This window comes from Panthera onca, chromosome C1, assembly GCF_046562875.1.
Source record: "Panthera onca isolate mPanOnc1 chromosome C1, mPanOnc1 haplotype 2, whole genome shotgun sequence".
Lineage (NCBI taxonomy): Eukaryota > Metazoa > Chordata > Mammalia > Carnivora > Felidae > Panthera > Panthera onca.
This window is the reverse complement of record NC_138346.1, coordinates 207,952,027-208,091,973: the sequence shown is the minus strand read 5'-3', so window position 1 is coordinate 208,091,973 and position 139,947 is coordinate 207,952,027. Positions and strand designations below refer to the sequence as shown.

At 55.9% G+C, this 139,947-nt stretch overlaps 2 protein-coding genes across 5 annotated transcripts; both read left to right on the top strand.

Moving 5' to 3' along the window:
• Positions 1-20,318: 20,318 nt before the first annotated feature.
• On the top strand, positions 20,319-81,889 carry LOC132673856 (paired box protein Pax-7). The gene is made up of 8 exons (XM_078450579.1): positions 20,319-20,733; positions 23,376-23,611; positions 24,202-24,331; positions 25,278-25,406; positions 72,191-72,390; positions 78,231-78,396; positions 79,769-80,012; positions 81,790-81,889. The coding sequence occupies exons 1-8, from the start codon at positions 20,649-20,651 to the stop codon at positions 81,887-81,889; spliced, it is 1,290 nt and encodes a 429-aa protein (XP_078306705.1). The 5' UTR covers positions 20,319-20,648.
• Positions 81,890-101,605: 19,716 nt separating this feature from the next.
• On the top strand, positions 101,606-120,945 carry PAX7 (paired box 7). 4 transcript variants are annotated; one of them, XM_078452309.2, is made up of 4 exons: positions 101,612-101,919; positions 107,817-108,063; positions 116,983-117,491; positions 120,181-120,945. In XM_078452309.2, the coding sequence occupies exons 2-3, from the start codon at positions 107,820-107,822 to the stop codon at positions 117,096-117,098; spliced, it is 360 nt and encodes a 119-aa protein (XP_078308435.1). In that variant the 5' UTR covers positions 101,612-101,919; positions 107,817-107,819; the 3' UTR covers positions 117,099-117,491; positions 120,181-120,945. The 4 variants fall into 4 exon arrangements, with proteins under 4 accessions (XP_078308436.1, XP_078308435.1, XP_078308434.1 ...); XM_078452308.2 differs by having other exon boundaries at positions 120,178-120,945; XM_078452307.2 differs by having other exon boundaries at positions 118,934-120,945.
• The last annotated feature ends 19,002 nt before the right edge of the window (positions 120,946-139,947 follow it).

Below are 139,947 nucleotides of genomic sequence, written 5' to 3'. Positions count from 1 at the left end.
AGCCCCCTCCCCCTGCAAGATCCTACCTCCTCCAAAGGAAATTGAACCTTATGATTTGAACGGGGAAAAAAAAAATTAATTGAAGTAGGCCAGGTCATTCCCTCCCTAGGACTCTCTCGGATTTAATGAAAAAAATGGAGACGGTTTTGAAGACAGGTGTACTTGTGGGGTGCAGAGAAAGAAGGGGCTGGAAGGTACTTCTTTGGTGGGCTCCGAGAGGAGGCCCCAGTCCATCAGGAGGGCTCCGGCCAGGGGCGCCCAGTCCCACCCCACCGGCCGGGTGCTCTGACCACAAAGTTGTCACATCGGAGATGAGTCGGCGGCACGGGGGTGGGGGGGGAGCAGATTCTGACCCAAAAGAGAGGTACTGAGGGTTGGGGGGGGGGCGCAGGGAGGAAGCATGACTTCACTTCTCATCTTAATAAAATTTTACCAAAGGAGAACGAGGCTCCGGGAAGGTTTGGGTTCCTTTTCTTCATTATGATTATTTTTTAGGGTTTCGGAATTGTTTCCTGGGTTCGGAGCCTGTCAGCAGAATATTTATTGTACTTTATGGTGCATTAGTAACGAGATTGTCTTTCCTCTCCACAGCCGGCTTCAAACCCCCCCCCCCCCCCCCCCCCCCCCCCCGTCTATCTGGAAGGAAAGTATATTAAGCAGGAGGATTTCTTTTTTGCCAAAGTCAGCAGCCGTGGCAAAGACTCCTCAAGTCCCGGAACTCCGGCTTTGGTGGCATCGCCCACGGGGCCTCGGGGAGCGGGGAGGCGCCCCGGCTGGGCCTGGCCTCATTCCACTGGCCGCTGCCCACCCCCCCCCCCCGGCACCCCCACTGAGCACCTCCCAAATTCTTCAGAGAGCCACCGGGAACCCCTGCCCTTCCCCTCGGCAGCTCCCCGCACCCCTGGAAGGGCACCACACCCCACGATGGACTCACAGCCACAAATTACAGCCCAGACAAGTGTGGATTACTAGCCGGCAGGAAAGGGCACCGGAGGCAGAGGCCAGAGGCGGGGAGGGGCCTGGATGGGGTTGGGGGGGGGGTGGCCCATCCAACCCCCTCCCGCAGGAGCAAAGACACAAAGAGGCCGGAACAGAGAGGCTGGCCGCCCAGCCAGCTGCCCCGGGGCCCACAGCGGCTTCCCATACAGGTTTTACAGGTCTGCCTGGAGGCGGAGAGAAACTGGCCACAAGCCATTAATTACAAATTGGTTCAGGGAGGGAAAGGCTGGGGAGGACATTTTGGCTCCGGCCCCCCGGGGGTGGGGGGGATTCCTGCTCTGTCCGGGACGGGCCCCAGAGCCAGCACTGGGCTGCCCCCCCCCCCCCCCCCCCGGGGCCCGGGGCTGCCCAGCATTCGCGCTGGGGACACCGCTGGGACGGCTGCCTCTCTGGGCCTCACTTTGCCCATCTGTCAGCCCAGGGGTGGGATCGGGTCATCTCCAGGGAGATGATTCCGCTCATCGCCACGACAGCCACACAAGAGCAAATGCACAGTGGATGCTCATCGGTGGCCACGCCGGCTGTCACACAGGCCACCTCACCGAATCGCCCCAGCAACCCCGCGGCCGGGGTACTGGTATCCTCGTGGCTTGGTGAGGGGCCAGAGAAGGCGCGGGGAGCGCAGGCGCCTGGGAGGGCTGGGGTCATCAGGCCGTCCTGCCGGGCTCCAGCTCCCTTCTGGTGACTCCACACCACCCCCTCGGACAGTTCCGCAGGCCTCGGGTCCCACGGTCACCTTCCGATTTGTCCTCCTCAACTAAAAAGACAGCAACGCGTCCGGAACCTTAAAGGCTTCTGGAGAAGCTCCCACGCCTGTGCAGACCCCGGCTGAGACGGGGGGAAGCCAGGTCTGGGCCTTATTCCAGGAGGAGAGGGTCTACCAAGCCCACGGAGTGGAGGCACCACCCCCGGCCCTATGATGGCACTCACCGTCGTTCCTCTTCCGCCAGGACCCCTATCCCTCTGCTGCTCCTACGGAGCCCCCCAACCCCGGGCTGGGCTTCCCAGGCTCAGCACTGACAGGGTGCACTGACAGCTGTGGGGTGGGGCCCTCCCGTGCACTTCCGGGCGATTGACGGCAAACTTGGCCTCTGCCCACTAGATGCCAGTAGCTCCCCACCCCCACCCCAGTGGTGGTGACAACCACATGTGTCTCCAGGTTGGGTTCGCTGAGCTAGCAGTTAAAGGCACAGGGTGCCCTGGTCCATCGCCCCCTCTGCCACTCAGTGGTATCATTGGCACGCCGCTTGACCTTGGAAAGTTCAGCCTCGCCACCTGCAAAATGCGGGTGATAATGATATGCAGAGGCCTGATCTTAGGGTTGCATGAGATAAAGCCTGTGAGGTGCACCTGAGGGGCTTAGCCCAGCATCTGGCAAACGTGTGTAACCAAAGGAACTGGTCATGAGTGGGGGCGGGGGGGAACAGAGAGTGTCACCCAGAGAAGATTAACACCAACGATGAAGTCACTGGGGCTGGGGCTGGGGCTCATGTCTTCATGAGCTGGGCCCATCCGGCTTGTGAAATTCATCTTTGGGCTTTGAGATCTAATCCTGAAGACCCTGGTGGTCACACTGTCCAGTCCTTTCTCTGAAGACCCTGGATCAAGATTTGTGTCCTTAAAAAACGGGGGGGGGGGGGGGGGGGCATCCGGGTGGCTGGTTCGGTTAAGCATTTGAGTTTGTGAGTTTGAGCCCCGCAGCAGGCTCTGTGCTGACAGCTCAGAGCCCGGAGCCTACTTTGGATTCTGTGTCTCCCTCTCTGCCCCTTCCCAACTGGCACTCTGTCTCTCTTTCTCTCAAAAATAAATGAACATTTTTTAAAAATTAAAAAAAAAAAAGGGTTTGTGTCCTTTCATTAGATCGTCAGTGCTCAACCATGGGACAATTTTCACCCCAGGGGACATTTGGTGATGTCTGGAGACATCTTTGATTATCACAGCTGGGCAGAGGGCAGGTACCCCGGGTCAGGCTAAGTTTCCTACAGTGCACAGGATGGCCCCCCGCCACAGAGAATTACCCAGCCCAACATGTCAATGGCACCTAGATCAAGAGACCCTGCATCACACTGATCAAACCTACTTGCTTTCCCTTTTTGCCTTGGCCCCTAGGAAGCTCAGAGCAATGTTTTATTTTCAACTGCCACAGCTTCTCTCAGCCAAGGTTTCTGATTCAACTTTCACCCCTACTCCCATCCTCAACTACTCTGTATCTTCTTTCACCCGCCCTGAAATAGGCCCATAGAATCTTTGTCTCCTTTTAATCGTGTTTTACTGTTCTAGGGAGAAGTGGGCCTACAAACCAAAGCAAAGCTAATCCCTGTCGGTTTCTTTTTAAGTGATTTTCATAAAGAGGTTTATGGCTTGCGGTTTCACTTGTAAGTTAGACCGTCCTCTCAACGGCCAGAGAAGGCAAGTAGGAGGGAAAAGGGCTCAGCCACAGGTGGCTCTGTGTGTAAACGACGGTGGGGACATACGTGGGAATTAAATGAAATGTCAGAGACCGAATGAATCCTGCTGATGGGCTTCCATAGGGAAGGGTAGGAACTCTCAGTGCATTAACCACTTAATCCCCCTGGCAACTCTTTCAAAAATGACACGATTTCCTTTTTAAAGGCGAGAAACCTGACGTTCCCCGCCAGTGTGGATGACCCGCTTATCATCCTTACCCTAAAGCCAGTTTGGTTCTTTCCGTGGCCTCTGCGCAGGTTAAGTTACCCAGACGGTCGGCACGCGTGCGGCTGACCGCTCACTGTCAGCCAGCCTCCTCACCCCAGCGCCCGCCGCCTTCCGCCGCACCTGCCTGATGGAGCATCAAACTCAAAACAGCAAAAAGGGGTGCGTCCGTGGAGTGGACTGTTATTCAGCCATAAAAAGGAGCCAAGTCCTGAGTCCCAGGAGGCACCGAAGGACACAGAGCCTAGGATTCCATTTACAGGAAACACTCAGAATAGGCGGGTCTACAGAGACAGGAAGGAAATCAGTGGTTGCTTAGGGCGGGGTCAAGGGGGGAGAGTAGGGAGTGGTTGCTGCTGGGCGCTGCTCTCCTTCTGCAGGGCAAGAACGTGCTGGAAGTGGATAGTGGTGACGAGTGCACAACGTTGTGAACGCACTCGATGTCACCGTGTTGCGCACGGTAAGACGGTGAAAACGTGGTATATTTTGTGTATGTGACTTTTTCCACAATTTTTAAAAAATGTATAAAGATAAATGAAAGAATGTAAGGAAAGGAGGGAGGGAGAGGGGAAGGAAGGAAGGAAGGAAGGAAGGAAGGAAGGAAAGAAGGAAGGAAGGAGGAAGTGAAGGAAGAAAGGAGGGAAAGGGAAGGAAGGAAGAGAAGGAGTGAGGAGGAAGGGAGGGGGGAGGAAGGAGAGAAGAAAGGAAGGAGGAGGGAAGGAAGGAGTGAGGAGGAAGAAGGAGGGAAGGAAAGAAAGAAGGAAGGAAGGAAGGAAGGAAGGAAAGAAGAAAGAAAGAAGGAAGGAAGGAGAAAGGAAGGAAAGAGGGAGGAAGGGAAGGAAGGAAAGAAGGAGGAAAGGAAAGAGGGAAAGAAGGAGGAAAGGAAAGAGGGAGGAAGTGAAGGAAGAAAGGAGGGAAAGAAAGAGGGAGGAAGGGAAGGAAGGAAGGAAAGGAGGGAAGGAAAGAGGGAGGAAGTGAAGGAAGAAAGGAGGGAAAGGGAAGGAAGGAAGAGAAGGAATGAGGAGGAAGGGAGGGAGGGAGGAAGGAGAGAAGGAAGGAAGGAGGAGGGAAGGAAGGAAGGAGTGAGGAGGAAGGAGGAGGGAAGGAAGGAAGGAAAGAAGAAAGAAAGGAAGGAAGGAAACAAGGAGGGAGGAAGGGAGGAAGGAAGGAGAAAGGAAGAGGAGGGAAGGAAGGAGTGAGGAGGAAGGAGGAGGGAAAGAAGAAAGGAAGGAAAGAAGAAAGAAAGAAAGAAAGAAAGAAAGAAAGAAAGAAGGAAGGAGGGAAGGAAGGAAGGAGGGAAGGGGGGAAGGGGAGGGAAGGAAGAGGGAAGGGCAGAATGAGTCTGACTCCTCTGGGCTGGAGTGTGTGAACATCTTTTTTCCCTTTTCTTCTCATCTCTAATACTGGAATATTGTTTGCACAATAAAGCAACCAAAGAAAACAAAACAAAACCCAAAACAAAACAAGAAGAAAACAAACAAAGCCCAGGCCCCTGGAACAGCTGAGTCTCGCCGACGTTGTGGAGAATCAACAGGTCAAAACGGTGATCCGATCGGTCTGTCAGAGGGTTATTTTGTCTACACAACACGGCACAGCTGGTTCGAAGTTTGGGCTTTTTGTTTTCTTTTCCCTCGCTTTGACTGGCTGCTTTAACCCGGTGAATAAGCAATTTGAGAATGACTGGGGAAAAATAATATTTTAACTCAAGCCTGGGTTTCCAAATCGCCCAATTAATAGAAGGGGGAGGGTCCTTTCTTTGAAGGGTCTGGCCTCCGGCATTCGGAGCCCAAGTGAGTTTTGGGCCCACACCAAGCTGTGGGAAGATGGTTCCGGGAGATCTGCTCGACCTCACTCCTGCCTGGGGCTTTTCTCTTACAGGTGCGCTGGGGCTCATCCCAGCATTATTTGGCCTGGGGAAGGGGACAGCAACCCACCGAGTCTCAACTGAGAGTCTTAAAGAAACTACACTCTGGGGGCGCCTGGGTGGCTCAGTCAGGCGTCCGACTTCGGCTCAGATCGTGATGTCACAGCTTGTGAGTTCAAGCCCCACCTGGGGCTCTGTGCTGACAGCTCGGAGCCTGGAGCCTGCTTGGGATTCTGGGTCTCCCTCTCTCTCTGTCCCTCCCCTGCTCGCATCCTCGATTTCGTGATGGGCAGTCTTGACTTAGTTCTCTACACTCGGCCAAGAGCGCGTGTTGCTTTTATAATCCCCAAACTTTTTTTTTTTCCCTTCAAGGATTTGCAGGGACTATCAAGGACCAGCGTTCCCTTGGAAATGGCTTCCAGCTCGCAAATGGTCTAAACTCGTCTTTGCTCTCCGGCTGTCACTGAAGCTGCAGTGAGGGAAATTCAGATCACACGCGAAGAAGCCTCTGGGCTCCACGCTGCCTCTGGCCACCGCCCAAAGATGCAGCCTCGGCACGGAGCGATAGAGAATCCCAGGCCGAGAGAGGCGATGGGGCGTTGGGGGACACGAAACCTCTCTCCAGGAATGTTCTCCGTCCCGCTTCCTCCCGTGACGGACTTCTTTCTCAGAGGGAGTTGGGACATCCTCTTAGATCTGAGCGCAGACCGTGGGCTCCCTGAATCTTCCTTCCGCTCTCGCTCCTGCCATTTAACCTGGTTGTGCGTCCTTGGGCAATTCATTGGACTCACTCACCGGTAAAAAGAGGCGGTTGTTCCCATGAGGTTCGAATCAGCAAGTCCTCAGGGCTCTGAGCCTGCCTCCGATGTTAGCCCTGTGTTCAGGCCCCTCTGGTCTGATGAGTCGCCTGTTTGGACAACCCACCCCCCCACCCCCCAAAGCCGTGTCAACTCTACCGATGAGGAAACGGGCTGCCCAAAGTCACAAGGCTGGAGAACGGAGAGCCAGGATTCGAACCCGGATCCCTGGCCCCAGGGTCCAGGCTCTTTTGAATGGGTTTCTCATTTTTGTGTCCATGGTGTCCCTCTGCGAGCACTGGCAGCACATCGGGTTCGGTAAACGCTTGTGAAGGCTCTGACTACGTCCGCTTACTTAATTGTGCGACCACAAACGGTCAGCCGCCGCGCTAAGTGCGTTTCATGCATTACCTCATTTAATCTTTCAGCAGTACCTAAGGCGTAGGCGTTGTTCGTAGCCCCGTTTTACAGATGAGGAGATAAAGGCGCTGAGAGGTAAACACACAGCTGGCACATCCAGGGGATCTAACCCCAAGAGTGTCTCCCGGGTTGAAGATGAAGATTATTGGCTCTGTGGCTTGGGAATCACAAGCTACAGGACCAGGCATAATGGATTCCAAACGAACTGCTCGCCCTGGGTAGGCTGAGCCAGTAGGGTTGCTAGAAATCCTGATCCCTGGCTCTGGCTTACAGCTGGGTGCCCTCCTCCCCCCCCCCCCCCCCCCACACACCCCTGCACTCCCACCTCAGCTGTGGCGCACAAAGCGGGAGGCTTGGTTCAGGAGGATCCCCCACCGCCCTCTCCCATCGTCACCCTCTAGGCTTTACGTTTCGCCTGAAGGAAGAATAAAGCATTTGCTTCTACGGGGTTTTGGAAGGACCCCCATCTCCTTCCAAGGAAGCTCAGCTTCCATGCAAAACCATTGGTGTCCATGAGGAACTGAAAGCATGCTTGACTTCACAACGGGCACATTCGAATGGCCCGCACTTTACAATCCGTGGCGACCCAGTGATAGTCAACACTTGTCTGTTAACGGTGTCTTTCGGGGAATGAAGGAAATCGAAGTCTGCTCTTTCGATCTGCATGGTAAGCATCTTCCTTCCTACGGACTTCAGCCCACGTCAGTGTTTCGGGCACAGACACGTACACATGTGCACGTACCTGTCCACCCACTCTACAGCTCCATGGGTCTCTTCCCAGAAATTAATCGATGCGTGAGACATACTTCCACGAACCTTCTCCACCATGCCCAGCTCTGGAAATTCAGGACAGAAGAAAATGTCCAGGTTTCAAAACATGGATGCGAGTGCAGGAACCATCTGACCCCATAATTAAACAGAGGAGCTCACTGAGACCCAGAGGGGAAGAACGACTCACCCAAGGTCATACCGCGAATCTGTGCTGAGCCCAACTGGGTACCCAGGCCCCCTGGCTCCCGGCCCAGCACTGCCCAGAGAGGTACGAGAATAGAGGTCATTGTCTAAATTAAAAGGAAACAAATGCCACCTCTCCATCCCCGAGGAGAGCCAATGGAGGGAGTCTTTGCAGACACAATTGCCACAAAAAGTTTTCAAAGCCTTCCCTAACCTAATATATGTAAAGAAATCTTTGGAGAGTTATTCCCCATTAATCAGCTGTCAGCAGCATTTGGAGGGAGGGGAGGGGAAAGGGGAACAGAGGAGACGAACTCATTTTCCAGAGCCTGTCTCCAGGATTTCAAAAACGAGTTTAGCAGAGCCAGTCACTTTGGGGGCATCTGAGAAAATGAGAAACGGCTCTCACACCCTCAAACGCTCTAACCCTGCACGATGATCCCTCTGATTTAGTGGCTTACACTTTCGCACGGATCGGAATCGTCTGGAAGGCTGGGTAAAAGCACGGATGGCTGCCCCCCCCACCCACTCAGACGCAGCAGGTCTGGGGTGGGGTCTCAGAAGTCGCATTTCCAACCAGCCTCCCCGGACGCCCAGGCTGCTGGTCCAGGGGGTGAAAAAGCAACTTTATTCATCCGGGGGCAGAATAACGTGGCGGTCAGGCCAAGACTCGAAGTCAGGCAGAGGCACTGGCACCCCCCAGCTCTGCCGCACCAGCCCCGGGGGCAGGGCCTTGTTGGCTGTTGCCCATCGGTGCCCGGCCCCGGGGCTGGGACATCACGACGCCAGACAAACGTGTGCTTCTGTTGCTGAGGGGAGGCAGTTCTCACCGGTGCCGGCCCACTGCCCAAGCAGAAAGGAAGGGAGAGGTGACCCAGGGTCCAGGGGAACGTCAATAGCGGGACGCCTCGGTGGCTCAGCAGCTTACGCGTCCGACTTCGGCTCAGGTCACGATCTTGGCGTTCGCAAGTTCGAGCCCCGCGTTGGGGGAGCTGTTGTCAGCACAGAGCCTGCTGGGAATTCTCTGTTCCCCTCTCTCTCTGCCCCTCCCCTGCATCTGCTGTCTCTCTCTGTCTCTCAAAAATAAACATTAAAAGAAATAGCGGGGCACCTGGGTGGCTCAATCGGTTCAGCGTCTGCCTTCGGCTCAGGTCGTGATCTCGTAGCTCATGGGTATAAGCCCCGCATCGGGCTCTGTGCTGACAGGGCGGAGCCCGCTTCGGATCATCTGTCTCCCTCTCTCTGTGCCCCTCCCCTGCTCTCTCTTTCTCTCTCAAAAATAAAATAAACATTTAAAACCAAGTTTATTAAAAAAACTAACTAAATAAATGAACTTATCAAAAAAGAAAAAAAAAAGAGTGACCCGTTAGTCGCATTTCTTTGCCTTGATAGCGGGTTGGGGGTGAGTAGGTGCCAAGGCCTGAACCTGGCCCCAGAGTCCATTTGTTTTCATCATAATAACTTCCATGTGGATGCCTCCATTTTTTAAAAAATTTGTAGCTTTTATTTATTATTGAGAGACAGAGAGAGACAGAGCATGAGCAGGGGGAGGGGCAGAGAGAGAGGGAGACACAGGATCCGAAGCGGGCTCCAGGCTCCGAGCTGTCAGCACAGAGCCCGACACGGGGCTCGAACTCACAAGCTGTGAGATCATGACCTGAGCTGAAGTCGGACGCCCAATCGACTGAGCCACCCAGGCGCCCCTGGATGCCTTCATTTTTTAAAGGTACAACCCCCATTATGAAAAATTTAGAAAATGCCTGGAAGCAAAAGGAAGAACATCAGTATCGCCCGTGATCTCGCCCTGTAGTAAAGCTCATCTTTTGGGTATACATTCTTCTGGGTTCTTTTTCTACACATCGGCATCATTTTTTGCTTAAAGTAGGATCATGCTGTTTTGGAAGCGGGGTTTTTTTTCCACCCCATTTTCATGAACACTTGGCATTAAAAATTCTGAGAGGTGGTACAGTTCACCCCAATTTCTACCCAGCACGACATTCTGCAGAGACAAAAACAGGGCCATGTGAGATCCAGCTACCTCTTCCCAGAATCATCTATTCACTCTATTAATTTACTTACTTACTTTCTTATTTATTTATAGAGGTCAGGAGCACACAGGGGAGGAACAGAAGGAGGGAGAGAGAATCCCAAGCAGGCAACATGCTCAGTGCATAGCCCGATCAACCCCCGGATCATGACCTGAGCTAAAATCAAGAGTCAGATGCTCAAATGACTGAACCACCCAGGTGCCCCATCTCTTCGCTCAGGGACCAAGGTCACACCACTTGACCTCTCGGTGGCTCACTTTCTCAGCCAGTACCATAGGGGTGATGTGAGCACAGGCCTCCAAACAGTTGTTGTAAGGATTAAATGAGCTAACGGTGTCCAAGAAACATTATATCAGTGTTACCTCTTACTATGTGTCCTTGTGATCGTTCCAGAGTATTCCATTATATGGATGTTTCATAAACTATTTGTCAGTATTATATTGTTTGAAATTGCCTCCCCAGTTTTCCCTATTATAAAAAGAAAATAGTGTGATGATGTCTTTACACATGTGCGTGACAGGTTCCCAGAAGCTCCAAGCGGTAGCCCAAGGATAGTTCTAAACGTTTCTGGAACTTTAAAAGCATGCTTTCCAAGTCGCCCTTCAGAGAGCTGGTGCCAGTTTACTCCACCACAAACAGTGTAGTTGAGTCCCAGCTCCCAGAACCCTCAGCAACCTTGGATAGTATCACTTTTCCCCCTCACAACTGCCCCTTTAATGAGTAAGCGTAGCATCCCGTCTTAATATGCTTTGCTTGGGAATCTGGTGAGATGGACAGTTTTTCATACGCTCCCAGTCCTCATGTATTAACGACAGAGGTCTTTAATAAATTGCCTGTCCGTGTCTTTTCGCCTCAAGATGGTGCATCATCCTTATTGACTTCCAAGAGCTCTTTATATAGCAAAGACATTTACCCTTTGCAGCAGAGGTATCGAAAGGACTTTCTCCGGTTTGTCATTCACTTCTCAGTTTCATTCTGGGTGGGTTTCTTTCCTTGTGTATTACTTCGTTCCCCACCTCCGCCCAAGAGCCACTTGTTAACCAGCCAGAGGTACCATTGCTCTCCCCCCATCAGTATCTTCCTTGCCGGGTTCCATCAGCCTGGGGCCCTTTTAAGTTTGTAGCCTGGGGCAGTCCCTTTGATTTACTGCCCCCGTACATAATGAAAAACCCAATTGGAAAGTGGTCTATCAGGTCTTTCCAGAAGTCCTAGACGACCCCAAATCGGCTGGGCTCCTACCCCTGCTGGCAGCCCAGGTCACAGGTCATCACGCCCCAATGACCCCCGAAAAGGGATAAATCAAGCCCCCAGGTGGTGCTAACAGTTGGTGCCAGCCAACTGGTTCGGCTGCTTGCTTCCCTGAATTTCCCTGAAAATTTTTGGGAGAATGTAAGTTATAGCCCAGAACGACAAGAGGAAAAATACGCAACTGAGGACGAGCCACAAAACCGGCCCCTTCCTGAGCCCTGCGAAGTGCCAGCCGCTGTGCACACACACGACCTCTCCGGCGATCCTCCACAAGCTGGGCGTTCCTGTGCCCGTTTGCTACATGAGGAAATGGAAGTTCAGAGAGGTTAGGTCACTTGCCCCCAGAAAACCCAGCTCATGAGGATGGAAACCAAGATCAAAAGGGATCTCACCAGGTTTCAAAGGTTGCGCCCTATCTCGGAGCCCCACTCACTGGACCCACCTGGGTTTTAACCCCAGCTGTGCCCCCGGCTGGCTTTGACACCAGGAAGACCCGGTCCCATTTTCCTTCACCTGGGGATGCTCACGACCCGCCCCTGTGCCACACAATATGGAGTCGAGAATCAAATTTTTAACGTGGACAGCCTTGTGAACCGTAAAAGCATTTGGCAAAGCTTTCCCTTTGTGCCAACTTGTATCAACTTGTAGCAATCATGCAAAGCCAGACAGCTTACAGGAGATCACCAGCCCCTTTCCCACTCTGACCACCACACTCTTCCATTCGTTCAACAACACGGAATCCTGAGTTCACCGGAACCCCGGGCCCCACGCCTCCCTCCTGCTCCAATGAGCCCCGACACATGGAATGCTGTGTACGCGGAGTCCCCATACCTGGGGATGCAGAGAAGGCTAGTGGCCCTGCCCGTTTAGGACACGGCAGCCAGAGGCACCCCAGCCTCTCTATCGGGCAGAGCATTCTACGAGGCTAAAGGAGGCCAGGCGAGATCCAGCTGTAGCTTCCCCGCAAATTAATTCTTTTTTTTTCCCCCCCGCCTCTAACCCAACACTACTGATATCAACACGGATAAATCTCAGAAACATCGTGTGACGTTTCAGAACGGTGCTCACGGCATATCAATACATGAACTGTTAAGGCAATAGGTTTTAAGGTAAATATGGAATCAACTCCTAAAAGCACGTGTGTTCATTTCCTGGGGCGGCCGTAACAAACGACCTCAAACTTGGTGACTTAAAACAGCAGAAACGTAATCTCTCCCGGTTCTGGAGTCCCAAATCACTGTAACCCTTGGCCAGAATCAAGATGTCACAGGGCCCGCCCTTGCAGGAGGCTCTGTGGACGATCCGTTCCTTCTTCCAGCCTCTGGTGGATGCCAGCGTTCCGTGGTTCACGGCCACATCCCTCCCATCTCTGCCTCCTCGGCCGCAGCAACTTGTCCTCCTCTGTGTCCAATCTCCCTTTTCTTCTCTCTTATAAGGACACGTGTCATGGCATCTCGGGCCATCCAGAATAATCCAAGATAATCTCTCCATCTCAGAGTCCTTAACTGGGTCCCCTTTACATCGTGAGGTAACATTTACAGGCTCCAGGGATTAGGACTCTGGAAGAACCCATTCTATTATAATATAAGTGAAATATTTAATAAGTTTTTTGGTTTGTTTTTTTTTTTTAATTTAAGCCCTGCCAGCTCCTTGCTGTGTGGCCCTGGGCAATTTATTTCACATCTATGGACTTTTGTCTCCTCATCTATATTATGAAGTTACTGGCATCCATCTCAGGGGTGTGTACGAGAATTCAATAATCTACCGTATGCAAAGTGCCTAGCGAGCGTCTGGCTCATCACAAGTACAGACTTGCCATTATTGTGGCCATTGCTATGGTCGCCGTCTTCCCGAAACCCAGGAGCATTTTCTACAGTACACCCATGCATACACACACACACATGTATGTGCACACACACACACACACACACACACACACCCTCCTGAGGGAGAGAAATAACTTTTTCTGCTTCCAGCCCTGGTTTCTGAAACTCAGCTTTGGCAGGGGGTGGGGAGAAGAGGGGAGCTAAAAACTACCATGGTAGACGCAGGGGCGGGGTGGGGGGAGCCCCTTTGCAAAGGCACTTTTTGATCTGCTCTAACTGCCACTATAGAGAATTAGATGGAATTCATTTTTATGATGAAGGAATTAATGGTTATGGAGAGAATCGGGTTCAGGTGGAGGACTTGAATCCAAAGAAGGGAATAAAGCCTTGAAATTCAAATGAAAAATTATTATACGAGCATAAAGGAAACCTATTTTACACCTGTAAGACTAAATGTATAAATATGAACCAACTGCTCCCTCTGGGAGATGGGGATTGTGCTTTTAATTCACCTAGACAAATGTGCAGGCCCTTCCCTTCTACCTACACATTTCAATGAGGACCTGGGGCACCCCCAGACTGGCCACCTCCTCCCTCGAGCTATAGGCACTTTCTAGCCAGGGGTAAAAGCCCCCAGAGCTTGCAGGAGGGAGGTGGGCTCCTGAAGCAGAAAAGTCCTTGGACAAGGTCATCTCAAAGTCTCCCTCATAGAGCTACAATTTTCTGGTCCTCCAGTCTCCCATCCCCCCCTCCATGGACTCCCGAGGCAGGACCCTACGGTCACCAGAATGTGTCAGCTTCATTCGTTCATTCCACGGCACCTCTGAGCACCTGCCATGCTCCAGTCTTTGCGCTCAGTGCTGGGGATCATCTGGTTTGCAAAAGGGGAAACTGAGGCAGCAAGCGACTAAACGGGAGCAAGAGAGAGACCAGACTTTGGAGTCAAGGAAGCCTGAGTTAAAAATCCCTTCCTTGCCACCCGCAACTCTTTGACCTTGGACCACTCTCAGTTGGACCTTGGACATCCCCAAGTCTCAGTTTCCACCCCCCCCACACACCCCCACCCCCACCTCTGTAAAACAGAGAGGCTGAGATCCGCCACCTACGGGGGCCTTGAGATTAAACACGCTTGCTGTTCAATCCATACCCGGCACAGGCGAGGCATTCAAAAACCCTGGTTATTAATATCGGTGCCCAAGAGCAAAAAGTAATATGATCGTTCAACTTAGCTCTTTGTCAAGCACCCTCTGTGCTCCTTTCCACACTGAGCTCACCCTAGAATTGCAGAGCTGGATATGAAAAGGTCCCAGCGACGGAGTACAGAGGAAGCGGGAAGGGAGGAAGCCAGTGTGTACTGAGTGCCCACTGCAGCCTGAGAGGCTCACCCAGTTCTCATCACTGCTCCCTAAGACGGTGCAGACTGACCGTGCCCGAGTTCCATCCGAGCATCTCCTACCATGTGCTTATGGCTGGTCACCCTCCCAATGCCCCGAGGGATCCAGGAAATCCCAGCACGCAGAAGGCACACGAAGGTCCAATACCACTGTGGATCGCCATCCCCACAAGATTCAAGCCCAGGTCTCCCCACCTTTCCCCAAGTGTACATATCCTGCTTGTACTAGAACCATTCATTCATTCATTCATTCACCCAACGAGTCCTCTGAGCACCTCCTAAGGAACGTAGGCTACAACAGTGAAGGCACAGAATGAATGATCCTGCACCCAGGAAAGGACAGACCCCTCCCAGAGTGGGCCATGATGGAGGAGGGGCCTTCCCAAGGACACAAGGCAGGAGGAGCCCTGGGGACCAAAGGAGCAGCATCCCATCGGCCTCCCCTGAGCAAAGAGCCATCTGAGGTGGGAACCAGGCAGCGTTTGATCTTTTCTTCCTCAGTCTCATCCCACCCCGCCCCCAAAAGCCCGGGGGGCCTGCAGGGAAAGTTAGTCTGGGCTTGTGGGCTTCCCCTGGAACTCGTGGCCAGCCGGGAGCTCCAGGCAAGCTGGAGCCGGGCGCCAGCACCTCCCCCCTTTGATTTGTTCAATGAAAATGCCTTGCCGGTTCCATAGATGCTCGGTTGCGATAAGCTAATTGTGCAAGGGCGCAGTCTACAACCCATTAACGCTGGACTCCTGCAAATTGAACTTGGAGTAGTGATCTAAAGGGGCCAGTGCAGGCAGCCCAGAGCCATCGGGCACTTGGTCTTTTGTTCGGGCAGCTGGGAGCTTGGGAGGAGACCTCCGTCCTCGGGCTGTCAGCGGTTGCAGGGAACAGAAATCCCGGCTGCTCACACACCTCCAGCCCCGCCTGTCTGCAGGTACGCGGTGCATTCCCGCGTGCACACCTGCGGACACGCACACTCACCTGCTCTCCTCGGCTCTTGCACAGGTACACACAGGCTCTCAACCTCACCTACGGCCGCACACGCACTCACGCGCACGGTCCCCTCCGTCTCACGCCGTCCCCGGGAGGCCACCCCAAAAAGAAACCTTCTCTCCGTCCCACGGAGGCCCCTTTGCCCCACACCAGGAATGCAAAGGAGAGAGGGGTTGCTGGGCAGAGGGGAGGCTTCTACACATGTCGGGGAACACGCTGCAAAGATGGCCTTGGCTGCCTTTCTGGAAGCCAGTGGAAAGCAGTTAGCAAGAGGCAGAGGCCCAGAGGAGAAAAGAGAAGGAAGTGGAAAAGGAGGCAGAGAGAGGAGGTGGAGAGGGGAGGGGAGAGGGTGGAGGAAGGCCAGGAAAAAGGATCACTGAGATCCTATGTAGCGGTCTGCCTGGGAGAAGTCTGACTGTTACCATTACTGCTGTTATTTACCTCGGGAACTGGAATCCAACCACACTATTTTCTTTCGCTCGGAAAAGAGAAAACGCCAAGCAGGAAGATATCCTAGTTTCCTTCTCCTTCCTATCCCGGTTGGAGCAGCTATCTCAAGGTCGCTCTTCTAAGAGTGCTACTACTACTTATGAGAGAAAAATAGTAGCAGAAGGTTGGGGGAGTGGGGGGAAAAGGTGTTCTTTTTCAAGGGTGCCCCTTCACAAGCTGCACTGAGGAATTCTGGCATCCGGAACCGAGCGAGCCTCCAGAAGGTCCTTTGTTCATGGATATTCTATTTCTCTCCCCACCCCCACGCCCACCCCCCTCCTCTCTCATTATCAAACATTTGAAGACTGAATAATTCCATTTGTTGACATCTTTGGCCAGAGCTTCTGAAAATGCAAAAAGCCCCGCCGAAATCAGGACCCCTGGTTTTCAAGGTGGATTTATCACCCTTTAAAGGAAGATTCCTTGGGTAATCGCTTTCAGAAAGTGCTCATCACACAGGGATCTGAAATAAAAAGAGTGTCCTCTCCCTTGGGCTGGTGGGGAGGGATCCCTGGCCACTGCCGGCAGCGAAAAGGAAGCCTCAGTTGTGGCCCTAAGTCTCGCATGCGTCGGACCCATCAATTCACAGTCTGGGGCTGAAGCAGCCAGAGAAAGGCCAGCTTCCCCAGGCCGATGATACATTGAGGTCTTGCTCCAAAGCCTTAGGCCTCTTTCCCACTTGGAGGGTTCATCTGGGGAAATTGGGAGGAGGAATTCCATGTGCCTTGTCGTCGCTCTTAGAAGGGAGGTGCTGGGGGCAAAGGGGGGTGGGGGGCAGGTAGGAACTCAGACCAGACAGGGAGAAGATGGGGGTGGGGGACAGTTACTTACCCAAGCCATAGAGCACCAGGACCCAAGGAATTTCTAGAGGGAGGGGGTGCCGGAATCATGTTGGGCTGAGCCTGGAGATGCCCCTTTTGAGACAGCCTGAGGTAGATGCAGAGCAGAGGAGGGACCCTTCTGGAAGGTCTTTGCCCAACCCCACATGGACCAAAGGGGTCCCCCAGGGATTCAGGTCTGAGTTATAGCCTGGTGCACAGTGGAGGCCCCTACGTACTTGAGCACACCATGGAGATGGGGGAGGCAGGGACGGGATGAACAGACTGAGAGAGGAAACCCACTGGGGAGAAGTCAGAAAGGCAAGGAGGAAAGGGGGTGGTGACAAAAGAGAGATAGAGGGGGCCCATGAGACAGAAAAGTCTGTGTGTGTGTGTGTGTGTGTGTGTGTGTGTGTGTGTGTGTGTGTAAGAGACAGGGAGAGGCAGAGAGAGACAGGCAGATCAAGACCAAGAGAGAAGAAGAGGGAGGGAGAAAGGAGCAGGGAGAGAGACAGATTAGGGTGAGGGGTTGGACGGGAACTTTCCAGGCCAAGAGTCCAGCCTGACACACACAATGGAGACCTGAGCCCCCCAGCGCTGGAAGCAGCAGAATGGTTGTCGGTCTTTGCAGTTGATTAATGTCTGTGTGGGGAGTGAATTTGGGCAAGGGGGTTAGCCAGGGGAACTGAGAGGAGAGGGAAAGATCCCCCCCCCCCGCCACCTCCAGCTGCAGCCGCCAGCCCCAGTTCCCAGGTGAACCCCCCTTTCCCCTGCTGGATGTGAAATTGCCATTTCACCCCGCCACACTTCTTAATTGTTGCAAAAATCATTTGTGAAATTGGTCTCCAACAGGCGAGAACGGCCACGCTCATTCCGACAGACACCCCCCTTCCTCCCCCTCCGCCTGCCCCGCGGGAGCCCACGGAATCCCCAAGCTGCGAATACTCAGGGTTGGTGCCGCTAGCACGGGGGGTTTCGGGGAGTCTGCTCGGGGCCTCCCTCGCGACTGGGCCCACAGCTCAGTCCTCTGCATGGCACGGTGGGGACCGTGCCAAAGGTTAGGTGGCCCCCCCATGGAGCACCCCGAGTTCGATGTCCCCAGCCACAGCTGGTGGGCCCTGACCCCAGGAGATGCACGCGCGTGTGCGCGGCCCGGCGGTAAAGTCAGCAAGGAGGGACCGACTCTTCCAGCCTCCACGCCAGCGCGCCCCAGAGGCCTCTCCTCGCCCAGGGAACTGACCCAAACACACATTCACACCTTCTTGACAGCTGAGACAGCATGGAAGCGACTCTAAAACATAAACACAGACAGAGACCTTCACTTAGAAGCCCTCGCGTACTCAGACTGGCCCGCAAGCCTACAAGGAGCCTTACACACAAGCCGACCTCCACCTAGAGACACACAGCAGCTTAAATTCACACACAAACACACCCCTCGGTCCACCCACAGACGGAGAGAACCGGTGCCTTAAATCCTTCCTCGCCAGGATGGAAATTACTGATGAATGAATGAATGAACGTACATTATATTATCTCTACGAAGGAGTGTATATTGTGTGCATATCTGTATGTGTATATCCATACACACATGCATACGTGCGTACACATAAAATATACAGCCACTTCTGCAGGTCCCGGGCCAGACCCCCCAGCAAGACAAGATGTAAAGGGACCCCAAGTGTACCTGGACTTCCCCAGACACATACACGGTGGCCTCAAACTTCATCTCTCAGTCCCTCTCCTCAGGGGCAATGGATATAGCGGGGTAGCACCTCTAACGAAGAAAAGAGCCCAGAAAACCTTGTCGGGCCCCTAAAACTCAGGCCAGCCTGGTACCCGGGCCTGGGCAAGTGCAACCTGAATTCCCCCTTTCCAATTCTAAAGCTACCTGGCCTCCCCCTCCTCAATTCTGGAGCCGCTGGAAGGTGTGGGCTTAACAGGTTTTCTGTAGGCCCCCATTCCCAGAGTGCCTCCCCACCAAGAGCCTGATGAGCCCTCCCCACCCCACCCCCCCCAAGGGCTGGGACAGAGGGGAGAGGAGGGAGTCTGTCACATGCTGAGAGGGGCAAAGGTCACAGGTGAGGAAAAGGGGAGGGGAAGGGGGCACACTAGGGCCAGCCCGAGGAGAGCCCCCCAGGCCAAGACGAGGCTGACCCCGGGACCCGGAGAGGGCGGGCAGGGGGCGGGCTGCGGGGCGGGGGCCGAGTTGGAGGGCTGGGTTTATTTTATTGTATTTTGCCTCCAGCGCTGGGCCGGAGACACTCTTTCCCGAGGGAGACAAAAGGCCTGCTGTCCTGGCGTCCTGCCCCGCTGGGAGGGCGGTTCGCCCCCAGGACTCGTGTCCCGGGGCAGGGGCGTCTGGCCACTCCGGCCGGGGATGGGGGGGGGGGGAATCACCACCCCCACTGCTGACCCTTTAATTGGGGCACTTCCCCCCTGTAAATTCAGAGGGTGGGGGGAGCTCAGAATTGACGGGCTCCCCGTGGCACCGAGACTCTCCCCCCCAGATCTGGGGCACCACGCTCGCTGTCAGCCTCCGGGCACCAGACTGCCCTCGGAAAAGAGGTTCTGGGTTGTGGCCAGGGTGCCTGAAGAGGAAGGCAAGTTTAAACCCGGCTGCAGCTGGGGGAAGGGAAGGGGGAGACGAGGGGAGAAGACGCAGTCCCTAATATTTGGCACGCCCAGTTTTCTAAGCACTCTGGCCGGCTGGGAGCCGCGGAAGGCTGGGCGAGGACCCGCCACTGGGGCGCGGACGTTATTTCACAGAGAAAGTCATCAACCCTCCTCCTGAAGTCACCCTAGGCCGCTCGCCCGAGTGGCCCCGCTGGCGGAGATTTCAGAACGTGTGAGAGACATGAAGGAGATCTGCAATCAGCCCACTCTGGCCCTGGGAGGCCAGAGAAAAGGCGAGAATTCAGCGGAGCCGCCAACCCTGCAGCAGACATTCCCAAGCAGCCGGGACGCCGAGAGGGGCCGTGGGCGACCAGGGGGCTGGGCGCTCGGCCGCTGTGGCCCATTCGTCAAAAGAAGACACTTGCACAAAGTTGGCCCCCTCCCCTTCCCTTCTGCCCCCTTCCCCCAGCCCCGGGGCCTCGCTCCCTCTGTGTTAACGGGCGGTTCAAATTCTCCCCCAAAAACCAGGTCGAGCCGGGGATTAGAAAAGAGAAAAAAAAAAAAATATTCGTTGGCGATTTCTTTTCGTTATTGGTCCTCGCCTCCCTTCCGCCCTGGCCCCCTTTTCCATCTCATGAATAAAAGAAAAGTCCGAACCTATCAGATCTCGTTCGCTGCCTCCCCCCCACCCCCCCCCCGCCGCCGCCACCCCCGTCCCCCCCACTCCTCCTCGTACTCCAGCTGAGCACTTTTGCACAACTTACCCGGCGGATCGCTCGCCCCCTCGCTTCCCCTCTTGCCTTCCCAACCCCGTCGCCCCCAGTCGCCTCCCCTCCAGCCCCGAAACTCCGACAGAGCCACCTCGTCCCCTCCCCGAGCCTTGTGGGGGGCGGGGGGCGAAAGCCGGTGCGCGAGGGGGACGTGAGTGTGGTCTGCAGCGAGGCGTGGAGGGGCGCGCAGGGAGGGAGCGGGCGAGCGCGGGAGTAAATACATAACTAAATACGGGCGAGAACCCACTCGGCAGCCTCTCGGCTCAGAAACTTTGGCCCGGAGCGCGCGAGCGCGCACGGCCGCCCGTCCGAGGCCCGGCCCTGCCTCCGGCCGCGGCTCCCTCCTTCCTACCCCAGCCCCGCTCCGCCGCCGGCCTCGCCTCCCGGTTCCGCCCGGCGCATCCGCCCGCACAACTTCTGGCCGAGCCGAGCGGGCACAGGCGGACTTGGGGTTGGCGTGTTTGTTTGTTTGAACTTCCCTGTCGCCACCTTCCCCCCCCCCTCCCGACCGCCCCCCTCCACCAACCTCCGCCCCCCACCTCGCCCCCCTCCCCAGCTTCTGGACGCGAACGGCTGCAGCCGGGGGTGGGGGTGGGGGTGGGGGCAGGGAGCGCGTGCGGAGAGGGGAGGAGGGGGAAGAGGTTAAAAAAAGCGAAGTGGCAGAAGAAGGAAAGAAAGAGAGCGCAGCGGGGGTGAAGGGAGCGGACGGGCAGCGATTTGTGCCGACTCTGGACTCGTCCCCGGCGTGCGCAAGAATGGCGGCCCTTCCCGGCACGGTCCCCAGGATGATGCGGCCGGCGCCCGGGCAGAACTACCCGCGCACCGGCTTTCCTCTGGAAGGTAAGAGCGCCTCCGCGCCTCCGCCGGGAGCCCGGGGTCCGCGGAGACGCGGCCATCTCCAGGGGTGGCGGCGGCTCCAGCGGCAGCAGGGCGGGAGGAGGGGGGCGCGCTCCCCGTCTCGTCTGGGACGGAGTCCGGGCGCTGGACCCCGGAAGTTTCCGGGGCCGACACTTGTCCGTTTCTGCGCGGCTTTCGGTGGCCGGCGGCCCGGCCTCACAGGTCGCGCGGGCCCTGGCCTTGCTCCGCCGGGCGGAACCCGGGGCAGATTTCGGCCCCTGGGAAACACCAGCTCTTCGTGAATTTCAGCTCGTTCCACTATTTTCAGATACTTCCCTCCCCCCCCCCCCCCCCATAGTTTCTCGCAGCTCTCCTGCGTTCGCCCCTGCAAACGCTTCCTACTCCTCGTCCCGAATTGTTCTTTTTTGTGTGTTTGTTTTCCCCACTGCTGGGATGGTCTTCCCAAACCCCTTTTATTTCGAAATGCCGACAGCATGTGGACAGCGTGTGTCCAAACCAGGAAGGTTCTCCGCTTCTTCCAAAGCAACAGTCAGAAACTCCTGCTCTTGGGGTCTGGAAACAAACTAATGCGAAATAATCGATAGCAACGATTTCCCCCGGCCCCACCCCCACAACTTTTCACTTGGGCTTCGGAACTCGGGAACTCTCCTGGGAGAGGACCCCGGGACGGGGAAAGTGCGCGATTCTGTAATGCGTCCTCCCTAAAGAAATATGCAGCGCCGGGGCGAGCAGGGAAGGACGCACCGTGGACGGTTCCCGGCTCCAGGAAAGGGTGCGAGCGGGCTGCCGAGACCCTTTCCTGCGGGTTTTTCTTTCTTTTTTTTTTTTTTTTTTTTTTTGGCTTCGTTTTGTGTTGTGTTGCTTTCTTTCTAAACGGATGGAAGGCCTTCAACCTGTCAACCGAGGGATCACTGGGCTCCTGGGGGCAGGTAGCCACGGTGTGACACGGGACACCGCTTTCATTTTGTAATTACTCTTCTGGTAATTGTATGAGCCCCCTTGTGCGCGAGGAAGGGGAAAGGAGGCAGGGAGGGGATGGACGGGCAGGCAGCCTGCGATCTGGGGAGGGAGGGGTCCCTCCGGCAGCGGGCCAGGCGCGGGTCCCTGCATTAGACAGAGGCGAAGAGAGTGGCTCCGTGATCAAGTGCGCGCGAGCAGCCACGCAGGCGGGAGAGCGCACAAGCCCGGGGATTTGCCGTAACACTCTCCTGTAGCGAATGCAAGTGAAACAGGCGGCCGAGGACGCGCAGCGGATTAGAACAATATTTGCCCAACATGACGGAGAATACTGAGGAGAGCCGAGCGCCGGTCGCTAAAGAGGCTCTTGAATATAAAGTTGGGCGCTCGAGAGCTCTCCAGTGCTAATGGCATATCCCGCCACGGAGACCGAGTGACTCTGACTTGGCGACGCACGATTTCTGATTAAATCCGAGGGTGGCTTCAGACTCCTACTTTTGCAAAGAGAGGTGGGGGGGGGGGGGGGCCGGGAGCGCGAGGAAGGAGGCGGTAGGAACAGCCGAGCCTCTCTTCTCGCCTCCTCCCTTCCAATTATACCGGCAGCTCCCTCCACTCGGGCGGCTGTGAAATCGTTCTAATCTGCCAGATCTCCGCAGCCGCCGAGTCCCCAAATTGGGGGGATCGAGGCCGGATTAGTGCACCGGGTGTCCCCCAACCTTCTGGGAGGAAATTGTGTAGACTTTGCATTAAGGCTTCTGAGGAGCTCTCCCCTCCCCAGCATACAGCAGGGGCTGACCGCGGGGGATGTCTGTCTCCCAGGTTCCCAAAGTCACCCACACCCCGGGGGGGGGGGGGGACTCTGGCCCATCTGTGTACCAGCCTCTCAGAGCCCGCAGGGACAGTTCATGGATTTCTGAAGCCAACTAGTATTTGATTTGGAAGCTTGGAGCATCTCCCCAGATCTCCCCAAAACGAAATTAGAGCTTTGAGAGGGGTTGGAAGCAAGGAGAGTCCCTCAAGGGACAGCCAGGTGACCCCAGAGGCAGGGACCAACGGCGTCATGTCACCAGTCCCTCGACTGTTCAGTTAGAAGTTGGAAGGCTCTGCCAGCCCAGGCCAGAGCACTAAACACTGGTAATTAACCAGCACCTTCTGGCTCGCTCCAAAATGGATCAGTCTTGACCACCTAGGGCACGGAGCGGACCAGAGGGGCCACATCTCACCCGCTAGTGGCCTCTCTAAGAGGCAGGCAGACCTGTGGCCCAAACTGCATCCTGGGGGACATTGGTCCCAGAGACTCCAAGACTCCATCAGCCTCTTGGCTCCGTCCCCTCCCTCCCGTCCTCAGAAGCATCAGATCCGTCGTCCTCATTCCCCATGGTGTGACAGGAGCAGGGGCACGCGGCGTCTGGGGGACTGTAGCAGCCAGCCGTGACTCCCCCCTCCATCCTTGCAGGACCTTCTCTGAGCTTTATGACGGTTTTCGCCTGACCTCTGTACTGCCTGGGCTCCAAATGTGTGTGTGTGTGGGGGGGAGGGGGAGTTCAGGGATCCTCTGTCAGGGGTCTTGGGGCTCAAATGAGACCAGCCAGGGAGGTGTGCTCAGTGTCTCCTCCCCATCCTTACCCTGTGCCTCTCTCCTTCCCCATCTGCCCTCCCTTCTCCAGTGTCCACACCACTTGGCCAAGGCCGGGTCAATCAGCTTGGCGGGGTCTTCATCAACGGGCGACCCCTGCCTAACCACATCCGCCACAAGATAGTGGAGATGGCCCACCATGGCATCCGGCCCTGTGTCATCTCCCGCCAGCTGCGTGTCTCCCATGGCTGTGTCTCCAAGATTCTCTGCCGCTACCAGGAGACCGGGTCCATCCGGCCTGGGGCCATCGGAGGCAGCAAGCCCAGAGTGAGTGTCTTTGCTGCGAGCCGACAGTCGTCCTTCCCACGGTTGGGGGATCCTGGCCGTAGCCCCTCTCAATGCCCTCCATCATCCAGTATCATTGGGGGTTCCGTAAGCTTCCTGTGAAAGTACAGGAGGAGAGTGTCCTCACCCCCGGATAGCTCCCTCCTTACTTGAATTTCTAGTGGATGGAGATAACTGAGGTTCCAGGTTGCCCAAGACTTGGAGGCCCATGAGTCATCCCTGGGCCGTCCCTATGTCTGCCCCATCCCCTATCATCATCCCAGACCAGGGAAAAATCTCCCCTCTGTCTTGCCTGAAATAGTGAAAAGGAGATCCTAGGAGTCCTAATTAGCTTTTTATTTTATTACCTATCACTTCCCTGGGCCCTCAGTCAGCTGCCTTCCTGGGAACCAGGCTCAGGTTTTGTGAAGGGATAAAGCCAATCTCAGAAGGGGGCGGTGGTGGTGGGGGGGGCGGGGATGGGAACCAGAGACACCAGCCTGGCCTGGGGCTCTTGGGAGGTTGATATTAAAAGTATCTCCCTCCCCCCACCCCATCTTTCCACTCCTGCTCTCCCACCTCCACCTCTGAAGCAGGTGGCGACTCCGGATGTGGAGAAAAAGATCGAGGAGTACAAGAGGGAAAACCCAGGCATGTTCAGCTGGGAGATCCGAGACCGGCTGCTAAAGGATGGGCACTGTGACCGCAGCACGGTGCCCTCAGGTGAGAAGGCAGCTGAGCCGGCGGAGTCTGGTTCAGGCTTGGGGTTCGGGGCTGGGGGTGGAAGAAAGAGGACAGGAGGTACTGAATGACGCGGAGCTTGAAGGAAAGTTGGGGGGAGCAAGGGGGACAGGAGCGTGGAGAGAGTTGGGGCACAGGAGGGACTCAAAACCGAAAGGAAGATGAAGCCAGGGAAGAAGGAAGGAGAAGCAAGTTCAGAAAGAGAGAAGAGGAGGAGGAAGGAGAGAAGGAGGGATGGATGGACAGAACGGAAGGAGGGACGAAAGGGGCAAAAAGTTAATCCTATAAGGCTGGGTGATAACAGGAGCTCCCTGGGCACTTTCTCCGGGAAGTGGCCTAGAGAGATGGGTCCATCCTAGGAGGGTTGATCTCCGGTGGGCTCCCTGGACCCCTTTCCCCAAGTCACAATTTCTGTTTCGTTAGTGCCACCAGCCAGCAATGGGTCCCAAATGTGGGGGCCTTCCAGCATCCTGCCTTGTGAGACAGAAAGGGCCTGGGATGTCCGTGTGCAGGGGCACGTGTGTGTGCGGGCGGCCAGGCACGCAGGGCTGGGCCGCACACCTGAGTGTGGAGACCGCAGCACAGGGGCTGGAGGGCCTCCGGGAAGGCCCTGGGGGAGTGGGTGTGGGTGTGAGTGTATCTAGGGGATGCGCGGGTGTAAGGCACAAGTGTGTGCAAGGATGCGTATAGGAAAGCCACCGTGAGATGCCCCAGGTGGGTCAGCTTCCCTAGCGAGTGACTGTCCTTAGGTAGAGACGCTTAACCGGGGAGGGGGGCAGCGGGTGTGAATCTCATTGCGGCGTGTTGGGGGCCGGGGTGGGGGGGGGGGGTTGCTGCGCGGCTTTCTCCCAGGGGCCCAGGTCGCGCCGGGCTCCGCTGCCCCAACGACTTATACTTGGTCTTTTGCCTTTGAATTTCTGAGGTTTAGTGAGTTCGATTAGCCGCGTGCTCAGAATCAAGTTCGGGAAGAAAGAGGAGGAGGATGAAGCGGACAAGAAGGAGGAGGACGGCGAGAAGAAAGCCAAGCACAGCATCGACGGCATCCTGGGAGACAAAGGTAGGGAGCCTCCCCGGGGACGCCACGGCGGAGCCGCGCGTCCCCACCCGCCCGCGTGCGGGCCGGTGCTGCGCTTCCGCCGCCCAAGGCTGGCGACTTCAGCGGGAGCGACTTCAGCGGGAGGACTCACAGCCTCCGGGGGTGAGGGCGGCGGGGGGGGGGGGCAGCCGGGAGCCCCCTCGAGGCTTTGCCGAGAGCGCCCCCTCGGCGCGCCCGGGGCCAGGGCAGGGCGCGGAGCCGGGGCGCAGACGGACCCCGCCTCCCCGGGGAGCCGGCGGCAGGTTGGTGCACTGCGCGCCGCCGAGTGCGCGAGCCCCGCGCGCAGGGCCTCGCCGAGCCCTCCGGCGCGTGTGTCCTCCGGCGCTGGCGTTTTGGCGGCTGGTCCCGGCGTGGATCTATTATTTATAGGAAACTTGGGCAAGGGCGGGGGGAGGGGGCGAGGAAGGAGGAGCCGGCCCGCGGCTCCCTAAATGAATTTGTTAACCAGACCCGCACACGCTCTCTAAACGGTCCCTTGAAACCCTGCCTGACAGTTGACTGACCGCTGCAATCAATAAAAATTAGCGAGGGCCGCGTGGGCCGCCGCCGAACCCTCAGCCTCGCGTTGTCAGGGCGCGCGGACCGAGGCAGCGCCGAGTGGGTGCAGACGGGCGCACGATGCAGGGGCTTGCCCCCGTGGGGCCGGGAGTCGAGGCCAAGTTCCCAGAGGCCCGGGGTGGGGAGGTCTCGGGCGAGGAGAAAGATTGGGACGCTCCTCGCACTCTCCCCACTTTTCAGCGCGGCTGGGCCGCTGCCGGGAGTCTGAGCCTGGCGCCCGGCTTTTTCCCCGGATCTGCTAGGGAAGGCATTTATCTTTCAAGCGCCTGCACGCCCCGGGAAAGGGGGGACGTGCTTTTGTTTATTGACGGGGGGTGGGGGGGGAAGTTTCGGGAGAAGGGGAAGTCTTTCTCATTACCCCCTCCCCTCGGAGTTCTCTCTGAGACTGGGTCTTCCGTGGGGGCATGGAGGAGAGACAGACAGACAAGAGCCAGAGCCGGGGAGGCTGGCTGGGGAGAAGAAGCAAGCCCCCCAGCAGGCATGCGGGCCGGGGCAGGGGTGGGGGGCTGCAGGCAGGCAGACAGCAAAGACAGTGCTCCTGTGAACCAGCAAAACAGTAGCTTTGTGGAAAGTGGGGAAGCGCCCCGAACCTGGGAACTTGGAAGGAGCACATTTGGCTGGAATTTCTTTGCAGAGGTTTCTCGAGGTACCTCCCTCCTTGCTTCCTGCGAACTCCCAGCCCGGGTCTCTCCCCAGTTTTCAGCAGGCTCTCCCAACCTTGAAGATGAACTTCAGAGACAAAGCCCGCTTCCAAAGACAACACCCAGGGAGGCCCAGCCCCCACTGGCCTGGTGGAGGGGGAAGGTGGGAGGAGGGGCAGGGGCAGCCCCTTTGAGAGCAGCCTAGAGCTGGGGAAGGGGCGGGCTATTGACATTCAGGGCCCCAAGTGGAGCCCAGTCCCGCCAGGGACAAAAGGGCGAGGGAAGAAAGGGAGGGAGCCGCGCCTGGCACCCCGCTGCGCCGGGCCTGTCGCACAGCCTCAGGTCTGCAGTGGGAAGGGGTCCTGTGCCGCTAAGGAGCGCCTCTGGCTTGGCCCAGGCGGCCCTGAGCCCTGCGACCCCCTGTGGGGGGACCCAGTCCTTACTTCAGTTTGTAGCAGAAAGGGGCTTAGGGGCACTTCCTTTTTTTGTGGGGTGGGGCACATTGAACTTGAAGGGCTCTTTTCTGGTGCCTTACCACACGGCAGACGCCGTTTCTGGGAGGTAACCGGGGGAGAGGCGGAAGGAGGTTTGGTTTTATTTGGAGAGACTTTAGGTGTGCGTGTGTGTGGCTGGGGTTTGTCCAGTTCCATCTGTGAGGACGCAGCATAGAGAAATCTGTCCTGAGAAAGAAGGAAGGGAAGGGGATAGAAAGGGTGGGCTTTGGGGAGCCCTCTGCCTCCAGGGAGGTCCTGCGCTTCTGGTGTTGGTCAGGGCTTACGAAACCAGCTAACAGGCAACTTCGCTGCAGAGAGGATTTCCCTGCAGCACAACCAGGAAGCTCCAATTCTCCAGGGGTTTGCGGGGAGGAGGCAGAGAGCACAGGAGCTGAGTCTGGAGAGGAGCTGCAGAAATGAAATGGCACCCGTGGGTCTGGTATCCAGAAAGCCCAGCAGTTTTCTGAGTGACAGTGGGCATGTCGGGCGCCGGGACTGTGGGCTGGGTGGCTGTGTCAGCGCATGTGACTCTCCGTGTGGCTCTTTGCCCGTGGCCCTCTGGATCGTGGTGCCATGGGGCTGTATTCTGTGCAACCGCGGTTCTGTGTGGCTCTGCAGGGTGGTTGTACGTGGGTGTGAATGGGCAGAGCGACCGTGGGGATGAGTGAGGGTTGCCTGTCCATCTGGTGACAAGTCACATCAGCCCCCTGAGTACCTGGGCAGGCATCCCAGGCGACCCCCCCCCCCCCTCCAAGTGGGAACCTCTCCTCTCCCTCCTAGGCCCCGGCCATCAGCTTCACGGCCAAGTTAGAGGTGAAAAGACCCCTTAACCTCCACCCAAGCCGGCCAGGTGGGGAGAGGCAGAGACCCCTCAAAGCGCAGAGCAAAGGGAGGGGTGCGCGCCCACAAACTTTGTTTTGGTTTCTTGCTCTCGACAAACGCTTTCTCCGGGGGTTGCCCCTCTCGTGGCGGGGAGCCTTGGAAGAAGGGGTTTAAGAGCTCTCCTCTTTAAGCGCTAAAGAGAGATCCCTCCCTGAGTCCGTTTTCCCCTATCGTCCGCTTGGCATTTAATAATGTTAAGACTTATTAGAGCTGGTAATGAAAACTGGGACTCCTGAATAGGAAACTGTGTTGGAGAGGGGTGTAATAGCTTCCAGGCATGGTAAGAAACTATTTATCCGCAATCAGTCCTCACTCTCAGAGTTTGAAGCACAAACGTTAAGTTGAAGGGTTTTAAAGCAGATTAAATTGAGCTTTTATTTCTGTGCACTTTCATCTCTGAACAGCTCACTCCTGCTCCCCTTGGGCTGATATTCATGAGGCTGTTCATATTTTTTTTTTTTTTTTTTTTTTTTTTGCTCTTATCCTTGTTAAGACTGAGTTATTAGGATTGTTGGTGGTGAGAATTTCAGACCGCTGCGGAGAGGGGCTCCGGCCATGCTCTGCTCACCTGGAGAGGGAAATGGACAGTTCTTGCCCTCATCCACTTGGACCCTCTTCCCCTCAGCCCTGCTCCGAGGATCAGGGGAGACACAGGCCGGAGACCCAAGTGGGAAAGGATTGGAGGAGGGACGGAGAAGAAAAAGATTTGCCTAGCCTGAGCCCAGAGAGACTCTGCTGGGAAATTTGATAGGGGTTTGCAAAAAGTCAAGCCATCTCTCTGGGGGAACTAAGGGGGCCAGTGTAAAGAAATGGGGGGGCAGCAATATCAATAGTAATCAGCACCCCGAAACCTCATGCCTCTGACGTTGCACAAACATAGGCTGAAACTGGCCAGATCAGACGTGGGGCTCCATCTGGGCCTTGGGGTCCGGCGCCCAGAGAGGTCACGATTAATACGAAATAAGGAGGGAGAGGGGGGACTCACAAACTAAAACGAAGAGGGTGCATTTGCCTCTGTGGGGAAGAGTGCCATGGTCACCGCCGGGCGGAGACTTTGCTGACTTCCCCGGGTAGGAAAGACCGTCCGAGGTGGGGGCCGAGGGGGGTGCTGGGTAAGGCAGATCTGTGTTTCTTTCCCTCTTTCCTTGATGCATTTTTAAAGCCGCGAACGTACAGGTGTGGAGTGGCAAATGACGAAAGAGGATCGGAAGGGAGAGGAGAGCCCCGAAGTGTCGGCTTTAGACACTTGTAAAAGGAGGTGGGAAACAATTTAATTTGGCAGCGCGGATAGCTGCTAATGCGGTTTTCGGTCGTTCGCTACACTGGAGGAAGCTGTTTTGATTGTGTGTACAAGGACCTGCTAAATTTAATTAGGCTCCGGGGGAGCGCATGAATAGGGGAAGGGGGGGGCTCGGCTCCCCTCAGCCCACACCGTTTTTTGTTTTTTTCTTTTTTTTCTTTTTTCCCTTCCCCCGGCTTCACACCTGGAAGGGGCATTGTTTACCGGATAGGCGAGAGCGGCCGAGGCAAAGGGAGGCGGCGCGGAGGGAGCGGGGCCTTGGGAGCGGGAGCCGGGGAGGGGACGGAGATAGTCCATTTATCAAGAAACAATCTGCATTGATTTAAACCAACAAGTTCCCTCCTCTGTAAATGTGTGTTTAGAGAAAGGTAATTGACACTCTACCAAATCAAAGGATTACCCCGGGTTGGCAATCTAATCAAACAGAGTCCAGGCGGGATTTGAGGCTGTTCAGAGTGGGGATCAGCTTCGCATAATGGGGGCTCGGAGGAAGATGGGAGGGTGTCAGGCAATTCCCCGGCTTTAGGCTGAGCTCGGTGGTGGATATTCAGTGAGACCAGGGGGAGAGAGGGAGGGGGGCGAGGCCTCCGCCGCGCCCGGGTGGTGGGGGGATGGGGTGAGCGGAGAGGGGGCGTGCGGGGCGGGGGTGGGGGAACATCCCGCAGGAGGGGGGCTCCCGGCGAGGGGGCGAGCCCACACTGGGCTGACAAGACTCCCCCTTTCTTCCCTCCATCCCCCCCAACCGAAGCCGCGAGAGGGGAAGGAGGGAGCGGAGACTAACGGAGAACAACAATGAGATATAACTATTACAAAGGCAAACACTGGCGCTCGCGCGCGCGCGCTCGCAGCCCCGGAACCCGCGGTAAATAAACAAAGTCGGCAAACTGTTTGCCAGATAAACTCGTGCCTAAATCGAGTGTGACGGGCAAGGAGAGTCGAGACAGAAGGAGATAAGGTTGGAGGGGGAATGAACGAGCATAATCTAATAGAAGACATTCAGCAAACAAACTTGAAACAAGAACAGGGGAGCGGAGGGTAATTATCCGCCCCAGAGAGCGAGGGAAGCCTTCGGAGGGCTGGGGGTGCGGGGGTGGGGCGGGGGGGGGGGCCCGGAGCCGCGGGGGTGGGGCGTGTTGGGGAGACCGGGAGGCGAGAGGCCTTTGGGACTCCACGGGGAACCGGGCCAGGGTCCCCAGGGCGCGCAGGGGGAAGGCCTTTGGGACTCCACGGGGAACCGGGCCAGGGTCCCCAGGGCGCGCAGGGGGAAGGCCTTTGGGACTCCACGGGGAACCGGGCCAGGGTCCCCAGGGCGCGCAGGGGAAGGGCTCGGCTCCCAGATTGAGGTTCCCGCGCGGCTCCAGCCTCCCGGACGCATTTCTACACGGGGTGGGGGTCCCCCGCCGCGGAGGCGTGCGGGTTTTATGTTCACCTCCGGGCACGCACCGCCACACACACCGGCTGTTTCGAGGCGTTTGTACCTAAAAGACTCGTGTGCGCGGCGCAGCCGTGAAAGGAATTAGATATTTACCAGTTTGAAATAAGCCTGGCTAAGAAGAAGAGAGAAGAGAGAGAGAGAGACATTGAAAAGACGAGGCTGGCTGGGGGAAGACTTCAAACGAATTCATCACTTGGAATGGTGGAGGGGAGATTTACCAGACAGTATTGGGAAGTTATTTAGATATTAATAACACATTTTCCTGAGGCGCGACCACGGCAGCCATCTGCGCGGCTCTTGGAGCTATTTGGCTGGGTGAAATATGGGCGTCTCAAATGTTGGGAAGAGATAACGCAATCAGGCCGTAACCCTGGTCCTAAGACGGCATCGCAGCGTTAAACCCGGATTAACCTCCCCCCACCCCCGCCGCCCCCTCCCCTTTCACAGCTTTCCAAATTTTTCACTGGAATTTACATGGAAGGATTTAAAAGCACATATAACAGTAGCCTTAAAGCAGTAAGGTGATTATTTGGGCTTTTTTTTTTTTTTTTAAAGAATGCCTTTCTGAAAATGATAGTTGTCACACATTACATCTTATGTAAATAATACGACATAAAAACATATATATTTTTTATACATAGAGAGAGAGAGTTGAGCAAAGGAGATCTCCTTCCAGGTTGCCTCTTGGGACTTTCTGTTTGTCATCATCAGCAACGTTGATGAGGCCTCGTTCCTAATGGGACCCTAAAGAAACATGAAATGTACAATCAGCTAAAGCCAGACAGAGTTCACACCACAGAAGGGGCACAGAAGTGCCTGGTGAGGAGAAGCCTTCCAACTGTTAAGAGCACAGAAGAGAAACCCCAAAGGGGAGATTCTCCAGGGGCTTTGGGGCCTTGAAGGCCATGACTAAGGGGGGGGGGGCACATTCCAGGAATTCCAGGAAAAATAGCTCGTCTCCTTCTCCCATCCCAGACTAATGAGGTAATTAGGAAACCCGGTTGGGGATGGGGATAAGAGGAGATTGGAAGGTGGGGATGCCCCCCTCAGTTTTTACTGTCCTAGGCCTTCCCTCTTCCCCCCCCTCCCCCCAACTCTGCCTGAAAGAGGAAAAGGTGGAAATGGGGTCAGCGCTTTCTGACCCGCTCTGGAGCGATTGGCCCCGGCTGGGGTCGGGCAGGGGGAGGGAGGGAACTTGCCTTCCCAAATCGAATCAAGGCAGAACGGTGACCTAAGGGGGAAACGTCGCCATTAGTAGATAGATCTCTCCAAAACTTCAAACAAAGTGGGGTGGGGGTGGGGGGAAGGGAACGGTGAAGCTGGGTAGGCAGAGGCCAGGCGGGGAAGGGGTCCGCAGGCAGCTCAGGGGGGACCGGGAGCCTGCGAAGGGGAGGGGCCCGGAGGAGGAAGAGAAAGGGTCGAGGGCAGAGGGGAGGTGGGGGCCAAAGGAAGGGGTGTAGGAAAGGGGATATGATATGCCAGAGGGGGGTCGGCTGCACTTGGAACTTCAGCCCCCCGGGGAGAGGCAAGGCTTCGCGGTGCTGCAGCCTGGGGAGGGATGGGGGGGGGGGTTGTGTGCGCCCCAAGCCGTGCTTCCATGAGGCCCCTAGGGCATCCCAAGGCGCCTGGGCGCTCCAGCCTGGCCCTCAGTTGGGCACCTCCGGGAGCCGCAGAGCCCCGCAAGCTCCGCACGGTTTCTCCGAGACTGCGGGTCAGCTAAATGGTCCAAGATTTGGTCGCCCGGGCCCTGGCTGTGCGCTGGGCCTGCGCCCAGGTCGAGCCCAAGGGAGGGGTGAGCAGAGACCGGGGAGACACAGAGGCACAGAGGGGGTACGAGAGAGAGGCAGACGGAGGAGAACAGCAACAGGGGGAGGGGAAGAGAGAGAGAACGCTGCGCGCTGGAAAACTGGAGCGAGAAAGACCGAGCGCGGGGGGTAGAGAACCTGCCCGGAGCGTTGGAGGGCGCCGAGAAATGCGGAGGGGCCGCGGGAGGCGCGGAGCGGCAGGAAGGAAGACAAAGGGACGCCGAGTCCCCGAAAGGCTGGCCGGGGACGGGCGGGTCGGGAGAAGCGTAGGCCCCCGAGGCAGCCCGCGGGAGAGCGCGGGCGGAGAGGGCGAGCGCGCGGAGCCGGGCGGCGGCGGGAGGCGGGCGAGCCGCTGTCGTCCTTTTGATCCTCCGCGGCTTCCCCTTATCAGAAGCGCTTTCGGTGACACTGGCACAAAGGCAGTTCATCATATTACAGCGCGGCCCGGCGGCTCGCTGCGATCCCGCCGCTTAATTAGAGGCGAGCGAGTCGCGGCCGGCGGAGCGGGAGGGAGGCCGAGCCCGAGGCGGGGGCCTGGGCGCCGCGCTCCGACCCGGGGCGCTGAGCAGGGGCCGGCCCGAGAGCCTGGTCCAGCCGGGACCGGGAACAAGGGCGGGGGGTGGGGCCCTCATTCGGAGCGCTGCTCCTTAAACGGGCCTGTCGGGGTTTCACTGCCACGAGAGTGAGGCTCCCTGCCTTCGGGATGTTCGCAGCCGCCCCTTCTAAGTTCTCGGCTTTGGGGAAGAAATGGCGCAGGCCGGCATCCCCACTCCCTGGCTTCCCACGCCGCAGACTGGAGGGTGAGAGGGTGAGTAAGGGTGATGTTACAAGGCTGGAGAGCTGAAGGCTTCATGCTGCTCTGGGCCCAGTTCACACCCCCAGGTTACCAGTGGCCGGAGGGTCAGATTCCCCCCTCCTGCGGCTTGCCCTGTCCCCAAACGATCCCAGCTGCGCCAGGCAGGAGGAATCAGGAGGGGCAGAGGGCATCGTGGTGAGACTGGGAAGGAAGGGTGCCAGTGTCGGTCCTGTCCCCCAACTCACTAGAGTGTAATCTTGGACAACTTGCTCAGTGTCTCTGGCTCTCGGTCTCCTCCTATGAAAGCCAGAGCCCTGGACTAAGTCAAAGATTCTTGTCCTCCTTGGGGGGAACTTAGACCCCTTTGGGAATTGGATAAAACCCAACAAACTGGCCAACCACACAAGTTCGTACAGACAGAATTTCGGGGAGCGTATAAAGGGGTCTCTGGGCCTCTGGAGGCCATGCCCCATTGGGAACTTCACACAGGCAGTTTTCCTGGTGACTCCAATATTCTCGAGGGAGTGTCTCTTCAGACACTCCTGGATGAGAGAGCCCGGGATGAGGATCTGGAATTGGAGGAGGGGTGTTGAGGCTGGAAACCTGCCCTCTATCTGGCCCTTGCTGCTTCCACCCCTTTCCAAAGCATGCAGCAGTATCCACCCAGTCACCCCCATTTGGTTGTTGGAAGGGTCCTTTCTGAGGTTGAAATAAGCACAAATGTGGTGTTCCCCTTTTTTGTCAAAGAAAGAAAGACGGGGGGAGGGAAAGAGAGAGAGGAACGAAGGGGGGAAGGGAAGGGAAAGAAGGAAGGAAAAGAAGAGAAAAAAGAAAGAAAGAGAAGAGAGAAAGGGAGGAAGGAAGGAAAGAAAAGAAAGACTTGTTTCAGAGAGTGAATTTCTTCAATCTGTAAAATTTTGTTGAGCACCTACTATGCATTGTGCCAGGCATTGTGATAAGTGCCCAGGAGCACCTGAGACACCAAGAAGGTCTCTCTCTGCCTTCAGAGACTTTTGAGCCGGGTGGTTGAGACAGAAAATAAACAAGCCTACGATGAAGAGATGTGCCCCAGCGCATGTGTTTGTGCGCGTGTTTACCTGGATCTCTGAGTGTGCCTCGCCCCCTTGCCAGGCTGCCTGTGTGTTTTGGTGTTTGTGAGTGTTGTCTGTATGTCTGTGTGCGCATGACTGCACGCAACAACAGGATGTGTTTGGGGCCCGGGCTGGATTTGGCAGGCAGCCCCCAACCTGACTTGGGGGGGTCACAGGCCTGGAAGACAGGGCATGGGGAAGCGCCCAGGGCTGGAGGAAGCTCCTCCAGCTAAGAGGAGGAGGGAGGGGCGGCCTGGGGCCTGGGCTCCCAAGCGCCTTCCCTGTGCTCTTTGCCACTGAAAAAAAAGATCAAACAGCCCCTAGGACGGGACAGAAAAAGGCGTGGGGCGTCCTCCGGAGAAGCAGCTTGGAAAACTCCAGCCTGAACTTTTCTGGGGTCTTTTCACGGGACCCAGACCCAGCGGGGCCCCAGTGGAATGGGCAGCTGCCTTTCTGCAGGATCCTCCCCCGGTCCCCAGCCTCTGTGGGGTAACAGGTGGAGAGGGTCCACTCTTGGACGCGGGTTCAAATTACAGTTGTGGGTCTGTAGGTGCCTGGGGAAAGTGGAGAGAAGGTAACATTTGGGGAGGTTTCGTGGGACGTCCTGTGTTGTGTATACTTTTGCGCAGAGATTGTGTGTCTGGAATCAAACGCGCTCCAGTTCTCTGGAAACTTGTCCTACGGTCTGCATCAGATTTATCTGGGCTGCACACAAATCAGGTTCAGAGTTCATCTCCAGAGCATCAACTTTGGGGTTGGTAGGGGTCAGGGGGAGTTCTAAGGAACCTTCTGGAACTCTGTCATTCCCAGCGGAAGCCTGCAGAAGACCTCCTGTCTCCTGCAGTCTCTTGTAACCACAGAACCAACCCCAACTGCTGGTCCAGCGGCAGAAGGAGGAACCCAGGACTTTCGGGACTGATTTTGTACTAATCCCCTCCCCACCCCCACCCCCGTTCCTCCTCTTTGCAAGTTTTTCTCCACACCTGGTCTTCTGGGAACCTCCTTTCCTCCCTTGAGGGTCGGACGGTTTCTGGATTGGGACTTTCCCTTCCATAGCTGGTACAGCTGACACCACGGAGGTGTAGCTGGTGCCCTCAGGGCTGAGCGCCGCAGGGGCGATTACCCCCCTAATTGCACCCTTGCGTCTCCCTGCCAAACACACACACACACACACACACACACACACACACACACACCCTTCTCCCCTCCTGGCTGGTGGTAGGTTTGAATGCTGGTAGCTCTTCTGTTGCGGAGCCCTGCCTCAGTGACTTGCAGTGGCCAGCCTCAGTTTCCCCATCTGATTAGTGGGCTTGTCAGCCCCGTCTCCACCTCCTGGGGCAGAAGGAAATAAGGGCCGGGAAAGCGCCTCAGAAACTGGTCAGCGGGTCCGAGGAGGGGGAGGGGCAGGCTCCAGGGGTTTCTCCTTCCCCGGGCTGACCGCCCGCCCCCCGCCCCCCCCCACTCGGCGCAGTCCCCCCTCGCGCCTCAATGGCCACTTTAGAAATACAAACAACTTTAGAAATAAAGTAACCAAACCCCCGAAAGGGGCTTTGAAGGGGCGAATGCCTGGTGGCGCTTTACTATGGTGTGGGCCGAGGCCCCGGCCTAATCCCGCTTTCATTTTCACCGACGGCCGCGGGGGAAGCGCTCCGGGCCTCCCGGCCCCTCAGGAGGCTGATTAGGCCACAAAGAGCCCCCATTATCCCGAGAAGAAAACCGGGGGCGGCGCGGGGCGGGGGGAGCTGGGGGAGCGGGCTGCCCGCGCCCGGGCTATTGACTTAGTGGATGAAGTCAAGAGCGGGCACGCTGGGAGCCCTGGGGGGGAGGGGGAGGGGGAGGGGGGAGGGGAGCGAGGGGATCGGCCCCCGCGCGGGGGAAGGGGCGGGGAGACGGAACAAAACAGGACGCACAAAACCCCACAACAAAAACTAAGCTTCGGGCGAGGGAAGCTGGCGGTGGAGGGCTTGGTCCCTGGGCTTCTGCTGGGTCAGCTGCCCCGGGCGGGCGACCCACGGAGCGGGGTGCGGGGCATAGGAGTTAAGGCCCGGCTGCGAGGCAGTCGGTGGCTTTCTTGGGAGGGGATGCTGGCGGAGAGGAGAAAGTCCCCCCCCCCCCCCCCCCCCCCCCCCCCCGCGAGGCTGGTGTGTCTGTCGCTAAGGGCTGCGGTGGCTTGGGCTCCAGGCTCTGGCTCGCAGCCCTTCCGTTGCTCCACGAACCTGGGGAGCTGGGTCCAGAGGTCTCCAAAAGTCGTCCCCTGCTGTGGCCACCTGTGGTTCTGTGATCAGGGACATCTGGTGGGCAGAGGCCACTCCTGAGATGCTCTAGGAAAGGTGCCTGAGCTGGGGCCTCAGCGAGGAGGGGGATGAAGGACAAAGAAAAGCCCGGTCCCCTGACCGAAAGATCTGGGTAACTTTGAGTGAGGTGCCCCTGGAGCCTCAGATTCCCCCTCTGCAAAACTGTCCCATGGATGTCAACTGCAGAAGAGTCGGTGATATAATTACAGAGACTGCAGGGCAGATTAGGAGACCAGATGAACAGTACTCTCCAGTCCCTTCCACCTCCTCCTGTGCTCCAAGGCCACTCCCCTATGACCTGAGAAAGAATAGGGACTGTAAATCTGTAAGTGATCACCGCGTTTGACCGGGCAGGTGCTGAGCCATGTGCAAATGAGTGGCATCCTCCCTGATCTAGAAGAAATAAGTGGGGCTTGGAGGCAGCTCATACAACAGAAGGCGGGGGATGGGGGGTGAAGAAGGCAGAAACAAACAAACCGGGACCTCCCAGCTTTGGTGGGCAGGGTTGGGAGAGTCAAGGTGAGCCCTATTTGGTGACTGAAGGAGATAGTAGAAACATCCTCCCAGCAGGCAGGCGTAGAGGAAGCAGGTGAGGGTATATGACTCAGTCCCCCAATCACACCTTCTCCCCGAGAATAGCTGCCCCCCCCCAGTTCTCTTGAAATAGGGGAGGTCTGTACACTGACTTGGAAGTGGCCCGAAGGCATCTAGACTCTTCATCCATTCATCACAACGGTCTGTTAAGCCTTACTTCCTGTGGGCTGGCCTGGGGGGTTATACCCCCCCAGCCCAGCCCAGGTGGTGGGGCTTCTCCAGGCTGAGCTAAGAAGCTGGGACTTGTTCCAAGAGCAGTGGGGAGCCAAGGAAGGGACTTCAGCAGGGAGTGCTGAGCCTGTGGCTGGCTCCCAGGACAATGACAGGGACGGGGCTGGGATCCCAAAGGGTGAGCTGGAGTTGAACAGGCCTTAGGGCTCATCTGGTCATTTTCTAGATGGAAAAGCTGAGGTCCAGAGAGCGTGGCATGAGTTGAGGCCAAAGGAGGGGAAGGGAACGCTTGTTTTCTGGCAGCTTCACCCGCAGAACAGCCAAAGAAGCGGGTTGAAGTCTTGCTCCAGGAAGGCCAGGGGTGAGGGCCTGGGGAATCTGGCCCTTTTCCATCCCTGCAGTTCGTCACCCTTTGTGTTTATTTTTTATTTATTTTAATTTTTTTTTTTTTTTTTTTTATTTTTGAGACAGGGAGAGACAGAGCACGAACGGGGGAGGGTCAGAGAAAGAGGGAGACACAGAATCTGAAACAGGCTCCAGGCGCTGAGCTGTCAGCACAGAGCCTGACACGGGGCTCGAACTCACGGACCGCGAGATCGCGACCTGAGCCGAAGTCGAACGCTTAACCGACTGAGCCACCCAGGCGCCCCTACCCTTTGTGTTTAATGTGTGATACTGTTTTTTTTTTTAAGCTCCATTTCACAGAGGAAGACACTGAGGCTCCGAGAGATTAGCTCAAGGAAGGAGGGAAAGGAAGACCGTTCTCCTAGTACGGTCTATAGGACCTTGAGACCGTTACCTCCAGACGCCTGAAGGGCACAAGTCTGGCTACTCTTGTCCCATTGGGATAATTGCAAGCCCCCAGCCCCTCCCTTCCATTCTTCAGGAGCCCAGCCCAGGGGAGGCTGGCCCAGGGGAGACTATGGCTCCAGCCAGTACCCCCCACCACCCCCCACAGTCCCAGCACCCATGAGCACCTACTGGGATCTTGAGACTTGACAGATGTCACAGACTTGGCCATCTTCCTTGGGAAGAGTCCCTTGATTAGCAAGGACAAATAAATGACTTGGAGAAAGACAGAAAGTAACTGCAATATGGCGGCTAGGGTTGGAACTCAGATGCCATGTGAATGGCCCCCACGGACAGGCCCGGGCTTTGGCACTAACTGCCACGTAACCCTGAAGGAGCCACTTAATTTCTCTGGTCCTTCCCCCTTTGTCTGAACAATGGCAAGGCAGGATCAGCCTAGTGGTTTTCAAAGTGAGTTCTGTGGAGACTTGGGGTTCCTAGCAAGAGCTTCAGGGGTGATACGGCCGGCGGGGACCCTTTGAGCTCTGATACTCTGAGCACATAGGCACTGGAGGGGAGGAAGTAAAAAACCAGTGTGTTCCTCATTGAAGGAGGAAACTCTGATGAGGCAGGGCTTTGTCCCAGGGTGGGGAGCGGGGGGGCCCACCTCCAATGGAGGCTACTCTGGAGGAGGGGGAGGGCGAGAGAAGCTGTGTTTACGCCTGGAATCAGAGCCCCCGGGGCTGTGGTTATTGGTCTTCAGAGATAAGCTGATATTGCTTATCTGGTGACAAATGATTTCACTCCTCTTCTATTCCCTTGATTAGGGAACTTTCTCTCCTGGCCGGGAGGTCTCTTTGGGAGAACAGGCATGGCCGGTCTCCAGACACGGGGGTCTACCTTTTGAGTGCTTGCCCAGCTTGCTGTGTGACCAGGGGGGGCAGTTGCCCTCTCTGTGCTTCACTGGGGAGGGGTACCCATGGCGGGGCCAGACTGCAGTGCTGTCCTGGCGCGGCCCTGGAGGGAGGATTCAGTGCAGAGTGTGGGAGACGGAAAGATCCGATGAGGCAGGAAGGAGGAGGGCTGTGTGGCAGAGCCACCCGGGGGCTTTTGCAAAGTGTGCACACAGGGGCACTTCCTTGGTTTGGGACATCCGAGGGGCGTGGCTTTTTGGGTAAGGGGCTCTGGTCGGTCTGCTGGCCACCCCAGTTGAGAGTCACTGGTCTGCTGCCGCACTGTGTTTTATAGATGGAGAAACTGAGGCCCAGGGAGGGGAAGACATTGCACAGCAAATCAGGAACAGAATCAGAACAGGGACCCCGATCTCCAGGCTTTCAAACCAGGCACCATAAATGGAACATTCATCCAAAGCCGCTGGGTCCCTCACTTTTTATTACTGTCACCTGCCCCTGCTGAGGGTCTTGATCGGTAAGGGCACCAGGCTAGGAAGAAGGGGACTGTCAGGACAAGCCCCCTGCCTGTCCTGCTGTGCCGCCCTCCTGCCCACACCTCGAGCGTGAGCGTGGCCTCCCAGACACCCCCCCCTTCATCTCAGCCCCCACCCCCCACCCCGCGGGTCCCCTGGATGAGATGCTCACATCTCTGAGCCTTGGTCTTCTCACCCGTCCGGTGGGGCTAGAAACCACAACAGGAGCACAGGTCGAAACACAGAAAACGTGGCCAGCACATAGGGAGTGTGTGTTCCAATGAGGTGGAAAACCTGAAAGCGATTCATGCAGGACAGATGACCCGTGGAGATTTCTCAGATAAGAATTTCCCAAGTCAAATGCAGGTTGTTTTATGGGGAGGGGAAGGCTCTAAAATACATGTGCGTATTTTTTCATAAAGATTTATTACAAAAGTAGTATGTACTTGCCCAATTTCAAATGATGGAAAAAGCAGATACAATTAAAACGGAGAATCCTTTTCCTCTTCCGGAGATGGTCTTGTTGAGTTTGGGGGTATAGCTATCGGGATTTACGTCTCTACATCTGTATCTGTGTCTATGCCTCCGTCCGTCCATCTAGACCTAGATATATATAGTTAAAATGGCATCGTAGCAACTTAAGCTGGGGACTGTTAGAGGCTTTGGAGGTGAGCGTGAGACCCTAGAATTGAATCCCAGTTGTGGGTACGTGTACGTTTCCCCAGTGAGGGATCCTTCGTTTTCCTGGGTCTCTAGGGCTCGGGGTCCCCAAAAGGTTAAGCGTCTTGAGGTAGGAGATTTGCAGGTGTCTGTCCTCTTTAAGGAGGGGCAGCAGAAGTCCCCCCCCACACCGCTCCCCTTGGCCCGCTCAGTGCCTCTCGCCTCCTCCTTCCTCTTGTGCACCTGCCCTGGCTTCCGGCCTCCTCTGCTTCAAAGCAGAGCTCCAGGCAGGCTAGGCTTTACCTGCCTCATCTCTGAAAGGGGAAGTGGCATTTCAGGCACTTAATTAGACCCAGGACAAGAATAGAGGCTGGCTGTCTGGTCAGGCCAGAGGGGATTGCTGGGGGGGATTAACACCCAGGTAAACCCATCAAGGCTCACCGGGCCCCTTGGCAGGAGGCAGCAAGGGAATCCCGCCCGCAGTGGAAAGGCTGGGCCAGCAGCTGGGAATCACATTCCCAAGGGAGGCGACAGACAGAGTGTGTGTGTGTGTGTGTGTGTGTGTGTGTGTGTGTGCTCGCACAGGAAGGGCAGGGAGTGGGGGGAGACGGGAGGCCCCCTCCACCATCTTCCCCCCCCCCCACCCCTAGTGCCCCGGGAAGGTGGAGATACAACACTGTTTATTCCCACAGCAGCAACGTGCCCACTACGTGCCAGGCACCAGGTGCTGTTCTAGGGGCTGGAAGTACAGCCTCGAGATGCACAAGGTCCTGGAGCTTTCGCCCTGGGGGCAGGGAGGCAATGAACAGGTCCACGAATCGGGGAAGACTTTGGGAAGGTGGACAGGGACTCGGAGAATATAAAGCAGAGCAGTAGGAAGTAGCTGCCTGGGGAGGTGATGGGTGATCACGGAGCCCCGCCCCAGGGAGGTGATATTTGATGGGAGACCTGGCGGGCTGGAAAGCAACAGCCGTTTATTGAACATCTACTACTTAGGAGAATAGTCCGGGCCGGCCGCTGACTGTGTGCCACGCCCTGGGTTAGGCACCTTTGTGCATCCGTGATATCCTGCCAAGACTACCTTAAGGAAGGGCTTATTTATTAAGATGCCCATTTATAGACAGAAGGAGGTGCCTAGGCTCCGTGAGCCCAGATGGGCAGGTGCATCTCACTGGTAGCCTGTGCTCTCAACCTGCTCACCTCCTGCTACTACTATAGGTCAGGAGCCCGGCAAGGCGCTCTGTTCCCCTCCTGTCACTGCCCGCCTCAACCCCAGCCCTGCCCCACAGGGACCTAGTATCCCAATTTTGCCGATGAAAGTAAGAATTCAGAGAGGTTTGCCCAGTTCCCTAGGGTCGGCAAGTGGCAGAACCAGGCCCTGAATTAGGGTGCCACAAACGCTTCCTGCTGTCACACCCCAGCTTCTTGGCAGGCATCTGACCTTGGGCTGCCCTCCACTAATTCACAGCATCCTGTGTCCCTGGGAAGTGGCTTCCCTATCTCTGGAGCAGAGGGCTTGTCATTAACAGAAGATTCAGCAGGAGGGCTTGCTGACGCGTTTTCGCTCGCGAGGGCCCTGCCCACATACATGACTTGTGTTTGGGATTCTGAACTGAGAAATCCCAGTTGGCCTTGGGGGTGGATGTGTCAGAAGGTAAACGCTGGGACTCTGTTGAGGGAGTGTTCTTGCCTGTGTGTGTATTTTGTTGTTTACTGTATATGCATGGCTGCTGGTGGGCACTATTTTAGGAGTCGGGAAGGAAGACAGTGGGTCTTGGATAGATGGGGTCGGGGGGGGGGGCTTTGTCTTCATTTGATGGCGCGTGTGGGTAGGTCCTTGTGACTTGAAGTGTGACGGCTGGGGGTGAACGTGTTCAGGGGTGTGTGGTTTGCGTCGATACGGGTGTGCCTCTGTCGGTGCTGTGTGGTGGGATGTCCCCGGGGCTGTCACTGGAAACTAAAGAATCGGTGTTCTCGTGGAGCTGTGTCGGTTCCACCAGGAACAGGTGCAGGTCAGTGTGTTTTCAATGCATCTGCCCCCATTTTGCGGATGGGAAACTGAGGCTTGGGGAAGGCAGAAGTCGCCAGGCAGTAAGTGTCTGAGCCAGGAAGGGACACCAGGACCGCCTTCTCAGTCCAGCCTTTTTCCGCTGCTCCCCAGGAAAGGTTTAAGGGGCAGACAAAAAGGTTTAAATGCCAGGGTGAGCCGGGCGGACGCATGGGTAGTCACACGCACGTCCCCCTCCTCCTTCTGGTGTCTCTCGGCCTCTGCCTGTTCCCCGGGCCCCCAGCCCAGCCCTGTCGCATGCGGGCCTTTCTTTCCTGGGATTGCAAATACGTCAGAGATTAACACTGCAGCTGGCTGCAGCCTTGAACAATGGCGAGAGCCAGGAAGTGAAGAAATAGCCGGAGAGGCACGACAGCCCTGTCCAGAGGGGCGGCTCACAGGGTCTGCCCACTTGACTTGGAGTGACCCCTCGCCCCACCCCAGCCCCGTGCGCCCAGCTGCAAAGGGAAAACAGAGTCTGTAAAGAAATTCGTCCTGGAAAGATCACTTCTTACAGGTCCACCACCTCGGACCAGAGGTTAGGGGAAACTTAAAGAAGGAGAGGGGTGCCCGATCCCAGGGGGAAATAGCCAATAAACAGTCAAGTCACACGTGTGTGTGCGTGAGAGCGAGCCAGAGAGCTGGAGGGGGTGCAGCTGGAATCCTACTCAGACGCCGCGACCCAGCCTGAGATGCGTCGCCTCCGACTCTGTTCTCCTGAACGGATGACACGACACGACCAAATAAGTAAAACCAAGGCACGGGGACGCAGTGCCTTTTTCCTTCCCGAGTCTCCACTCACCCGCTTCCTCCTGGTGAGTGGCAAGGCGCCTGAGAACGTCACTGGCTTCTCCGGGCTAGCGGAGGGGGGGAAACACCAGCCAACATCGGGCGGGGGGGGCTTATTTGCAAGGCTGTGATCATTAGAGATGAAGAGATCGCACTCACTTTCAGCTGGGAGGCAGCTCTGGAAAGCCACCTCGGGATTGTGGAGGACTTACCGTGGGAGGAGCACGTCCCCCGTAAGCCCCACAGTCACAGATCTTGCTAATCCCATTTTACAGATGAGGGAACTGAGGCTCAGGGTTCCCAAGGTCGGGACTGGAGAAAGAGGCAGAAGGAGTTTGAACCGGGCCCCTCCTGCTTTGGGTCCAGGACTCATGGCAGCCCCCGGGGGGCTCAGGAGGGGCCAGTCAAGGTGAGAACTCCTCTAGCTTTGCAGGTGCCTACCGTGCCAAAGCGCCATCAGCTCCTAGGCTAGAAGCGCATAGGTATCCCTTTAGCTTTGGCATAACTTGTGTGATTTAATTTTCACTCCGCTATTTCGTCAGGAGCTGGTCGGGTGTGTGCAAACGCCCCCGTAGTTCATCTCTCTGCAAAAACCAAATACTGTGTTAAACAAAGACGACGTACTCCCTTCCTGCGGCCAGAAGCTGGTCTCCCTGGATTCCGGTTTCCACGGTTAGAGGCAAGGGCTGCGGCCGGTCCCAGCCCAAGCCTGGGAAGCTTAGAAATGCAGGTGGCGCATCCCCTCCGCAGATGAAGCCACTTAATTACCACGCAATCAATATGCAAACAAGTGCCAAACTGGGTTTGAATCAAATTTCTCATTGGGGACCCGGGGGGGGGGGGGAGGAGAGTCCAGCAGATGGGGGGGGGGCCCATCAGGGGTGGGCTGGCAGGGGAGGGGGCTGCAGGATGAGGAGCTGGGCTTCGGCTGGGACCTGGGCACCCAAGGGCCGCTCAGAGGCCCCCGGAGCCCCCGGTATCTGGCGTGGGGCCCGGCTCCCAGCGAGGGGAGCCAGGGTCCGTGGCCCAAGGCTGCTATCGGCGGGAGGGTTTCCAGACCTGTCAGCTGAAGTCTGGCGGTCTCCACTAATTCATTTGACTCGGAAATCTCAAATTGACCAGGTTCCCCCTCCCCTCTTTAAAACAAACTCATTAAACTTGTCAACACTCATTAAGCCTGTAAAACATTGAACTAGAGCCACTGGGGAGACTTGCAGAGGGTGTGTGTGTGTGTGTGTGTGTGTGTGTGTGTGAGAGAGTGTGTGCGCGCCTGAGAGCACGCACTGCAAAGCCGAACTGGGCCCTGGGAGACCCACCTCCGAGGCTTGGCAGGGGCAGAAGTCATTCATTTGTTCATCCACTTCCTTCCTCCCGCGGGTTCCTTTCATCCAAGGCGGAACGGTGTGGGGGTCAAGGCACGGTTCCAGACTCAGCCTGGAGTCGGTTGGGATCTGCCTTGGCCCCTCCTGCCTGTCCGACGTGGGCCAGTCCCTTATCCTCTGTGCCTCAGTCTCCCCCTTCTGGAAAATGGGCGTTTTAATTAGGCCCCACCTCACGGGGCTCATAGCAATGTCTGGCACCTGCTAGGAGCACTCCCGCTGGTGGCTGTTATTATTGGTAGTAGTCGCGGGAGTCTTTTTAGCTATTATTACTAAGAATCCCTTCAAATGTAAGGGATCGCTGAGGAAAAGGTGTGTTAGAACATGCGCTTATGGTGACAAGTGACATCCAGAGTCAGAGCTAGTGCGGTGCCTGGCATTGTAGGGATGTGAGGGACGCCCTTCCTTCCCTGGGGTAGGGACTCCCCCCGTTCACCCCACATGCCCCGCCCCCTCCCATGCAGCGAAGAATGTGGGGGGCATTCCAGAGCTCCCTCCTTTGGTGAGGACCATGGGAGCACTTTCCTATCACCCAAAGCAAAGCCGGGGTGTGTGTGGGGCCCGGGGTGGGGGGGGAGCGGGAGGAGATACAGGCTTCCAGGAGAGGCCAGGGATGTAAGCCCACCCCACCTGAGGGTAGAGGTCCCCGTGGCCTTAGAAGCAGAAGCAAAAACCACACCCACCTTGCCCTCAATAAAGAAAAACACCACCGGTTAAAACAAACAAACAAACAAAAAAACCTGATGGGAAGGCAACCCGGTGACCCCAGATCTAAAGCAGAAGCTGGAGGGCAGGCTCCTGCCTGCTGCTGGTTCTAATACACACTTTCCTTCTAAGAAATTCCTTCTGTCTCCCGCTCCCTACAGCTGGGACTGAGTCTTCCCCACCTCTGCCGAGGGGACGGGGCTCCAGAGGGCCCAGAGATTGTTGCTCGGCCGGCCGGAGGCCTGCTCCAGGGCCCCGATGAATAGCGGTTTTGTCTGGGCCCCCATTTAGGATTTGTGGCTGTACTTGTGATGTGTTCTTTTTGCCTTTAAAGTGGGGTGTCCACAGGCTTTCTCCCTTTCTCTCTCCCATTCACCTTCTTATTGAGAATGCCTCCTTAAAAAAAGAGAAAAGAAAAAGAAAAAGAAAAAAAGAAAAAAAAAAAAAAAACCCACGCCGGCCTTCTGCTATTTTCCTTCTCTCTCTGAAAATGAGAACATCAGCTATTGAAGCGGATTGATGAACTCTTCCCAAAAGTTTATTAAGGGAAGGTTAGACAAAAGCCCCAAGGCCTGCCGGCAACTGAACAGTCAGTATATATACTGGGCCCTTTTGTCCCCCCAGGGCCGACGCATGAATACCTCTCAATGGCCCTCTTTAGAGTGACAAGATCAAGCCAGACAAGGGCTTGTTAAAAGGAACTTCGAGCTGTTTCTCTCTCCCCAGCCCGGAGCTCCGTCCCCCACTCCTCCTGCATTAATGTACATCTGCAGCAGCGGGAGGAATAATCGGCTGGAATTCTGTCGGTTTTGTGTGGGTTTTTCTTTTTTCCTAAATACACCCTTCCTCCTCCTCTTCCCTGCCCCCACCTGCCCCTCCCTCCCCCCCTTCCCGCCCCGCCCCCTCACCCAGAGGCCCTGCAGCCATATGTTGTGAGCGCAGCCTGCTGTGTCTTTGAGGGACCCCGGGGTGGGTGTTTCTGGAGAAGAGCAGAGAATGGGGTTCTCGAGCCTCTGGCCCTTCCCGTCTGTCCTCTTAGTAAGAAGCACGCTTACTGAGCACTCACTGTGTCCCGGGGCTGGAGGAGGGCCATATGTGTGTCATCGCCCATGTGGGCTTTTCCAGCAAGGTGGGTGTGATTTCCCAGCAAGTTATGATGGGACAGCAAGGTGGGGCGAGCGTGCCTGAGTTGGGGAGTGACGATGGGCTCAACTCACTCTTGAGGCCTCCCCCTGTGCGTCAGCGGCTCCGTTCAGAACAGGTTGAGGCAGGACATATGTGTCAGCCCTGGTTGTATGGAGGCTTCCGGACGGGCTGGCTGTGGCTCGGTGGGCTCAGGGAGGATCCATGCGTTCCGTTCCGAGAGGGAGGTTGTCCGGGAGGGGCCTGGCCCCCAGCATGCTGAGCGCGCGAGGTCAAGAGAGATCTGAAGTGTCCCTGGGACGGTCCTTTCTTGTCGATCACAGCTGAAGGAGAAGGCACGCGCTGTGGCTCCAGTAAGCCCCCGTGCCTGCCTTCTGAGATGGAGAGTGTGCGTGCCCGTGTGTGTGTGTGCGTGCAAATGTGTGCAAGTGTGTGTAAATGCGTGTGCATGTATGTGTGCCTGCATGCGAGCGCGTACATATGTGTGCGAGCATTTGTGAATGCGCGTAGAGAGTAGGTTGTGATGTGTGTGCACGTATGTGTGCGTGCACGTGAGTGTGCGTGCACGTGTGGGCAAGCATTTGTGAATGCGCGTAGAGAGTAGGTGTGTAGTGTGTGCACGTGCGTGTGCACGTGTGTGCAAGCACGTGTGAGTGTGTGTATAGGTGTCTAGTGTGCGTGTGTGTGTGCACGCCCGTGAGTGTGTGCACCTGTGTTTGCAAGCACGTGTGAAAGTGTGTGTACAGTAGATGAGCAATGTATGTGTGTGCATGCACATGTGTGCCCGTGAGTGTGTGCCCGTGAGTGTGTGCACCTGTGTTTGCAAGCACGTGTGAATGTGTGCATAGAGTAGGTGCGCGTGTGTGTGTGTGCGTGCACGGCAGGTGCCCTGTCCCAGCGAGGTTAGCTCGGTGCTTGCATCTCGAGTGGCAGACTGGAATGTTCTTTGGGGGCGTTCTGCCCGGCACGATACCGTAAGCAGAGGAGGTGCTCCGTGAGCACTCCATAAATCCAGAACTTTCCTGAGACACATGAGCAGCGGAGGGGAGAGGGACAACCAGGCCTCTGTGAGGCGTGAGGCCTAGCCCCTCCCTCGCCTCCCCTTCCCCTCCCCCCCCCCCACACCTGTCTGAATTTGCGCTTGGAGGAGGCCTGAAAAGGGAGTGTCCCTAATGACCTCTGTTGGAGAACTGGATGCCCCACTTGCCTTCATTTACCTTTACCTTCTGAACAGCTTGCCTCACAGCAATGCCCAGAGGGTGTTGTCCTCCCCGGTGGCTTCTCCCTGGGGAAAGGGATGGAGAGAAAGCGGAGGGGGCTCAGGCAAGTAGCAGGTAGAAGGAAAATCCGCTTCTGCCCCAGAGGTGGGAGCCTGGCCTTGGCCGCTCCAGCGGGGTGGCCCAGTGTCCCCGCCTACCTGGGACTGTCCCGGTTTTAGCACTGAGAGTGCCGTGTCCTGGGATCCCCTCGGTCCTGGGCAAACTGGGTGGCTGATCATTCTCTGCTCTGGTGTGCGAAGACAGGCCCTTTGACCTCGAGGCTCAGGTCTGTCACCTCCGAGTTGGGGGCATCCCAGCCTCGTCCCAGCTTTGTTAAAAGGCTGGGTGGGCAGGGAGAAGGGCCGGCAGAGGGACTTTGAGAAGCAGGGGGGGTGCCGGGTGCTTGGAGGGTTTCTCTCGAGGAGGGAAGCCTTGTACTGGGCAGCCGGGGTGGCTGCGGGGTGGGGGTGGGGGGGGTCCTGTGTGGCTGGAAGCGGAGCCTGGGCTGGAGCCCAGGGGAGCCTGGCAGGGGAAGGGCAGAGGGAGCTTGGCTAACCGAGCTCCAGGTTTGCATCTGCCACTTGCTGGCCAGGCAGTTTAGGCACAGTTGTTCCCTGGCCTGGGACAGGAAAGTGATGCCACCCAGATCTGGCTCTGCTCGGGACCAAGTGGGTCTCTAGCAGATACTACACCCCTCCCTTCGCTCCTACTCTGCTCATCCCCCAGACCCCTTATTTTTTTCTGGCTTGTGGACAGAATTAGAGGGAAGGAAACGGGAAATCCAGATGCGGAATCTATCCAGAGAGACCAAAGCGGGGCGGGGGGGGGGGGGGGGGCGGTGAGTGAGGCATGGGTGGGGGGAGGCTGCTTAAGAATCACCATAATTTAAGAAATCTGCCTCTCCTCCCCTCCCCCAGATAAGAGTTGCTGTTTCATGGATGATTCAAGTCGAACTTCCCCCAAGGAAGGGCTATGACCCCTGACCCCTGTAACCTGTATTTAGCACGTTCAAAAGCCCCTACTAGCCCCAGAGAGCTGACCTGAGCTGGGACCAAGGCAACCAGGCAGGCAGGGCTATAAACAAGTGGGGCTCCTTGGGCTCAGGAATCCTGAGCGAAAAACCAGAAGGGAGCCAGAGATGGGGCCTGGCCTGGCCTGTGAGCACATGGCCGAGGAGGGGGTGGGGGCGGGCGGGAGGACGATCAGGGAGGTGGAAGGGGTTGGGGGAGAAGGGGCAGCCTACCCCCCAGATAGGGGTGGGTTTCCTCTCTCTGACCCTGTTTTCTCACCTGTAAAATGGAGCCAGAGAGACTGTCCCCATAGGGTTTTTGCAAGCATTTGGTGAATTGATGTGGGTGACCGCCACTCCCCTAAAGCCCGGAGCGTGCCAGGGACTCAGCAGTGCCGGGGGGGGAAAGGTGACAGGAAAAATGTGATCAGCGGGGGCCACACCCTAGGGGGGCACTTGAGGATTTCGGTAGGTTGAGATCAGTCCGTCTTTTTTGAGCAGTAACTACATGCCAGGCACTGGCCGAGGTGGGCAGCGGCCTGGGAACGTCCTTGCCCTTGGGGACCCCCCGTTTGGTGGGGGAAGCAGACAGGAAAATATATAGCCCCCCCCCCATATTCATTGTGAGGGGAGCTTAGGGTGGGGCCCAGAGGCCGTGGGAGATTCGGGCTTTGGGGTTCATGGGATGAAAATGCATCTGTCTTTATTTCTTCAAGCTCATGTTTCCTGTGCATCTTTCCAGAAACTTTCTGACCTCTGCTCCCACCTACCGCTCTTGCCCACCCCAAACCATGGCGTGACGTGTGCACATCTCCTGGCGAGCCTGTCGTTCTCCCCCAGTCTTCCTGATGGGAAGGCAGGGGCTGGGGAAGGGTCATGGTCGGTCCCGGCTCTCCCACGTGGGCCTGGGTTCCATGTCCACTGAGCTCCTGCCCTTGCTCTGTAATTCGGGCAAAAGAGACGACCCCTCTGAGCCTCGCTCTCCTCGTCCGGAAAACAGGGCGAATGACACTCAGCTCAGTGCTGGAAAAAACCAAGCGCCTGATGCCGGGTCCGCACACAGTAGGTCCTCAGAGCATGGGTGCGGGTGCCAGAGGTGGGCCTGGAGCCCAGGCTGGCTTCTGGCTGCAACACGGAAACCAGGGCTCCAGCTCCTGCTGCCGGGCCTGGCCTTTGAAGCTTAGTACAGCTCCTTATTACCGCAATTAATTACCCCGGGACAATGGTGCTCAGCCCTGCCCTCTGTCCTCGCCTTCGAGTGGCAGGGGGTGGGCCGGGGTGGGCGGAGGGCACCGGGAGGAGGGAGGTTAAGCGGCTGCCTGTTTGTTTATGGGCCCAGGAAGCTTTATTGGTTTTACACTCCAGCCTGTTTTGAAATCAAAGAACGTTTCCAAGGAGGGGGTGGAAGCCAGCCTCCTGGAGCCCAGAGAGCAGAGGTGTTATTTATTTTTTGGTCCCTGGTTGAGCACAGACTGGTCCTCACAGGTCTGCTCCGGGGCTGGACAACAGGGGTTGGCGCTTTGCCAGGGACAGGGCCGGCGTTCAGGGGCCGGGGTGGGGGTGGGGGTGGGGGGGAGGACTGGCCTTCCATGAGCTTCTGGCAGGCGGGTGGGGAGGACTCTGAATTGGGGCGGGGGGAGGGGACTCTGGCTTCCCAAGGCACGAAGCCTGTGACCGGGCCCCGGCCAAGTCACGGCTCGCCTCCTCTCTCTGAGCGTCGGTGATCTTGTCTTCCAGAGGGGCCCGAGGATGATGACCTCTGCCCCACAACCTCGAGGGATGTGCTAAGTGACGTCCAGTGCTGTGGTAACACTGGGTAACCTCTGGGAAGCCGTGGCATTTGCTCCTTTGTTCCTTCTTTAGTTCGTTCGTTCGTTCATTCATTCATTCATTCACGCGATCGCTTAGGCTCTTGCCCTGTGAGAGAGACCGCAGCTTCGGGTCAGGCTTCTGCTCGGAATTCGAAAAAAAGAAAGCTGGTTTCTAACATTCGTTCTTTATTATACAAGAAGGGCGTGCTTATCGTGGGGGAAAAAAGTCAAATGCTGGAAGGGTATAGAGAGCAAAAAGTTTGTCAAGCCCCCCACCGCCCCCCACCCTGCCCCCAGTGTTAAATATTGTGAATCATTTAGGAATCTGATCGTCTAGGTATTTCTCCGAGGGGAAATGCACGCGCGCACACGCATTGTTTATTTTGGCAAAACGGGCTTTGCAACACACACTCTTCTGGACCCACATGGTTGACGACACGTCAGGGACGTCGTTTTCCGGAGGCTGGGGCAAGAGGCGGCCTCTTCCTGATGCCTCACCGGCAATGGGTTTTATCAGTTGTTTTAGTCGCTGTCAGTCTGACACGTGGGGACAGGTGTGGCTGACTTGTGCCTGTCAGGTTCACCTGTTAATTCAAGGAGCCGTTGCTGTCCTGTTTTTTTTAATGCTATTTTTAAAAAATGTTTATTTATTTATTTTGAGACAGATAGAGACAGGGCGAGCAGGGGAGGGGCAGAGAGAAAGGGAGGAAGAGAGACAATTCAAAGCTGGCCCCGAGCTGTCAGCACAGAGCCCGACGCGGGACTCAATCTCTCGAACCATGAGATCGTGACCCGAGCCGACACCAAGAGTCGGGTGCTTAACCCATAAGTCACCCAGGCGCCCCGTTGTCCCTGTTTTATAGAGGATGAGACTGAGGCTCAGGGGATTGGAATGGTCACCTCAGGTCTCCTGCTAGAACATAGCTGAGCTGGAAGTTGAATCTGAGTTAGAATTCTGATTCTAACTCTGGAATATTCTGGGGAGTGTGGAGGAGTTGGCTCTATCCTAAGATACAACCACAGAGGACGGACTTCGGGTAAGATCGGCAGCCTGGCCTTGAGGTGAGAAATCAGCAGCACTGACATTCTCCCGACAGGCCAGGAGCCATTAAGCAGGTGGCTTTCACGTGAACTTGAAGCGCAGGCCAGCGGTTACCAGCCCATCCGGGACGGGTCCCTCCCCCCACCCCGACTCCCGAGAGAGAACAGAGAGACAGGGAGACTTGGAAAGCCTGCGCCTCACCCACGGGCAGCAAGAACACGGGGTGTACTTCTCTCTCCTGATCTGGGGGTCTGGAAACTCACAGCTCCCCCCAGTCGCTGTCCGAGGGCTGGGATTTGGAGCAGAAAAAAAGCTCCTCCTCCATCAGAGCCTCCTCCAGTGTCAGCTCTGGAAGCATCTAGTCTGACCCTCTCGCTTTCACAGAGGGAGGGGCAGGGGCCCCAGAAAGGTTAAGTGACTTGCCCAAGGTCACACAGCTAATTAGTGGCAGGGCCTAGACAGATTCCACCCTGCTGGAAAGATGATCTTATTCCTCTGAGGCAGTGGTGACCTCTCTTCTGGCCCCCACGCTGCCTATAGCCACATCTGGGTTTTTCCTTCCCAACTGTTGAGAATCTTCTGAACCCGGAGGAGGCCAGGAGGCATAACAAATGGGGAGCTGGTGACCTGGTAGAAGGAAGACAAAGCCTGGGATGGGGCGACGGGGGCGGCTCTGGGCAGGGGAGAGGGGCTGCCCCGGGGGTGAGGTTGAGGCAGCCGGGCTGGAAGTCCGTTCACAAAGTTATCACAGCTGTCCCGCTTGGCCAGCACCCTACAGCTTACGAAGCCCTCCCAAGACTGTGATCCCCACAGTGTCTCTGCAAAGTAGCCTTGTCACTCCCGTTTGAGTCATGGGGAAACTGAGGCCCAAAGGGTGACACCAGTAGCTCAGAGGCACACAGAGTGTCAGACCTGGAGGAGGGGAGAGCTCTGGACTGTCTAGTTCGACGTCCCCATTGTATAGATGAGGAAGGCGAGGCCCAGAGGAGGGGGGAGCCAAGGGCTCCCTATTCTGGGATCTGTTCCCCCGACACATGCTGTCCCCATAGACACATGTCTGGTGAACCCCTGCTCCTGTGGAGAAGCAGGATAATGCAGTCCCTTTCCCAGGGAGCATTTGATGAGGCCTGGCCAGAGACACCACCCTCTGGTTCTAGTGTCTAAACACAGCAGGGCAGGAAGGCAGCTAAGCTCCCAGGTGCCCGAGTCAGTTAGACCCAGACCCCCATGCTGACTCTGCTGTGTGTCCCCGGGAAAACCACCTCCCCTCTCTGGGCCTCGGCTTCCTCAGGTGCAAATGGGGCTCCATACAGAGTGGCTGTGAGACGATAGAACGACAGCCTCGTTACCATGGGTGCTCGATAAACGTGGAGGCTTATCGTGTTTGCAGTCAGGGCAGACTGAGAGGGGTTGAGACTGACCCGGCTCTCGACCCCGGTGGCCTTGACAACACCCTGTACTGTGCGTCCTTCATTGTCTCCGGCCAAGGAACGAGACGATGCCAAGTCAACTCATCCTATTTCAAAATAACTCGGTGTGTGTGTGGGGGGTGGGGGGGGAAGCACCCAGCTCTGCACCCCAAACCTCAAGCCTCTCCCCACCCCCCTTCTGTGCACAGTGGCCCAGTTGGGATCTAGGGGAGACCCTGAGTGCTCTGGCCTGTGGGGACCTCATGGGCTCTCCAGGGAAGAAGCTGTTGGGGGGCAGAAGAAGGGGCGGAGGGGGGCTTGCTCTGTGCCTCAAGCCCCAGAAGTGGCCCAGGTGAACGGACCTGCCCGTACCGCATTCTCTCTAATAGCCGCCCAGTAAGAGCCCCCAGCGCCAGCCGGTGACTGTGGGACAGGCTGTGGGATGGGGGAAGGGGTCGGTGGGAGCAGAGGTGACTGAAGGCGCCTGGCCACTCCTGGAGCCCAGACACCTCCCCATTCACTCCCCGGCCAGGTCCTCGGGGGGGGGGGGGGGGTCAGCCCTTCGCCCAGGTGCTGTGTGGCTGCGTTCCACCTGAAGACAGGCTTTGAAAGTCAATTATTTGAAACCAGGGAAGCCAAGGCCTCACGGGCCTCTCAGAGCAAACAAGCTTTTGGCACGTTTGAAGAAAAGGAAACAGGATTGAATTTCCCTTCCCACTCACCTGGGGAAAAATTCAGACTGCTTGGTGGTGGGGGCATCTGGGAGCTTGACTCTAGCAGTCGCTTAAGGGGGCAGGGGTCCTCTGGGGTCATCGGGAGAGGCCCCTGAGACATCCTGTGGCTTCCCCCAAGCAGCTGGCTCTAGGGCTCAGACACCTGAGGGCGAGCAGTCCTTCCTTTAATCTGACTTCCTTCCCTCCTGCTGCTGGTCGGAAGATGGTGTGACCTCAGCGGCTTGCCCCTGGCCGGGTTCGAGGAGGCGCCGGGTTCGAGGAGGCGCCGGGTTCGAGGCCTGACCCTGCCACAGCTAGGTGTGCGTGCCGTCGGGCCAGCCGCTTTACCGCCGTATGCCTGTTCCCCATCTGTAAAATGGGGAGGTTAATAACATTCTGAGGTTCTTGGTCAAGTGTGAAATCCTACAGAGAGGGAAAGCGTCGGGGGGGTTTGTCCTGTGGCTGGGCTTTGCCTACATCCTTCAGAGAGCCGCAGGGGGAGGAGGGATGCTTCAGTCCGCACACAGCCCTGGCTTTGCAACAGCCCCGTAAAGGGAGACCTTGTCCCAAGAAGCCACATCCTCCCACGACGAGGCCGCACAAGGCAGACGAACCCCAGCAGATGTGTTCTGGAAGATGTGCAGTCGTCTGAGGGTAGATTTAAGGAAATACGTACCTATAGTCTCCGCGAGTCATGAGTCACGGAGTGAGGGGGGAGATCGGCAGTGGCGGGGGGGCAGGGGTGGAATTTGCTCTAAGAATATGGTAGAAGCCGGGGCGCCTGGGTGGCTCAGTCGGTTGAACGTCTGTCTCTTGATTTCGGCTCAGGTCGTGATCTCTCGGTTCGTGGGATCGAGCCCCGTGTCCGGCTCTGTGCCGACAGCTCGGAGCCTGCTTTGGATTCTCCGTCTCCCTCTCTCTCTGCCCCTCCTCTGCTCGTGCTCTGTCTCTCAAAAATGAATAAACATTAAAAAAAAGTTTTTTTAAAAAATATTCCAGTGCCCAAGCTGCACCCCAGACCATTATTCCGTGATTCCAATGAACAGCCCTGGTTGAGAACCCCTCGCCCAGAGTCAGAGCTGTGGGTGTTGCAGCCACGGGGATCCCTGAGCCACACCCTCCCAGCTTCGATGTCCTCGCCTACAAACACCAAGAACCACAGAACCCTCTCAGAGAGCAGTGAGGCGGATAGAAGGGCCACCGTGTGTGAGAAAGCACCTGGTACCTAGTAGGTGCCCATTAAATGCTTGTTAGAGTAAATAACGGTTGCCATTCTGGGAGCACCTGCTCCACGCCGGGTATGTTGCATTCATTTACATCAGCTTGCCTCCCTGTTGATTCCTGGCTTGGCAAGTCTTTCCCCAGAAGGAGGGTTGCTTCTGCCCTGGTTTTGGGCAGGCTGGTGTGTCTGGAGGCCCTGGAGGAGGACCCTGGCTGGTTCTTGTGTGGACACATCTTGGGTAACCTTCGGCAAACAGTGACTCAGCCTCAGCCAAGTCCCTTCCCAGGCCAGGCCCGTCTTCAGGTTTCTTCCTGCAGCAGGTCAGGGCCCATGAGGATATAGCAAGTAACCGTGCCAGTTTTCTTTGGGGCCCTTGGGAGGGATCAGGGGCCACAGGATAGGGGCCTCTCTTTTGCCTTCCCTTCTTCAGATACTTGATTTACCCGAGCACCCTCCCGCCTCCTAGATGCTTAGGGCTCAGAGAGGCTAAGTGTCCAGCTTGAGGTCACCCAGGATTCAGACTCCCCCCACCCAGTGCTTGGCCTCCAAAGCCCCACTGTGCCTCTGGCAGCCGAGAGTTCCCCTTCGGGAGCAAAGGAATGATGTTTCTGGATCCCCAGCCTGGCCGGACGTGACTCAGTTCCTAGCACTTGGCCTCACTCTGCCTTCTCCTTGGTTCTCCTCTCAGGTCTGGAGCCACCCCAGACTGGGGCTGGCAGTTCATGGCATTGCTTCCGGCCTGGCAGGGGAGGCCAGGAGGAATCCAGAACCTGTTTAGAGCTCCAGAGCCTGTCCTGAGTCAGTGGCCCCAGGACTTGGCAAAACGGAGTTATCGGCACCCCTAGATGGGGCAGCCTGCTGCTGGCCACCCCTCCACCCTTTGCTGACATACCCCGAGAGTGTCTGTGGGTCTCTGGGACGAGAGAGGTGGCCTCACACCTGACAGCAGTATGAGCTCTTTCACTGACCTGCTGTGTGACCTCTGGCAAGTCGCATGCCCTCTCTGGGCTCAGTTTTCTCATCTGTAGGACAATGAGTTGGGGCTGAAGTACCTTTCAGGTTGCTTCTAGTTTGAGCCTCTGGACTCTGCTGACATAGAAAGGAGGTCTCGAACACTAGAGACCAAGTCCGTCCGGAGAAGCCATCCTGAACAGGGAGGCGGGTGCCTCCGCACCCGACCTGAGATCAACCTCGCCCTCTCCCTCTCTGAGCCTCGGATTCCTGATCTGTAAATGGAACAAGAGCACATAGGACGTGCTTCCTGTGAGCTATGGTGAGCCCTGGTGATGAGGTCTGCACTCCAGAGCCCTTGTGGGGACGCTGTTGCCAGGATTCAATGAGCTCCTAAGTGCCCCAGGGCCTTGGTGCCTGGCAGATGATCCCCGTTACTGTTGCCTTGTTGTTTGCATGGGTGTGGCTGGATCTTTCTCCTACTTCCAGCTGTCATCCTGGGAACAGAGGCAGCAGAAGCCGGGAAGCGGGCAGAAGTGGCGGCAGGGTGGGTGGCTTTGGGTGGGACATGTTTGGCATCCCTCCCAGGCTCCAGCCCGTGGCTGTGGCCACTCTGGCCCCGGCCTTGTTCTCCAGCAGGCACCCTCGTCACCCTCTTGCTTCCCCTCGGGGGCTCTCAGACCCGTTTCGTGAACCCTAACTGACTTACGGCCCAGATCCACAGTCCCCGCCCCGGCATGTCCGTCCCTCTGTCCATCTGGCTGTCCGTCTCACGTCACTCACTGGTCTGGCCCCAGGGCCCGGGGAGTGGGTGCCAGGCGGCCGGCAGGGGCTGCGGGGTGTGGGGACAAGCCCCGCCTGCGTGCCACCCTCCACCTGGCTCCTTGCCCCATCAGGCACCACTTAAGGGGATGTACCCTTAAATGCGGAGGGCGAAGGCAGGGCTGGAGATGCCCTCAGAAATGGAAATGGGACCCATTTGTTTATAATTTACTCCCTGACACTTAACGGGAACCCGATGGGACCAATGAAGGCCCCTCATCACCCAGCTCCTCCCTGAAAAGTGCTGGAGCCAGTTCAGTTCTCTGAAGGCAAATGCATCCCGCAGTGGAGCGGACCCCTCTGCACCCCCCCCCCCACCGCAGGCCTCCCTCCCCCCCACCCCCGGCCCCTCTCTCAACTTTTGAAAGAGTCTTTGCTGTTCCCAAGATCAGTTGGGCCTGCCAGCCTTTCCAGGCTGTGGGGCAGGAAGGCAGGGGGCCTTGCTTTCGAGGTAGAGAGGGGCCAAGGACTGGAACAGTCTGGGCGCAAGACAGGCGGGGTGGGGGGTGGGGGGGCGGCGGTGATGCCGGAGAAATCCAGTTTTCAATTTTCCTTAAGAGAAAAATGAGTGCATGAGAGACAGAATAATTTTCCAGTGTGCAGGCTGTAAGTAAAACCTCCTTGAGACATTGCGAGTTATTAAGAGAAGGAAAGAAAAGAAATTGTGAAATCAGTTTGCCTTTAGCGGAACTGTACAATGCACTCTTATTTCCAGGGGAATCTAATTAGCGGGCAGGCAGCCGAGCCTGAGAGCGCTAGAAGCTGGAGGTTGGGCCGGGGGGCCCCCGTGGCTGCGTGGGAGGGGGCTGGGAGGGCAAACCCTGGGCTTGGGGGGGGCATGTCCCCTCCCCGCCTCACGGGAGGTTCCGCTGGCTTGGGTTCGAATCCTGCGTCTCCGCTCTGCTGTGTGCCTTCGAGTCGGTGGCCTAACGGGAGGCTCTGCTTCTGAATTTTAGAACGGGAAGAATGTGACTCCTTCACGCTGCCGTCGTCGGGGGTGGGGGGGTGGGGGCGGGAACGAGGGAGTGTATAAATAGGGCCCGACACACACTGGGCGCTCGGCGTTTGCTTGTTCCTGTCCTGCAGCCGCCACAATGGTTACCACGCCCCACGCTTCCAGCATGAACCCCTCCCTCATCCCCAGGCCCCCTTCAGCATTCCCCTGGCTCAGAATCTCCCCCTCTTTCAGCCCCGACCCTCCGAATCGAGTCACCGGGTCCCCTAGCCTCGTATCGCACATCTGGTGCAGCCTGTGAGATCATCCAGCCACCCCCCCACCCCCACCCCCACCCCCACCGCACCGCACCCCACCCGGCCTCTTGCGGGATCCAGAGGATTCTTCCAATGAGCGATACTATTTTGTCGTCGTCGCCGTTGTTCCGAAATCTGTAACAGAAGGCGGAAGTGCCGGGAATCGGAAGCACGTGTGCACACGCGCGTGCACACAACAGGACCACGGCTGACCGTAGACCTGTGTCCTTCCGCGTGCATTCGCGAAAGCGCCGGACCCCGCACCCTCCCGTGATGACCACGTCCGTATCTCAAATGCTGCGTCGTCTCCCAGCACATGCAGCCCCGGGCCGGAGGGTGCCGGTCTTTCCAGCTGTCCCGATCGGGGGGCGGGATGGCACTCGGCGAGAAGGGAGGGACGCAAGGGACGGTCGGAGAGAAGCGTTGGAGTGGGGATGTTCTCCGGTTCCCAAGGCCTCTTCACTGCCCTCACTCAGAGAAATGAAAGGCAGGGGGTCTGCACATGACCTCAGCCTCCTGATGGACCTGAATTCCAGTCCTGACGTGGCCGCATACAGCCGTGTGGCCTTGGGTGAATCATCGCCCTTCTCTGAGGCTTCTCCGTGGAACTGCTCTGATGATCAGTGCCCGGGGCTGAGTGTTGTGGGGTGATGCCACTTATGTGTGCCGAGCGCAGTACCTGGCACCGGGTGAGAGCATCATGGACGCCCTTTATCCCTGTTTTAGCCCTGTGGGGTGGACCTCTCATTCTTCAGAACCGGGGAGCCCCATCCCTCACCCCTCTTGCCCCCGCTGAGAACCAGATCGTTTGCAGATTAACCAGATCGTTGCAGGTTAACGTAACTAACCTATGGCCGGCCCCATTTTGGAAAAAAAATAACATCATTTATTCTGTCAAGATTCAGCAAACGGGGCCCGAGGCGATAATTGCCCCAGGGTGCGAGTAACAGATTTTATCTTTATTGATCAAAAGAAAATTTTTTTTTTTTTTTTATCAAAAACACATCAAGCTAGAAAAGGCGTAAGCAGCGGGATCAAATTGGATTTTAACTCCTCTAAAAACTGGCTCACCACCGTCTGACTCTGCAGCGAGATGCTTGAGGTCCAGAATGGCTGGGGGATCATTCCCACGGCAGTGGGGGCTGTTTTGCAGCCTCCGTTAAGGTGCCACATTTGCATCCGGGCCACCTCTGAGTGGACCAAACATCTGGATGTAGACCGGGGCGGGGGGGGGGGGGGATCCAGCGGGGTACCCGTGTGTTGGTTTACAGAGCGTCAATCCCCCAGACCTCTTGGAACGGTTCAGCTGGCTAGCTGGGGCTCTCAGCGTGGGGCCAGGTGTCTGATGTTGCATAAGTACATCTCTAATGAGACGGTTGTGCAGGGTGACCCTAACATACTCACCGGTAATCACGTTAGCTTGAAGAGCAAACTGTCACAGGCGTCTGTGGGAACATTGCAAGTTATTGCATATGGATCTGGGCATATAGGAGGAGGCCATGCATTCATTCCCCCTCTCACTCATTCGTTCATCCGTTCGACAAACGTGTGTTGAGCCCTCTCCGTGGGCCAGGCCCTCTCCTGGGCGCTGGGAATAAAGCAATGAACAAAACAGATTAAAAGAGAAAAAGCATCATCCTTCCGGAGCAGACATACTGCCCCTGCCAACCGTTCAAACTAGAAGGCTGGAAGGTGGGTCACAGAGGAAGCAGGGGTCAGGTGTAGTCCCTGAGGTGAGCCTTGTAAAGCTCGGTCCCCTGATGCTGTGACAACTCTTTCCCCTTGTTAATACAAGTGACGGAATCTGATTGGTAGACGTGGTGGGGGAAGGGAAAAGAGGACCTAAGTATGGAACCAGGGCGGAGAGAAGGGGTGGAAACAGGTGCATCCGGAGGCTGAGGTGGGCTGGGACAGGCTCGGCCCTGGTTAGGGCTTCAGGCACCCCGGGCTGTGGCCTGTCAAGAATCTGATAACCCAGACGCCATGGCAAGTGGCAGAAGCAGGGACCACAGAGAAGAAATTCCACCTGCCAAGTGTGCCCCCTGGGCTGGGCTCACCTTGGGCCGAGTGTCTCCTCCCCACCAACGCCATGCGTGAAGAACGTGCGGGCTTCGGGGGCCGGGGGAGAGGCAGGCTGTTTCGGTGCCTCCATTTCCATTCCGATAATAGATAGGTAAGAAGTCGCATGGTTCTCCCTTTGCCCAGAGCAGCATGGTTTGGGTTTGTTTGCTATTTTTCTCTGAATTTCTGGAGAACAGTGCTTCTCAGAGCACGGCCCCCACCAGCAGCATGAGCGCCACGGAAAAAGTCGGTGGAAATCTATCTTCCGGCTTCATCTGCTGAATCAGAAACTCCCACCGAGGGCCCAGCAGAGTCTGGGTTCCAACGAGCCCTCCAGGGGGTCCTGATGCCCCGAGCTTGGGAATGGTTGGTTTAGAAGATGCTAGGGAGGCGGCTTGATTTCCTTGAAAATGTATTTGGTGACTCTGGGCACCCATCTGGGTCGAAAGGAGGCTTTACCACTTCGCATCTGAGAAAGTCTCCACCCCTTCCGGAAGGGTTTACCCAGGAGCGCTGGCCCCTGAGATGGCCGAGAGGATTCCATGAGAGGACGTAACGCACGCTGAGCTCCTGGCACACAGGACCCCCTCGGTAAATCGTAACCCCCTTGATCCTTGTGTGCGTTACTCGACAGGGGTGAACCAGTAAGAGAAAAACATTCCGTGGGGCAGGTGCTGGTCGCCTTTGAAAATTCAGCCTCAGCAACTCTGAGATCAAGAGAATCATAGCATCTTGGCATCACGACCCAAAAGGGGGTGATTTGGTTCCGCCCCTTTGTTTACAGGTGAAGAAACAGAGGGCACGTGTCACAGCCGCCCTCCTCCCCACCCCGGCCCCCTTCTGACCACCCGGCCTGTCTCCTTCCACCTTCTGTCCCTTCCCGAGTTATCTTGCGCAGAGACTCACAGCGAAGAGTCCCAGATGAGCCCCTGGCTGCTTTTTGCAACTATCTTTGGAAGCCAGACTCTGTGCCATTATCAGCCGCAACCTGCACGTGCCCAGCACCTAGGTTGAAGTGGACCGATTAACATCTGGAGGCGGGAACCTGGGCAGGGAGAGAGGGCAGCAGGCCCAGGGGGCCCCCTGCTCTCGGTGGGTGCCTCCCATCAGCCTGCCATCAGTCCAGCACTGGGACCTGACTCTGAGCTGGTGTCCGCTCCGGGACCAAGTTTTCCAGGGTTGGGGTATCTGCCTGCCATAATACGTAACAGTAATTAAGAAATAAGCTGCCTTGCCCAGCCTCACAGCGATCATTTGGCTAAGTAACTACCATGGTCCAGTGCCTCAAAAATCACCATTAGAGTACGCTCCTTATGGCCATAAAATTTCTCGTTTTCTGCCTTTCATCAGCCTCCCCCTGCAATCTTCGCCTTGCTTTATTTATACATTCGTCCTCAAACAATGGCAATAAACTCTTTCCCAGAGTGTTGCAAATCAGAAATTTGTCCACATTTTTCCACCACCTTCCACTGTGGACCTGCTCCGCCTGGGAACAGCCCAGCCAGGCCAGCTGGAGAGGCTGGGCTGCCGAAGATTGATGGGAGCATGACAGGGTGGGGTTGCTGGGGAGAGAGGGTGGGGAGGGGCAGCCAGGAATGCGAGAATGCGCCGTGAAAGGCCTCTGGCTGCCCAGCGACCAGCCCAGCCTGAGACACAAGGGGCCCAGGACTGGCCTGGGGAGGGGAGGGGAGGGGAGGGGAGGGGAGGGGAGGGGAGGGGAGGGATAAACCTTCCCTAACCCCTTCCCCTAAGAGAAGAAGAAGGGCCTGAGGACTACTGAGAAACAGAATATAAGGGTCATGAAATCTGTCCTTCCCTGCCCCCACAAGAATCAGAGGATCTCAGGGTGTCCTGTACCCCACACTGCACCCCCAACTTAGAACCCCAGTCCCTCTGGACCTCGCCCCTACCGCCATCGACTGATCATTCTTTATCCAGCGACAGGCATTTACTGAAAGCCCTACTGTGCACCAGCAACTGTATTAAGCTCTGGGAGTAGAAAGTGGTGAATAAATCAGATAGACCCCACGTCCCCTTCTCAAGGCTGTGCTTAAAGATCCAGGAAGACCTCTGGTTTTTAGGGATAGGGCAAATGGTGCTCAGAGAGGGGTTTAGACTTGCCAGAGGCCACACAGGAAGTTGAAGGCAAAGCCAGGAACAAACTTCAGGGCTGCAATCCAGAGCCCCCAGTCTCTCCAGCCAGCCCATGGCCTCCCTGGGGAGCCGTCTCTGGGCCAGGTGACCGTTGCCTCATCTGGCCGGGGCACTGGGTGCCTGTGGCCGGGGTGGAGGGCACTTCTGCATGAACATTTTGCATCCGAACCTGGCATTTCTGGTGGAGAAGTAACTCAGGCTGATGGCTTTCCTGTTGGGCCACAGAGGGGAAGTCTGTTCTATTAGGGGAGCCTCCCAGGTGAAGCTTTTCCTTTCTAAGGAGCAAGGCTGGCCTCCCTTAGAGTGACTCGCCCCAGTGACCCCACAGTCCTGGCTTGCATTTCCAGTGACCCCGTTCTTCCTTCATATTTGTGTTCTAGGCTCAGCCCACGCCACTGCCCACCTTTAAGAGAGTGGTTCTCTCTCTAAAAGCAGGGTTCCGTCATGTCTGCTAGTTTCCATTGTGGTGAACATTCACTGCTGTCGCTTTTATCAGTGTGGGTCTGTGGGGCGCCCAGGAGGGGACTGATAAATACCTGCTGGACCCACGCTCCTCTGTGCTCCTTGACGTGCAACAGAACATTGGGTTTTATAGAATTTTCTGGGAGGCCTATTTAAAGAAAGGTGGAGGTGGGAAGAGTCGGGAGTTGGGTGGATAGAAATGACTCAGCACAGGGTCCTGAGAGAGAATCTGTGACTCTGGGGAAGCTTGAATCACAGCTTCCGATTGTGCCTGGGATGACAAGGCGCATGGTTTCTTGGCTGCAGTTCCTACCAAAGACTGTCATTAAGAACATTCTAGAAAATTAAAAAAGAACACTCTAGAATGATGGGGCGCCTGGGTGGCTCAGTCGGTTAAGCATCCGACTCTTGATTTCAGCTCAGGTCATGATCTCACAGGTTCGTGGGATTGAGCCCCACGTCAGGGTCTCTGCTATCAGCTTGGGATTCTCTGTCTCCCTCTGTCTCCCTGCCCCTCCCCCCTCTCAAAATAGATAAATACACTTAAAAAAAAAAAAAAGAACATTCTAGAATGATAGGAACCACAGGGCAGGGTAACACCCAGTTATAACAGAGAAACAGAGTTTCTACCCTCAAGATACTCCTAGCGAAGGCCCAGTCTCTCTGAGGGTGTCCCCAGTTTGATGGGGGGAGGCCCAGCTGTCACACTCAAGAAGTTCAGATAACCCTCTTACAAGCCCTTTGATATGGTGTATCTGGTAAACAGAACATGTGCATTACAAGTTAATGGTTGGTCTCTGGCAGGAGTCGATGCCAGGTGCCGGGAGGGTGGCGTGGGCAGCAGATAGCATGGGCATTCAGGGAGAGCCGACTGGGTGTAGCGGTCACGGAGAGCTTCGTGGTCTAGGGGGACTTCGGGTGCGGCTTTGCAGGATGGGGGGACTAGGAAGTGGTTTAGAGCATCAACCCCGGGCGGCAGCGAGGTACAAAGGTCTGGAAGGAGCCCACAGGGCAAGGCGTGCCCAGGTCAGGGCAAGGACCTCGGATGCCAGGCTCCGATGGGCCTCCAGGGCCAGCTGCCTGGGTTTCACTGTCGCTGTGCCATGGGCTGGTCTACCCTGTTTGAGCCTCATTTTCCTCGCCTATAAAACGGGGCTGATGACAGCCCTTACCCTGTGATTCGAGGCGCTAAAGGCACATAGTGTGTCCGAAACACATCAGCCACATGTAGGTTAATTCTCCTGCCTCCTTCGTCCCCAGTCCTGTGGCAGGAGACTTTGTGTGACCACAGAGCCCCGTCTTAGGGTCCAGCGAGCCCCAGGTTGAAGCCCTTCCTCACGGCTGAATCTGGAGGCGGGCGGGGGGTGGTTCGATGGATGAAGGGGGGCAGGGGCCGGGGGTCCTGAGCCATTTACCCTCTCTGCCTCCTTTGATGACTTTGCAACTGTCTGCAACCCCTCTGTGCCTCCCAGAGTTCCAGCAGTGAGGAGGGGTGAGGGGGTGGCGGGGAGAGAAGGCTGGTAGGGCAGGCTTGACTTCTCAGGCATATGGCCCTTTCACAGCGGCTTTGTGGGGCGCCGACGGGTGGCCTGCCTGCCTTTTCCTCGCCGCAGCCCCAGCTGCTGTTTCCTCTTCGCTGACCTTGAGCCCTCGAGCCGGGCCTCCCCGGGCCCAGCTTCCTGAGGGCCTGTCTCCTTCGCTGGCCGTTCGTGCCTGCCAGCCCTTGTATCCGAGCCCGCTGCACCCCTCTCCTCTGCGGGCACCACCGGCATCTGGGACGGCCTCCCCTGGGGAAAGAGGGTGCGGGCGGTCTGTGGGCGTGCTGGGGTTTGTGCGGAGCGCTCGCCATAGGAGAACAAGGAAGGGAACAAGGGAGGGACCGCCGTTCACGCAGTCGTTGGTTCATACACGCATTCCTTCCTTGCCTTTGTGTTTCGTGCCACGCAAACGTGCTTGCCTCTGGAGGGTACGGAGGTAGATGAAGTTCTCGTCGTTTGCAGACACCCGTGGTGACAGCCGCGATAGCGACAATAACAGCTCGCGTACATTGAGCGCTTACTGTATACCTGGCACCGTTTTAAACCCTTGTCTTGGGGCAAGTCATGTAACCTTCACACCCGACGCCTCTGTTCCTACTTTCCTCGCTTTACAGATGAGGAAACTGGCCCAGAGGAGGGGGCGTGGCCTTCCTCAGTTGATCCTTGGGACAAAGGCACCGTGTGGTATGTTTTGAGGCTCCCACGCGGGCAGCCGCACCAGCACCCTGAGGAGCAGAGGCGCACGGAGTTCTTATTCCTGGGGCTGGACGGGGAGATGGAGATTCCAAGGGGACTCGTGACATGCTCAGGGTCACACAGCAGGTCAAGGCGTGAGTCTGGAGGGCCAGGCCCACCCCCACCCCACCCCCCCCCGTCCCCGGGTCCCCGGCTCTCCGAATGAGAAGAGAGACCGGGCCTGGAGGTACAGCTGCTCAGACGGGTGCCCCTGCATCCCACCACTGTCGCATTTTAGCAATGACGAAAGTGAGGCTCCGATGTTCAACAACGCGCCCAGCACCTGTAGCTTGTTGGAGGCAGATCCCGAACGCAAGCTCAGGCCCATCCGACCTCCCAGCTTCTGTCCCGGCTGCCCGCCAGTGTCTGCCCGTGGCTGCCTGGCCACACTCTGTAAGATGGGACCCAGTTGGGGCACCTGGGTGGCTCAGCCGGTTGAGCGTCCGACTTTGGCCCAGGTCATGATCTCTCGGTTTGTGAGTGCGAGCCCCTCGTCGGGCTCTGTGCTAGCAGCTCAGAGCCTGGAGCCTGCTTCGGATTCTGTGTCTCCCTCTCTCTATCCCTCTCCCACTCATGCTCTCTCTCTGTGTCTCTCTCTCTCTCAAAAATGAATAAACATTAAAAAAAAAAAGATGGGACCCAGTTGTTAGGCTTCCTTTAAGGTTCCGACCTAGTGAGCTCTGTTCTCTGCTCAGCACCAAGCATTGCTTTTCCTGGCCTTACAGGAGGCTGGTGAGTAAACGACAGAAATAGCTCAGCAAAGAGATACAGGAAAACTGTGATTATTTTCAAGATTGTCTTCAAATTCCAGGAAGAGAGTTAAAGGGGATGGTGAGCTGAGACCCTCCTAAGTGTCTTTTTTTTTTTTTTTTTTTTTTTTTGACGCTTTATTTACTTTTGAGACAGGGAGAGGCAGAGCATGAACAGGGGAGGGTCAGAGAGAGGGAGACACAGAATCTGAAACAGGCTCCAGGCTCTGAGCTGTCAGCACAGAGCCCGACACGGGGCTCGAACTCATGGACCGCGAGATCATGACCTGAGCCGAAGTCGGCCGCTTAACCGACTGAGCCACCCAGGCGCCCCCCTCCTAAGTGTCTTAAAATGTCCTGCCTTCTCCCCTCCCCTACTCCACAGCTGCTGTCCCCTTCCAGAACTCCCCATTTGCTTCATATGACGCCAACAGGTTAAAGAGACCGAGTTGGAAGGACCCTTGTGACGTCGTTAGTTTCAACCTCCTGCCTTAACAGGGACACCTTAGTTTTGAATTCTCTGCACCCAGATAGTTGCAGCCCTCCAGAAACCCTCCCTTCTCTCTCACATGTGACTTGTGCTTGGTTCACGGTTCCATGCAGAAAGAGTTGTGGTTGCATCATGAGAAAATGTGGCTCTGAATTCTGGCAGTTTAACTACACAGTACCGTTTCAAACAGTTACTATTTCCTTTTTCCTTGATAGGCCCCTTCTTAGCAGGGATGTATGAAGAGTGCCCTCTAGTGCCTGAGAACAGTACCAGGCCGTTAGCAGAGAAGCGGTGATCAGAGAACACCCCACGGGGGCCCCACATTTTGTAATGCAAATTATATACCTGCAGTTTCAAGTTAAAAAAAAAAAAGCAGCCTGATGGGGTCGGATAGGGACGCTCCTGGAGAAAGAAAGGTTTTGTCAGGTTTAGGTGGTGAATCTAAACTCTCACTAATACAGTGAGAGTTGGGAGAGTGAAGTTGGGCCCGTTGACTCGTTGGTGAGAAATAGCGTAGGACGTGGAGCCAGACGGAAACCCCCCCACCTCTCCAGTGCCTCCCAGCCCCCCCCCCCCCCACCGAGGGGGCCTCCCAGAAAGCAGGACTGAAGCGTGGACGGTTTTGCTGAGCCCCAGCAATGAGCGCACAGAGATGGCTATGTCAGAGCCAGATGGCGGAGAGCGAGCTCGGAAGGCTTTCCAAGCTGATCAGAAAGGCCGAGGAGCAGTGAAAGCTAGCAATGGCTGAGCGCTGCTGTCCCTGACACGGTTTCCTGTGCCTTCGTATGCTCATTTATTTACTCGTTCGTTCGTTCATGCAACAGATATTTGGGTGGCCACTTTGTGCCAAGCACTGGGTATTTATCACTGAACAAAAAAAGATGAAACCGCCCAGCCTCATGGAGCTCTAATTACGGCCAGGACAATGCGGGGAAGGCCATAAAATAGAAGAGTTAGCCTATCTAATTGTGATAGGTGTGGTGGAAAAATACAAAGCAAGGAAGGGGGGAGGGCGTCCCTAACATCATCCGTATTTTACATGTGCAGAATCCACAGAATCTGGGCAAACTGCACCAGGAGCCTGTGCTCTTAAATAGCCCGCTCTACATTGGCCTGGTCACCTGCTCACTGCAGGGGGGGGGGGCATGGGGAGGGTGCTGCAAGCAGAGGGCACAGCCTATGCAAAGGCCTGTGGTTGCTGGAGCAGGAGATGGTTGCTGGAGTCCAGGGAATGAGGAAGAGGGCATACAGGGGCGGGGCAGGGTGGGTTCGGAGCCAACAGGGATTCTGATGGCCCCGGCCCTGGTGCTGGGCTGGTTGCATGGGAGGCGTTGCCGACAGAGGAAGAGGGTGTGGAGGAAGAGGGCCAGGCCTTCGATCCGGACACCTGGGTGGCAGTGCTGGATGGGCACCTAAGACAAGTTGGGGCACTCGTGGTGGACAGGAGGGGCTCACTTCCGGGGAGCTTTCACGCGGGGTCCGAGCAAGCCCTGCCCCTCGGCCCAGCCGGGTTGCCTGGCCCTTGTGTGCGGCCGGGCTCCCGCAGACGTTCCCAGCCTCACGCACCGCACGGCACGCCGGTTACAGCTGAGCGGTTCTGCGGAGGGGCCGGAGGGCTCCCACCATGGCCCTGGCTCGCCGGGCCCCCAGCTGAGCTGTAAATGACTTTTCCATTTTCCGAGACCTGCGCCCAGGCCTGTTTGGTATTCAGGGACGCCGGGCCCACACTCGCCAGCTCTCGGCTCTGCCCGAATTACTTGATTAAAACGCATATCAACTATTATGTGATTCGTTTCTCTGCCGCAGCTCGAGCCGGGCCTATGTTAAAACTGTAATAAAGGCTGAGTTTGGAGGCAGCGGGGGGGGTGGGGGGTGAAGGAGCAGGGGTGGGAGGGCGTCTCTGGGTCGGGGGAGGGGGTCGGGGGGAGCTGAGAGAAGGACCCCCGACCTCAAGGCCACTGCTGGCTTCCTCGAATCTAGATGACAGGGACCTGCAGACGGTCAGCTCCCCTCCTGCCTCCTGAGAAAGTCGGTAGGTGTAGCAGTTGTGACCATCTCATTTCCCGTCTTTTCCTCTGGCAGAAGGGACAGCAGGGAATGTTTGGGGGTGAGGGCAGAGAGCAAGCCGCGTTGGCTTTCGCGCCCAGAAATGGAATTCTCCATCGCCTGGGAGTTCTCTGTTGCAAAGCTGGCTCTCGCTAGGCTGTGAGTCCCGAGTCCTGGGTTTTCTTCGCAGCCTCCCTGCCCCTGGGCTCCACTGACCATCTGAAAATGGGGCTGATACTGCCTGCTGGGCCCTCCACGGTTATTGGGAGAGTCTGGAGTGGGGACAGTGACAGAGCTTGGAAACCGTAGGGTGTGGCACACGCGCGTAGGGTGGTGACCGCTGCCGTGTGTCGGGGGCCAAAGGAACTTTGTAATTGTACTGCCAGGCCCTGTTCGTCTAAGACGCCCTTATTGAGCACCTGCTGTGTCCCAGGCGTAGGCTCTGCTCCGTGCAGGGATCTCCCAGTCCAGTCGGACCGAGAGACCCATAGACAGGCAGGTTGGGTGTCCCCCGATGAGCTTTGAGAGCCCGAGAGTGGGCGTGCAGACCGGCCTGGACATGAATTGCGTTGTGCTGGGTAAGCAGGAGCGAGCCCAGTGGAAGGGGGTGTGGTGTTCCAGGTAGAGGAAGCTCACGGTCAAAGTCAAAGGCATGGAGGTCTGAGACAGCCCCGGCTTGGCCATTTAAGGGTGCCAAGAGCTGGCCAGGGAAACTCGTGGAGTGACAGGGTGAGCCTGAGCACGTGGGCAGGGCTGACAGTGGGGGGATTGGGGGGGGGGGCGCCTCACTGGCCTTGCTGAGGCTTCCGGAGTCATCCGCTGTGGGAGATGGCAAGCTTGGAAGGAGAGGCAGAGGCTGAAGGAGAAGCCGTGGAAGATGCTCCCCGGTGACTCTCTACCCACGTCCATCCACCTCGCCTAGGCTGGCCTCTGTCCTGAGCGGACCTCAGTCCTGCCCACCCTTAAGCTTTGGCAAACCAGATGGCTCCTGTCACCCTTCCTGTCCCTCATTCATTCTGTTCTCAGGGGGCTCTGAGGCTCTTTCAAGTCCTGTCGCTGTCTTATGTTCTGTGCCTGTCCTGGCCCCAGTTCCTAAGGAAGCAGGGTTTCCTTCAGTAGACTGGGAAATTCCCAGAATGGGGATGGTACCTCCTCCATCAGATTGGGAGCTTCCTAAGACAGAGGCTGTTTTTCCCCCAGAAGATTGGGAGGTGGGGCTGTTTCTTCCCTGCTCAGGATTGGACTCCCCACGTCCCTGAGCAGAAACCAGGAACCCAGAGAGAAGGCCCGTCGCCATATCCCTCTGTCTTGGGGCTATCCCCACACCTGTACCGGCTCTGTCCCACCCCCTTCGGGACCTTTCCATCTCACAGCTGTGTGGGGGGAGGGCAGGAGCTGCTGCTGGCCAGGAGGCTGCCCCCCCACCCCCACCCCAAATCCAGCCTGTGTCTAATGAACGTGCTTCACGTCCATTCTGCCCACGTGGCCCCCTTCCCCGTGCCCCTCTGGGTTATGCAGTGCATTTCGGGATTGAATCCCTGGGACTGGGTGTATTTGGCTCTGAGCCCCAGCTGTGCTGGGGAAGGTGCCCCAGGATGCCTACTGTGCCCCCACAGCCTCCTCTCAGTGACAGGAGGCTGGGCAGCCGGGAAAGGAGAGAGGAAGGGGTTAGATCTGACCCCAGGTCTCTGCCTTTAGGGATGAGTAATGAAGGGAGGCCTTCCCTGCCACTGGTTTCCTTGTCCTGTGGCATCACGATCAAAGGCAACCTGGCAGTGACCAATCAAAAGCACAGACGACTGCCCAATGGCCAAGAGAGCAGGATGGAGGGGAGGGGACCTGGGGCAGAGGAGCGTTGCTCAAGACCGGATGACATCCCAGCTGTGGATGGAGCCCCATGACAACGTTGCCCATCGTGCACTTTGCCGTGCCAGGCTTTTGTATGCTCTTCCCGCGGCCTGGGATGCCTGTCCCCTCACCTAACATCTAAGAGGCCATATGCGGTGTTTGGGGGAAGAAGGAGGGTGTCCCTTATGGGCGAGGCCTACCCCTATTCGGATAACAGACGTTTAAAGCAGTTGAGCAAGGACGGCGTGGGGGCAGGCAACAGGAGAGCAGGAGGCCGGTGTGCCCCTTTCCTGAGAGACTCTGGGCAGGTCACGCTGCTTCTCGGTGACTCAGTTTCCCCCATCTGCAGTGGGCTCACATGATCTCTGAGGCTCTTCCTGCTTGACTCCGGCTGAATGCCGTGAGCACAGTGTCCCCAGCCCGGGCGCAGCACTGTCGCTCCGGTGACCGCGTGGACGACGAAACATGAAGTGCTTCCAGAAATTCCCAAAATGGGATGCTAGGCGAGGGGGAGGGAGAACTGAAGGCAAAAGAGGAAAGAGAGAGAAAGCAGGAGTGGGAGGAAGGTCACCACTGACCGCCTACTTCCTCTTTCCCTCTCCCTTCCTTGGTCTCCTCTTCTCCCGGCCCTCCTCTGTGCTCCCCGTAGTCCCCCAGGGTCCACGGAGGGTGCAGCTCCAGAGCCCCGGCCAGGCCACTCCTTGCTGGCATTCCCTCTGCTGGACCAAGATGGGTAAGAGGCACAGGACTGATGGAGTCGGGAAGCCAATTCAGTCCCCAGGGTGTCTTCAGCTCTGAGGCCAAGGAGCTTGACCAAGCCCTTCCTGCAACCTCTCTAGCCTGGACCTGGGGTAGGCAGATTGCTGGCCTGATAGCCCCGTCCAGGGATGAGAAGTAAGCTGGCCGCAGACTCCTGGGCTCTCTCTGCACAGGAAGCAAAGGCTTTTCTCCATCCCCAGGCTCCTGGGTGGAAATCAGTGGGGACTCTCAGGTAGGGGCCATGGTCACAACCAAGGTCATCAGGTAAGGTCTCTTCCAGCCTGAAGGGTTACTCAGAGATCCTGAAGCAACCCAGGAAGGGCCTGTGTACACAAGTCACATAGTCCAAACGCTTCATGTTATAAATGGGGGAAACTGAAGCCCAAGGAGGGAAGGTAGCCTTCTTAGGGTCACGGTTCTGGGCGTTTAGGGGCAGAACCAGGTATGGAATCTAAGCTGCCTGACTGCCAGCCCTAAGCATGTGCATTTGCTCTGTCTCCCTCCCTCCCTTTCTCCTGGCCCTCCTCCTTTCGTTTTTGATGTATTTTCCTTGAAAACAATAGCATTGCTGCTTAAATGGTCATTATTTTATTTATTTATTTATTTATTTAGATTTTATTTATTTTTGAGAGAGACAGAGACAGAATGCGAATGGGTTAGGGGCAGAGAGAGGGAGCCACAGAATCCGAAGCAGGCTCCAGGCTCCGAGCCGTCAGCCCAGAGCCCGACGAGGGGCTCGAACTCACGAGCTGTGAGATAATGACCTGAGCCGAAGTCAGAAGCTCCACCGATGGAGCCACTCGGGTGCCCCTAAATGGTCATCATTTTAAAAATACTAACTATAAACAAGTGTAAAGAAAAAAAACAGACAAACAAACAAAAGCTCTGTCACCCTGAAGGTTAACGTTTGTTAACCTTTTGAGCACGGTGTTCCGGAATGTGTCATGCGTGCTTTTTCCGAAAGCGGGATCCGTCTTTGCGCGCCGGTTCGTGCCTCGCCTTTTTCTTAGAGTCAGGTGTATGGAGGTATCGCTAACGCGCAGCCAACTTCTCCCATTTTGGAGAATATCGTTCTAGGAATTTCAGCAAAGGTATTTCGTCACGAAACTACCCTGAGTCTTTGGTCATAGACATCCTTCTCTGTCAGTGGAACTAACCTAAAAACCCAACGGTAGGGGATTAAAAAAAAAAAAAAAATTTAGTTGTGCCAGGAAGTGTTTAACCAATCCCCTCGGGTTGAGCACGGAGGTTGCTTCCCCCCCTTCACCGTGATGGGCAGAGCTGCGGGGAACATACTTGCCCTCGTACTCAGGAGGGGTCTGGCTGTCCGCGCGGCAGGGGTCGGAAGGCGGGCACGTGGCGCTACTCCGTCTCCCTAGGCCCTCACCCTCTCCCTCCCTCTCGCCTGCCTGCAGGGAACCGGCTGGACGAGGGCTCGGACGTGGAGTCGGAACCCGACCTCCCTCTGAAGCGCAAGCAGCGTCGAAGTCGGACCACATTCACGGCCGAGCAGCTCGAAGAGCTGGAGAAGGCCTTCGAGAGGACTCACTACCCGGACATCTACACCCGCGAGGAGCTGGCGCAGAGGACCAAGCTGACGGAGGCGCGTGTCCAGGTGAGGCGGCGCCTCGGGTGTTGGCGGGCATATCGAAGAGGCGGGAACGGAGGGGGTTGGAGGTGTGGCCAGGGTCCCAGGGTTTAGGGGGCCCCCAGGGGGTTCTGCAGCAGGTGGTCCGGGGACCTTGTAGACGAGGAATGCCCCTGGCGCTTGATGCAGACTAAGCAGGCAGCAAGCGTCGGTTGACCGGCTGGGCCAGCGGTGGGCAGCCCTGGGCGGCCAGGAGCTGCAGGGAGGTCCTGCTGGAGAGCAGTCATCCCTTCCGAGATGAGCCAGAGGACAGGGCTCAGGAAGCACAAAAGTCTCCAAATCTCCGATGAGGGGAGGAAGTGATTAGGAGGAAATTTTCTGAAGGGCCCGGCTTTTTAGGACAGGTAATGAGTTTCCCATCACAGGAAGCATGTGAGCACACTGGGCAGGCTTGTTCCTGATGGGTTGGAAGCATCAGAGGAAGGATGGGCAGACCTCGGATGCCCCCATCCACACCCTCAAGGGGGTGGGTCCTCATCGGCGGGGCTGGGGGGAAGGGAGGGCGGCGAAAGCAGCACCTGCCTGGGCTCGCAGGCCCTCACCTGCCACCTGGCCCCAGCGGGGGAGGGAACGGCCTCCTCTCCCCAGGTCGGGGAGGAAGTGAGAGAGGGTCATGATGGCTAGCTCCTGGGGGAATGCGTTCCCGGCCTGTCTTCCTCATAAACGGGGGAGGCGGGTCTGTGGGAGGGGCCACCCCAGACTGCTCACTGGGCACTTCCAGCGGGGACCCCGGCTTTGCTAGGCGCCCACCTTGCCCCAGCCCTCCTCACGCGTGGAACGTCAGGCCCGGCGGAACGTCAGGCCACCTTGTCAGGCAGGTCACCTCCAGGCAGGCCGCAGGTGCAGAAGCAACAGGCCTAGAGAAGCGGCAGAGCTCGGCTGGGGCTGAGCTGGGCCGGAACTCGGGCCTGGCAGGTACCAAAGCCAAGGTCTTTCCATGCGGAAGGAAGAAGCTGCCTCAGAGCCGGGGACCTGAAAGCCGTGGCAACTGGCACTTAAACGCTCCAGGAACCGGTGTACCTCCCTCCGCCCTCCCCACCCCCACTGCTGGAGCGGGGTGTCCTTGGCTGCCTTTGAGGGAGACCCCGAGGGGAAGGGGGCAGGCGGCAGCAGCCAGCTTGTCTCATTCTCTCCCCTCCTCTCCAGGGTGATATCTGAGCCTGGCCTGGGCTCCGGGCCTCCCTCCCCCCCACTCTGATCGTCCTGCAGCTGTTCTCCTGGGCACATTCCTGGGTGCTTTCTCATTCCCACGTCTGGCGGCCGCGGCTGCTTCCCATCACCTTGAAGCCTGACCGCTCCTTGTAAAATTTCCTGGCTGTCAGGGCAGTGCTTTTATTGGCCCAGGGGACCCAGAAACAGGTGTCACTCAAGGTCCAAGGAGGGAGGGGGGCTGGGAACAGGGGGAGCAGCCAGAGGCCGGGCAGACCCACAATGTGGGGGCCCAGGCAGCCTCCTGCACATGCTGACTCCCGTAACATCCTGTGGGCTCCTCCAGGGCGGTGAGGGTGCCCAACCTTGGCCTGAGAACTTAGCGTGATCCCAGCAGAGGAGGGATCGATTATACGTTGGGTTTTTAACAAATGACCAAAGCTGACCAAAGACATCAAGACCAGGATGATAGAACATTTGGCCCGGAGAAGCGATTTGGAGGACGGGGCTGCTCTAAGAGGCCCCGGAGGGTGGGACCAGGGCCAGTCAGGGAACGTCCCCAGGCCTACATAAAGGTCTGCAGGGACTGGGAACCGCAAGCCTAGGTTTCCCTTGGTCTCTGTATCACCTTCAATAGATCTGTTTCCTTTCTTGAGACTTAGTTTCTCATCTATAAGTAAAGGAATGGAACTAAATGGTCACTGCGGCTCCTTAAAGTTCTAGGATCCTCACTTATTTTTTTTTCATTTTCTTTTGATGTTTTGTTAATTTTTGAGAGAGAGCGAGAGAGACAGGGTGCAGGCGGGAGGAGCAGAGACAGAGGGAGACACAGATTCCGAAGCAGGCTCCAGCCTCCGAGCTGTCAGCACGCAGGGCTTGAACTCACGAACCGTGAGGTCGTGACTTGAGCCGAAGTCGGACCGTTGACCGACTGAGCCACCCAGGCGCCCCTAGGAATTTTGTTTATTGACAATCAGAGATGCCTTGTGAGGTGATGAGATCCCCATTCCTGGAAGTGTGTAAGGCAAAATACAGTGTGCCATCAACCAGAAACCCTAGTTTCTGCTAGGGTTCCTGCCGTGGACGGTAGGGCAGAGACCTCTAAGCCTCCCGAGCAATGGATCTGAGGTCTCGGGTGTCGGATTCTAAAAGTCTGTGATGCTGGGATTCCGCAGTCCTGAGACGTCTCGTGTCAGTGGCCCGGGGAGATGGTGAAGGGGTCCCGAGTGGGCTCAGAGCCAGACGCTGAGGTGTGAATCCCAGCCCCAGCACTTACACCTGCAGCCTCAGTTTCCTTATCTGCAAAGTGGAGGGGACAGGAAGAGTCTACCCTGTTCTAAGGACAAATGCTTACCTGTGGTTTTTTAACCACACGCTCCGCATTAGGAGGTGCCTGGCACACAGGAGCTCCAGAAGTAGGGTACATTCTTAGTAAAACTCCACCTGCTCTTTCCAATCCTGGCCACCCTGGAAACCCCCAGTTCGTTCAGCTGGCACTCATTTATTGAGCACCTACTGTGTGCCGACGCTGTTGCGGGCCCCGGGGAGTCAGCAGACAGAAACCGCTGTCACGGAGCTGACACACACATGAACAAGGACACAGGTAAACGTGTCAGGCAGGGTTCCAGTAACTCAAATGCGTTGCCTCCCTCTGGCTCTGCTCCAGCCCTGCTTTTGAAGCCTGCAGGGTGATACTTGGCATCCCTAGTGTCCGGGGGAGACACCGTGTCTCAGCTGGCGGAAAGCCACCAGGAAGGGTGGGAGAGGGGGCATCAGGCAGGAGGACGCCGCGTGCCTGGGGACCAGTAACCTTTCTCTGGAGGAGCCTTCACTCCTGAATAGCGAGGGGCCAAGCCCGACCTTGTATCCGTCTTCCTCGGAGGTGGACAGATCCGCTGTGTCCCAAGTACCGAGATCTCTGAGCCTGTGTGTTTCCCCCAGAAGCAGAAGCCTCCCTGAGAGGAATCCCATTTGAGAAGCAGTGGAGGGACTCATCACTAATTAACAACTCGGACTGGACCTTTCCCTCACAGTAGATAATGCTTACGGGACACTTCTCATTTGCGGGGCACGATGCTCAGTGTTCCACATACACGGTCACTGTCATCCTCCCCATGACCTTAGGAGGCAGGTATGATCAGTCTCTCCATTTCCAGCTGAGAAAACCTGAGGGAAGAAATTTCCTAAAGACAGTTAATCAGCAGTGCCGGGACTTGAACCCAAGTCTGCCCGTCATGTTCTTTTCTTCTGTGCTCCGTGGAGAGAAGGACCAGATGGAATGTTCAGCCCCGTAAACAGCTGCTTCCTATGGCATCGTGTTCCCAGTGCTGGGTGTTGTGGGAAGGATCAAAAGTGGATAATAAAACTCAGCGTCTGCTTTCAAAGAACTCAGCCCTGATCAGGGGTTCTGGTGCAGGGGTGTGTCTGTGTGTGTGGGGGGGAGGGCGGAGGGGGTGATGGGGCTTACCCCTGTCCCTCCTGGAGCCTCCAGGCCCCCCTCTGTGAATGGGCAGCTTACACTGGATGCCAGCTAAGAGCTCGGCCATCAGAGAGTCCCCACCAGAATGATGGTTGTAGATGTTGTTCTAAGCGCTTGGCCTGTGTTAAGTCACTTGAGGTCCCGGGAGGCAGTGGTTCTCTGCCTTGTCTGTTGCGTGCCCGGGGCACAGGGCAGCTTGAGGGCTAGGACAGTCCCGTCCATCTCTCTATCCTTCACATCTCGCTTGGCATAGAGCACGGTCCCAGTAAAGGTTCGTGATGAGAAGGAGGGAAGTAAGGAAGGAGGGAAAGAGAAGGAAAGGATAGGGAAGGACGGAAGGGGAAGAACTTTTCCAACTCTCTTTGGTATTCTTTTTTTTTTTTTTTTTAATTTTTAACGTTTCTTTATTTTTGAGACGGAGAGAGACAGAGCATGAACGGGGGAGGGTCAGAGAGAGGGAGACACAGAATCGGAAGCAGGCTCCAGGCCCTGAGCTGTCAGCACAGAGCCCGACGCGGGGCTCGAATCCACGAACCGCGAGATCATGACCTGAGCGGAAGTCGGACGCTTAACTGACTGAGCCACCCCGGCGCCCCCAAATCAATATATTTTAAAATAAAAGTGTCTCTCACTGTCACATAAGCAGGCAGCTGGAAACACACATCAGGGAAGACTAAACAACATTGATGGGGGACTTGCTGGAAAACATCAGCTGCGGAAGCGCTTTTCTGTGTGTTCAAGAGGAAGCTCAGCACGGGTGTCAGTGAGGCACCGAGGATAAGTTAGCACCAAGCCCGGACCTTGTCTTCCACACGCCCAGAAGGCCCGGAGGAGGAGTGGAGGGGCTCAGGGTTACTGAATGTCTGTGTCACTGCCATCTGGGATGTCCCTCCCTTGTAGAAGGAGGAAACGTTGAATGGGAACAAAAATGTGCCCCACGCCCTCTCCCAGAAGCGGGGAGCGAGGAAACACTGCCCATTCCCCGCCAGTTCAGAAGCCCCTCGGTCAGGACGCCCCTGGGGAAGCCCTCCGTGCCCTGGGGAGTGGGGAGAAGCGGGGGCCACAATTTCATTCCAGAGCCAGTTGTCGCTCCTGACCGGACTGCCTCGTCTCCTTGCTCTGTGCACCCTAAACGAGTCAGAGCCGGCTGCGCTGTTCGTCCAGCTCAGAAAGCTAAATGCGGCTTCTCTCCTCCAGAAGGATCTGGAAGACAAAAGACACCAGGGGCACAGAAGCACCCCTCCACTCAGCGGAGGCTGGACAGGTGGGGGGAGGGTCTTAAGTGATCCTGTGCTGCTGAAGGTTGGAGGGGACCCCACCAGGAGGGGCTCCCATCTGAGCTTTGTCGCATCGGCCCTGGCAAAGATACACCAGAGCAAGCTCTGTATTTCCTTGTTCTCTCGTTCATCCGTTCATTCCTTCCTTCCTTCCTTCATTCATTCAACAAGTATTCCGTGTAGATGCAGGAGTTGGCTGCGGGAAGAGGTCTGGCTTAGAGGGAACGGCATATGCAAAGCCCATATGCTTTCCCATAAGCCTTTTCCTCCTTTTCTGGACCAGAGTTCGTTGCAAAATCCAGACAAGTGACTTCTAGAAAGTCAGACTGATTGAAGTTTGAACCTCAGATTCGTTTCAGCTATAGCTGTGTGGCCTCGGGCAAGTTCTTTGACCTCTGTGAGCCTCAGTTTCCCCTTCTGTGAAATGGGAATAGGAGTACACGTCTCCTGGGTCTACTGGGCTGACGTGAGGCACCAGCATGGGGTGGGGGGGGGCCTGGCGCAGAGGGTGGGAGGGAGCGTGTGTTAAGACAAGGATGGTCGCCCCCCGAGCAGCTGCGGTGGAGAGAACGTTGCACGGAGTCGCCCAGACGTGGCTGTGTCTCCGACCCGCCCCGTTACGTGGACAGGTCACTCACTACCTCTGCCCCTCAGTTTGCTCATCCGTAAAATGGGGAGAACAATAATAATCCCATAATAATCCCTTCGCTGGGTGGTGGTGAGGCCACGATGGGCTCACACCCACGCAAGTGCGCTGCACTCCGTCCCTGGCCGCGGGAAGGCGGGGATTGGACGCGGGCTGGACACAGGGTGACGGCTCGGGGACCAGTGGTAGCTGTGCCTCAGCTCTCCGCCAGGAGCCAGGCTGAGGGATCCCCGCTCTCTGCTCTCCACCCGCCCAGGTCTGGTTCAGTAATCGCCGCGCCCGTTGGCGGAAGCAGGCAGGAGCCAACCAGCTGGCAGCGTTCAACCACCTTCTGCCAGGGGGCTTCCCGCCCACCGGCATGCCCACGCTGCCCCCCTACCAGCTGCCGGACTCCACCTACCCCACCACCACCATCTCCCAAGGTGAGCGCACGAGATTGTCCTGGCACCTCAGCCGCGCCCTGCCCCCCATTCCTCCCTTCCTTAACTTAGAAGGAACAATAAGGGCTATTTATTTCTCTAACGTTTATTTATCGTCGAGCACAAGCACAAGCAGGGGAGGGACAGGGAGGGAGGGGGACGCAGGATCTGAAGCGGGCTCCCCGAGCTGTCAGCACAGAGCCCGACGCGGGGCTCGAACTCACGGACCGTGAGATCATGACCTGAGCCGAAGTCGGATGCTCAGCCGACCGAGCCACCCAGCCGCCCCCAAGGGCCATTTTCTTTTTAATGGCTATTTGTTTGCACGTGGACAGACGATTACCACGGGAACAGTGAGTTCCTGCCTTTGAACTTCTTGGTTTTGCCAACAGGCCACAGAGCATCCAGGTGAGGGTTAACAGGTAGCCTTCCCGCACACGTTCAGAACGGAGCTTCTCAAACCGTGAAGTCACATGCATCTGCTGCGGTCTTATTAAAACGCAGAAGTGACAGACAAGGCTACTATCCCTCCCTGGACCCCTCCCTCCATCCTGTCTTCCCCCTCCTCTCTCCACCCTCCCTCCCCCCGCCCCGGGGCACACATTGGGAGCCCCACTACCCGACATCTGACTCATGACGCCCCTGGGGCTCCCTCTTAAAGGGCCGGCAGGCTGGAGTTCTGGAAACTGAGGAGAGAGGCAGGGGATCCTCCCTATGATTCTTTTTCTCCCCTCCCTATAATTCTTGATGAGAAATTGACGATGATGGTCTCATCCCCCGGAAGGCTGCGTGGAGGGGCCCTGACAGAGCAGAACAGCAGCCCAGCAGCCAGGAAGAGAAATGGCAGCTCGGACCCTGGCCCCATCACTCAGTGGCCTTTTCGCCTTGCACGAGTGCCCGGCCCCTCCGAGCCTCGGTTTCCTCATCTGTAAAATGGGAATCCTGTGCCCGCTTCACACCCTTAGACAGTATTTGCAGAAGCACCTGGCCGGTGGTCGGTGCCCCCAAAATGCTGTCGGGGCAGGCCTGGGTAGATTAAGAGAGTCCCCAGTGAGGTCTGACTTTCAGTCCAGAAGACTTTGATTGAGCACCGTGTGCCAAACGCTGTGCGGTGTGGCCGGTGCAGATGCCTGGAGGTTGTCTGGAACGTCGGTTAGCTGTCAGTCGAGCCTTGGCTAGTCCCCGGCGTCCTGTCCAGAAGCCAGCTGGTCCCATCCTGAGTAGCGAGGGGAGGTCCCCTCCGTCCGCTGGATGGCGACGAGGAGGAAGAGGCTCGTGGCTCGCCTTCCACGCGGACGGTTCTTTCCCTGCCCTGGGACGCCCGCCATCTGGGCCGGGGCCACTGGCTCAGGCCCTCTCCTGGGTCTCTCCGCAGACGGGGGCAGCACCGTGCACCGGCCCCAGCCCCTCCCGCCGTCCACCATGCACCAGGGGGGGCTGGCCGCCGCGGCCGCCGACACCGGTTCTGCCTACGGAGCCCGCCACAGCTTCTCCAGCTACTCAGACAGCTTCATGAACCCGGCGGCGTCCTCCAACCACATGAACCCCGTCAGCAACGGCCTGTCTCCCCAGGTAGGTGGCCTCACCAGTCTGGTCCCTGGGAAGCCGCGGGCTCCGGGGCACCAAGAGAGATTGAGAGAGAGAGAGAGAGAGAGAGAGAGAGAGAGAGTTAAAGTGGGAAGCCGGGATGCCCCCGCCACCCTTGCTGGTCAGGACCCTGGGATCCTTTGCCTGGGCTTTATCTCCGAGCCGCAGGCCCGGGTGACCCTGCGGGCAGGTACGGAGAATGGGTTTCCCTGCTCCTGGCCACCAGAAACAAAAAGCTGTTCCTGGCCCCCCAGAGCTTGTGAGTCCGGCCCCCCGCCCACCTCATGGCTGTTCGGTTCACGAAAGTCAGGCATTTTCAGGCAGCGTGTTGGCAGAAGCCTTGTACCGTTTCCTGTGGGATGCTGACTGTGGTTTTGGGGCTTGGTTCTCGAACCAGGAGTCCTTCCTGGATTCCATCCTGTGCTCCACCCATCTCTTGCCTTTCCCCAGGCGTGACCACCGAATGAGAGGCAGGACCGCCTCCTGTTGGTAGAGAGAAACGCGGCTGGGGTTCTAGACTGGGGGCTCTGCTCCCATTGGGTCTTGGAGCTCGTTCCCTCGTGTGTGATTGGTTGCTGGCTGCGTCACTCGTTGCCGGGGCTGTTGGAAGTCGTTGGGGCCACCCTGCGATCCAGTGCACAAGGCATCGCTGAGGCTGATGGTGCTGGCTGGTGGTTTGGGGAGCAGGACGCGGGGATGCTGGCAGTCCTGGTGGCTTTGAGGAGCTGATGGGCTCCCTTCTGTAGCCACAGCGGGTTCTCAAATATCCACGGAGGAAAGGCGGAAATCCAAGGCTGGTTTTGCCCTGCCTCCCACCTTCTGAGTGTGACACAAGCTTTCCTGAACGGCTCTGGTTCGGTAGGAAGGGTGAAGGCTGGAAGAGGGTTATACCCCAGCTCCGCGGCTCAGGGCGTCGGGGAAGTTAGCATCTCTGAGCCCCGCTTTAGCCCGCGTTGAACTAAAAAGTGATTAAACCGGGTGCTGCTAACCTCCTAAGAAGGGTGTTTGTGCTCAGCTTGCTAACTGGCCGAAACCTTAGCACAGAGGCTGGCACAACATAGGGGCCGAATAAACATTAGTCCTCGTGTCAACCCCCCGCCCCCCACAATTGCCAGGACGATACAATCAGTATGAGAACCCTGTTACTTGAAGAAAAAAGGGGGCCAAAGGGATGGTCCACTACAGCCCCCAGGCCACGTCCATCTAGCTTCCTGCTGTTGTCAATAAAGCTTTATTGGAACATAGCCACGCCCGCTTCTTTACAGATGTCTGGCTGCTTTGGGGCTGTAACGCCAGAGCTGAGAAGTTTCAAAACAGATCACGTGGCCCACAAAGTGAAAAATATTTGCTACGTGGCCCTTATAGGGAAAAAAAAAAAATTGCCAACCCCTGGTCTAAAACCTTCCCGAGGTTTTAATTTTCTGCATGGTTTTGGGTCCGTCGCCGTGTGCCTCCATTAAGTGAGTGTGGTGGAGAGCTAAGTGCATTTTAGTCTCCTCATTTACTTATGGGTAAGATCCCTTCACCTCTCTGTGCCTCGATTTTCCCCATCCGTGAAATGGGGATGGTACTAAGCCTCTGTCTGGTAGGGTTGTTGAGGATGGGATGAGCTGACGTGCACCAAGTCTTCCTCAGTCCGGGGCAGAGTTGAGCGAGCCGCTGAATGCAGAGCTCCTAACAGTGATGCCCGAGGTCCTCTTGGGGCCCACATTAGGGGCCGGGGCGATGCAGCCCGCAGACCAGAATGCTTTCCCGGTGGAAGCTCGTGGGCCTCTTTGGCGCTCAAGGCCATGACTTCCATGCCATTAGTGAGGAGGACGAAGCGGCTGAGCTGACCTTCCAGAGTCAAGAGGCAGACAGGATCCCAGAGCTGGCTGGGCGGCCGTGGCTGCAGAGACCCGAGGTCTGAGGATGTGGTCCAGGCCTGGCCTCGCGGTATGAAACAGTCTGGAGGAGCCTCACTTGGAAATCTGAAGAGGGATGTTGAGATTATGCAGGCCAGTCTTCTCGATTCATCTCAACAGGGCCCGGGAGGCGTTGGCCGGGCCAGGGCCCGGAGTCCGGGGCTGACCACTGCTCCTTGCGGCCCACGGGGCTGAAGTTTCTCCCCAAAGTGGCAGTTTTGTCACAGGGCAGACGAGAGACGAGCAAATAGGGGGCGCTTGGCTTCTGGAGCACGATTCAGCGATGAGAGGGATACAGAGCAAGGATGTTTCATGCACCGTTTGGGCCCAGAGACCAGCCTCGGGGAGGGAGCGAAGACGAGAAAAAAAACCCAGCCATTACTGTAAGCAGCCAGTAGCCCACCCTTCTCCCTGCCCGAGCTGGACGCTCACCTCTCCTCCCAGACACCCTCGGGAGGCTTTCCTCCACTCCTCAGGCGGAGAGGCTGTCAGGATGTGATGGATTGGGCTGACTCCGGAGACTTGCCCAGAGGTTCCCACCAAAGGTGTGAAGACAGATGGAGGGTCTGACAGGGGCAGAGGGGACCAGGAGGTGAACAGCTGCTGGCAGGGGAGAGGGGGCCGTGCGCAGGGTGGGTGGGAGGGCAGTCCGGGTGCGCTTCTGTCCGTGTGAGCTGCCGGGGTTAAGCTTTGAACACGTCCTGCGGAAGGGGACAGCCAGGGGGGGGTGTCTGGGTCTGTACCAAAGCTGCTGGTATTTGTGACTCCCCGTAAGCTCCCTCCGCCCTCTGGGCAGGCCAACCACACACCTCTGTGGTCTTGGGAGGGGTGGGGGGGGTACACGCCCCACCAGGACAGACCCGCTTCCCAGGCCCTGCCTCCCCACCGGCAGGGAGGTTCTCCGGAGCTCCCCTGGGTGAGAGGGATGGGATGGGGTCTGTCTGGGCTGGGGACGTCACCCCCCACCCGAGACTGCAGGTCCTTACCACGCCCCCCCCCAGTAGCCTTGGCCTTTGTTCTCACAAAAGCCCAAGGTGATTATTGTGTTGTGGGGGTGGGGGTGAAGTTGGGGCTCTGCGGAGCACCTGCTCCTTGCACTGGTCAGTTTGCTGCTGGCTGGAGAAGTGCCCCTTCCCGGGGCCTGAGCCGGGTCCTTGTCTCCGAGCCATCCCGGGAAGGGGGGCTTGTCAAGGCTCAGAGACTCCACGGAGAGACTGCCTAGCCGAAATCCCCTGGGAAATCCATCTATGCAGATGGCTCTCAGGCTAACAGATACTTACAGAGGGCCTACTACGTGCCAGGCACCGTTCTAGGCACTGTGGATGAATCAGTGAGCGTCAAGGATGTCACCGTGCGGAGGTGACAGTGTAACAGGACAGACAGACAATACATAATAGAACGGCAGGCCATGCGGTGTATCTGATATGCTGTTGACAAGGGCAGCTTAACTTGCCAGCCCCTGTGACTCAGACTCTGTCCTGAGAGTTTCTTATATGGTAAATACTTGGTAGCAAAGCCAGGCTTCAGCCCTCATCTCTAGAGCCTGAGAACGTAACTAACACTGCCCTCTGCCTCAGAGATGCCCTCTCTCTCTCTCTCTCTCTCTCTCTCTTTTATTTTTTTGGAGATTGGCTGGCAGTAAAAAAAAAAAAAAAAATCCTGTCCCCTTTAGCTCCGCAGAGGGGAAAGCTCATTCAGCCCATGTCATGGATGAGAAAACTGAGGCCAGGACCTCAGGTTAGGGGCCAGTGGGCAGAGTTGAGTCACACGGGCAGAGGCCTCCTGAGAGGTTTAGACAATAATGAGCCCAGCGCCTCAGCCATGTGCAAAGCTCAGCTTTGCAAGATCGGGGGCTCAGCACTCGGTAAGATACCCCCAGCTTTGTGCACGGGGTCCCCGTGAAGAGGTACCAGGAAAACAAATACAGTTTGACCCTTCGACCATGTGAGGATTAGGGGTGCTGAGCCCCCCCCCCACCCCACGATTGAAAACTCACATATAACTTTTGACTCCCCCTAAAATGTTACTAACAGCCTACTTCCTGTTGATCCAAAGCCTTGCTGAGAACATACGCAGTCCATTAACTGCTTATTTTATACGTTCTGTTTCTTTGACGTTGTGTCCTTACAATAAAGCAAGCTAGAGGAAAGGAAACGTTATGAAGAAAAGCCTACGGAAGAGAAAATACATTTGCGGTGCTGTGCTATATTTATTGAAAACCTCCATGTATAACTGGACCCACGCCGTTCAAACCTGTGCTCTTCAAGGGTCAGTGTACTGCCCGTGCGATCTCGTCTCTGATGGCTTGTTGGGGACTTGTTGCAGACCCTCCCACCCAGCCCGCTCTCGCCCCGTTAGCCCAGGCTGAGGTCCTTGGACACAGCTCTTAGAAAACAACTCAGGACAGCTTAGGACAAGAGGAACCTTTCGTGGTTATGAATTACAGTGAGTAATCTGATGCCCGCTGTGGCTAGGAGTCGCACACAGGGCACGCTGGGAGGCAGGGGTAGTGGGCAGGGAGATTAAGGGGACACCTATATGTAGGTCCCTTAGGATGCCTGCCCTTATAGGATGCCTGCCCTTAAGAATTCCCCGGTCTGATGGGGGAGACGCAGCCACTGCCTTGAGAGGCTCCTGGTCTGGCCGAGGAAGGACTTCGCCCATCCTGAGGAGCCCACAGTCAGACAGAAGAGGAAAACCCCCGTCCTTAGATGCCCTGGTGTGATGGCAGAAGCCAGCGCTGTCCCCGGGGGCTCCCGGTGTGAGGGGAGACAGGCTCAGAAAGTCACTCATGGCCACTGAGCAGTCTGAAGTCCTGAGCGAAGAATCAGGAACACAGTCCCGTCTGGCCAAAGGCTCCGGGCAGGGCATCTGGTGCTGGCAGCTTCTTTAGGGCCCTTGTGGGCGTGTCCCTGGGGTGGGGGTGGGGCGCCCTGGGCCTGAGCTTCCTTCTCCCCCAAACTTTTTCAGTGCAGATTCTAGCAGAGCTGGAAGTGGAAACTTCTGGAAAGCCCAGACAGGGGAGAAAATTGCCCCAAACCGTAGTTAGCTTAGCAGCAGGGCCAGCCCCCAGAGCCCCAGACCCCCAGCGGAGGGCTCCTGCCACTGCTTCACAGGAAGGGGGTGTTTCTTTTTTGCCACCGTGGCTCATTTTGCTCCTTCGTAATGTCCCACATTCATTGTGTCCTTTGCTCCTCGCTGGAGCTTAACAGGAAGGAACCTGTAAAAGGGATTTACATATTTACGATTTCCCCCAACTGAACTAATGAAAAATATTCTCTGAGTGTGCGGTTCATCACACGGCCGCAGTCACAGTAAAACAAGCCTTTTTGTCCTTTTGGGCTCCTTGATGTTCTCTTCTCCTTTCCCTCTTTGGCCCGTTAAGAATTACCTGTGACGGCCAAGGTGGGGTGGATGCTTCCGGAGGGCCGGCACGGACGGGGCCAAATGCTTCGGCTGCTTTCACTCACCGAACCCTGGCCATTATCTTGTGACCTTCGTTTCACAGATGAGGAAACTGACTTGTCCAGGGTCAACTACCTCTCCATCCATCCGTGTGCCTGCCATGTGCCAGGCTCTGCGATAGGTTCTGGAAAGTGGCAGAGCTGGGATTGGAACGGTCTGCCTCCAGAGCCCTCTGTGCTATTCTGTGGTCTCTGGCTGCCCCCCGCCCCCACCCCAGCCCCACCCCCCAAGGTCCGTCCTGTGGTCCATCTGGTGAAGCTGAAGTTTGCAGCCACGGGGCATAGTCAGGCTCAGGGTCCAAATCATCCAATGCGAAGCGTCCCCTTCCTCCTAAAATCGGCAGGAATAAATCTCAAGGCTTTTATTTAATTTCTTGATGAAAAGGGGTCTCCTGAGTGATTTGCCACAGCAGACTTCGCTCCTGGCATCACTTGAGGGCCTCGGGGGACCCAACCCAGCAAGGAAAGGCACTCCATCCGCTGAATACCTGCCGAGGGCCAGATCCCACGGAAGCGTGTGGGCTCTGTGAAGTCATTCAAGCGTCGCAGAAACGCTCTACTTGGGGAAACAGGCTCAGAGAGGTTAAGTGACTTGCTGAAGGCCACAGAGCAGCTGAGCGGCCGAGATGGGACACTGACACCGATCTGCCTGACCCACGAGCCGTGCCTCGCGGTGCCCCTCAGCAGGATCAGTCCGCTGTGCCCCTCGTGCGATGAGCCCTGGAAACTCCGTGTGCTGCTTTCTCCTCTCACTTCCTCCTTGTGTTTTTTTTTTCTCTTTATTGGCGACACTGCGTTTATAATAAGCATTTAAAATGAGTCTTGCTGGACCAGGGACGAGGAAGGAGGAGGGAGTGGGAGATTTGTAGGCAGGAAGACGGGGAGGGGGATGGCGGGGTGTTAAATAGCCCAGAATTTTTTAAAAACTGATGCAAATCACTGGTAGGAGAGAAAATTATGTGCAATTACGTCCTGATATTGGAAGGTTTTGCCTAGCCCAGGCAACAAGATCTCATTAACAAGCAGAAAATAAGATTGAAATGGTGTGTAAAAGAGCTGAAAAATGAATTTGAATGCTGCGTTTGTCCACAATTACCCCCTCCTTCACACGTATTTTATTGCAATTTTTTTATTATTCTTAATCTCTCCATTCCTCAAAGCAGATTGGGGACATCCTGGCATTACCGGGGCATCGGGAGGAGTGCGGAGGATTTCTTGCTCCCCTGAAAGGAGACCCTTCTCTCGCACATTTTCCAAGGTTGGGTTTTGGAGGGATCAGAATTCATTTCTCCGGCTTAGTGGGTTGTAGGAACACGGGGGCTTTAACCCCAGCCCCCAGCCGAGTGAGCGCGCTCCTCTGTGCCCCGCCCAGCCCTTCCTTCTTCTCCTTTCTGGGCGCCTCTTCTGCCTCCGGCTTCCTTCCCTTTGCCTTCTCAGGCTCTCCTCCAGGCTTTCGCTCTCCCAGGGGTCTCTGCCACAAGCCCCCGCACCCCACCCCACCCCCGAGTAGGAGGAAGCTCAGGGGCTAGAGAAACAGCTCTGGGCTGGAGTTCTGGTTCTGCCATTTACTGAGCTGCTGTGTGGCCCTGGGGCAGCTTGCTTAACCTCTCTGGGCTTCATTTTTTCTCATCTGAAAACGGGAAGTGATAATCTCTGCCTCTCCGGGGGCGCTGTGAGGATAAATCGAGAATTCGAGGAAAGTGCCTGGCACATAATAGGTGCTTAATAAATTCTAATCCATTCTTTACTTCTCTGCCTCCCTCTGCCCTGCATCCACGCCCTGGCCTCCTGCTCTGCCTTACCCCCTTCCCCTCCCTCCCCTCTCGCCTACCCTCCCTTCCATTGGTTGGAAAATGCCCGAGTTGGGCTCCAGTCCAGGACCACATGGTGTGTGTGTTCCCCTGAGCCCAGTCCTGGGGGGGAAAGAATGCCGGGTGCGGGAAGCACCCTTTTCTGCTGAACACACAGGATGCTCTCCCCGCTCCGCTCGGGCCTTGGGAAAGGATGAGCAAGGACAGAACAAGTGACCGGCTCAGGTTGGAAGGACACGGCTCTGATCCTGAGTGGTTTTCCCCAGGGTTAGGGAAGAGCTGAGTCACCCCACCCACCCACGTACCCATTTCTCACCGTGACCAACGATGATGGTGGGGGGGGGGTCAGGGGTCAGCTGGTGGGAAGGGCCACAGTCTGTGGCCAGATTTTCTCGGCCCCGAAGCCAAAGGCCATGTGGCAGCATCTGGCCTCCCCGGCTGGCTTCCTCCATACCCAGGACAGCCCAGCTCCCAGAGACCCTCTGCCACAAGCCACATCTGCCCGCCTCTGTCAGGCGTACCAGGCGGGGGGCCGCGGGTACTGTCTTCTCAGTTCATCAGGCAACCCCACGCCCCAAGTGCCCTCTCCCCCTGACTCCTGGCCAGCCCAGCCCTGGGGCAGGGACGAGCTACCAGGCTCAGAGAATCGGCCACGGGGCCCCGGGCATCTGCGAGCCCCGCCATCCCCCGGAGGGACGCACGCTGCCAAGATCCCGCCTCACATCCAGCTTTGCCTTTGTCCACAGTGAACCTACCTCAGTGGGAAAAGCTGAGCTGTTTCCCCCCTGGAAGGGCCAAACAAAACCACCTGCTCCCGTCAGTCAAGGGCTCAGCTCCAGCCCACAGGGAGAGGCCTGGACAGAGCCCCGCCTCCCGTGAACACAGACCCTTGTTTATTTCTCTGCCTTTCTCACCCCCTTTTCCTGGGTGGAGGGGCCAGGGCTGGGCCGGGCGTGTGGGAAGGCAAGACTGGGATCAGGAACTTTCCAGATTGCTGTTGAGAGAGGCAGGTCATGCCTGTGTACAGGAACTGGGGTGGGGGGGTGCGGTTTATTGCTTCTGGGTGACTTTAGGCTCTTTTTTTTTATCTTCGAGAGAGAGAAGGAGGGTGACGCTGACCCGTTCTCCTTTCTTAGAGGACTAGGTAGGATTCTGGGAAGATAGCATCTTAAGTCCACATCCCTGAGTCTGGACAAGAGACGTGGGCCGCTCTGGGACTTGTTTTTGCCCACCACCAAATCGTGTGCAGGAATCTGGACGGCACACCTTGAAGAGGTGTGGGCGGGAGTTTCCCATGGGGCAGAGTAAGGTGGGGAGGGGGGGCCCGGATGCTCCATGCACCCCCGCGCTCCTCAGTGGGACCACAGGCAGTACCCAGGGCCTGATGACTCGTGTTGGTACCACACGGAACCCGGCGTCTGGCACGCAGTAGGCCATCAGCCACGGGTGGTGAGCCCCCTGCGTTTGCAGTGACGCTCTGTTCCCAACAGGTGTTGGAGGCAGCCGATCGTTCAGTCTGTATTTGAATGTCATTACCTACAATGCCCTCCATTTACCTAACTTCTGTTATTCACACAGTGTCTAGGGAGACTCGAAAAAGACATGTACTTGGCTGTCCCTCTCTAACCTCGCATATTTCAGGGGCCGCCTCCCCACCAAAAGTGTCGTGGACAATTTAGTGGGATTTCCGGCTGGCGACGATAGGAAGTGCAGGGGGGTCTGGGGAAGGAAGGGGATGGTCACGGAAGGCTCCCTGGAGGAGTCTCAGCGGGGAGGTGGGGTTTGCTCAGGGGACAATCAGGGAAGGGCTAGGAGGTTGGTGCACACAGGACAGCAGCAAATCATCAAGCGAATACTAAAACGGTGTCTAATGCAGATACATCAGGGACAAGTGGAATGATCATACGGACGGGAGTTCGGATACTGGGTTCTCTACTTACTTGCTGTGTGGTCACAGGCCAGTCACATGAGCTCTCTGAGCCTCAGTTTCCTCAGCTGGAAGACGGGACCGATACTACTCGTCGTGCAGAATTATGACAAATAATGAGACTTTGTTCATGTGAAACACGTAGTACCAGGCTGGGCATATAGCAAGTGCTTAATAAGTGACAGTCTTCCGGTCTCTGCTTCTCCTTGCCCTGATTAGAAATTGAATGAGTGATGTCCTTTCTCTGGCCATTTCCTTTTTGGGACTGGAGGTCTGGCTTAGCCCAGGCCATGCCTGGTCACCGACTGGAAAGGCAGGACATCTGAGCTCCCTCTCCGCTCCGCTTCTCACCCTCTGTGTGACCTTGGTAGATGCCTCCCCCTGGGCCTCAGTTTCCCTATCTGTGCAATGAAAGAGATGAATCAGTCTGTTCGTAAGGCACGTTCCTGCTCAGAGTCTGAGATTTCTGTGGGTTCTTTGTACAAGCACATGAGTCACAGCCTCTAGATCTGTGGGCAGGGACTGGCCCTCCTCTCCAGCCTGCCCCCCCCCCCCCCCTCAGGCTCGTGGGCCCCAGCCTGGGCCTTCTGGGCTTCCCAGCAGGCCAGGGGTTTAGCCTTCCAGAGCTGCCTGGTTTGGTGGGAAAGAATGCAAATAGCGGATTTGTCCTTCTTTCTGATTAGTACGGGGGCTTGGAATGAGACAGTCCCGGCAGATAGAGGGGAAGAAAATGAGGGAGATTAGCAATTAATACGGCAGGCAGACTCGGAGCGGCACAGGCTGGTCCCTGGGGTCCCCAGCGGGAGGGAGGCCGCCGGGATGGCCAGCCACAGGACCTGGGAGGCCGGTGGCACCCCGGGTAGGAGAGGGAGGGTGACTTTGAGGGACCCCAAAGAGTCACGCTCTTCCCTGCCTCCAAGGTGTTGTGCCTGCTGCTCTCTCTGCTGGGACTCCTTCTCCGCCACCCTGTCCCCATCTCAAAACCACTCCTGCTTACTCCTTAGGACTTGGCCGCCTTCCGGGAAGCCTTCGCTCACCCCCTCCTGGTGGGTTAGTTGTGCTTTCCCTGTGCGTTTATCACATCGTATCAGTGTGTTAAAAGTACTTGTATTACTAGGCAGATATTACCTAACAATAACGTTCTCTTTTTTTGAGCACTTATCACAGGCCAGATGCTGTGCTAAGCCCATCACATGGATGATCTCATTTAATCTTCACACGATCCCCTTTGGAAGGGGAGGACCTCAATTATTTCTGTCTCGCAAATGGGGGGACAGAGGAACCAAGCAGTGTACATAATTGGCCTGAGATAAATCGCTAACAAGTGGCCGGCCCTGGACTTGAGCAGCCTGCCTGCTCCCAGAGCCCATGCTCTCACCCAGCATCTGTCGCGAGAATGGTCTGTGGCCCACTTGCTGGTAGGATGTGGGGGGCCCCACACGTGACTCTGATCTCGGCTACTCCCAGTGCCCTCAGGGGCAACAGAGCAAGGGGTACCAAGACGTGGGCTCCGGGGTCCCTGCGCCTGGTTCCAGTCACCAGTACTGTCACGTCCTGCCTGTGCGATTCCAGAGAGGTTCTTCTCTGCCTCAGTTTACCCCTCCGTAAAGTGGGGCTAGCAATAGGTTCCGTCTCCTAGAGTAAGCTGAGGAACAAGCATGTTGAGATACGCGAGGCATGTTGGCCTCCGGCACACTTCAGGGGAGCTGTTTGCAGACAGGGGCTCCAAGGCCACACGTTGAGTTGGGGGCAGGGCCAGGCCCCAGACCTCCTGTTGCAGAATTAATTTTCCCCAGGGTCCCTGAGTTCCCTGCTCCTTCCCGCCTCCTGGTCTAGGTGTCTGCCCTGCCCCCGCCTCAGCCCCGGGGCTGTCCTCTCTCCAGCCCCTCCTCTCTCCTGGCCCTCTCCCCAGCTGTGAACGTTTCTGCAACACCTTTGGGAGTGGGGACAGGTGTTCTGAGCCACCCCAGGGAGTGCCGCTGCAGGATAACAGCTGATGGGGAGGAAACAGGCAGAGGACCTTCCTCCCCGTGTCTCCAGGGCCGTTGTTCTGGAAGGTCAGGCCTGAGGGCCTCCCCCGCTCCCTCCCGTGTGGCCTTGGCCAGTCACTTCCACCCGGCACCTGTTTCCTCCAGAGTGATGAAGGCCAGCACTTTCTTCAGAGGGAGGACAGACTCTCTGGCACCCCCCAGCCCAGCCAGGCATGCCCCCCACCTTCCTTCTCCTCCAGCCTGCCTTGCCTCCATGTCCTGTCCCTCAGCCCAGAACTTTCTCTGGGTCCCAGCTGTGATTTCTTCCCCGCACCCTCCTCTGCTTCCCGCTTCTCTCCTTAACCCACGCCCTCCCCTCCAAGTGCCCCAGTTCTCCCCGCCCCTTGTCCCTCACCCCATTTGCACCCAATCTGCTCTCAGACCCCTTTCCGCCCTCCCTCCTTCTCTCCGCAAACCCAGCCCTCCTCCCCACTCTCTCCCCTAATCTCTCATTCTTCTCCACTCCTTCTCTCATTTCCCGATTTCTCCAGCCCCCCGCCCCCCGCCGTCCCCCCCCCCACCCCTCGCAATCTGCCCACTCTCAGGGCGGGGGCTGGGCGCGGTTCTGGGTGGGGGGTGGGAGAGCTGGGTCGGGGCGGGGGCAGGGGTGGCGTGGGGGGGAGGGGACCGGATCCCCACTCCCGCCCCTCCCTGCGCTCCTCCGCGCGCCTTTGATCCATGGCCCGAGGCCGCCTGACAGTGGAAAATGCGGGGAGACAAAACCACTCAGTCAAAGTGATTCCCAACAACTGTCTCCCCGAGATAAGGACGCGCTCGGGCTCGGGCTCGGCGGCCTGCTTAATTCCTGCTGCCCGGGCCTGGGATCGGGGAGCAGCGCGAGCCCGGCGGCCCCCGGAACACGCTGCCCGCCCTGCCAGCCCAGCCGGCCCGCCGATGCACGCAAGGTGGTGGCCTGGTGGAGGGGCGGATGGGACCAGGGCGAGCCATCCGGCCAGGCTGGGAAGCCGGCAGGAACTCACTTCCGGGGCAGTGTCAGGGCTCCACCCCCACTCCCCTTCATCCCCTCCCCCTCCACCAATGCACATGCCCATCCCTGAGCCTGAAACATTGGCGTCCTCCCTCTCTTCACTTAGCCAAAACCCCATTCATCTCTCTGGTGTCAGCTCAGAGGCCACTTCCTCCGAGAAGCCTTCCCAGACCAACCGTCCAGTCTGGGTGGGCACACTGCCTCCCAGGGTAGCAGTTGGGGCTCTGAATTCTAACTTTCTGGATACCACTGTCTCCCCCTAAAGCAAGGGCTAGGTTACCCTAGTGGCCCATGACTCCGCCGCAAAGCCTAGCACACAGTAGGGAGCCAGTAAACTGCCGTGGGCACAGCTGGACACCGTGAACATTCATTCTCTGCCCAGCCCCGTGCACCTGCCTTCGAGGACCTTCCTTCCAGTTAGTTCCGTCAGAGACAAGCAAGCAAACCAGGAGCCAAAAGCCTCCAGAGAAGAGGCGATATCCCAGACAAGGGGAGGGATGGGGGCAGGGGGGTACCCGTGACCCCCAGAATCCTCCTATGAGGAAGGAAACACCTTCCCTGGGGCTGGCCTGGCTGGGCTGGACGGACCACTGGGAAGTCCCACTGTACATGGTAACCATCTCCCTTGGCAAGCAATACTGCGATTTGGGGGTTCGGGAGGTCAGATATTGTAAAGTAAGGTCAAAAGGAGACCTTCGCAATCCCCCCCAGGAACCTCAGAGCTGTCTGTCGGGGGCACAGAGACCGCCAGGGTGGTCCCATTGGAGGCAGGGTGTGGCAGTCACGGGGAGGCGGCAGAATTCAGCTCAGGACGTGAAGGGGAAGGGCTGTCCACGCCCAGGCCGTCTGTACAGGGAAGGGGTGGCCTTGTAAAGCACTGAGCATCTTGTTTCCGGGGGAGGGGGGCATGCAAGCAGAATCTGGTTTTGTCAGCACTGTTGGAGAGTGGGTTCTTTGCAGTGTGGAGGCTTCAGGAGAGACTGTGGCTCCCAAACCTGTGCATCAGAATGATCTGGAATGCCTATTAAAGATCTAAATCCCAGGCTCCACCCTGACTGGCCGGTCCCCTAGGTCTGCATCGGGACCAGGAGAATCCATATTTTAAAGAAGACGCCCGTGTGAGGTGACCTGGGATTATCAAAGCGCTGGATTAGCAAGCTTTCACCTTGTCAGCCTCACATGAGCACCTTGACCTCCGCTTTCTTTAGGAAGTGACCTCAGGGGAGGCCTCAGAGGAGGGTCTGTTTGAATTGAACTGAGATCCCTTTTCCAGCAATGTCCAAGCCAGAAATAGTTCATCCTAGGAATAGTTCATTTAACCCATTGCCTCCTTTTGCTAAGAAAGACACCCACAATGGCCCTGCATGATTTCCACCGCCGAGAAGGACTCCGGGATTAGCAGGGCTTTGCCGAGGGCACGAGTGGGTATGGCAGCGGCCTTTACCTTCATCTCCGCCTCTGCCCGCAGTGGTGTGGGCAGTCCCCGCTTTGCCAGCAAAGCCCCTGGGAATCTTGTCAAGCATCCAGCAGAAGAGGGGGCCCCGGATGGAATGTATGAGGAAGCCCCACCCCTGCCCCTGTCCCTGGCACCCTGCTGGTCTCTTGCCTCCCCTCTCCCCCCCTGCAGAGAGCATCGCAGGATTAAGGTCCTGTGGGGGCCCTGTCAGGTGTCTTACACAAAGGGCACACCCAGCCTGAACCTGGGAGGTGATGCCCAGGGTAGAAGTTCCTGAGCCTCCCACGGGGCCTGCCTTCCTTTCCCCACCACAGAGAATGCACCCCCCCCCCCCACCCCCCAGCTCCCCATGTTCTTCCCCGAGCCCCCTGGGTGCTGACCTCAACCGCAGCTGATTCCATGTTGCCCCCGTGAGGAGGAAGCAGCTGTCCCAGCTGGGGTCCTGCCCTGCTTCAGCCCCCGAAGGAACAGGAGTAAAGGAAAAGGAGTAGAGTTGTTCCTTGAGCACCGATACGGTCCATAATAATGGCAGTGACCTCCTTGATTTGTTTAGAACGTGGGGGTCCATGAGGCACTTTTGCCCTGTTCACGATCTGATCGTCGCCACGTCCTGAGGGCCTAGAATCGTCATGCCCCTTTTGCAGACTCAGAGAGGAAAAGCTCAAGGTCAGCGGCAAGGGACAGCGTCGGAATCCAAAACCCAGGTCTGCCCGCTGGCAGAGATTCAACTCTCCTCCGTGCTGGGCTGCCAGATCAGACAGAGGCTGGCCTGGACCCCGGCGGCTCCGGGTCTGGTCTGCACTTGAAGTTCCCAGGGGATTCACGTGTTCGGGAGAGTCTGAGAAGCACTGGGTGAGGGGTCCTTTCTGACCGCCCAGTTTTCAGATGCCCCCGAAGCTCCCTGCAGTGACTCGGTGGACCACCCTTGAAGGCAGAGGGCGGAGAACGGAAGGGGCCTTGGAGGGAAGGCCCAGAGGGGGAGCAGGGGAGGTAGGCTGAGGGTTACCCCGGTCCTGCGGTCCCATGCTATGGTGGCCCCCAGGTGGACCAGGGCGTGAGCCTGGCACCCGGCCTGGCGGGCTCAGCTCTGGTGCGAGAAGGTCCAGAGTGATTCCAGAGGCGCCTCCTGCTGGAGGTATGCAGGAGTGATGGGCAGAAAGGCGGGGAAGTGCCCGGACAGACGGACAGACCGTAGAGAGAAACAGGGTGTTAAGATGCCGGCGGAGAGAAGGTCAGGGAGAGGAAGCAGCAGGGGCAGGGGGAGAGAGGGAGAGAGACAGGGGGAGAGAAGGAGAGTCTGGGGGGCAAAGCACTAGGAGGGATAGAAACAGGAAGAGAGAGAAGGAAAGAACGAGAGACGGAGTGAGACAGAGAGAGGTGCACAGGCAGGGACGGGGACAGGAAGGGGAAGACAAAGGGCAAACACAGGAGGCCAGCAGGGATCAAGGCGTGCTGGGGACTCAGGGACACGAACTTATAGAAATGAGGCGGGGACAGGGGGCTGAGACAGGAGGGTGGCCCCAAAGCTGGAGAGGGCAGGGGCCTCTCCCACCCCTCCCTGGGCTCCTGCCCTTGGTTCCTTCCCTCTGCTACTCCCTGCTCCTTCCTCCCACCTACGGTCCAGGTGTCTGTGGAGGGCCTTTTCCCAAGCCAAGGGGGCTGCCCGGGCCTGAACCCCAGATGCCCTGCTCCCAGCCATGGCCTCCTGGAGGGGCAGTGGTTAGTCTCAGAGACCCGGGAGCCCGGGGTGAGAAGTGCTGCCCTTCTGACGAGTGTTTCCCTTTAGTTCCAGATGCCACCCTGACAGGTGCTCCCTGTGATTAATGTCCCCACCCCCGAGGCCTGAGACCAGCCCCTCCTTCCCAAGCCAAGCTGGTGGCCGTGTGGGCAGCACGGGGACCGAGCCTTCCAGATCCCCTCCTGGTCCCTCCCTCTTCCTCAGAACCACCCTCCGGATGAGCCGGTTGACTCTGGCTGAGTTTTTATTCCAGTCTGTGTCTTCCCATCTGTGTGATGGCATTAATAGTCCTGCCGCCATGATCAGGACAAGGTGTCAGCCAGGTGCCCGGAGCCCTTTGGGGTAAAATAGGGAGACCTCTGGGCTCTGCGAGGAGGATGCCCCCCAGCCCTGATACCACAGCCCCTAATGGTGGAGGTGGGGCACAGGAGAATAACTTTGGCTCTGACAGGAGCACCGGAAGGTGTGAACTTGACAGTCGTGAGATTGTGGAGGGGGCGTACAGGCTTCGGCAACCTGAAGGCTCTGTGCGGTGGCAGAGGAGGGGCCGCGAGTAGTGGGGGGTAGAGCAGGGGGCTGGGGGACTGCTGTCAGGGCTGGGGACCGTGGTTGGAGACGCAGGTGGAGTTTGAATCGGCCAGGGTTGAACGGGAGAGTTGTCGATAATAACCCTCCAGTTGGGGGCAGTGGCTACCAGCTGTGAGATCTTCAGCAAGTGACTCGACCTCTCTGTTCCTATAACCCGTGGATGACAGCGGTGGCTAGTTCACAGGGTTGTCATGAGCAGCAGACGAGTTTGCTTGGAACGCTGCCTGGCACGGAGCAAGCACTGAAGGATGATGAATGTCGTGGATGAACGCGTGGAGGTGTCACAGGCACAGGGTCGTGGAGCTGGGTTGTGACGGGAGCCAGGGACCCGCGCTGGCGTTGGGGTGCGTGCCGTGTGGGATGAGGCAGGGACTCCTTTCCGGCTCCTTTCCCCACCTTGCCCAACCCCCTTCCCCGAATAACCCCCGGCACCGCCTTCCCATCCCTCAGCGCCAGTGAGAGAGCTGCTGTATCTCTTCCCCGAATCTCTCGGGGGCCCCGGGGACTAGAGAGAGACAACATCTCTCCGCAGCCGTCCCCAGCCTCTTGTTTGTTTGGTACGCGGGAGCCGTGGGCACATTTTTGCTAATTTTGTGACTGCCTTTATCAAATGGGGATTCACAGGCGCTTTATCCTCGATAAGTGGATTAGTCGGTGAACTAAATAAGACGGTGTGGGACGCGGGGGCTGCTCTGGAGAAGATATTTGTTTCGCGAAGAATGGAGTCTGCGTTCCCTGCCCTGTGCAGGCAAGGCAGGCCGGGCAGCGAAGTAGCTAGAGGGCCCTCCACACTCCTCCTGGGGCAGCGGAGCCCCGACTCGTGGGAACTCTGCACCGTGCAGACAGGAAGTGGGAGGGAGGCTGGGTCCCCGGAAGACAGGGCCCCTGGGTCCCTCTGGGCAGAGGGGAATGAACGGGGCCTTGGATTCAATCCAGCCACTTCAGGACACCTGGGCCCATTTGAAGACTCTCGCCTGCCTGGACAGCAGCTGCCTTCTCCCCGCCTCCTCCTTCCCTACACCTTCCCCTTCCTTCCTCCTCTCTCCTTCTAACCTTCGCTGCCTTTTCCTCTCTTCCTCCCTCAAACACCCCCAGAGGCCTTTTGCCTAAGTCCTGTGAATCCAGACGTGGGCAGGACATGGTCCTCGCTCTTGCAGACAGAAAACAAAAGCAAACCCATGGGCCCCCCGAACATGTAGCAAGAGGGGACTCTGGTTGCACACTGGGCCTCTCAAACTTTTCCCCACAAACACGCACGCGCATTTTGTATTCTTGGGCACGGTGCAGCCGTATTTGTCGCTCACGGTAACACAATCGAGGAGCCTCGTGTCAGGTTGGCTCCCCGGGAAGTTGCGCCACGTTCGGCCGGCGACTCTGCCCCAGCACGTGATGTTGCACGGCACTGTGGGTGTTGGGACCCAATCGGGGGGGAGGGGTGAAGATGACCGGGCTGCCCGGGGCCTGGGCGACTGAGAGGATGCTGGCCCGGCCACCTGGATCAGGGGGTGGCCGTGCGGACGGAGGTCAAGGCCAGGAGGCAGCCGGGAGGGTGCCCAGGATGGAGGGCAGGGCCGAGATGTGGGTTTCTGTAAGACCCGCAGGTGGAATATTGTGCTCAGGGAGGGAGGAGACAGAGGCGGGCAGATGCTCGTTCCAGCTGTTGCCCCACAGCTAGATGAGAGCGGGGTGGGGGGGGTACCCAAATGTTTTCGTCTTCCCTCCCACGTTTACCATGAGCGGCCGGAAGCTCGAGGTCCCTGTCCTGTGCAGCAAGAAGAATCTGGTTGAGGGCGAGGGGGGAGCAGAGACTCTAAGAAGGAAAGAAAAGGATGGAGCGAAGCATTTGGGTCCCCAGCTGGTCCTTAGCAGCGTCCGTCCTCCCCAAGCTGCCTCCAGCTGAGTGTGATTTTGCTATTTATTTACATGTAATTATTGCTATGAGGTGCAGATATTAACGCTGTCAAGAGCAATTTGCTCTGACATTTTTCACTCGCTCGGTGCCCCCGCCGCTCTCGGTGGAGCCCAGGGCTCTCCCTGCTCGGGCCGCTGAGCGCTCGGTGGCCCGGCCGGGAACCACCCAGCCGGCAAGGAGTAGCGTCAGCGAGCTCACCCGGCTCCTGTGCAAACTCATTAAGCTTTGAAATTGAATTTGGTCCAGGAGAGGGCTGGCTGGGCCCTGCTCCACCGGGCCTAGGCTGGCTCCAGGCCTCCCTGCCCCGCCTCCCTCGGAGAAAACCGGGCAGGGGCCGGGGCAGGGGCCGGCAGAGGGCAGCTGGTGAAGACGATGGACGGGCACTGTCGGAGAGGCGGGTGTGCACACGCCCCAAGGCAGCCAGGGCGCAAAGGTTGGGCATCGCTGTTGCCCACCCTCTCGCTTCTGCTACCTGATTATCCTACGGGAAAACCAGGTCGCTCTGACTTCACAGGACATCGCTGTCCTTTGCAGGACAGCTGTCCCCACCTAACAAAGAGGCTTTCCTCTCTGGAGTCAGTCAAGTGTCTTACCCGGGATGGCAGGGCATGGCACCCTGGGGGCAGGAAAGGTGCTGAGCTGGCCCTGCAGTGGGTCCCTTAGGTAAATGCTGGAGGGAGAATCGTCTCTGGGATTAGACCTTCTGAGTTCAGATCCCAGCCCCCCGCTTACTGTGTAGACTGGGGCGAATCACTTAGCTTCCCCGAGCCTCAGTTTCCCGACCTGTAACGTGGAACAGCCAATACCCATATTTCCTCGAATCTAAGACGGTTTGATGCTGGCCCACCCTTGACCTTACCGGAAGAGGTCAACAAAAGCACCACACACGGCTCTGTCACCACTGCTGCCCGACTTTGATGCTATCTGGCCGAAGCCGCAGCCGCAGCCAGGCGTCGTGGATGACGGTAAAATGCGTTCCGATCTCGGGGAGACTAAAGCACCCGCCCTTCGGACCGCCGTTCTAAGGCGTGAAGGGCAGTGCTGCCTGCCCATAGTAGGTCCTTGGCATGCACAGTAGGTGCTTAATAATGACACCTTTGATCACTTTTCCTTTTGAGACTCTCCATAGCCGAGGGCCATTTTCTAGGAAAGGAAACTGAGGCCCATTCATTCCTTCACGCATTCTGCCTGCTTGAGGGACTCGGCTGCTTAGAGAGGGGAAGCGGGCCTGAGCTATCATGGCTGTGAGCCCTTAACGCATTGTGATATGAGCCAGCTTGTCTCCCCAGGTACTAACGAGGCCTCCCTGCCCCCACTCACTCCCTGTCACTGCCATTCTGCGTCCTCGTCTCCGGCAATTACCGAGGGGGAGCACCCCCCACGCCAGGGAGGCTGAGAGCCTAGGCCTCCCCACCCTCCTGTTCTCCCAACCTGGGCCCAAAGTCCAGGAGGCCCCCCTCCGCCCCCCTCTCAGCCCTCCCACCCCTTCCCTCCCCTCAGCTCAGCCAATTAGGCCCCTGACACCTGGAGCCACTGACAAACTGTTTCTGTCACTTGCTCTCTGTCTTTCATTAGGGCCGCAGAGGAGGGGGAGCGGGAGGGGAGGGGGAGGAGATGGGATCTTTCATGCTTAGTAAGGCCAGATACATTAATTACAAAACGGCCATTTGCCGCGTGAAAGTGTGCTAATTAAATTTATGCAATCATTATCTTTAAATAGTCATATCTTTCCCGGCGATCGGCCCCTTCCTTCTCCAACCCGGCCGCTGCTCAGATCGCTCGCTCTAATCCCCCTCTGCCATTATCGCGCCATCAGAGATGGTCCCTGAATCCCACCGCACCCCGCTAGCTCCAGCCCCTCACGGGGGCCGGGAGTCCTGGGGCTTGTCCTGGCCTGGACACCATCGAACCCGGGAACCACCCAGGGAGGGGACGCCAAGGCCAGCCCCCCTCCGGTGCTTCCAGATATTTCTAGATGTTTCCGGATTTTGGAGCCTGGCATCTCACGGAGCAAACATTGGAAATGGGTGTGTGCGTGTGTGTGTGTGTTTGTGAGAGAGAGAGAATATCTTTGACTTCTTAGACAACCAGTGGGGAGTCATTCTGTCCAGCTCCCCCACTCCCCCGGGCCGTCTTTAGCTAGGCCTCCAAGGACCCCTGGGGTGGGGAGGGGGCTCTGTTGAGTTGAGGGGCTGGTGTGAGTATGCCACAGACCCCTCCGTTTATTCTTTTCATTCACCCTCCCCTATGCCAGGCCCTGTGCTGGGGATAACAGATAAATTCATTCATTCATTCATTCATTCATTCATTCACTCAACTAATATTTGTTGGACACCTACTATGTGCCAGGCACTGGGAATAGGACAGCAAGCCTGCCCCCAGCAGCTCCTGGCCAAATCCAGGCTCAGGGTCAGGCTGTGCCCAGGGCAGAAGGCAGGGCCACAGAAAGGCTGAAAGCGTCCTCTGGGTAAGGCCCGAGCCCAAGGCCTCATTCCGGCTTAGCCTTCCCGAGTCTTCTTCCCCATCTAGGCTGAAGCCGTTCTCTGCAGAAATTATCCTGCCTGCCTTCTTCCCCAACCAGACAGAGCCTGCCCCCCTGAGTCTTTTGAGGTCTGCTGTGTTGGACGTGGAAGGGAGAGAAAATCCGAAGGAGTCTGGGGATGGCGAATCCCCCTCCGGTCAGAGAGAGCAGTCAGTGACCAGATGGCCCCCCGGCCCCAGGGTGTGCCCTTGGGGAGGTCAGCTAGAGGGGCAGACGGGACACGGACCCACACATAAGCCACACTGGCATGTGCATGCAGACTCACGAACGTGCACACACATGCAGTATTCCCACGTGTGGTCCTCCCACCTGCACCCACACATTACGCACGCACACACACATCAACCTGAGAATGACCCAGGGCTGTATATGGTACACGAAGACCACAGTCAGGAGCAGGACAAGCGCACTGGACTAGGAGTCGGGGGTAGAGGATTGCCACTCATTCGCCAGGTGACTCTGGGTGAGCCCCTAAGCCTGTGCCTCAACTGGAAAGTGGGGTGACTGCTTCCTAGAAGAGGTGTGAGGCTTGAAGAGAAATGCTGTGGAAACCGTCAGGGGTTGTGCTGGGCAAGAGAATGGCAGTAGCCGGGCTTAGAAAAGGATCTGAGAGGGGCTGGGGTGGGGGTGGGGGGGCGGAGGAGGGAGGGGACCTTGCCGGCCAGGCTGAGCACCGGCTCTCCTGGTTGAGATGTGGAGGGTGAGGCCCGTGAGCAGAGAGATGGATGGCGAAGGAGGGGGGGGGGGGGGCAGGGACAGGGAGACGTGCAGGAAATCTTGTTTGGAACCTCAAAGTCAGCACCCGAAGCCCATTACCGCTGTCCACAGGGGGCAGGGAGAGGGGAGGGGGCCCCGATCCTCTTAGCAAGACGTGAGCAGGAGAGAGGGGGAGCGGGGGGTGCTCGGCTGCCTGGGTGGGTGATTTCTCGCTTGCGGTAATCCCAGTGTGCAGCTGGGGGACAGGCAGTGGGACGGGCGGGGGGCGGGGGGCGGGGGGGGGGGTGTTTGCGTGAAGTGTGTCTGCGTATCCGTCGGGAGCCGGCGACCGTGGGGTTGTGAGACTGCGGTGTCCGTGACTGTGTAAGCGTGTCTGCCTGCGTGTGCATCCGCGAAGCGTGTGACGGCGCGCGGCCTGGCCGCGTGCGTATGTGCACTTTTGCGTGCGTATCATTCTGTGCGTGTTCACGTTGGCCTGTCTGCATAACGCCGCGTGCAGTCAGCACGCGCGTCGGCGTGTTTTGCGTGCGTGCCCACGTGTCCATCCGCGTGGGTGCGGATTGGCGCCGGTTATTACGCGCGGGTAGAACAACGGCAGTGACTTGGGCGCCGCGGTTTGCCAACTTGGCCGCACGTTAGAGTCACCGGGGGAGCGGGCTTTAAACCCTCCTGATGCCCAGAGCCTCAGACCGACTCCTGGGAGCCTGCGGGGGTGTGAGATCCTGGGACCAGCATTTCACGAGACTCCCCCGCTGATTCCAGTGGGCGACCAAGGCGGAGACACAGAGCTGAGCAGACAGACCCCAGTGGAGCAGCCTTGACCCTCAGCCGGGCATGCCCCCAGGAGCTCCATCTGGACCCGGTGAGGGACTCCAGGCCCCAGACCCTTAGGGACCAGGGCAAGTCATGAGCGGGGCTGCCCCCCGGTAGTCCCTCAGTCCCCAGAGACAGATGTCACAAAGTTCAAGCATTGTGTTCCATACCCTTGCCTTCTCTCCTGACAGTGGGCAGTCGGCAGCCCTCCCCCCAAAACGTGCCCCCCTCACCTCTTCTGGGAGTCGGGAGAATGAATTGGTGAGACGGGGGACCAGGGCTGTCGTGGGAGATAAAAGGGTTCAGTGGGCCCCACCAGCCGGTCCTTTTGGAGCCAAACCCAAGGCTGAGGGTAGGCGGGAGCGGCCGTAAGCCCAGGGATGGGCTATACTCCCATCAGTTTGTGGTGCCACTCTCCTGGAGTGGAAGTCACTGTCCCCTTTGGGCCTCAGTTTCCCCACCTGTGAACACGTGGCAGTCTCCCGGGTTTGTATGTATTTACGTGGGCTTCCCTGTAAGCGGGCGTGGGGGCAAGTGTCCCGGAAGCTATTGGGTGATCCAGACAGAGGCTTTGGGGGCCGCCTCGCCTCCCTGGACTCAGGTGGGATGTCCTCGTGAAGGTGTGCCTTGGCCCGCTGACTCACACCCGGCTCCCTTGTCAGGGTGCAGGCCCCAGCTTCTGTGGGGCGGGGGCGGGGGGGAGCAGAGATTCTCCACTCAGAAAGCGCCCACTGTGTGCCAGGCCCCATGGGGAGGAGGGGGTGAAAAAGACACAGGGAGGAGCTCCCTGAGTCCTTCCTTAAGGGTGGCTTTCAAGCTCAGTCCCTTCTGATCCAGGTGGAAGGGGAGGGGCAGCTAGCGTGCGCGGAGAACAGACCGTGTGCCTGGCACTGTCTTAAGCATTCAGCGTGCACGGACCGTTTAATTCTTAAAGGGACCCTATCGGTAGCTACAGTTATTGCCGTTCCCATTATACAGATGAGAAAACTGAGACATAGAAGGCTAAAGAAACTGCCCAGGGTCACAGCTCACCCCGGGCTGAGCATGAATGTTAGTGCAGATATTCTGGTCCCCGGTGCTGCAGGGAAGCTCCTGGGAGCCCTGGATGGCCGAGTGGGGTGTGTGTGTGTGTGTGTGTGTGTGTGTGTGTGTGTGTGAAACGGCTGTCCCTCCGGGGGCTCGGGGTCCCCTCTGTCAGTGCCAGGGTGGGGCTCCCTGACCCGCCCACGGGTCCAGGTGGTCCTTGGCCTCCTTCCAGCCCCGGTCCCATCTCCGGGTCCCACTGCCTTGACCTCTCCAGGCTTGATCCCCGCCCCCCCCCCCCCACATGTGTCCCTCCGCGGCCCCCTCCGCCCACCCCGCACCCTGCCACGGAGCCCGAGTGATGGCGATCCCTTTCTAATTGCAGCCTCGCTCCCGAAGCGCGCTCGGTTATCACAGAGGGTGCAGATCCCACCGCTCTGCCTCCTCGGTCCCAGGCCCTGGGGCCAGCTCAGGAGCGGAGGGAATTAATTACATTTTTCCCATCCCCTTCTTTTAAAGGACCGGAGCGCGCCACCGCATCCCGGGGGGTGGGGGGGTGGGGGGGTGGCGAGCGGAGGATGTGGAAGGAGGGCTGGCGCGGGGCTCCCGCAGCCCCCACCCCCAAACCGGCGAGCCAGCCTCTCCCCAGCGGGCGGAAGGGGGCTGAGGCTGCCCCTTATTGATTTAGTCTGGTGGAGGCTGGGACTGATTTAGAGCTGAGGGAGAGGAAGGGGCTGGGGGCGGGCGGGGGCCACGGCGGGTGGGGGCAGAGGAAGGGATGGCTGTCACTCAGCCTGACGGACAGCCCGGAGCTTTGCCTTCAGATAAAACCTTACAGATGTGGAGGTCGGTATTGATTTTGAGTTAGTAACGGTAACGTACCAAGAAGTAATACATTAGCGAAAGCAAGGTCACCGGGAAAAAAGTAAAACCCACCGGGGGAGAGGCCTTAGCATTCTTGAGGGGGGTGGATTACCGCATCAGACTGGGACTTCCTCAAGTTCAAAAGTTTGCAGGCCCCAGACCTCTCAGCTGGGCCCCTAACCCTGGGCAAACGCTTCCTGCTTCTGCGGGCCCTGCTTCTGCTCCCAGGGGTCCCCGGGCCAACTGGGGGGCATGGAGGGCCACTTGGGTCCACAGGACCCGCTCGTCAGGGTCGCCAAGGGCCTCTCCTCCCCCATGGTCTCCAGCACAGCCTGTTGGGAAGGAACACAGCTAGAGGGCAGGGAGACCCGGGTTCAAATCACAGCGCTGCCACTTACTGGCTGTGTGATCTCTGTGATTTCGCTTCTCTGTGCCTCAGTTTCCCCATCCGCAAAATAGGGGAGATAATAGCTTGGAAACTGCCATGCCTAGAGTCAGGGGGTTAGATGAAATGGAGAGAGGCCGCCAGGGACTCTGGGAGAGAGTAAGCACATCCCTATTCACACCTATCCCAGATGTGGATTTGATTTGATGTTCCAGGGCAAATCCCATTGAACAAATCACATTACGGGAAAATCTCCCTGGGCCTGAGCTGATTCTGAGCTGTCTGTTAATGGCCCAGGGTCCAAGGCCTCCCAAGCCACTGGGCACCACGCAAGCCCTTTCTGACAGAGGCCCCAGGAGGCCTTGCAACTCTCGGGATTTCACTCAGCATTGACCTCCTTGCTCTTTCTTAAACCTGCTGGGTGTGTTCCCACCTCAGGGCCTTTGCACTTGCTGACTGGTCTGCCCGGAAGGCTCTTCTGCTATACCCTCCCATGGCTGGCCCTTTTAGGTCTTGCTGGATATCACCTCTTTGGGGAGCTCTTGCCTGCCTATTCCACATTCCCCCTTTATTTTTCCTCTATAGCACTTCTCGGTATCAGGAGTTTATATAATTTGTTGTCTGTCTCCTTCGTTAGACTGGTGGCCCCAGGAGGGCATTGAGTCTCTGATGCTCGGGGCCCAGCTCAGTGTCTGGCTCACTAAGTATTTGTTAAGTGATATCCATGAATTCAACAGGGTTTTTCTAGTGTGTAGCAGGCACAATGTAGGTGCTGGGGCTGCAAAGGTAGATGAGCCATGGTTCTATCCTGTCCTCAAAGAGCTCACAGCCCAGCCCTCTTTGCGGCCTGGCACCTGGTAGCACTCTATGATGTTTGCTGAATGAATAAATGAATGAACGGCGGATGTCTTTGGGAGACACCGGATTATTTGGTGTATCGGGGATATGATGTGTCAGGCAGGAAGAGGGGGAGAAGCTGGGACAGGCAGGCAGCGGTCTGATCACAAGAAGACTTTGTCCTGTTTATCTGGGAGGTAATGGGGAGCCACTGATAATTCTTGAGTGCTGTGGTCAGACTCGAGGTAGTTCTCTGCCGGTCTCTGTCTTGCAGGATGAGCACTGTCTGTGTGCGTGGCTCCCGGCCCATCCCAAAACATGCCTGTCCTCTTCCTAACCCCTCCCCCTTTCCCTCCCCTCCCCCATTCCTCCCCTCGCCCAGCCCTCCCCTCCCCCAGTCCATTGTCTCTTGTGAGCTTGGCATCTTGGTGGTGTGCGGGAGGGAGGGGAGTATTAAACCGGGGCCTCACCAGAGCTGACAAACCCTCCCGAGAGTCTCCCCGCCCCCTACAATTATCCTCCTGAAGGAAGGGAAACGAGGCCTGTGTGTTTTCCCTGAGCCCCTGAGTCTATTCTCGGAGTCCAGGCCTCCTTGGAAGGGATAGCGAGGCTAATGTTTATATGGGGGCGATGGGATGGGTGGCGAGTTTCCTAATTTTCTTAGATGGAAGGTAAGGTCTCGAGTGGGAACCTGACAGGCAACCTGAAGAGAGTCGGGTCTCCTAATTCCCTGGCGGGTCCCAGATGCCCTGCGATCCACAACCTCCTTGACCCGGGAGAACCTGTCTCCACAGTCAGAAAGCAACTGCCCTCACACACCACCCCCTTCATGGGGTCCCTCTTGCCATCACCCCTGTACCCTATGTGGACCCTCCCCTGAAAGAGGGTGAGTTTGGGAGAGTCCACGGGCACCCGCCTAGACTCCCCCCTTCTCCCGCTCCCGTCCCCGTGTGTTCGCCAGGTCGATGGGGCTGATGAACCATTAAGTCCCATCTGAGCCCTGCCGGCTGCGGAGAAGGCCAAGACCCGCCCCCGAGGCCCAGTGCCCTTGACTCGGGCTCAGGGGGTGGGCAGCGAAAAGACTGAGGAGAGTGAGCCCAGGGTGAGGGGATTGTGTTGGGAGCATGGAGGGAAGGGTCGCGGAGAGGCTGTGCTCATGCCCCAGCCCCTGGGACCCCAGCCCCACTCGCCCCCACCAGAGGCTGCCAGCCCCTGGGGTGAGGACCTATCTCTGAAGAGGTCAGACGCCCACTCTCATCCTTGACAGTCAGTCCTGACCCTGTCGGGCGGGTGGGTTCTGGCCTCTGGACTCCAAACTGCTCTCCAAAGAGTTGCCATGAGGTCTGAAGAAGCCACAGGCTTTTGAAGGCCTCGGTTACTTCGTCTGGGGAGGGGCCTCATAGCTCACCTTACACATCTCTGCAGGGCTCTGGATTGGGAGAGTCACCTGAGTTCATGCCAGGAGGAAGGGAAAGAAGGAGAAAGGGAAGACGAGGCTTAGGGGAGCCGGGAGTGCTGGGTGGGTGCAAAGCCCTCTGCGCACAGACCCCACTTTATCCCCCCTGCCACCCTCCACCAGCAAGGCTCCCCTCCTGGCCCGGCGGCCTCATTCCTATAAGGGGTGTCACCACCAGGGGCCTGGGCCCTGCAGGTCAGCTCACAAGGACCTGCCTTGCCATCGTCTCCCTGGACTGAGCGGGACACCCGTGCGCCCCCGTGCCCCCACCCAGCTGTCTACCCTGCCTTTCCCCACTCTCTCTCCTGGAGAGCCGGACAGCCACTGTCACCTCCCCCAGAAGCTTTCCTGGACTACCACACTGGCTGAGTCCCCTCCCCTGGGCTCCCAGAGCCCCCTGAGAGCTGCCTCTGTCATGCCCCTCACCACGTCATAGCAGAGATGCTGTGCTCTCAGCTGCCTCCCCCCACCAGCCCCAGACACCCTCCTGCCGAGGACAGGGACCATGGCTCTTCCTCCTCTGAAATCCTGGGGCCGCAGTCACCATCCATGCATGTTTGTTGAATGAGTAAGTGGACACACCAGGGAGTCAGCACCAAGTTCTTTAAGCTGAGTTTACAGAGATGAGCCTCACCCCTGCCTGTCTGGGTTGCCAGCACCGATGGTGACTTCCCGTTTGCTGTATGGGCCAAGCAGGGAAGGGGGGATGGTCACAGACAGCTGAGAGCTACCAGAGTCAAAGAAGGTTGCCTGCGACGCTATCTGGAAGCATTGGCCATGGGTGTTGGTGTCGTAGGATCTCCAAGGGTCTCCAAGTCAGGAGCATAGCAGGCCTGCCATGGGGAAGCCGGACAGACCCAGAGTCCTTCTCTAACCTTTGTGTCAGAAGATGGGGGCATCCCCATCTGATGGGACGCGCAGTTTCCCGTCCGAGGGAAGCCCCCGTCGGATGGGAGAGACATAGCTAGTTCGTTCATTCATTCATTCGTTCATTCGTTCATTCATTCATTCATTCATTCATCGGACAGGCACAAGGTGTCCCTTAGAGCCAGGCCATGGGGATATCCCAGAGGCAAACGAAGCCCTGCCCAGCTGCCTGGAGCTCTCAGCCAGGGGAGATCCCGTAGGTCAGAACCTAACCAGGAGAAATCACCAACCGTCTTACCCACAAGGGCAAGCAGACCGAGTAAACTGAAGATCTCGGTGCCTTGCGGGGATCTTAAGGGAGCAAAGGCCTGTCTGGGGCCCTCCTGGCATCGTCCCACCCCCGCCCCCCCCCCCCCACACACAGACACACGCGTCTGCGGGGTCCGTCCTCCGAGCAACCCCCCCACCAGCCACGCCTGCTGCTCGGGCCGCACTGATGGTCTCTCCCCTGCAGGTGATGAGCATTCTGAGCAACCCCAGCGCCGTGCCACCGCAGCCGCAGGCCGACTTCTCCATCTCCCCGCTGCACGGCGGTCTGGACTCGGCCACCTCCATCTCGGCCAGCTGCAGCCAGCGGGCCGACTCTATCAAGCCGGGAGACAGCCTGCCCACCTCCCAGTCCTACTGCCCGCCCACCTACAGCACCACCGGCTACAGCGTGGACCCCGTGGCTGGCTACCAGTACGGCCAGTACGGCCAGAGTGAGTGCCCGGCGCCCTAGACCTCCTCTTCCCCCTCCCTGCCCCGCTCCGAGGCCGTTCTGTTTATTTGCAGAGAGCTGCAGGGTGGTGTTGGGGTGGGGGCGCCCATTCCACAGGCGAGGAAATTGAGGTCCGGACGGGATGGACCGTTGTCCTCAGGTGACGCTGAGCCAGGCCCCTGCACTCACGCGACTTTCGTGGCCTTCGAGCAGTGTCGCCCCGTAGAAACATTAATAGGAGCCACACGTGGCGTTTAAAATTTCCCAGTAGCCGCAGATTAAAACGTCAGAAGAAACGAGCGCGGCTGTTCCTCTCGGCATATTTTGTCTGACCCAGCACATCTGAAGTGATGACCATTTTGCCACATAAGCCGTACAGAGTTATGAATGGGATGTTTCACGTTCTTTTTCTTCACGCTGCGTCTTTGAAATCCAGCCCGTGTGAATTCAGACACCAAGTTTTCATTGGAAAACTGTTTGGTCTGTCTTTAAATTTCATAAAATCACAACGGAGAAGCAGATTGTTCCAAGTATGCTATAAAGTTTCCCAACCACGAGGCTAAATCACATTGCAGTTTTAACGTTTACATTAGATCAAATTAAATTACGGTGTAAAATTCGGTCCCTCAGTTGCCTGTGGCCACATTTCAGGGGCTCGATGGCCACATGAAGCTGGTGTGATGCTAGAGACCCTGCCCCTTTCTGCCCCCTGGGTAGGGGGGACAGCTGTATTTTGATCTGTCTCCTGTACCCCCCACCCCGTCCTCAGCCCCGACTGCCCCCCCCACTCGGAGCTGGTCTCACATGCCCGCCCCAGCCACCGTCCCCCCCGCCGGCATCTTGCCCGGAGGCGGTGGGCACCAGACCTTCGGACCGAAGGCTGCAGAAGGCAGGCCCGGTCGCCGCCCCCAGCTGCCAGATGGGGCAGTGGCAGGGCAAGCGGAGAGGACAGAGAGCCGAGGTCACCGGGCTCCCCTCCTGCCCCCCTCCTGGCCAAGGCCTCACCTGCTGGTGTCAAACTAATCAGAAGGGCGTGTGGTGAGAGGCTGAGGTCCCAGCCCGAGGGCACCCCCGCCCGGCCTCACTGACCTCTGCTTCCTCCCCACACGGCCTTGGCCTCCACAGCTAAATGAGGGCCAGCTGTGCCCGTCTCCACCTCCTGGCTGTGTTCATGGCCCCTGCCCCATGTACGTGTGTGTTCGATATGTGTATGTGCATGTATGTATGCGTGTGAGCGTGAAAACACGCCTCATAGATACGTGTGATGTGTGCGTGTGTGTATCGTGTATTTCAGCATACGTGTGTTCGTGCAGGCATCTTTTTGTGTGTAGGTGTGCGTTTGTGTGTGTGAATGTGTGAGTGTATGTATACGTGACTATTTGCATATCTGAATTTTTTTTTAATTTTTTTTAATGTTTATTTTTGAGACAGAGACAGAGCATGAACGGGGGAGGGTCAGAGAGAGAGGGAGACACAGAATCCGAAACGGGCTCCAGGCTCTGAGCGGTCAGCACGGAGCCCGACGCGGGGCTCGAACCCACGGACCGCGAGATCATGACCTAAGTTGAAGTTGGACGCTCAGCCCACTGAGCCACTCAGGCGCCCCGATGGCTCAACTTTAAATGTTTATTTTTTGAGATAGAGAGAGAGAGAAAGAGAGCAAGTCGGGGCAGGGCAGATAGAGAAGGAGACACAGAATCCAAAGCAGGCTCCAGGCTCCAAGCTGTCAGCACAGAGCCCGATGTGGGGCTCGAACTCACGAGCTGTGAGATCATGACCTGAGCAGAAGCCAGGTGCTTAACCGACTAAGCACCCAGGCGCCCCCCTGCTTTTTAAATAAAAATTGTTTAATGTTTATTTTTCTTTAAAAAAAATTGTTTTTAACATTTATTCATTTTTGAGAGTGAGAGAGACAGAGCATGAGCAGGGGAGGGGCAGAGAGAGAAGGAGACACAGAATCCGAAGCAGGCTCCAGGCTCTGAGCTGTCAGCACAGAGCCCGACGCGGGGCTCGAACTCACGGACCGTGAGATCGTGACCTGAGCTGAAGTGGGACGCCCAACCGACCGAGCCACCAGGCGCCCCTCGCATATCTGACTTTCAGTGAGCATATTGTGTCCGCACGGTGTGCATGTGACTTTGCGTGTGAGTGCACAGGTGCACACATTTGGTCACGTGGGTATGTGTGTCCGTAAGACGCACACATGGGTTTCAGTGCACATTCAGGTGTGTCCGTGTGACCGAGCGTCCACGTGTCTGTCTGTGTATTTGCACATGTGATGCTGTGTCACCTCATGGCATGTGCACCAAACAGGTGCTCACGTGTATAGACGTGTGCGAGAGTGTGCAGGGGTGTGTGGTTATCCGTGCGTGCAACGCGTGTGCATCCAGACGTGCACAGAGGCTTGAATGTGTCCGTGGGTGTGTGTATATTTGGAGCACGGACACGTACACTGTGTGTGCAGTGTGTAAACACGGGTGCGTGCACGCTAAGGTGTGGCTGTGTGTCCCTGTGCATCCGGGCGGGTACGCGTGTGGCCTGCGTGTGCAGCTGCGCCCGTGTGGGTTTGTGTGCACGAGGAGGGAGTGCGAGAGGGGGTGGAACCCGTGCGCAGGGACGGTGGAGAGCGGGGCGCGCACATGCGTGCGAGTGTTTCCAGAGGGGCCCGAGGCGAGCCCCGGCCCCGGCCCGCGTTCCCAGGCAGAGCGGACACACATGCTCTTGATAAAGAGTTTAGAGCCGCTCCGCGGAGGCAGCAGCCCCGGCCTGGGGCAGGCGTTAGTCACCCCCGGAGCCCCGTGCCCTGCTGCAGGGGGCCTGCCCAAGTCGGAAATAAAATTAACCCCAGAGTCAGCATGGGGGCCACCGGGGAGGGGGGATCAAAAGGGAAAGGGCCCAGGAGGCGAGAAGGGAAGAGGCCGGCCAGAGCGATTTCCCCTCCCCTCCACTCTCCCCACTCGCCCCATCTAGCTCCAGCCCCTGCCCCCCTCCCCTCCCAACCCCAGATCCTCCTGAGCCGTATTTTCCAACCCTACCCAGAGGGAATCCCAGGGCAGACCCCACCCCACCCCACCAAGATTCCAGGTCTGGGCTGGGAGGGGCCTGGGGGAGTGTTGGCCCCACCATCACTAAGTCTGCCACCAAGTCACCCTGCCTCTCTGAGACTCAGTTTTGCCATCCGGGAAATGGGAGTCCAGGGATTAGACCCCCAACGTTTTTCCATTGTGCCGTCTTCCTCACCTTTGACATTCTGGGACAGTCAGGGACAGGGACCCGTCGTGTTCCCACTGACCGCCTGCCCCGTGTTTACGGGTGACCGAATACGCCTATGGCGGGGCTCCCAGTCCACGTGCAAGAGTGTGCACGTCCCAAACAGCCCCTGTGTATGCCCAGGTCCACCTGTCACCTGCTCACATCTGTCCCACGCAGGAGTTTAGCCCACCAGGCACTGGGCAGATCGCGTATTCATTTCCTGCCGTGTTCAAAACCCTACCCAGAGTAGGTGTTATGTGTCCTCAGGCTATAGATGCAAGAGCCAAGGACTTTCCCAAGGTCACACAGTAGGTGAATGGCAAACTCCAGGTCCCCTGAACTTCCAACCCGGTTCTCTTTTGGCCAGACCGCAAACTTGTGTTATCAGTAGTGACACCACCCCTCGACCCGCCTTTGTGTAGATTCACGTTCGTGACTTTATATGTACCTGGCTTCGAGGTATAATTACGCAAAATAGACGCGTGTAAAGGAAGGATAGATAACCCTTTAGTGAGCATCTACTATGGGGTCTGGCACTCACGGCTGCTTTGTATGGCGTGCAGACAGGCGAGGAAATGGATCCCAGAGAGGGTATTTGCCTGAGATCCGGCATCGATGCGAACACCGCCACACCTACGGCCCTGACCTCAGAGAGCCTCCCTTGCAGGTGTAGGTGTGCGTGGAGGGTGCACGTGGCTAAACTCTTCAGCCAGAGAGTCCACTCCTCTCCCTGGGCCTCTTGTCTTCCCAGGGACACCTCCACACTTTTTCTCGTTCCCAGCCATTATCTGTCCATCTGTCTGTCTCTCCTGTCCCTGGAGGGGGTGGGGGCAGGGGGCAGGGACGGGGCACACGGCAGATTAATATGGCCCTGGTGTTCCCAGAGGCCAGGGCCATACTAATGATGGGGCTGATAGGACGCAGAAGTGTGAAAAGAATTTTAATAGATCTGACAAGTCTAATAAGAATTTGTGTCTAGAAGGGTCCTCCTCTGGGGCCGCGGGCTGACGAGGCGCTGACGGCTGAGATTTGTTTACTGGTTGGCATCTCCTGCCAACTCCCAATTAATCTAATTTGAGACGTTCAGAGCCCAGGCGCGGGCACAAGGCAGAGGAGAGGGGACGCGGAGAGACAGAGGGACAGGGAGGGCCGCTGACAGAGGCTGTAATGAGAAATGTCACAGCCCCGCCCTCGCCGGCCCCTCGCTCGACCCCAGGGAGAGGCGGGCTCTGCGCACGGAGGGTGCCCTTGAAGTTGGCTGGTCATGAGTAAAGTTGGGCTTCTTGGGGTCAAATCGCCCACCTTGGCAGGGCCTGGGGAAAGTCCTGTGGGCTGAACCCTGGCTGGCAGCCAGGAGAGGCGAAAAAGGAGGACACAGAGTGACCAGAGGCACAAGCAGGACAAATTCGGGTTCCTCCGTCTCACATGCAGTGCCTGACCGTGAGTCAGCAATCTTTCTGTGCCTCAGTCTCCACCTTTGTAAAATGGGAACAGCTGTGCCTAAACCATGGGGTTGGTGAGAAATTAAAGGACACCGTGTCCGCCTCGCCCCGTGGTAAGCGTTCCGCATGTGAGGGATCGAGCATCGTTGTTCTGACTGTTCTCCAGAGCCGGGCCTTCCCACCCCACCCCCCGGGGACAGCCGCACCGGCCGGCACAGAGTGTGACGTCAGGTGGAATAAGGGGGAACAGGCAGAGGCGTTCGGTGAGTCAGGAGAGGTCGCCTGACTCGGCCGTGTGCCCTGGGAAGCCACCCACACTTCCTGGAGTCGAAACTGGGGCCCACGCAGGATTTGGGGTGTCGAGTGCTCCGTACCCTCTAAAGCGCACACACCCAGGACGCTGCGGGCGAAGCGCGTGGGGGTGGTTCGGAGCTGGCAACAGACCGCCTGGGTCCACAGCCTGAGGGCCATGTGACCTTCCCAGTTACACAGTCTCTTAGGGCAGGGCCTTGGCTCCCCCGCCTGTAAAATGGGACAGCGGAACTAGCAGCCTGGCAGTGGTGAGCGTGAAGCGAGATCGCGCATGCGTGAGGGGCATAGAGCACGGTGGGCGGAGAATGAGCTCGGTCGGTGGGTAGCTCCTCCCTCTCTTCCTGTAGCTCCTCCCCCTCTTCCTGGTGTGGCTCTACAGACGAGCTTCCTCAAGGTCAGTCAGGCCCTGGGGCCCAGATAAGACTTGCTCCAAGGAGCAGAGACGAGATGCCTGAGTTGCAGGCTGCCCCTGAGGCCAGAGATCCAGATTTGAAGTTTCTTCCACCTGCCCCTCGCCCCCACCGTGGAGTGAGGGGTAAGACAGGCTACCACCCCTTCTGTGTTACCAGCTGGGAGCCTGGAGGCTGAGTGATGTCAGGGACAGCACCCAGGGCCTCAGTTCAGGCCCTAGAGCCTGGAAGCTAAGGAACACAGAGCCCAGACACTCCAGAAACCCCAGGACATTTGCATATCCTTTAGGAATCGGTACAGTCCCTGAGCCTTCTGTGCCCAGCATCTCAAAGCACATCATCTCATTTGATCTTCATAACAGCCCTTGAGGAGGCTGGGATCTGCTCTCCCCATTTTACAGACTGCGAGACAGGCCTGGAGAGGCAACATGATTTGCCCAAAGCCACATGCACCGGAGATAGTTGGGACTCCAGATTGCCCCATTCACTGTTCCTTTCCTTCTTGCCTCTATCAAAGGTCACACCTGCTCCCTAAATCCCAGTCCTGTGAGAGCCCAAGGCCTCTGAGCTCAGCATGTACCAGGCACAGTGCTAACCTCTTTGTATGCATTTTCTCACTTTCTCCCCGCAATTCTTCCACCAAGGCGCTGTCGTTATCCCCATCTTTACAGACAAGGAAACTGAGGCTTGTATAGGTGAGATGGTTGGTACGCCCCAGATCACACACTAAAAGTTGGCAGGTGCAGGATTTGAACCCCTAAAGAATATGGTCTCAGTTATTGATACTTCCCAACTCAGCTCTCTGGGCCTTGTCTCTGGCTGTGCCCACACCTGGCTCTACCCACCTGCCGTAGGCAGGGACCCTCGACTTTGGGGAGGCATGTGGAGCGCTATAGGGCCCCTCAGCGGGCAGGTGACAAGGAGAGTATCGGGTCAGGCCTCGTGAGTCCAGGGCAGTAGTCGTTACATTTCCTCTCGCCTTGGCCTCGGCCATGGATTCCAGGTTGGGAGGTAGCATCTCTGTGCCTCAAGAGGCCTCGGTCCCATGCCAGTCACATCATTTGGTCAGAGCTGATCTCTGCTGTAGCCTCAGGCGGACACAGCAGTGTCGAGACAGAACGCGTGCACACACAGACCTAGCAGTCACGCCTGCGCACACACGTACACCGACACGCGTACCTGGCTTAGGTGCAACTCACCTGGACACGGTTACCTGGGCATGCGTGGGCATTCCCCCTGCTCTACTCACACAGGTACATACAGCTCATCCACATCTGTCCACATGTACATGCGTGAGCATTGTTCATGGGTGAACATTCATGTTAGTGCCTGTTACTATGCAGAGATTGTTGTTTCCGCTGTTCACACACACACACAAGCACACCCCCTCTGACACTCATCCCTCTGGGTGGCTAGAACTTCAAGGCTAAAGGTCTCAGATGCCAGCATATCAAGGTTCTGGCTTCTTGTTCTGCATGGATCTCTTGGCTCAACTTTGAGTAAGGGATGTAAGGGATGTTGCTGTGTCTCACCCATGAGCTGGGCTCAGGCTCCAGAGAAAAAAGAAGGATCTTTTCCTCATTACTACCCAGGCTCCGTGGGATTCACCGGACATCCCCCATAGCAGGCATATGTACAGGTGTATTGGAAAGGGAACTAATTCTTCTCTCAACAATGTGGAATCTTTTGTACTTTCCTACAGAACCTGTGAGAGAACTGGGCAAATAAAAGTGTTAAGTAAATATTTGCTTAATGGTTAGAGAGGAGGTAAGAGAATGAGCTTCATGAAGAGATGGATGGATGGGTAGAAGGATGGATGGATGGATGGATGGATGGATGGATGGATGGATGGAAGAACAGGTGGATAGATGGACAGAAGGATGGATGGATGGATGGATGGATGGATGGATGGATGAGCAGGTGTATAGATGGACAGAAGGGTGGACAGATGGATGGATGGGTGGATGGATGGATGGATGGATGGATGGATGGAAGGATGGATGGATGGATGGATGGAAGAACAGGTGGATAGATGGACAGAAGGGTGGGTGGATGGATGGATGGATGGATGGAAGGATGGATGGATGGATGGAAAAACAGGTGGATAGATGGACAGAAGGGTGGATGGGTGGATGATGGAAGGATTGATGGAAGAATGGATGGATGGATGGATGGATGGATGGATGGATGGAAAAACAGGTGGATAGATGGACAGAAGGGTGGATGGGTGGATGGATGGAAGGATAGATGGAAGAATGGATGGATGGATGGATGGATGGATGGATGGACAGGTGGATAGATGGATAGATGGACAGAAGGCTGAACAGATGGATGGATGGATGGATGGATGGATGGATGGATGGATGGAAGAACAGATGGATAGATGGACAGAAGGATGGATGGATGGATGGATGGATGGATGGATGGATGGATGAAAAGGTGGATAAATGGACAGAAAGGTGGACAGATGGATGGATGGTTGGATGGATGGATGGATGGATGATGGATGGATGGAAGAACAGGTGGATAGATGGACAGAAGGGTGGACAGATGGATGGATGGGTGGATGGATGAATGGATGGATGGATGGATGGATGGATGGAAAAACAGGTGGATAGATGGACAGAAGGGTAGATGGGTGGATGATAGAAGGATGGATGGATGGATGGATGGATGGATGGATGGATGGAAGAACAGGTGGATAGATGGACAGAAGGGTGGATGGATGGATGGATGGATGGATGGATGGATGGATGGAAAAACAGGTGGATAGATGGACAGAAGGGTGGATGGGTGGATGGATGGAAGGATGGATGATGGATGGATGGATGGATGGAAGAACAGGTGGATAGATGGACAGAAGGCTGAACGGATGGATGGATGGATGGATGGATGGATGGATGGATGGATGGAAGGATGGATGGAAAAACAGGTGGATAGATGGACAGAAGGGTAGATGGGTGGATGATAGAAGGATGGATGGATGGATGGATGGATGGATGGATAGATGGATGGATGGAAGAACAGGTGGATAGATGGACAGAAGGGTGGATGGATGGATGGATGGATGGATGGATGGATAGATGGATGGATGGATGGATGGAAGAACAGGTGGATAGATGGACAGAAGGGTGGATGGGTGGATGGATGGAAGGATGGATGATGGATGGATGGATGGATGGATGGAAGAACAGGTGGATAGATGGACAGAAGGCTGAATGGATGGATGGATGGATGGATGGATGGATGGATGGATGGAAGGACAGATGGATGGATGGGTGGATGGATGGATGGAAGAACAGGTGGATAGATGGACAGAAGTGTGGTTGGATGGATGGATGGATGGATGGATGGATGGATGGATGGATGGTTGGTTGGAAGAACAGGTGGATAGATGGACAGAAGTGTGGATGGATGGATGGATGGATGGATGATGGATATGGGGCAGATGGAAGAATAGGCAAAAGGACCTTAATTTCTAGGAGCTTCTCTTTTTTTTTCCAGCTGCTGTTGATTACCTGGCCAAAAACGTGAGCCTCTCCACACAGCGTCGCATGAAGCTTGGGGAACATTCTGCTGTGCTGGGACTCCTGCCTGTGGAAACTGGCCAGGCCTACTAGGGACCCTGGGGCGACTTGCCCCAGACCAAGTCCCAGCCCAATCCTTACTGATCCCTGAGCCTCCCAGCCTCAGCCCTTTCATTACCCTGGGGTCTCAGGAGGCCAGGAAAGGAGCCCATTCCCTTCTCATAGCCAGCCCTCTGGAGATGTGCAGCCAGTCTACCGTTCACCTATGTTTAGGAACCCAGAGCAACCCCCTTGGAGTCTGCCCCTCCACTCTCTCTCCAGGAGGGTTTCTGTCAGCCTGCAACCATTCCCCCAGTCAAATCCTGTCGTGGCCTCTGTGCTATCTCAGGCACAGAGGTGGAAGCTCACCCTGAATAGAGCAACCTGGGCACCCAAAGGAGGATGGTATCTGGGATGAGGTACTGGAGCCCTTTGGACCCGACTCCAGTGAGTACCCCGGCCAGAGGTGGGGGTGGAGCTCACAGGGTCCCTCCCAGCTGGAAGTGCTGGGAGCCAGCCCTCTCCTCCCAGGTGGATCTCTGGCCCAGGGCCCGAGCCACAGCCCATTCCTCCTCTGGATGCTGGGACGCCAGCAGAGAGGGGACCCTAGTCCTGGGGTCTTCCCAGGGGAATCACCCAGGAATTCTGAGGACTTCAGGACCCTCCCCACACACCTCTGCTGGGTGTAGGGGGTGGGAATCTAGCCCAGGTAGGGGCTCCAGAAGGACCAGGCAGAGGCTTACCCAGGGAGAGGGGCTCATCAGCAGTGGGCGGCCAGCAGCCAAAGACCCAACCCAGGCACCCCAAGGCAGCAGGCTCCTAGACGGAAGTCCGGGTTCCAGCCTTTCTCACCCTGTGCAGGGCCTAGGGAGCCCACGGGCTCTTCAGTTTCCCATTCTCTGAATCAGGCGGGAGGGGGAAGGGAGCAAGTCGTGTGTCGAGAGGCAGAGGGCAGAGGGCAGGCTCAGAAGGGCGTTGCTTAGCTGGGGTTCCTATGCTTGTGGACAGCAGCCCTTTGTTGCCAGAGGCTTTAGTGCTGTGCCTTCAAGCCCACGACCCCTGGAGCTGCGATTTCTCACAGAGCCTCCCTTGGAGACCTGAGCCTGTCCCCTCCATGCCTGACCCTCTGGTAAGGGCACCTTCATCTGCCCTTTAAGCTGCTGGGGAGCAGAGGGCTTCCCTTGGAGCTCTGGAGGAGGGTTATGGGACCAGCAGGGACTGCTTGTCCACAGGAAAAACCACAGACTCCCCTTAACATTTGGTGGCGGGGGGCGGGGGGGGACAGTGGAGGGGGCATGTCATTGGCCCACTGACAGTGGCACCTTTCAGTGTTGATCCACTCTAGGTCGAGAGGGCCCTGTCTACTCATCCAGCACAGCTAGGTGGGGGCAGATGTGGCCAGTGTTCAGGCCACCGCTCCTAGACAGGTGGGGGATGCCCAAGGTTCCAGAGACTAGGGGAAAGGCGCCTTCCTTGGCCACGCCAGTGGCTTCTTCATATCCCTTCTCTTTAAAAGTTGAAATCTTTGGAGAATGGTTCAAGCCCCTCACTTTGCCTCCCTTGGAACTTTTTACTACCTTCACCTATTTATCAAAATTATATTCGTCTCCACCGTCACCATTGTTATCATCTATACTTGGATCACCTTTATCAAGTGCTGCTAGGTTAGAGGCACTTGTGACAGCTGGGCACATGAGGCCACCTCTTTGCTCAACCCATGCCGCTTGCTCTCAGCCAACAAGACATTCCCGGAGGGAAGGGCTGCTGCTTTGGGATTCACTGAACCCGAGTACCTCCCTCCTGGGGAACTGGGCTGGCAAGATGCTAGGACACTTTCCTGCGTGGATGCCGCTTCTGTGACAAATGCTCACCTGTTTTCTCGTCTTTAGACTTGGTAACATCAAGCCTGTCCTGGACCACGGCCAGGGTGGCTCGTATCTCTGGTTTAGAGGAACCTATGGATACACGGAGACAAACAGACTCTTTGGTAGCAGCAGATACCTGGACATGTGTGGCCCATGGAGATCAGCCCAGTTTTCAACTGGGGCATCTACTGCGGGAGACTTTTGGTTCTTCAAGCTCTGGACAGAAAGGAAGACTGTGTTGTCCCTTGGTGACCCAGTCCCCGTGTTTGTAACCATCACAGCCAGGAAGCAGCTCTTAAGGTCAACCACAGTCTTCATCCACATTCCTTGAATGGTCAGTCCTCCCCCCTGGAGGCCTGGCTCAGAAATCATCTTGAGTCCCCTTACATACCCAGAAGCAGAGCTCTCAGGCAGGTGACATCAAAACCACCCAGCCTCACTCCCAGGAGGTGACATTCCCATGCTAGGACCAATCTCAAATCTCCCCCCCCCCCCCCACCGTGATGAAATGGGAATAAACCAAGTGATTTCTCTTTATGTCCAATTTCTCTGGAGTTCTCCCAAGCCACCATCTTGGTAGAAAATGGGACTTATTCTCCCTGGAGCCCCACCACCACCTGGCAAAATTTCCCTAAAATCCTGTGTATTAATGTGTCTAGCCAACTCAGTCCATAAAACTCCATCTTGGGCTGGCAGCTCACAACCTCACCGGAGAGATGATGTGGGACAAGAGGTACAAGGCTTCAAACTCTTGAGGGTTGACCACAGCCTAAGAAAGAAGGCCTGAATCCCCGTGGCCAGGTCAGCCCAGAAGCAATCCCCATCCATTCCTGTAAATAGAATCCATAGCCAAATAAGAGATGTTTCCTCCAACTTACCACAAGTAGCTGTTGGTCCTACCTATGGGGGGGGAGGTCCCTCTTCTGAGCGCATTGTACATTAGTTGGAAATGTGGTGATGTGCTGTTCGTTTATAGGAAGTCGACTTTTATATAAATATATATATATATATACTAAAAAAGGAAAGAAAACCCCCACAGTGTGTGTTGTGCTAGTGGGCAGAGACCATCTGTAGGGATATATTTGCATATTGTGTGTTTCAAATTATACATTCCAGGCTCTGTTGGGTTCTTTCATTTTTATTGCTTTGTTTTTTTCATTTGCTGTTTCTCTCTTGCTATGAAAAAAGAAAGAAGTGATGTGTAAGAACCAAGCTATGCTTCATACTCTTGTTTTTTACTTGATTTACCTTTGCCATTCTTTTGCCAGAAGAACATGAAGAAGAGAGATAGAGGAATGAGACAGAAGGAAAGAAAGATGAAGAGGGGGGTTTGCCCAGAAGACAAATGAGAAGGTCAGATTTCCAATCTGACTATGGCTTGAGAGCAGAGCAGGTCCGAGACTTGGCCCCGACTCCACGGAGATCCAACGTTGTTTCAGATGGGGCTGGTGAAGCATGCTGAGATTTGGATCCTGGAACTTGGTGAAATTCCATGATTGCCCGAAAAAGACATTCTCTGGGGCCTCTCTCAGGTTGATGTTCTCGCCCAGCTCCCGATGTTCCCTTCACTACTAGATGCTTCTTGAGGTTGTCCTCTCTCTCCTGCAAAGGCACCGAACCGAGACCAAAATGGGGGTACTCCGGCCGCCATCTTGAAATGCTCAGAGGCAGCTGTGTACTGGGGACTCTTTCTGTCAGCTCTAACACGGCCAATCCCCCACCTGGGACGTATCCACATAGCACTCTAGATCATTCCTTCTTCCTAGTAATTGCAACTCGGTTGCTTTCGTGTTTGACTCACAGCCATATGCCTCCATGTGGAAGTGAGTGTGTGTGCACGAGAGTGTGAGTGGGGCGTGTGAGTGGGCTTGTGGGTGCAAGGGTGTGTGTTTAAATATAATCACACCATAATTTATTCAGCTATATGGAGTAGTAGATTAGAAAGAGAAACTGGCATTTGCTTTAACTACCTGCTTGTGAGCGCTTCCTCTGTAACTCAGGCGTAACTGTTATACATTAAAAGAAATTAAAGCATTTCCAAGGTTCTGTGTCCTTAATTGACTGTCATTAGGCAGCTGCCCTAAAAGGGACCGAGGGGTGACTGAGAAGCTCTTTGACCTAATTTAGAGGGTCAGAATAGGACCACCGGGCCCCTCAGTGCCAAGCAGCTGTTAGACAGGTAGTGGATGCTTAATCAGTATTTGACCAATGGAATGCTGTTGTTTTAAGCATCTCTCTGATGAAATTTCAGTTCTCTTCACCAGGACAGACTTCCTGCTGCTAAGCTTAGAGCCCTCAGTGTCCCTTTCCTAGGACATAGAATTTGGAAGGTAGGAGAGAGCTCAGAAGCTTCCATGTTTCCTTAAGGAGCAGAACCTGATATGGGGATTCATGGGCAGGTGGATTTATGGAGGGGGAGCCCTCAAGAGAAATGCATAAACGAGTGAAGGAAGCAACACAGGACAGGGAGGGAGCTAAGCAGGAGGAGATTTTAACTGGAGTCTAGTTTCAACCTGACAGTACCAGAGACTCTCGAGCACGAGTAGCACAGAGCTAGTCTCATCTTGAGACTAGAAGACTGGCCTCTTGTGCTAAACTGTCATTCATTGGCTGCTGGCTGTTCCTAGGGAATGTGGGTATGTGGATATGTGGGTAAAGGCTAATGTACCCAAACAACTCTGGCCCAAGTGCGTCCTGTGGGCTGGGGGCAGTTCTCCAGAGAAAGGTGCAAGGATGCACCCATAGCAGCGACAACACGTCCGTTAGGGTACAGGGGCACTGGCTCAGTGAAAGGGATCTGGGCAAGGAACAGCAGCTTCTACTCCACATATGTTCCCCTGGCTCTAAATTGGGTTACCTGTGTCATTCCAGTGTATGGGTTTACTGGGATGATCTGCACAGGAGGGAGGCGAGATGAAGGGGTTGCTGGGAGATATTGTATATGGAGGATCGGTAAGGTGTTTTATGGACCTGAGCCCATCTAACCCAGCCAAGTGTTCCAGGTTAGGACTACAGGAGATTGGATCTTCCCTCCCCCGCTTAGTGTTCAGTAAGTCAGGAAGACATGGGGGAGAATCAAGAACTGGTCAAGTTCTGCTCTTAGCTTCGCATGTGACTCTGTGTGGGTCCTGAGATAATTTTCTTCCCTTCTCAGACCCTATTTCTATATATTCTTTAAAAAGCAGCCTAGATAATCCCTAAGAATCTTCTAGGTTACCCTGACAATAAACTGAGCCAGTAGCTCTTCTGGAAGGTGGCCCAGAGAGTGCCCCGATGGCTCAGAGCTGTCCGCTACCAGTGCTGAGAAAGCAACACTCAGTGCTGGGTGCTGAGTGATGCCAAGCTGCTCCCAGACACAGATCTGCCCTTGGGGGCCCTCAGAGAGCTCTCTGACCCCCTCTAAGGGAGCTTTCCTAAGAGTCCCATCCAACAATCTTTGTTTACAGACCAAGGAAAGCTGAGAAATTTAATCTTCTGCCCAGGCACACTACTGCCCAGAATGAAACCAGGTTTCTGTCTAAAGGAAAAAGGAAGAATGGCTATTGGATGGAAGAGTGTATCAGTCAGCTTTTGCCACCATAACGCTTTGTAACATAGTAGCCTCTTTTTCTGGTTTCATTGCTCATGCACATCTCATATGAATAAGTTTCACAATCTTTCCTGGAGTAAAATTTACTAGTGAAGGAAAGAAGACACAAGAGCCCCGAGATGGGGAGGGACACACAGGACAGAGAGATGAGGCTTCTGTATAATTTCATCTGTTGTGGAGTTGAGTCTATGAATACCTGGTCCTCCTGAGAGCACAGTTTCTAGAACCCCACTCCTTCCCTTCCCCAGATTGCCACTGACTTGCTCTGAGCAGAGAATTCATTCTCCTGGCTCTAATGATGTAAATACCTGTTGCAAGGATCAGGGACTCACTTCTCAGAGGCACCAGGGAGGGTACGTTCAGGGCTCCAGGCACCTCTGCTCTCTCCCCTGGAAAGAATCAAAATGCTCCCTCATGTCAAGCCTTGTATTTTGTCCCAGGTACCCTCTGTGTGACTGTAGAAAAGCCACTTCCCCCAATCCTTCAAATGAGAATAAAGTCAGTCCCATTATATCAGGCTGGAAAACAATAACCAACAACTTCAAATCTCCTGGCTTAAAACACGAAAGGTTTAATTTTTTTCTTGCCCATATTTGTGACTGCGGCCCATCATGGTCATCTTGATAGAGAATGGGTATCATCTTGAGCACTGCTGGCCGCTGGTACCAGAAGGAAAGAGAGATGTAAATTGTACACTGGTTCTTAAAGCATCCACCTGAAGTGGCTGGTGTGGGACATTTCTGCTCAGGTTCCATTGGCCAAAGCAATTCATTTGGCCACACTGACCTTCAAAGGAAACATAATCCATTTGTGCCTGGGAGATGGGAGGCTGGGCTATCGGGAACAGCACTTGGGGCTGCCACACCCACCTATGCAAGGGAATTTCATGAGGACCAAGTGAGAAAAACTGATGTGAAAGCAAGCATCTCTTTAAGGACCTGCTCTATGCTCCCTGCCGTGGTGGGCCCTGCCGTGGGAGGTGAGGCTGGGCAGGGAGTGACACTAAAAGAACCACAAAGATGGTCTCTTCTCTGAGGGAGAGGCAACACTAACTACGAGGCTCCTGCAATGTGCCCATGCGTGCACTTTTTGTCTTATGCGCATAACAACATTGTGAGGTGGGAATTTCACCATCAATATATAGGAAAGGAAGCCAAGAGTCAGAAAGTTAGAGTCACTTGCCCGCTCTCACACGGCTAGTTACTGATAGGGACTGAGCTCTTCAAAAGAAGACTTCCTTGGGGCGCCTGGGTGGCTCAGTCGGTTAAGCGTCTGACTTCAGCTCAGGTCGCAATCTCGCGGCCCGCGAGTTCGAGCCCCGCGTCGGGCTCTGGGCTGACGGCTCGGAGCCTGGAGCCTGCTTCCGATTCTGTGTCTCTCTCTCTCTGCCCCTCCCCCGTTCATGCTCTGTCTGTCTCTGTCTCAAAAATAAATAAACGTTAAAAATTTTTTTTTTTTTTTTGGGGCGCCTGGGTGGCGTAGTCGGTTAAGCGTCCGACTTCAGCCAGGTCAAGATCTCGCGGTCCGTGAGTTCGAGCCCCGCGTCAGGCTCTGGGCCGATGGCTCGGAGCCTGGAGCCTGTTTCCGATTCTGTGTCTCCCTCTCTCTCTGCCCCTCCCCTGTTCATGCTCTGTCTCTCTCTGTCCCAAAAATTAAAAAAAAAAAAAAAAAAAAAAATTTACAAAAAAACAAAAAAAAAAAAATTTTTTTTTTTTTAAAAAGAAGACTTCAGTGTCACGTTCCAATATTGGAGCGCCAGAGACGTGGAGGAGGGGCCTTGTCTGAGGGTGGATGCCGATGGTCTCTACCCCATAGAGACCAAGCATGGCTGTCTTCCACAGTCTGGCTCAGGGGCAGAGAGCCCTATAGGTCACTGCCATCATCTGATGAGGAGATACCATCAGATAGTCCACAGGTATCAGCACTGCAGTGACCCCTCCCAGAATTCGTACCACATTCATTCTTGGAAGACAAGGGCATGTTGGATAGAAATATGAGCTTTAGACAGAATAGACCCTAGCATGTATGCTTCCTACTATGTGCCAGGTGATCCCCATCCATTGTTTTAGTTAACGCTCCCAACATTTGCATATGGCAAGCATTGCAGGCCCTCGTATACAGATGAGGAAATGGACCCAGAGAAGTGAGGCAGCTGGTTCCAGGCCCCCAACCACAAGGTGGAGGAGTAGAGATTCAAACCCATGACTCGTCCCAGTGTCCTGTCCATCATAGCAGGCTGCTCCCTAAGTGCAGATAGGACATTGCGTGAACTAGGAGGACAATGCGTTTTGGAGTGTATCAGTCAGTTGTTGCCAGAGTAATGCTGCATAATAAGCCACATGAAAGCTCTGGCTTACAACAAATATGAATTCTCACTTAACCAGGTTTGTAGGTCACGCATGGTTTCTCTGGTTTGGCTAATCTAGGCTTGGGTTAAAGTATGGTAGGCAGACCACCTGTAGGATGGCCACCAAGATGTATACCTGGTATACCAGGCCACCTGGTATACATGTTCTTGAGTGTGGGAGGGGTCTGTGAATATGGTGGGATGGTCACAACCTCAACATGGTTACACTGTCTGGCAAAGGTGGGAATACAGTCACTCTTGTGATTACATTACATTACACAAGGCTCCATCACAGCAGACTGGAGTGAGGTTCTCCTGTGGTTTTTAAGAAGTCAGCTGCTATGTCATGAGAAGGCTATTGCTAGGAGATTAGGCCACCCTTCAGGAGCTGAGAGTAATCTATGCAACAGCCAGCAAAAAAGTGGAGACTTCAGTCCTACCCAAGGAACTGAATTCTACCAACACTCTAAATGGGTTTGGGAATAGATTCTTCCACAGTTGAGCCTTCTGATGAGATCACAGCCCTTGCTGACACCTTGATTTCAGCCTGATGAAATCCTGAGCAGAAGGCTCAGTTATGCTGTGTCCAGACTCTTGACCTACAGAAACTGTGAGATAATAAAGGGAGGGGGGTTGTGTTAAGCCACCAAGTTTGTAGTAAATGGTTATGCAGCAATAGAAAACTAATACAGATGGGCAGGAAGACTTCAGTCTCTAGGTCTGATGATATTTATTCCGGGGGGTGGGGGGGGGGGTCTATGAAGAAGGCAGCTACAGGACCATGAGTACAGATCACCAGTGTTCAAAGGGCATTTTCCATTTCAAGCCCCATTTCAAGTTTCTTGTCTTGTCAGATCCACTAACATCCCATTGGCCAAGGCAAGTCTCATGGTCAAGCCCAAGATCAAGGTATAAGGAAGTCCATTCCACCCACCTTGAAGCATGGAAAAATTTTGGATGTCTGTTACAGGGGAGTTTAAGAATTAGGATACATTACTCAGGAAATTTAGCAAAAAACAAACAAACCTCCATCTGGTTCTACCTCCCTCCATGCCCATCAGTACACAGCTGACCAATAAGCATTTACCTCCATGGTATATTTGAAGTCCATGAAACCCCCTTCCCTAGCCCTGTCAAATTGATCCATAGAGAGTAGGCTTCTAAGAGAGGAAAGTGGGAACCAGAAGTCAGGGTGAAGAGCAGGTACCACTGTGAGGTTTGTGGGTTACAGGAGGAGCTTTCAGTAAAACTGACATGAACAGGACCACTCCCAGGCAGATGGGCTTAGGTAAGCATTGTGGTATGGGTAGCAGGATTCCTTGATTCTTTGAGCTGGATCACACCCACCTGACCCTACAGAACTCCATCTGCTTGTGAAGCTAGCCATTAAGGCCAGCCCATTAGCTGCCCATGTCATAGGGATGCACACGTCCTTGGTGCCAAGTATTTTATGACTTGTCTATGGTTTTAAGAGAGCATATTGAAGTCAAACAGCCTATGTTCCAATCCTAACACCACTACTAGCTAACCTTGGGCAAGTAGTCTCTGAGGACCCAGTTTTCTCATCATCTATAAAACTGGCATAATGATAGTACCAACCTCCAAGGCAATTGTGAAGATTGCATGAGATCACATAATAAAGAAACCAATGTCACTTTCTTTAGCCCTGTTTCACAAACTTATGTGACTATTGGATTTTTTTAAGCAGGGAATAATTTGGGGGAGTGGGAGCTATTTTTTTTTAATTTTTTTAAGTTTATTTGTTTTGAGAGAGAGAGAGGGAGAGAGAGAATCTCAAGCAGGCTCCATGCTATCAGCACAAAGCCCTATGCAGGGCTCAATCCCATGAATCATGAGATCATGACCAAAGCCTAAATCAAGAGTTGGACACTTAACTGACATAGCCACCTAGGTGCCCCAGGTCTTTTGTTGTAAGAATCCTTATTAACATTATAGAGAGATGCCTGGAGTTTCCTAGCAGCCAATGGAAAATAAGAAAACCAATGAGTTACCGAGTACTTATGTCAATGAGAAAATAAGAAACTTGCTAAAGGATGGTTCTCCCTGGTGTCTTCCTGAATAGGACCATATGATGTAATATATACAAACTCAAGAATAAACTCCTGAAATATATAAAGATGTGCTGCAAGAGATAATTCTTATAAAGTTCTTCAATACAGGTTGTTAGTAATTCAGTAAAAATAACCCTGGTGGGAGGTGGGGAGAGATAAGAACAGGATATGATCTAGATACTAGGTTCCCTGATGACTGCACTTGATCCAAGGATCATTTTTGGAATATCTAAAGAGGAAGAGTAAGCCTATCAAAAAAAAATCACACTTCACATGACTTTTTTCCCAATGGAACTTTTGATAAATATTAAATGGAAAATAACTGGGCAATAAACATCCTGGAGAATTTTCAGAGTATGATTATATAGATGCTGAATCATGTTTCTTATAGATGGCATTGTGAGAGTCTGACAATCTCTGTCCTTAAGATCTATGTTTAGACCTTTTACATTTAATATAATGATTGATGTAATTGGATTTAGGTCTACTGTATCATTATTTCTTTGTAACCTCCTTTTTAAATTTCTCTTTTCTTTCTTGTTGCCTTCTTTTGGATTGTTTTAATCTATTTCATTTTAGTTTATCTGTTGGCCTTTTGGCATATATTTTTATATTATTTTTCTGTGATTGGTCTAGAGATTATTATATACCTACCTTTCTACTTAAGTTAATATTTTACACTTTCAAATAAAATATAGAAGGCTTAAAAACCTTGATATTATAGCTGACATATGTATACATGTACATACATTGAACACTCCCAAATAATATTATATTTTTTCCTTTGAACAATCATATATTTTAAAGATCTTAAGGGGAGAAAAATCGTCTATTATATTTTCCCAGATATCTCTCACTTCTGTTGCCTTTTGTCTATTCCTGAAGTTCCCAAGTTGCCTCTGGTATCAGTTCAGAGCTGATACCTTCAGCCAGAACTTCGTTTACCCTTTCTTTTAGAGATGTCTGCTGGTTAAGAATTCTCTTAGCCTTCCAAAGGATTTTTTTTTTTTTTTTTTTTTGCTAGGTATGGAATTCTGAGTCTATGGTTTATTTTCTTCCACAAGAGACGTTTTCAGTGTCTTCTGGCCCCAAAGGTTGCTGATGAAACGTCCACAGTTACTTGAACTGTTGCTCTCTTTTGTGTACATGTAGTTTCGATCTGACTGCTTTAAAGCCTTTTCTTTATCTTTTATTTGCAGAAGTTTGATTAGATTACGTTTAGGCATAGTTTTCTTTGAGCTTATCCTCTTTGGGACTCACTGACCTCTTGAATCTGTTCATTTATGGTTTTCTTCACTTACATGTGGGACATCTTCAGCCATCATTTTTTATTTAATGTTTTTTTCTTGTATCTATCTCTTACTCCCCTTATTCAGGGATTTCAATGATAGAAATGTTAGATCTTTTATTATTGTCCCACAGTCTCTGAAGCTCTGTTCATGTGTTTTCAATCTTTTTTTTCCTCTGTTCTTCAAATTGAATAATTTTTATTGCTCTGTTCTCAAATTCAATGACTATTTTCTCTGTTATCCCCATCTTGCTATTAAACACACCCATGATGTTTATAATTTTTCCGATACTGTATGCTTCATTTATAAAATGTTCATTTAGTTCTTTTTTGTAGTTTCTATTTCACTGTCGTGAATGTCTATAATTCCATTTATTTCAAGGCTGTTCAACCTACCTCATGGAGTCTAGTTCTAAAAGCCACATTAAAATCTTTAGTAATTCCAATACAGGGGTCATTTCAGGGTTAGCATCTATTGATCGCTTTTTCCCTTGAGAATTGGTTGAGTTTGCTGGTTCTCGATACACCAAGTAACTTGGGGCTTTTAAAACATCATGTTGTTAGACTCTGGATCCTGTTAAAATCCTTTGGAGAATGGGGGTTTTGTTTATTCTGCTGTTGTTTAAATTTAGCAGACAATCAACCCATTTGAGTTCAGATCTCAAGGTCTGTCTTGCCTTCGGGAACAAGAATTTCAACTTTAGTCCAGTTTTCAAAGACTTTGCTCTGGTGTTTGGGTCTGTGGCACTCATCTGCCACTTAAGTGTTGGTCTGGGACTCGGGCAGTGGTTTAGAGTATCTTTCAGCCCTCAAAACCTTTGCTACGTCTTATTCTGTGTTTTAATGTGTGTTCTGTGCCTCGCAGGCTGAAGATAAGTACTTGTGTCCATTCAAAGAAAGAATTAGGGATTCCTCTTCTCCCTCTCTTTCCTCTTGGAGATTTCCCCTATATTCCCTAGCTCCCAGGAGCCCCTGCTTCTGGTCCTTCTGGCCAGAAAGACAAGGTTGTATTAGTGTTTAGGTTCTCAGACTGTCACAGATGCATGTGACTGGACCCGCCTTCAGGGAGAAGACATAAGAAATAAATATTTAAAAAAAAAAAAAAAAAAACAACTGTGGAACTTCTTCCACACTCTTCAAAGCATGGGGTCCCTTCTTCTATCCAGATGGACAGGTTTTTTCTCTGGTTCCTAGATGCCCGGTGACCACCAGTGCCATCATCTCAGTGCAGCTCCACCATAGTGGTTGGTCTCAGGGGGCAGGGCAGAGGTTAAAAAAGCAATTTTTAAAATCCCAGAGATTTCCGACACTCTCTGGCTCACAGGAACCTTTTCCCCTGATCCTGTCGCCAGAAAGACAAGGTTTTGGATCTGTCCCACCGGCAGGTAAATGGGCTCCATATGACCACTGGCTCTTGGAGTTACCCATAAACTCTCTGCCTACTGGCCCCAAGCTTCTGTGACTTCTTGGGCCCCTGGTTCTGCAGGTGGCCTTAATGCTTAGAGGTGTCTAACATCACCCAAAGCAAATGCTAAGAATAGTTTTCTATTAATGATACATCTTATGGGTGCTAGGCAGTGCACTAAGCATTCTGCATATACAATCTCTCTCCACTTTCAAGTCAGCCCATTTTATGACGAGCAGTTGGTATCCTGCTCTGGATCTCACGCCAGGGGAATAGTAGATTAGCACCAAGCCCAGGCCCAAATGACCCCAGAGCCTGTCCTTAGTTGCTGGGCTTCCTGCCTCAAACCCATGGGCTCCAAAGCAGTGAGCCCACTAGGAAGGGGTGATCCCAGCTGTTTAAAACTTTAAAAATAAAAAAAAAAGAAGACCATGTTTTCCTCTGTGAGAGTTCTAGGATCCAGGTAGGAATTAGGGGCTGAACCGAGGAGCAGCTGAAAAACATCCTATGATTGCAGCACCAGGTTGAACGGAATAAGACGTGTGTGACTCATCTGTTTGAACAGTTTGAAGCCACTTCATCTCAAAGAAACATTCTCCTGAGAGGCCAGTATGTGCCAAGTCCTGTTCGAGGTATTTTAGAAAGAGCTGAGTTGGGAAGAGTCAGGCGGATGATGTCAGTGGCACGTGAGCAGGCTCGGACAGAGGGAAGCTTGCACGAGGGACATCCGCCCCACTGGTTCCTATCCATGGGCGCAATCCGGGGCCACTTAAAAGGCCAACGCCAGACCCCACCCCGGCTGACGGAACCAGCATCATGGCGCAGGGGGTGTGGGTAATCTTTTAAGCATCCCAAGTGATTCTAAGCTGCAATGAGGGCTGAGACTCCTGGGCTCTCTGGAAGGAGGCGTCAAGATCTATCTGCCCATCCGCCTGGGCTTGTGGGGTACTGAAGGCAGGTGGGAGACATGAGGCACAAGAAACAAAAGGAAGTTCATCAAAATCAATGCTGGCAGGTAAACTGTCTCCAAGTGAAGGCCAGAAAAGGGGACAGCACGAGGCAAAGGCCTCCCAAAAGAGACAAGACAAGGGGGGCCCAGTTCTGCGAGTAATTTTATAATCTCTGATGCCCTCCCACAGCTCTGTAACCTCTAATAAAATGCAATTGTCATGGTCTTACTTTGTGTATCATCTTTATCTATTAGCATCCTCCATGTTGAACGTACATCCTCAGATTCCTGAAAAATACCTCTGTGCGCGTGATGAATTTCCATAAAAATCTTGGTGCTGTAGATTTGCTTCTGCTCCTTCTCGTGTTCAGGTGGCGCCGAACTTCCTCCATGTGACTATATTTGAGCATCACCTCTGTGAGCCATGTACCATTCCATCAGATGTCGCCTCTGTCTCCACTCCCATAACGGGCGGGACATCGGTGAGGGCATCAGGCCCTGGTGGATGACACCGTGCTCCCGAGGGGTGACCTCCATCACCACTTTCCTCATCTGTGATTGTGTCCCCAGAAGACAGACTGGCCCGTGAATCACATCTCCGGGGTACACAGGTCCATTTGCCTGGTGCCACATTCGGGTATAGTTCTTTGATGACAGAAGAAGGCAAAGGCAGTGTGACGTCGTTGGGGGGGGGGGAGGGGCAGTCCCCAAGATTACCCTCAGGTCTGCTGCTTTGCTAGAAGGACTCACAGAGCTCACTGAAAGCTGTCATACCCAGGGCAATGGTTTAGGGCAGCACAAAGAGGCAGAAGGAAATCCACCCCGGGAAGACATGTATGGCAGAATCCTGGGAGGCTCCAAACACAGAGATCCTGGCCCTGTGGCGTCAAAGCCAGCAATAACTCCTGTTGGCAACGAGGTGTGCCAATGCACACAGAATATCGCTAGCCAGAAAAGCTCATCTGAACCTCGGTGTGCACAGATTTTATTGGGGAGACATGTCCAGTTGTCCACGTGGCTCACTTTTAGTCTCTGGAGGTGGGGCTGACCCCTTTAAATTTTTTTAAATATTTACTTATTTTTGAAAGAGAGAGAGAGAGAGAGAGAGGCAGGCTGCAAGCAGGGGGAAGGGCAGAGAGAGAGAGGAAGACACAGAATCGGAATCAGGCTCCAGCCTCTGAGCTGTCAGCACAGGGCCCGATGTTGGGCTTGAAACCACGAACTGTGAGATCGTGACCTGAGCTGAAATTGGACGCTCAACAGACTGACCCACCCAGGTGCCCCTGACGCTGACCCTTTTAAAGGCCCTGTTGTGTTAGGTGAGGTTTGGCTCCACTGCAGAGACAGACAAACCCCGAATCTCGGTGGGCTGGCACAGTAAAGGTTTGGTTTCTCTTTTGTGCTCCTACACGATTTGGAATGCATGGCTGGGGAAGAGAAGGGTGGCTGGGGCACACTGGTCTTAGCTGCCTGGGCTCAGAAGTCACACGGTCATTTCCGGGGCACCTGGGTGACTCCATTGGTTAAGCATCCCACTCTTGATTTCGGCTCAGGTCATAATCTTGGATTTCACGAGATCGAGCCCCACATCAGGCTCTGCGCTGACAGTGCAGAGCCTACTTGGGATTCTCTCTCTCCTCTCTCTTATCCCCTCCCTTGCTCCCTCTCTCTCACAAATAAATAAATAAGCTTTTTTAAATAAATAAAAAGTTTTCTAAAATTAAAAAATAGGGGCGCCTGAGTGGTTCAGTCGGTTAAGCGTCCGACTCTTGATTTCGGCTCAGGTCACGATCTCACAGTTGGTGGGTTTGAGCCCCACATCGACTCCACGCTGACAGCAAGAGGCTGCTCTGGATTCTCTCGCTCCTCTCTCTCTGCCTCTCCCCACATCTCTCAAAATAAATAAATAAACACTTAAAAAAAAAAGACACTTAAAAAAAACAGAGGTTGCACTGTCATTTTCTCGCACGGAATTGGCCACGGGGCTCCAACTTACTAGTGCAAGGCCTTCTGGGAAACGTAAGGCAATTCATGGAATACTTGCTGGGTGAGGGCCTCGTTTCCCAAGCAGCAGCGCCACAAGCATGGGCCGGCCGCAGGGGAGGCAGGCGGGCCCCGAGGGGAGCAATTCACGTGGTGTGCCTGCCCGTGCCCCAGCCCCAGCCAGAATTCCTGGGGGAATCCACGCCAACTCCAGAGAGTCTGGGAACACAGGGATAATCCAGGCAGCCCAGAGAGCTGTCAAGGGAAGGAGGCCAGCCCCCAGGGAGGACAGAGGAAGCAAGGCAGAGGCCTGGATGGATGCGAGCGTGACACCTGGGCCCACCAAGAATTCCAGATGAGGCTTCCTCGTGCTGGGACCAAAGGAGACGGACTTACACAGAGTCAGCATTCTTCAAGGGGATTAGGAGCTTTGTCTTTGCCTCACTCTCTGGGTAACTCTGGGGGTACGGTCCTTCCAGGGCCATCACAGAGCTTGGGGCTTCCCTGGTGACCCAGGCTGGCGGAGGGACAAGGACACCACTAGGATGAGCTCTGTGATGGGACTGGCTCTCCACTGTCCCCTTGAAGACAGTGAGTGGGGGGCTCTCAGGGATCCCTGCTATTGACTAGGTCCCTGCTCAAGGCAGAAGCTGGCAGGCAGGCTCTGTGTTACCTCGTGGGTTTGGGTTTTTTTTAATGTTTATTTATTTAGAGCGTGATCTGGGGAGGGGAAGAGAGAGAGAGGGAGAGAGAGAACCCCAAGCAGGTTCCATGCTGTCAGCATGGAGCCCAACTCAGGGCTCGATCCCATGAACTGTGAGATCATGACCTGAGCCGAAATCAAGAGTCAGATGCTTAACCAACTGAGCCACCCGGGCACCCCTGTGTTACCTCATTTAAAATCCTCACCAAGACCCTGCAAGCCCCAAATTATTGTCCCCTCGCTTCACAGGTGAGGAAACCGAGGTCTTGAGAGGCAAAAAGAATTACCCAAGATTATCCCATAGGTAGTGAGACTGGGATTTGAACCCAAAGAAGGAATCAGCGTCCACACTGCCAAAGGCATTATATGATGGAAAATTCCATGAGAGCAGATCACAAGACACGGCCATCCCCCACTGCAGTAATCATCAGCTCCCCGCCCAGCTCATTTCATCCATACCCTCGGCAACCTCCCCAGCACATCCTGGGCTACTTTGGAGAAAATTCCAGATCCACATCATTTCATCCTTAGCAATTTCGGCACGTGTCTCTAAAGGATAAGGAAGAACCCACATTGTTAGCCACCGGGCCTGGTGTGGAGTCAATGTCAATACACGTTGAGGGGCGTCTGGCTGGCTCAGTCCAGTGAGTGTCCGACTCTTGATTTCAGCTCAGGTCACGATCTCACGGTTCGTGGGTTCAAGCCCCGCGTTGGACTCTGTGCGGACAGCAGAGAGCCTTCTTGGGATTCTCTCTCTCCCACTCTCTCTCTCCCCCTCCCTCCGTCATGCTCGCGCTCTTTCTCCCTCTCTCGAAATAAATAAATAAGCTTTTTTAAAAAAGGAAAAAATAAGTATCTGTTGAATACATGAATGATCTCCAAGCGCCTTTCAAGCTGGAAGCACGTTTAGGAGTCTAGAAGGCAGCCAGGAGCCGTGGGAAGACAGTGGGCTTTACCATAAGGTTGGGGGCCAAGCTCCGACTCAGCCAAATGCCATGGCTGTGGGGTGCCAGGTGAGCTCGTGGGGCGCAGCCACACGACCTGTGGTTTTCTCCTCTGGAATTTGAGCGACAGAAACACCGTGAGTCGCCAGGGCGCCAGGATGGAGCGAGAACGTGGTTGTGGGCCCCCGCCGTCTGCAGGATCAGAGCTCGGTCGGTGACTCGGCCAGTGTCTCTGTGCCTACGGCTCTTCATCTGTAAAATGGGATCATATTAGCATTTACCCCAGAGGGCTGCCGTGAGGGGTAAGTGAGTTCGTCTGTGTTGGTGTTTCACGCCTGGCACTGAGCAGGGGCTCGATATGAGTCACTCAGCGTGAGACGCCTGCCGCGTGGCAAAGTACCAGCCAGGATAACGGGTACTATCCTGCAAGCCGGCACAGAGACGGGCCAGGCTACGTCTAAGATTAGAGCGGTGTTTCCCTACCAGGGGCGGTTTGGTGCCCCAGGAGGTTTGGCAGGCTGGCGATCGCTGTGGTTGTCACGACTGGATGAGTGGCTGGCTCCGGGCACCTAGTGAGTAGGGGCCAGGGATGCTGCTAAACTCCTACAGTGCACAGGGCCGCCCCCGACGAAGAGGTATCTGACCCGAAATGTCAACAGTGCCGAGGTCGACTCTGGGTTGGAAAATAATCAGGAGGGCTCAGCTCCGTTGCACAGAGGCCTCGGCCAGCCTCCGCTGCGTCCAGACTCGCCAAGTTAGCAGGACTTTTTTCACCTTCACCAGAGTCACAGTTGAGCTGGTCTTTCCAGAAGACAGCTGGATGTGGTTTATGAAGTGTCCTCTCCATGCCTGTGCAGCAGGCCTGGGAGTGGCCAGGTCCTGGGGGATGCACGGTTGTGCCCAGTGAGGGGCTCCCCTGCCCAGGCAGAATGCAGGGCCAGCAGCAGCAGGACGTGGCTCTGGCCCCAACCTGGAGACAAGGGGAGGAGTCTGCCGGGGGGGGGGGGGCGATGATGGACACAATCAGCAGAAGCACAGCGGGAGGCGTGTGGGCTTTGGAACCACAGGGACCCATGTTCCAATCCTACCCCTCTCAGTTACCAGCGGGTGACCGTGGCGTGGGACTGAACCCCTCCAAGACCCCTCTTTTCCATCTATGAAATGGGTGTAACAGACCCCACTTCGCAGAATTTATTGCAACAAATATTGAGAGCGAGGCCCAGAGAGGACAGGGGGAACTGTCCAAAGTTCCAGAAGGAACCCGTGGCTTGTGTTCATGCCTCTCAGTGCTCGGCCCAGGTTCTTCTCAGGATATTCATTCATCCGTTTGCTCATTCAGGCAGCCAATCAGTCATTCATTTGGGGTAGGAGATGGGGAGGCTGTGGGGGGGAGCCAGTCAAGGGCAGGGCAGGGGTTCCGCAGGTGTGTTCAGCCATGTGGGAGCTGAGAACTGCCTCGGGGCCCCGTGTGGAGACTGAACCGCCTGGAGACCGAGGAGCGTGGAGGAGAGGACCACTTAGGGAGCGAGTGAGGTAGAGACAGAAGAAAAAAAGCAAGCCAGGACTGGGCCACGCGGGCACTCCGGGCTTCAGAGTTTAAAGGGAACCCAGTGAAGGAACATGCAAAGGAGTGGAGGGGACGAGAGGAAAGCAGGGAACATGGCACCGGAAGTCAGGAGGGAACAAGCACCAGCCTTCAACTCAACTGGGTTCCTTCTTCTCCAGTGTGGCCTTGGGCAAGTCATCCCCGACCTGATTCCTGGGGAAGGTAAATCATTAAGTAACAACTGCATGGCTCTCTATGGCTTCCGAGGCATTTTGACTGACACCCTCTCTGAACACTCCCCCATACCCCTGTGACGGAGAGGGCAACTACTTTCTGACTGGGGAAATGAGGCTCAGAGATGAAGTCACTCACCAAATGACACCCAGCTTGTGTTTAAAGGCAGATTTCCTTTTTCCTTTGCCCTAGGGAGCCTGCAATTGAGAGCGAGAGAGATAGATGGATGGATGGATGGATGGACGGACGGACTAAAACATGTGTAGTCAGTGCTCCTGAACAGGGTCCTGCAGGGACTATGGAATCTACCCCAGTGAAAGGAGAGGAAGAAACGAATCATCCAGGCAGCTGCCATAAGCCAAGAACACTCTAGGCCTTTACATCTGGCGTGAGTCGCTTAGAGCTGGCCCTTTCGCTGGAAGGGACCCATTTTACAGGGAAGAAACTAAGCCCGAGAGTAGGTGGATGGATAGAGTATCTAACTGTTGGTCCAGAACCCCTTCTGACACCCCAGGGTTTAAGAAAAGCCATAGAGGGGCACCTGGGTGGCTCAGTCGGTTAAGTGTCTGACTCGGCTCAGGTCACGATCTCGCGGTCCGTGAGTTCGAGCCCCGCGTCGGGCTCTGTGCTGACGGCTCAGAGCCTGGAGCCCGCTTCGGATTCTGGGTCTCCCCCTCTCTCTGCCCCTGCCCTGCTCACACTCTGTCTCTCTCTCTCAAAAATAAATACACGTTAAAAAAATAAAAATTTTAAAAAGTCACCGAGGTTTTGAGAAAACTCTGGATGAAATTCCTCTGCGAAAGCAAGGTCGCCATTTCTAGTTTTTGCCGCAAGGAGAAACTCTGTATGTGTGACCAGCACATAACAGGTATAAGCTGGGCAGGTGGTAGCTGTTGCCGCACAAACCCTCCTTGGATGCTTTTCTTCTGGATGCTCCAACGTCCTGAAGTCCCCCGCCCGCAGCGACTGCTAAAGAGGATGAAGGTCTATGGCACGCCAGACACTGGGCTAAGCGCTTACGTTGTTCCGAGAATGGGCAAACTTTGTCTATAAAGACACATTTTTTGCTTTGCGGGCCATAGGGTCTCTGCCACAACTACTCAGCTCTGATGTGGTGTGAGAGCAGACACGTATACAGACACGAGCTTGTCTGTTCCACTAAAACTTTATTTATAAACACTGAAATTTGAATTTCATGTGATTTCATACAATTTCTTTTTTCTTTAGCGTTTATTCATTTTTTGAGAGACAGAGAGAGAGCATGAACGCGGGACGGTCAGAGAGAGAGAGACACAGAATCCGAAACAGGATCCAGGCTCCGAGCTGTCAGCACAGAGCCCGACGCGGGGCTGGATCCCACGAACCGCGAGGTCACGACCTGAGCCAAAGTCGGCCGCTCAACCGACGGAGCCTCCCAGGCGCCCCTCATACAATTTCTTTTGATTTATATTTCAACCATTAAAAAACGCAAAAGCCACTCTCAGCCGGCAGACTGTTTAGACAGTGGCAGGTGGATATGGCCCGCCGGCCGTGGCTTGCTGACGATAACCAGAAGTGGATTGTGTCGCTACCCCATTTTAAAGATGAAGAAATCAAGTCCCAGAGCAGTTTAGGGATCTGTGTAAGGTCCCACAGCTAGGCAGGGGCAGAACCAGGATTCAGAGTCGAGCAGTAGCGATGGAGGCGGCGAGCTGTCCACGAAAGGACACCCAGCAAGGGGGAGGCACGGCCCTGCCTGGACCCCAGAACCCCGGACCCAGGACCCAGGACCCAGGACCCCGGACCCCAGACCCCGGACCCAGAACCCCGGACCCAGGACCCAGGACCCCGGACCCCGGACCCCGAACCCAGGACCCAGGACCCCGGACCCCGGACCCCGGACCCCGGACCCAGAACCCCGGACCCAGGACCCAGGACCCCGGACCCCGGACCCAGGACCCCAGACCCCAGACCCAGAACCCCGGACCCAGGACCCCGGACCCCGGACCGTCCGGGGCTTCCTCTTCCACACTGTACTGCTTCCTCATTTCTTCCAACTAATTATCATTTGTTAAGTACGTCTGGAACGCTGACATGAGAGTCAGAGGCGGGGGGCGGCAGGCGGGAGTAAGAGGGGGTCACCGCATCCACACGCACGCACACGCACGCACACACAACGGCTTCCATTTCCTGAGATGTCCACCTGCTTTTATGAATATAAGTGGATTTGTAACAAGCATTGCAGCTGCATATAAGGCATTCAGACATGGAGACAATTTTACTAGATAATAGACTATCATGCAGGATACAATTTAAATTAAAAAATGCAATTTTCACCTTGAAATGAACAAATGATTACAATTTCTATACAAATTAAGGCATTCAGCCTCTCTTTCAGTAGTGGCACCAGCCCATGAAATATGACATAATTACCATGAAATACATTTTCAAATATTTTGATTTTTGTCCGCCGCTTTTTAAAAAACATAGGCCGCCTTCTAGGTCTCCGAGTGTGTGTTGGCATTTCCCACCTTCTGGGAAAAACACATTAAAAAGAAAAGCCAAAGTCTCCGAAGATGAAGTTGGCCCCCCTCCCTGCCCTCCCCTCCTCCCATCTCCTCACCCCTAGGAGCTCCCTGCCCTCCCCCACCCCCTCCCTTGGCTCAGAGATAAAATTGAAAAAAGGCAGACGGAGGAGAGGGACGCAGGCGACCAGCTCCAAAGCCCGAGATTTATCTAAATTGCTACGCTTATCTGAAGAATCACATCTGTTGGTTATCTCAACGGCAGCCACTCCAACCCTCCACCCGTCTCTTCTCTGGAAATCGCTTCCCCAGCCCCCAGCTCTCCCCCTACCAACACGCGCCCCCCCCCCCACCTCCACTCTTATTTTTTAATTATTTTTCCATTCTGTTGTCTCTTTATGGCTGGAGATGGAAGGATGAGCAGGCGTTGCCTGGGGCCCGCTCTGGCCCCGTGGGCTGGATAAGAAACTTTGAGGTTCGGCAAGAGTGGACCGGGGAGGCGGCCAGCGGGTCTCAGCTCCCGGGGCGGGGGTCTCTGCCCACTGCCCGAGCTGGGTGACTTTGATGAAGGTCATTCCTAGACTAATCTGTCTCTTCCCTGGGTCTGTAAGCCCGCCATCATGAATGACCCGTCCCTTTGCTCTGAGCTTTGGGTGGACCTCTTGAGCCATTAAATCTACATCCAGACCACCTAAAAGCAGCTTTGACCTCCCTCTTGGTTCTTGGTCTTGATTCTGAGCTTCCTGGGCGGGAGAGAAGTCACCTCTCCCGGCCCCTACCCCACGCCATCCCCAACTGCCACCCTTGGGACTTGGTTCCACTCTGTTGTGTGGTCCCACTTCTCTCCCTCAGCCCAGCCTGGGTTAGCTGAGAGGTCCCTCTTCCGTTCAGCAGGATCACCCTCCCAACTCTCTTTCTGAGATGTTCCCAAGCCTAAGGAGAAAATATAAGATAAGAAGCAGAGCGCAGAGCCCCTTGCTTTATACTTTGCCCGTGGGCTTTTGGGTTGAAGCATTCCCACCTGCTTTGGCTCAGTCCCATCTTGCTGCTGCCTTGAGTGGAGGACCTCCCTCTCCAGGGAGAAACTCAACATTCTACAGAGGAAGTGACCAGATATTCCAGACCAACGCAAGGCATCATCATAGCAATTCCAGACCCAGCGGAAGGTGCTTCACGGGGCTTTGTGGACTTGAACCACTCCTACCCTATGCGCTACCCTCCCACCCCCTTCCTGACCGCAGGGCCAGGTGAAGACTGGGTCATTCTTCAGCTCAGAAAGCAAAACAGGATGCATTGGTGGAAAGAGAATGGGTTTTAAGATCAACCATTTGGTGTTGCTGAATCTCATCTCCGCCCTTTTTGTTCTCTGGCCTTGGCCAATCTGATTGGACTCTGCCTTCATTTCTCATCTGGAAGATGGAAATAAGGATGCTTCCCCCTTCAGCAGAAGTTAAACTTCCCCCTCTTGTGCTGT

Bases quoted from the DNA above. Each gene is read 5' to 3' on its own strand.
- LOC132673856 (XM_078450579.1), top strand. From the start codon at position 20,649: ATGGCGGCCCTTCCCGGCACGGTCCCCAGGATGATGCGGCCGGCGCCC. The intron at 78,397-79,768 runs GTGAGCGCACGA...GTCTCTCCGCAG, and splicing joins CACCACCACCATCTCCCAAG to ACGGGGGCAGCACCGTGCAC. The intron at 80,013-81,789 runs GCACCAAGAGAG...CCATGCCATTAG, and splicing joins GGGAAGCCGCGGGCTCCGGG to TGAGGAGGACGAAGCGGCTG.
- PAX7 (XM_078452309.2), top strand. From the start codon at position 107,820: ATGAGCATTCTGAGCAACCCCAGCGCCGTGCCACCGCAGCCGCAGGCC. The intron at 108,064-116,982 runs GTGAGTGCCCGG...TTTTTTTTCCAG, and splicing joins GTACGGCCAGTACGGCCAGA to CTGCTGTTGATTACCTGGCC.